The sequence below is a fragment of the Cyprinus carpio genome, unplaced genomic scaffold (assembly GCF_018340385.1).
Source record: "Cyprinus carpio isolate SPL01 unplaced genomic scaffold, ASM1834038v1 S000006624, whole genome shotgun sequence".
Classification (NCBI taxonomy): Eukaryota; Metazoa; Chordata; class Actinopteri; order Cypriniformes; family Cyprinidae; genus Cyprinus; species Cyprinus carpio.
In genome coordinates, this window is record NW_024879256.1 from 61,135 (window position 1) to 194,441 (window position 133,307).

General features: G+C 37.2%; 5 protein-coding genes and 2 pseudogenes across 7 annotated transcripts; 5 read left to right on the forward strand and 2 right to left on the reverse strand.

Moving 5' to 3' along the window:
- Positions 1-9,497: 9,497 nt before the first annotated feature.
- Positions 9,498-19,732, forward strand: LOC122144222 (annotated as a pseudogene).
- A 4,033-nt stretch (positions 19,733-23,765) lies between these two features.
- On the forward strand, positions 23,766-25,625 carry LOC122144224 (annotated as a pseudogene).
- A 9,360-nt stretch (positions 25,626-34,985) lies between these two features.
- LOC109092178 (vesicle transport protein SFT2B-like) lies at positions 34,986-40,835 on the forward strand. The gene is made up of 8 exons (XM_042754952.1): positions 34,986-35,230; positions 35,481-35,570; positions 35,663-35,748; positions 37,300-37,381; positions 37,506-37,541; positions 37,700-37,758; positions 39,305-39,334; positions 39,700-40,835. Exons 1-8 carry the CDS (start codon positions 35,168-35,170, stop codon positions 39,737-39,739), a joined length of 486 nt encoding a protein of 161 aa, XP_042610886.1. The 5' UTR covers positions 34,986-35,167; the 3' UTR covers positions 39,740-40,835.
- Positions 40,836-41,805: 970 nt separating this feature from the next.
- Positions 41,806-53,273, forward strand: LOC109092466 (T-box transcription factor TBX19-like). Its single transcript, XM_042754953.1, is given in 8 exon segments — positions 41,806-42,611; positions 44,910-45,174; positions 48,834-48,976; positions 49,331-49,384; positions 51,075-51,136; positions 51,243-51,431; positions 52,418-52,553; positions 52,637-53,273. Coding segments are annotated over 8 exon segments (1,314 nt in total). The 5' UTR covers positions 41,806-42,384; the 3' UTR covers positions 52,875-53,273.
- Positions 53,274-54,524: 1,251 nt separating this feature from the next.
- On the reverse strand, positions 54,525-61,456 carry LOC122134509 (IQ calmodulin-binding motif-containing protein 1-like). Its single transcript, XM_042754957.1, is given in 14 exon segments — positions 54,525-55,586; positions 56,353-56,509; positions 56,620-56,751; positions 57,395-57,543; positions 57,926-58,068; positions 58,163-58,284; positions 59,176-59,282; positions 59,370-59,542; positions 59,644-59,743; positions 59,856-59,949; positions 60,540-60,647; positions 60,649-60,661; positions 60,741-60,906; positions 61,225-61,456. Coding segments are annotated over 14 exon segments (1,791 nt in total). The 5' UTR covers positions 61,331-61,456; the 3' UTR covers positions 54,525-55,365.
- Positions 61,457-64,394: 2,938 nt separating this feature from the next.
- Positions 64,395-72,400, reverse strand: LOC109092176 (coiled-coil domain-containing protein 14-like). 3 transcript variants are annotated; one of them, XM_042754960.1, is made up of 13 exons: positions 72,124-72,400; positions 71,989-72,044; positions 71,816-71,829; positions 71,626-71,698; positions 71,409-71,546; positions 69,529-69,738; positions 69,336-69,430; positions 67,798-68,194; positions 67,155-67,293; positions 66,716-66,798; positions 66,376-66,552; positions 65,896-66,028; positions 64,395-65,478 (listed from the first exon to the last, which is right to left on the reverse strand). In XM_042754960.1, the coding sequence occupies exons 5-13, from the start codon at positions 71,473-71,475 to the stop codon at positions 64,602-64,604; spliced, it is 2,178 nt and encodes a 725-aa protein (XP_042610894.1). In that variant the 5' UTR covers positions 71,476-71,546; positions 71,626-71,698; positions 71,816-71,829; positions 71,989-72,044; positions 72,124-72,400; the 3' UTR covers positions 64,395-64,601. The 3 variants fall into 3 exon arrangements, with proteins under 3 accessions (XP_042610894.1, XP_042610892.1, XP_042610893.1); XM_042754958.1 differs by having other exon boundaries at positions 64,400-65,478; positions 71,816-71,885; XM_042754959.1 differs by having other exon boundaries at positions 64,408-65,478; positions 67,798-68,179; positions 71,816-71,885; positions 72,124-72,398.
- Positions 72,401-75,847: 3,447 nt separating this feature from the next.
- LOC109065481 (kalirin-like) lies at positions 75,848-119,080 on the forward strand. Its single transcript, XM_042754950.1, has 33 exons — positions 75,848-76,063; positions 89,481-89,573; positions 89,756-89,870; positions 90,336-90,528; positions 90,833-91,333; positions 93,041-93,163; positions 93,294-93,485; positions 94,722-94,853; positions 95,711-95,941; positions 97,033-97,155; positions 97,336-97,527; positions 98,669-98,841; positions 100,186-100,360; positions 103,081-103,276; positions 108,263-108,429; positions 109,827-109,946; positions 110,779-110,997; positions 111,864-112,013; positions 112,351-112,465; positions 112,611-112,726; positions 113,577-113,699; positions 113,994-114,176; positions 114,392-114,501; positions 114,773-114,839; positions 115,032-115,138; positions 115,922-115,991; positions 116,301-116,390; positions 116,839-116,931; positions 117,041-117,152; positions 117,551-117,741; positions 117,863-117,964; positions 118,569-118,711; positions 118,924-119,080. The coding sequence occupies exons 1-33, from the start codon at positions 75,994-75,996 to the stop codon at positions 119,063-119,065; spliced, it is 4,929 nt and encodes a 1,642-aa protein (XP_042610884.1). The 5' UTR covers positions 75,848-75,993; the 3' UTR covers positions 119,066-119,080.
- Positions 119,081-133,307: the final 14,227 nt, after the last annotated feature.

Here is a 133,307-nt window from a genome sequence, read left to right on the forward strand (position 1 = left end):
GGATGGAATCTCAACCAGTGCAATAAACTGAGCAGGATTCCAGCTGTTTATTGTCTAGTATGTGCCTAATGTCTTTTAAACACTCTGGAGAGGAATAGAAAGGAAAGACAGAGGATAAATGATGAAAGCCAAATACATGACATTTTCTTGTTAGTAAATCAATGACCCTCCTTATAAAGTACATGCATTACACTGAAAAGGAAGACTCTGTTACAATAAAACTTCCCAAAATGGTTTCTATTGTTTTCTGGCTTTTTAGTTCATATTATGTTAGCTTTAAGGTATCTATATGTCTAGTGCAGTCCCTCCTTCTCAGCTAGTAGGTCATCATTGCCAACATGGATGAGTTGTATGACATAAACTCATTCTTGAAAACCTTGAACTATGCAAAATTATGCAAAGTGAAAGAAAATATGACCTAGATTACATGAAATATGGGTTCACTTCCAAAACAAGATTTGAAAATGGTATGTACCGACCACAGTGTGTGATGAATAACCGGCTACCGAGAACATCAGTTTGACATTCAGTTGACATTTAGAAATCAACCACTGAAGATTGTAAACATGCATTACATGCATTTACGCACATTTTCTTATTTACTCTGTCAGGTTAACAATTTGAATGTTTTTTGGAGTGTGTTTTCATTAATAATTTTGAAATGTTTTGAATGAGAAAAAAATGGTTTGTGCCAACCACAGTATAATTATAAATAGAGGAGTAAAAACAATATTAATACATAATAATACTAATTAATATAATTTAATATTACATTTTAATACAAAATATTATAATATTAATACTATAAATACACAAACATACTAAAAGAATTACAATATGTTTTATTTAAGGTTATTCATAACACCATTAAGGTCTTATATAAACAGCACTTTCAAAGCATGGTACTTAACCTTAAAATCTATTAAAGATAAGTATTGTATGGAGGTACCTTTTGGACCTGGATAGCTTATCTGTCAACTTTGTTAGCAAAGATGGCTTTGGTTTTGTTTTGGAGCAAAATTCAATTTGTTAGCAACGATGGCTTTGGTTTTGTGACAGCAGTTTTGTGTGGTATTGGTTTTATATGGAATTTAATTGAGTTTGAAGTTTATAATCCACAAGATACTTTAAAAAGAGCAGACAAAAACAAGGACGGAAAACACCTTTGTGTAGAAGTAAAAAAGAAAAAACAGCACCATAACAGTATTTCTGTGTAAACTACATTTTATCAAGATTCAAGATTTTTTTATTTGTCACATACAGTGGCAGATTAAAGTTATATGAAGGTGTATGCTATACTTTTTTATGCCAGGCACATATCCAGTATAATTAGCCAGGACTTTTACATTAATCCCTAAAAATAAAAAAACGCAATAAAGTGCAAAAATACAGGTAAATGTTTGCTTTTAAGAAACATCACAAATAATTTTCTTTGTAACTTTTTACTATTTTATACTGTATGTATGTGAATATTTCATATAATTGCAATTCGCATCATTTTTCTTTAAGTGAATTCAGGCCCATTACTACTTGTTGCAAGTTAATTGACCTCAAAAGGCTATTGTTTAGTATAACTTTACTGAACAATAATCACATGTTTTTTTTTTTTTTAAACTGTAATTATGAGTGAAAAATCACACTGCCATTAGCAAGAACGGTTATATAAATATTATTTTATATAATTAAGTGCTCAAACCAAATTTGGTCTCAAAACAATTCCTTGATGACTAATCGTATTTCAAATGCAGTGAACAAAGGTTGGCATTTTGTTGTTGGTCAGGCTGGGCAATTAAAGTGATATTTCATTGCAAAATACATCATACCAAACCTATAACGGTTTTATATTTTATGGAACACAAAAGGAGATGTTTCAAAAGGATGTTCAATGTTCCTTTAGCATTATTTATGTCAAAACTGTGACACATATTGATGTTCATATTATGTAAAATCACATTTGGGAATATATTAAAGGTTTGTGTTCCATGAAAGAAAAAAGAAATAATCAGACAGTTTTTGCAATGTATTGAGAGTGGCATCTTTATATGGATTCTTTTCCAGGATTCATTTTTTTTCAGACTTGTGGGTTTCTCTAAAACGGAGGTGTTTTCAAGGACATCCACCTCTGTCGGACGGCCCGTCTATTTGTTTAAAATTGGAAAGAGAGGTCAAACAAACCTAACAAATTGAAAAGGCAACAGAATTTATAAAAAGTTCTCTTCTGTATATCGAATGATCATTTCAAAATGAATTAATTAGTGTGAGGATAGCATATGACATGTTTTCTTTCATAATATTAATTAATAGATAAAAATCCACCCCCGGATAAAATATCTTCAACGCAGATATGCATTCTTGCCTCTTCATCTATTACAGGTTTGATAAGACTATATGCGATTTTTAAAAAATATCTATATACAATGTAATACCTACATGGTATTGAATCTTTTCTTGTATAAGAATGAACTCTGTTTTTTCAGAGCTGAGAATACCCTCCTGATCCAGGGGTAAATAAGGTACATCAGTTGAATTAAAAAAGCCTCCGAAAGGAGATCTGGTGAGATTTACATTTCAAGCTTCTCTGTCTCTGCTGCATATCCTCCTGGAATGGAAACAGGGATTTTACTTTGGTTAGTAACACACCCCTCTGAAAATGCGTTTGGGGTGATTAAGTGACCCTGAAATGTTTGAATATCAAATGACAGAAACCTGTGAATTAACCATGAGAAAGGAGATGAGTTGCAAGAGGAGGGAAGACGAGGTTTGACAGTGAGAAAATCGCAACTCATCAGGCAAAGATCTTCAAAGGCATGGGAATAGTCCAGTCACCAACATTTTTTATTTATTATCTGCCGATGAAGTAGTACACAGTGCTGAAAGGTAAACCCCTTATATGACATTTCTTCCCTCCAACCAAGTCCTGATCTGGAGAGCTTAGACGTTCTCTACTCTAGCCAAGGATATTGATTGTTTGAGGCCTCGCAGCAAGAACACATGTCTTGCTTGTGTGTGGAGCGCAATGATAATGCACTTCGATAAAGCAAATCGAATTTTGATCCTTTTTATATGTTTTCAGACAGTGTGCCAAACCATTTTTCTGTGAACTGAAAAGAATTGTATGAAGGCTGCTCCCACAGCTTTTCCATTTTCAAATAAAAATGAGCTCACTTCTGACAGTTACATGTTTTTATCCACTTCACATTTATTTTTAGAGTACCATCCAGGAGGTCAGTCTCCACAGTTAAAATGCAGATTTTAAAGGGAGGAAAAGGTATTCAGTTCAGCACATTTAAGTCACACATAAAGAGCATGCTATAGGAAGCGTTCTTTATGGAGGCTTTGTTAATTATTGTATGCTTTAATTAACTGCAGGACTTGAACACCAGTCTCTCTGATGGCATTACAGAATCCTAATAACCAATAACTACCTAAATGAGGGGGTTTCAACAGTGGGTCATGTAAAAAATAAATAAACGTGTTAAACAATAGTAAGTTAACTTTAACTAATGGTGAAAATCACAAGTAGTGAAAAGTTCAGCTACTTATAATTATTCCCCACACACACATACAACAAAAAAAAAATGTATCACGTTTAATTAAAATGTACAGAATCATATACTTGTTTTGATTACATCAATGATTATTATTTTCATGCCTTTGCAATGTAATTAATCAATGTAAATACACTACACTTTAAAAATGTTTTTGGCGCAGCAACAAAAAAAAAATATTTCATTAGAAGTTGTCATAAATCCAAAAAAAAATTATGCAAACTTTTTTAGCACAAGAAAATGCAACAATCTCTTTGAGTTAAAACAACTTCTAATAAAATTCTGCTCAACAACATGAGTTAGAGGAATAAAACAGTATTAAATATTAACAGGTCATTAACAGGTATTTCCATAAATCAAATAAAAACACTTAATTTCATCAGTTTACTCTCATCTTATCTCCTTTGGAACATTAAAGTATTGATTACTTAAAGCAATAAATCTGAGTTTTTAATATGCAACCATGCATTTATTTAAATAAGGTCCCATTTAAATTCATTTTTAGAGAATATAATATGGTACTATATGCATGTTACTTTAGAGCCAGGTTTACATTACAACCATTAACAGTTTAAATCGGGGATCATTTAAAGTCAGCAGAAATGTATTGTTTAGTGTGCCAAAAGTATTGCACTAGATTTGCAAATTGGCTAGATATTAAAATATGATATATGGTTTCCATTTGTATCAAAACGCATAAGAAAATCACTTCATAATACAAACAAGCAATAGTTTGTATTAGACAGGCATAAGTCCCAGGCTGGTTTTCAGTCTCAGTCACATCCCTGTATGTGTGTGTGCACGTGCATGTGTGTGTGTGTTTTCACATAAGCCCATGCACTGCATCATCACGCACGTCCCATAACACAGACACCTGAGCCTTATGACTCTCTGAGTAATGGACTCTGCAGGGAGATCTTTCCCAAGACTCCACCCCTCATTTCCAGTCCAGGTGGTCTGATGTCCAAACTGCGTTTGCTTCTCCAAACTCCGATAACTGACGGGCCTTTTTCCCTCTAATCTGATTTCTATTGAGTTGGAGTGCGGCAAGCAAGTGCTACTAAAGCCTCTCTATGGTGTGTTATAAATTTTACCACTGACCAACACCTTAAAAGCCCACAGCCCCCACCCACCCCCCGTCCCGCTCCGACAGACTTGTAATAAAACACACGACGCTCCCCTCTTGGCCCCTTGCCCATATGCTGCTGCACCTCCACCACTCCTGCAGCCTAATGGGGGAGATAGTGTTACGAATGGAGAGGGAAGTGCCCCTATCATTGATGTCAGACTTCCTAACGGCTGCTTAAGTGCTGCTTTAAAAATGACCCCAGCACTCTCTGAATCTGAGCGCATGGTATCGAGGGACTAATGATTACACGCGCAATGAGATTCTGGCTTAATGAGGAAGCATTTTATGGTGGAAATGACCTTAAATCTCTGCTCTCCCGGCTGTGGGCTCAATTTGGTATTAAATGAAAGCAGTCCAGGCAAATGTCTGATGCATGCTGGGAAAATGTGAGATTCTGTTGTGTTGCAAATCACCTTTTGCATCATTTATACTCTTGTAGTATGTATCTATGCTTCAAGGAGGAAAAGAGTCAAAACTAGTAAATATCATTTGTTTGCAGATGCCGCTTGGTTTGATATGTTTCTTTACACTGACCACACAAAAGTTTGTGAATAATGGCTGCTGAAAATTCAGTTTTGCCTGCTCAGGAATACATTATATTTTAAATATATTAAAATATAAAATGGTTATTTTAATTTGTAATAATATTTCAAAAATTATTTTTTTTCTTGTCTAAACACTTTTGTGGTTACTGTATATTTGAGGTTAATATATGTAACAATGTGCAGGTAAGAGACTGTCAGGTAATAGTTTCAGGCTCAACTGAAAATATCCCACACGTCACGTCTATCAACCATATGAAAGTGAGTTATAGAAACAATGATAGATTTTCAATGATTACATTTGCTGTTATTACTACTTTCACTTGTAAGCACCTCGTTGTAACCCAGATTTTTTGCTTAAAAATTAGATAAGTAGAAGAACGAAAGAAAGAAATGAGGGCTAAGTGGCTGTTTTTAAGGTATATCAACATTATGCTGCCATTTTTTTGAGCTTTACTTTACTGAACCTTGGAATTCTGCCTTTCAGGTTTGTCCCTTAGACAGTGAAGGAAAAGAAGCTTTGTACTATAAGTAAAATTGGGGTTATTTTTAAAAGATAAGACCCACTTCAGCACTACAGAAGAAAGGCGCATGTCAGTTGAACATTTGAAAAGTAGGCAAACTTTTGCACAAGCTCTAAATCTCTTTCTTTTTGGCTTCTAAGTGTGTGGTGACAATGGTCGCTGTGGGGCGGGCACTGATGGATGTTGGTCTGGTTTTTCCCTCTTCATCAGCCTGATCAGAAATGTGGCCAGCCACCCTTCAGACAACCCAGAGCTGACCTGCGCTCTCTAAATCACTGGCCACAGAGAGACAAAGAAACGTTCTGCTGCACACAGTACTGGAGCGAGTCACAAGCCCTGGCAGCCCTCCCTGTGCTTCTTTAACTCATACAGCAAAACAACCCAGGCGCAGCGATGCTTGTTTCAAGGTTGAATCAAGTACTGGAAAGTTTTTGCTTGCATATGATGTTTTTATAACATTCAAGGTGAACTAGAAGAAAGTCAAGTTAAGCCAAAACAATCTCTTAGTACCTGATGCCCTGCGATTATTTGACTCCTAAAACAAAGTAAAAACAGTAATATTGTGAAATATTATTTTAAATAAAACTATTCCCAGCTATTTTTAATGTTTTCGAGTTTTATTAATATTTCTGTGATGGCAAAGGGATTTGCAGCAGCAGTTACTCCAGTCTTTAGTGTCACATGATCCTTCAGAAAGTATCCTAATATGCTAAATTTGCTCAAGAAACATTTCTCAGTATTATCAATGTTGAAAACAGCTGTGCTTCTTTTTTTTGTGAAAACCATGCAACACGTTTGCCTAGAAGTTCAAAAAGACACTGTTTATTTGTTTTAATTTATCATTTGATCATTTGTATGCATTCTTGCTTTACAAATAAATAAATAAATGGGAATGAAAGGAATACCAAAAATGGAAAGTAAATATATAGCCTATACAAATAGGCGAAGGGTGAACCAACTCCAGGGTAAGGCTAAAAGGCAGCCAAATCTATTAAATACAACATCATGTCTTTTTAGAGGCAAGAACCAGACATGGGTGTCATGTAGACCAATAAAGTATGTTCATGGGACTGAATTTGTATATAACCGCGATACAGATCATTTAACATATATATTAATTTATATCATTATCTCATTATATAATGGTTCATTTTCACGGTTATTCAAAAATGGCGAATAAATTTATCATAGCCTAGAAGTGACTACTTTGATCTATCACGCGTTTAAGCACTCTCCAAAAAAAAGTATCGGTTATAATCACTGAAGCTGTCTACACTGCGAAATTAATCTCTTACTTACATTGTACGTACAGCGCATTTTTGCTGTTTTATGATAGATGAACCATAATTATATAGGGGCGCACAGCTTGGCATGTTCTGCATTTGTTTTCATAAATAATGGATGTTTTCATAATGCAGTAAGGCTACATAAATTGTGCCTTGCTCTAGCTAGAGTGAAAAATAAATTAATTTTCCTCACCAGACCTCCTCCTCTCCAAAATCTTCTTTGTCATTGTCTTCTTCCATTATAACCACTTTTGAAATGTGGCTAATTTTAAAGAATGACTAACAGATTTTTGATTGTTTTGGAGTTTCCAACACATTAATTATATCTTAGATTTAACAGCAAGGCAGGCTATGCCTACTAAACAAAATTCCAAAATTGACAGTAGAATCTATATCTTAAATAAATATCATTAATGCAAACTATACATTATATAAATTATGCGATAGGCCTGTGCATTGTAGTAAACGAAACGTTTTATCCTTAAGTTAATTATGTATTTGGTTTTGTGCTCTTTGATAAAACGAGGACTCCCAGGCTTCTCATTTGACTGACAGTTAATAGTCAACCCCCAACCCCGCAAGACAAGAGTATATTATAGTCAGGACTGCTTTTGTTTTTGAATATGAACCAATGATGCGAGTTTTTGAGACGCTCAATTAACAGCAGCATGTTCTATCTTCCCTGACCGCAAAAAGTCCTAATGATTACAGCCTGCTGCATTCTAGCTGAATGAGGTTGCATTTCAAGAGATCCAGACAATACAAGACGGTAAACAACAGCTAAGCCCAGACTGATTCCTAATCGTGACAAGCCTTGCTTTATTTAAACGCCAGCACACTCCCACCTGCGCCATCTTACGTCGGTCCATTTCTGGCATGAAACGACACAAACAGGTGTCCATAGGCGGTGCGCTGCAGCTGTGGATAGATGTGGGACAGGCAGCGACCCACGTTGTGATTATGATTGTTTCGTTGTTCATTCGAGCGGAACAAAAGTTTGACCTCCTCTTGGGGAGCGTTGGACTTCAGCGCTTTCCTAAATCACCTGTAAACTGACCATACAAATCGTGACTACATATAAATGGCCTACTATCCTTGCAACTCAAACGACTTCATCCGATTTTAGCAGCAAGCACGCTGAGGAAAATAACAGATACCACCGTGACAAAGCATTCTACGTGCTTTGAATAACTGTGGCACATAAATAGCTACACAGAGAAAGTTATAATCGTTTATTTAAAATACCAAATTAAAAAATTCTACTTGAACATAAGGAAACAGCATCTACGGTTCCTTGAACTTGTGTAGTATATAGCCTACTGTAGCGGCACACTGGCCGAAACACTTAGCTGGTCGCCAAACACAGGCGCCGATCTCTGTCACGACGTCCACAGGAGTCAGAAGAAGATTCTAGGCAGAGAACGTTGGAGGAAGCATGAAATAAACAATACGATGAATTTAAAGAATCATAATGCTAGCTTCTAAACTGACATTTATCATAACCTAAACACTTTACATCGTTTCAATCGGGACAGGATGACAGGACGTTTGTCACAGGCGAACTGTCGAACACCTCTGGGCGAGTCTTTTTGTAAGGTAAATAACAGAACAGCGTAATCATTAAATGTGCAAGAATATGATTGTATAATCATCGTCCTGCACACATGCGCTCGTTTAGGTCCAGAGAAAGTGTCAGCTTTGTAACTAGGATGTTTGTTGTGAGTAATGTCCTCTGGTGTCATGTGAACAGCTGGTCCTGATTGGCAGTGGGATCAGTAAACAAGCCACACAAATGGCCGTTTGTCTTTTCCTGGATTTATTGAACTATGCCTATTCTGGAAAAGATCATAATACTGTTAAAATACTATATTAGTAGGAAACGTTTCATATCTTCAACGTGTTTAAATTGGTTTTAGATAAGGTTACAGTTCGCTCTTTCTCTACAAATACCCCTTAGTTTTGCTTTATATTATACTGCAATCCACATAAGCAGCATAACAGAAATGAAGGCAAAGCGCTGCAGAAGAAAATATGCTTCCTAGTATGTATTATCATGCCACAACGTTTGAAAAATATTTTCAGTTATGGGTTTAATGTAGGCTTTATGTTTTTTTGCGTAATGTACAAAAGTATGCACTTTTCAGTATCGAGATTTTAAAAATGTGTTGTTGTATATTTTGACAGGAATCGATCAACTTCCACTATCACTACCTAACGCGAAGCTCCTAGCCGTATGTCTAAACCTTACGAAATTGATCTTACATTAGTGTTTTTTAATAGCCTTATTTAAGTATTTAAGTTCATATGGTGCAACCTCGCAGTTAAAAAAAAAAAAACCAAGTTCTTACATATAACCCTTTTTTTTTAGAACACTTGTTTTAAAGGGCAGTTTGTAATACAGGAAATTATTTTTAATATGAGATGATTCAGACCCTTGTTTACATGAATTATTGTGACTATTTACCGCCATGACCTTGACTTGGTGGGCTCTTGGAGGACAGCCTGATGTTTCCATTCCAATGATAGTGGAGGAAATGTGCTGCTTTAAACATGACATGTCCCAGAGAAACTTTATTTATATGAAAGTAAATTACAAGATTAATAGCCTGCTCATTACACTTTTTTAATATATTTGTCTGTCGTTTCAGCTAATTTTGAGAGACCAGAAATGTTAGAGATCCATTGCTACATGTACCAGTGCTCGAACAACCCTGAGGTCACACTTTAAGATGGCACGATTAGACTCCGTTGGTCGCGATGGCGATGTAAGATACTGAGAAATTTCCAGCTAAAAACTGCTTCTGTGTCCTACAGATGTGACAAAATAAACTTGCTGGGTCACCTTGAGGTTTTATCTAAGGAAAACATATTGACCTGGCTTTTTTGCGTAGTACGTTTGTACAAAGTATTGGCAGTGCTGCCAAGTACTATTATGCTTTTTAACCATTTTGGCCTCCCTCTTCTTGTGTTTTTTTTTTTTCCTTAAAACAGAAAAGATTGAATTGTAGGAGATGGGGCTGGAATCACAGATGCCTGAGAGAGTGTCTGTGTGCGGCTCGCCATAGGTGGTCCCATCGTGAGGTTTTGGTGATCACCCCAGCAATCTTGTCTTATTTTTTTATATCTCGGTACTGTGTTGTGGAGTTCAAACATGACACTTCTTGTCCTCTTCAGCTCTCTAAAAAGGGCCATTACCGACCTCTCCATGCCAGACCTCAGTTAGAGATCTACTCTTCCTCAGGACTGCCTCTGGCCAGTTTTCCAGTAGAACACACAGCTGCACGCAAGGCTGCCTGATTAATCAAGATATGGCCTATGCGCGATTATCAAATCACAAAGACTGCCATTTAATTAAATAAATATGCGCGGCACTGTTTCCTAGTTGTTTGTTATCCTGTGGTGTTTGTGGTATCTTAGAGCAGCTCAGTTTGCAGTAAATGCTGCTTCACATGAGTTCATCTATGTACTGTCTCTGCTCTGAGTTTGGATTGTTTATAACATGCATTTGGAAACTCAAATTGCATCAACCAGCTTCCCATACTTGTTATAGAAGCGCTTAAACAACAAGGAGATGCTTTATGGGCTCAATGTAGTTTTCTGTCTAAATAAAAGTTAGATGGTTTAATATAAAAAAAGAATATTAAAATTAAATATCACTGTTGTAATTTTTCACTGTAAAATAAAATAGTTTTACTAATTTTCTATTTTTTATTTTTTATTTTACAATGAAATTACAAAGCAATATTTCTTATTTGTTTTATTTAATAATTGTAATATTTTTATATTATTATTATTATTATTTATTGCCATATATATATATATATATATATATATATATATATATATATATATATGCAAACCTTAATTTTTTAAAGCTCATTTTAAATTGTAATTTTTATTGCAGTTCACTTTCTTTTTTTTAATACTATAATCATGAACAAAAATTCTGTAAAGTAACTTCTCTGTTTGTCTGTTTCAGTGGAAGAGTGGAGTGGTGAAGCAGCTGGGTTGGACGGTGTCTGATGACCTGCTGTGTGTTCAGGAGGATGGCACTGTGCTTGTCTACGATCTCTGGGGTGGCTTCAAGAGACACTTCAGCATGGGCAATGTGAGAATGCATACATTTTCAAAAGGATGCATCCGTGATTCTGTTATTTCAAAGCATTGCTTCTTTAAATCAGTATTGATTAATAGCTGAGTCATAGCACTGATTCTCTCACAGGAAGTTTCTCAGAGTCAGGTTGCTGGAGACCAAGATTTTCCATTTCGCCAAGGGACAGGGGTTGCCATATTGACAGGTGCCTTGCGATTCACTTTGCCACAAATATTGATGACATAAAATTGAGGCGGTTGCCTGAGGTTCCAGGTAAAATATGCTTTCTTTGTAATGTTATAAGAATAAAAAATAATATATTAAAGATAATGTGAGTGAGATATAATTACTAAGGGTTTGTGTTTCTAACCCAGAGTGGTCTTCTTTTTTTATTTATTTCAGGTCTACAGGAGGCACCCTCATGCTGGGCAGTCCTGACTCAGGACAGACAAAGTAAAGTGCTGGTGGCCAATGGATCTCAACTGTTCATCTTAGACAATACAGCCTGCACACCTGTGGTAAAGACCACTCACACACACTCAAACTACACAGATATTCAGATAATATCAGTGACAGCCAACATGGATAAGAGAGTACCTGCTAGTGCTAAATAATGTTTGAATATGTGTTTGTGTGTGTGTTGTGTGTGTGTGTGTGTGTGTGTTGTCTCAACTCCACCGGTCCTCTCTCCACAGCGTCCACTGTTCACATGTGTGCCTCATTCAATTATAAGTATCGTGGCGGCTCCTCACGACTCTGGCCCTGTGTGTGAATGGGCAGCATCGACCTAAGGTAAGTGACACCCGCAAATCACCTCTGTTTTTATTCACCTGCTATCACAAAAATTTGTGGTCAGTGTTTACTAAGTGAGTGTTTTTGTTTTTCTCCGTCAGTCTATTTCTCCCAGTCCACTTATGGGGATTAGTTGACTAAATTGAACTAAGTTAAGTAATTGCTCTGTCCTTAAGCTTCCAAATACAGCTAGTACTATTTCTTTTGCACAACAACGCAGCATCAGGCTTAATAAGTTTTTCTTGTGCAGGAGAAAACTCCGTGGATGTGGACGACCAAATCCAAAAATCCCCCTACACAGGATGGCCTGGTCTGGCATTCTTTTTACTCTTTGCACATGAGTTATGTATATTTGGGGTATGGCTGTCTTTTCCCTCACATTTATTATTTTTATTTTTGCAGGTGATCGCAGGGCCTAACAAGAGTCAGCAGCCCTCAGCTGTGGTAATGTGGATGGGCCCTCGGCATAGTGGTGGGAGAGTGTACAGAAATAATCTTAGTACCACCTGGCACGAAGGACTTCAGTTCCCCAGCCGGAGCTGATTGGTGTTCGGATCAACCAGTGGAACCACAACCATGAACATTCTCTCTAGCAAGAGGGTCCCAGGTTAGAAGATGTATATATTGGAGAAAATTCCACACCTACCATTTTACAAGTGGTGGGGTCCATTAGATTTTGAATGCATTAAAATATATTTCTGTAGAATGCAATGCTACCATTATCCCCTTCAGAAATCATTCTATGAAGCGTATTTGGTGCTCAAGAAACATTTCTTATTGACAATGTTGAAAGCAGTATGTGGCTGCTACATTATTTTATTTTGATTCTTTGATTTATAAAAAGTTTTTTATATTTTTGTAGCATTATATAAACGTCTGAAAAAAGTATGTTCTTTGGATTTAATGCATCCCTTTCTGAATAAAAAGGGATTTAAATTTCAATCAAAGTAAAGCCAAATCGTACTAACTCCACACATTTAGAACAGTAATAATGGCGATGGATAGCAACCAGGGTTCCTACTCATCACTCCACCCAAGCCCACAATTGATTTGCATTGTTCCCCTGATGCTCTGCAGGTGCATGGAGGGAGATCTTTAAAATTGCCTCAATGGTCCTGGCCCATTACTCTTCTTGCTCCCCTGGAGGCATATGAAGTAGACGCATTTAATGTGTTGGTACACATTTTTAAAGTTCGCGTTGTTGATAATGGACAGTGAAAATGTAATCCTACGATTTACATAGATTGCAATTACCGCTCTATTGAAATTAACATAGTCTGGTAAAGTTGGTGGAAAAAATATTTGTTGTTATTATCTTAGTGGAAATTTAATATTAATTAAAAATATTGTTTAAATGTTGTAATTGTTGCCATCAGAACATGACATGTCTGTGTCTAGGTATTGATTCACCTCAGCCTGAAATTTCTGTTTAGTGTGACCTTTAAGTTCCCAACTATATGATTAAAGAAGTAACTTAAAGCTGCCGGTAGCCATTGACTATCATAGTATTTTTTTCCAATTTTTGGGTGAACTATCCTGTAAGTGCTAATTATGGCTGGGTGACTATCATATCTAATGGCGGTTGTGTTTGGAATACTTGCAGAAAGAGAGTCAGAATGCAGATGAGTATCGGAGAGAGATTAAAAGCAGCGTCTGTTGAGGCGAGGCTGTGAGGCAGTGTGTGAGTGCTGTCGGACATGAACATGAACCTGAGACACAGAAAACACTCGTGGGGGGTGAGCCACAAAGCTTAAATGTTATGAAGAGTGACATTTTCACTTTACAGAAGAATGACAATACACATTGGTTTACACCTTCTCTCTCTCAATTGTTGTCTCTGTAGGCAGCCCCATTTGGGAAGTGCTTTTTGGAGTAATTTTCCTCCAGAGCAGTTTGTCAGCATGTGCACAGACCTGCGGGTGTTGAATGCAGTCCGGAGACTATACCGTTGGCATTCCTCTCACCCACACTCAGTTCAAAAAGATGACTGTGCAGGTGCTCATTGACAGGTGAGACCATAAGATACTCTAATTCTGTGCAGAACAATTGTCTGTTTGCATTGCACAGACTGCTTTTTTAAGGGCAATTGCCTTTATAAATGAGTAAGTTTGTAAATAAGTGTGACAAAGCAGATTTATTCATGCGGTGTTTCAGACCTGTGTATCGTAAACTCTATCCACTGGCTGGCTGAGGCTTTGTCAGCTATTTTAAAGGACTCCAGACTATCCGGGAGTGAGTCGAGTACTCAACACACTGGGCCCTCTACAGGTGGTGTGTGTTTGGTAAAAGTGTGGTTGTGTTTGTTTGCGTGTGTGCAGAGTGTGGTGTGTCTGTGTGCTTAGTGTGTGTGTGTGTGCTTAGTAATTAAAAGTAATTAAAAAATATGAATGTTGTGATGTTTATATTTATATATAAAACTCTAAATATATATATTTTTAATAGAATTTCATTTTTTAATTTAATTCTAATTATTTTGCATGGGTGAGCTTAAGAGACTTCTTTTAAATTAAAAAACATCTTTTACTGACCCCCCAAGTTTTTTTTTTACTTTTTTAATTTTAATTTTATGGCACTTTTTTGTGTCTCTTTTGAAGTCCTCATTTATTGTAAAGTTATTTTCCCCTTCATTATGAGTTTTTATAAATCCACAGACATCAAGGGTTTTCACAGATGTTGGTAAAAGAACCAGAGGACATCTGCATGTGCAGATTGGGTTTCACATTGGTCTTGCTAAACCTCGTGAAGATGTGATTTTTTAGTTCAGGGTCCTGAGCTTCTGATGCCAGCCCAGTGAAGCTGTGAAGGACGTGTCACTCATCCTAAACCCCATAAAGTTTCTTGTGTGTGCTTTTGTTAGGTTCACAGCAGAAGAAAATCAGATGAGTCATCAGCAAAGCTGTGAGTGTTAAGCTTGCCTGATGCAGGCTGAATCTCCTACTCTTAAATCGCAACTAAAGCGTATGCAGTGGACCGCACAGATCTGCCATTAAGGTAACACCCCAGACTATGTCTTAACGACCAGGGCCCTGGTAAGATTTGGTTTGTCAGTTAGTTTGTGTTGGAGAGATGATTTCACTGCATAGAAGCTTTAAGCAATGCCATTGGTTGCTAAAAACTCTGTTGTTCACCTACGATACACTATAAGAAAATCTTTACTAGACCCCCCAAGCCCTTTTGAACATGTAACCTTCTTCGATCAATTTGAATAGATAGTGTGTGTTATATAAGTACATTTGTATTAGCCCAAAATAGAGTTGCGGTCAAGCATCTACCTTATGTGCCCGATTTTGATACATAATGCATTAAAAAGATTTTAATGTAATTCATAAAGATTACTCTACCATTGTTTAGGCGATTCCCATATTTTGACAAAGATGAATCAAATAAATTATAAAGGATATAGACAGATGTCAATCTGATGCGTGGTTATAACTTCCTGATTGCTATATTTAACACTACAAACTAAAGCTAATTCTACCAACACACAAACTATATGTTACAGATACACCACTTTATAAAAATATCCAAGAAAACACTGGGAGATGCAGTGTTACACTGCTTATGCTTTATTGTGTGCTAGTGTACACAGTGGTTTGTACATGAGAAGAGATGAGCTCGAACAGAGACGTTGGGAGGGAAGAGACTTTCATTCATGTTGACTAAATGATAAGAAACTTATGCTGCGGTCTACTGAGACTTACATAAAAGGGTATGCAATTCTGCACAAGGCTGCTTCCCAAGAGACACACACTCTCTACCAAAAGGCCAAGATATGTAATGAACTATAAAGAAACATACCCCTTATCTCTTTGTAAGTAACCCTAAATAATATTCATGAGTTAAGGTTCATGTTCACCGTGTATTCCCGCGGTGGCAGTGAAGAATCACAGCAAAATCACATCGGTCAAAATACCTCTACAATAAAATTGATAATAACCATCCAATATGTAGCGGAAAAGGCTAAGATTTTTGTTGCTCAAGAAATAGAAGCAATGACTTCAGCCTAAGTTAGGACAATTGTTCAAAAGAGCAATTCTGGCTAGTTTACGTGCTTCAGGTGTGGTCGAATCGTTAACTACAGTAAAACTAAAACTGCTGAAAGTGTATAAATTTGAAAAACATATTATCGCTATATATGAAAAGCCTGAACTTAAGAGGAAAATTTTAGGAAACCTACAATAAGGGGTTACTAATATAACAATAGGTTTTCTAACTCGTACTCTCCATTGTTTCAACTTTCCAAAACTAAAAATTAGAAATACAAAATAAAATTACGAGGTAAACTGTAACGTATTTTTCAAAGACATAAATTACACTAACTAACCTACCAAAACCTAAAATAAAATTAAATTTAACTATAAAAAAAAAGCTAATGCAAAATATGAATAAACACTGATATCTTATCAATAATATTAAAAAATGAATCACTGCATTTTGTTGTTTTTTTTCACCTGTTCACATTGTCATTGTTTTGTTGTGTGTGTGTGTGTGTGTGTGTAGTTCTGTAAGCATCGGGGAGCAGGATACACTCATCGAAAAGATCTTTTCAATCAGGATGATGATCATGAAGAGCAACTTGGCTTAATTTTTACATCGGTGAAGGCCAGCTATAAAGACAAGGTAGGTGTTTTGTTGTGTCTTTCTTCCCCATTTTCTTCCCACTTCCATGATTTGGAATGACATAAGTGCCGAAGCTAAAAAAAATTATGGAGGCTCCGTTTTCTCCACCAATTGGCGGTGTTTTGAAGACAATCTGTGTCACGTGGGAAACCCGAATCCAGGCCGATAAAAGTTGTGAAAAAAAAATAATTTATATGTTTGTGCCTTGTACATATGCAACCGACCGGGAAGCTCGAAAGCTGTGGACGCAGTGACTACCAAAAGTCCATTACTAAACGAGACAGAACTTCTTTTTCTGCCAATACATCTGTGAATTATTACCGCAGGAAATTATAGCCTTTCTTTCCTCTTTCTTCTCTCTAGAGACAAACACGAATAGATGAAATTTATGCGTTTCTGCGTCGGCCCACTGCCTTGGTTTCAGAGGAAGCTAGTAGGAGAAGAGCAAGGCGTAGAGAAGCTCGTGGGATGGCTCTCTTCACCATGACACTATGAACCACTGCTTTGCTGCTCTGCGAAGGGTTCTGCACCAAACACGAACCGATCCGAAACAACTTTACAAAGACTTCAGACGTTTTTGGGCCGAACGCACAAAGGAGCGTAGCTGCCTTCTGGTTTATAGGTTTTACTTACATGATTTATAGGTGGTCCTTCTGTCGCGCACTGTTTTGATTTTGCTTTTAACTGAAATCGACCATATTACCTTGACACAACATTTATCATTTATATCCCACTGCCGGGGGCTAAGTTGTGCCGAGAAATCTCGGAAAACACGTCTACTGAGCTAAATAAAACCAGATGTTGATAACCTCCCCGTGACTGTAGTTAAAGATTAGAGGGGTTAATAATGCTATGTTGCTTTCATAAAAAAGGAAAGAAACAATCTTCTCATCATGGGTGTAAACTGGGTAACTCATATGTGTAATCAAATATTTAACAGGTTCTCAGGCCTGCCACACGTTCTAAGTTTTATGCAAGTAAGGTAATAAATTTCAGTCTCACGGCACACTCTATTTTTATTTTAAAAATTAATAAAATAAAAATGCATATAAACCCAAAAGTCTACGCTCTATGTTGTGGTGTTACATATCCCATATCAGCGGCGTGGAATACTTAAATTGCAGTACTTGACTCATCCACAAACAATTTTAAAACCACCTGCCTTTTAATAATAGCATGATAGCACCCAAGAATGTGTTGCCAAAACAGCTCCAATAAGCTTCCTCTGAATCTGTCCTGTTATATCTGGCACCAAGACATTAGTAGCAGATCCTTGAAGTCTTGCAGGTTGCTAGAGCGGTGGTGGCTCCGGTGGGCCTCCTTGGATCAGATTTGTTGGTCCAGCACATCCCATAGATGCTCAGTCGAATTGAGATCTGGGGGAATTTGGAGGCAAAGGCCAACACCATGAACTCTGTCATGGTCCTCAAACTATTCCTGAACAATTGTTGCAGTGTGGCAGAGTGCCACTGACTGCCACAAGGAACACCACTGCCGTGTGGTCTGCAGCAAATCTATAAGTAGGCGGTACATATTCAAGTAACGTCGCATGAATGCAGGGACTCAAGTATACCCAGCAGCAACATTGGCCAGAGCATAAAAAAGCATGACTTATCAAACCAGGCAAACCTTCTTTAATTGCTCAATGGTCCAGTTCTGACATTCACATGCCCACCTGGTATGTGCTTTCGCAGGTTATCATGGAAACTCTGACTGGTCTGCGGGGGCTACACAGCACTGCAATGCACTGTTTGTCCTGAAACCTTTATAATCATGGCCAGCATTGAGTTTTTTTTTTTTTAGCTATAAGCACTTCAATAGCTTTTCTATGTAATTAGACCAGACACCCACCTACACTTCGCTCCCCACATGTCGCCCATGACCCAGACTGTTCCGATAGCACCGGTTGTCCATCTCGTGTACCAACCACTACATACTGCCCACAAGAACAGCCCACAAGACTTGCCTTTTTTTTGAGAGATGCTTTGATTGCCACTATTTGGCCTTTATCAAAGTCACTCACTCCAAGCAACTCATGAAATTCAAGAACTGACTTTACACTTTGCTCTCTAATATATCCCACCCCTTGACAGGTGCCCATTGTAAAGATTATATAACCAATGTTATTCACTTCACCCGTAGTGTGGTTTTAATGTAGTTGCTGTATGTTTCTAAAGTAAGAATAATATAATGTGAATAGTGGGTTCCGAGATGCTGGGGATAGGCCCCATCCCCCCTGCAGATTATAAGCAGTTTGGAAAATGGATGGATGGATAATGTTGATATGAGTGAAGGTGTTTCTCATTATCAGGATTTTGGTGGCTGAAGTTAAAGGACCTGGGCTGAGAAGGAGGACTGGGAAGAGTGGAGAAATTTGGCAAAAACCAAAAAGTCTCCTATTGATATCTGGTAACTTGTGTCCTGATGATCTGAATTATTCTTAGACTTTATTGTGTGTGATAGTATTTATAATCGTTCTTTCTCTGATTACAGCCGTTTGTTGAGGTGTGCATTAAACCCCATAACAAATATGAAGCCAAGAAATATGTGTCTAAAGTCACACCTGAGCAGAAGGTCACAAAGCTCACCTTGCAGTGGGGTAAGTGTTTGTTCCGAAATGTAGTATTTTGGCCAGTCTTTGGTAGTTTTTTCTTTCTTTCCTTTCTTATTGAAAGAAATTAATACTTTAATTCAGCAAGTACAAATTAAACTGACCATATAAAAAAAGTTTAGCAGCACAAATGTTTTCAAAACTGCTAACAATAAGAAATGTCCCCTGTGCAGCAAATCAGCATATTAGAATGATTTCTGAAGGATCAAGGATGTTAAGACTGCAAGACTTGGTGACTTTTTTCAGCAACGTTAAAAATTCTCTTTCTTACCCCAAACCTTGATCAGAAGTGTACTTACTGTTCATGATTAATGGACAAAGAACCACAATAAAATATTGTTGTCTCTCACACAGGGATATGGAGGGGGCTGCAGAGGCTGCTATCGAAGAGGCGTAATGAATCAGAGATCAGTACTGTTCTGTCACGCTGTTCAGCCACCACTGATCATCTTCTGATGGAACGTCTCAACCGTGCTAAAGCCCACTGCTGTCAAAACGTGAGCTCTGTACACTTCTGTGCTGCTCAGCCCAACTGCATTTGTCATGGCCAACAAGTGAACCACTTTGCACATGTTCATCCTGCATAAGCAGCATCGGCAGCAGAATTCTGCTTTTCGGCTATGTAACTGATTCCTGATGTATGGAACATTTTCATGGAAAAATTCTGCACAGTGAAGGAAATTTCTTGGGGGGTGGAGAGAAACAGTCGAATGGCCGGTACTAAAGATGGGGGCAGAATGTAGCAAGCAGTCTCTGTGAGTTTCTTAGACTGTGGTCCGCTCGGAAAGCCTAAAGCGTGGTTACCATCTTTGCAAACAATTGTTTTTACCTGTAACACCATAAAAACCTTTGTACCCTATAACTGCATTATGAAAACCACTTGTTTGTGTTGTATAATCATCCTGTCTTTGCTCTGATGTAACCATAAACACCGTGGTAGGTAGAGCTTCAATCTGATTTAATGAAATATACTGTAAAACAAAAACATCTTGTTATTTGATAGTTGTTAATGCCTGTGATTGGATAGAACAAACACGCGTTATGAAAAAAAAAAAAAAAACAATGTTAACAAAAACACACACACAAAAAAACAACACCCCACGAAAAAACACACATGCAATGGGTGCACAGCAAAATCAGGTTCTTTTTAGCTACAATCCACGCCTTTTGTTCTCATTATTGACCAAAGCACTGAGGGACTGGGGTCAACACTCCTCTCTCTTGCATATATCCTCTATTAGGCGTAGCGAGGCATGTGATGACTTGTCAGGGTGATAAAGCAGGAGACCCAGAGGGCACGCAGCTATCCCCTGCTAAGACGGTACACATCACATTGGGGCGTGGACCGGACAACTTTGCACAGTAATTGAAAACTTTGCGAGAAGAACAGCGACCAGAGAGGAAAAGGGGATATAGTTTTATAAAAGTGTACGAACACTACAAAAGTCCGTGGTTTGCGAGGAAATATGAGCCACACACAAACTTGTTTCACAAAGGCTGCATGCTGCCTTTATCACGTGATTTTTGAATCACCTTTCCAAGAAGGATGCACTAATGTGCTGATGTTTACAGTTCGTATTGATTGTCCCGGTTGATTTGTAGTTAGTGTTAACTTCGTTAAAATTAAACTTGTAATGGTTTGTCTGTCTTTTGAAAAACGATGGTCAGCTTTAACGCACTATGCGGTTCAGTTTAAACAATTTTCCGTAAAGTTACATAATCTATAATGCTTAGTTTTACAGTGCATTTTTAAAACAGTGCGCGTGAGTAGACACGGAGCGTGACGGATCACTGACAAATTAGTAAACCTGAGCAGTTGCTTTAGTAAACACATTCTGGCTATGACTGTCATTTAACATTAATGTGTCGTCAGTAAGTGTCAAAATGAATGATCGATAGGGTTGATTTTACGGATTCTGTTTATGAAATTGCAGTTCATGTGTTATCTAAATACAATCAACTATTCATTGGTGGCTCAAAAAAAAATAATTAATGAGGTTCTGTATTGATGATACCATAATTAAATGTAGTTTATATTAATTTAATGATGGGTCGTTCTTGAACGAATCTTTAATGTGACTCGGGAAGAACGAGTCGTCTCGGGGGCGGCAACAGCAGCTAATCAAGGTGTTCAGGGCTACTTGAATAATTACAGACTAGGTGTGTTGGACGCAGGGTTGTGGAGACTTCGAAGTCTGCAGGATGGGAGCTCTCCGGAAGCAGGGTTGGAGGATCCCTGCTCTTAAAACCTATTGCAGTCTGAGTCGGAAAAGAGACTTAATAATAATTATAACCAATTCTTTATTACCTTTGTTTATAAACCAGAGTTCAGTGTATGGAAAAATAACTATCATGACAGAAATTCACACATTTATAAACTGTCAGAGAAGTAAAAAGGTGCAATTTGAGACCAGAAAAGCAGTAAACTGTAAGAGTAAATAATCATAATAATGATAATGATAATAATAATAACTATGCACCCGTTTGTAAAGGAAGCTTGTAAATTAATTTCTTTATCAATGCTATACACGTCACGTGACAAAAAGACAAAGTTAACAAAATAGGAGGGGCACACAGCTCTGCAGGAGTTTAGCTCAACTCACACCTGCTTGGAAGTGTCTAGCAGTAATCCTGAAAGAAGAGCTTGATGAGCTGGATCAGGATCACATTGTGTTTGATTAGGGTTGGGGCGAAACTGTGTGCAGAGCTGTGGCCCTCCAGGAACTGAGTTTGAGACCAATGGGTTAAAGCCTTTTACAGTTATGGTTAAAGCTTATGGGTCTGTCATCCGCGTGATGAAGGAACGACTCAAACCCGCAAGACTTGTCAGATAAGAAGATGAGGTGCGCTAGTACTCGCCCACTGAAGACCCCCAAGCCAACCCCTTAATTAATCTGGATTGTTTGTCGTTGATCAACGTTTGCCTAAGTAACTCGTAGACCTGTTTAGGGATAACGTACCTGTAAACCTCCATTAAAGTATTTAGAGAGTTTTCACATAAGGAATGAAACTAAAAGACTCGAAAACCAGAAAACATGGGGGCGGTTTCTGGGGAAACCAGTAGTTGACCACAGACTTTTTTTTTTGACTATACGGTTATATTTAAGGATAATAGACACCTTTACAGAAAACAACAGCAGCAGGAGCAGAACATTACACTTGTCGTCCAACCTATTAAACCCATAAGACGTTGTTTTAAGACAAGGTGAGTTTTGGTAATATGACTAAATATCTATCCCTTTGCTTTGGTAAGCGTTTTTAAGAAATCCCCGTTTAAATGTCTAGAGAATCCCTCGCTAAAATAAGCTCTCATGGATTTAGTTTATTCTGGAGTGGAAATTGTAACTACCCCAGCATCTCTCGTTTTCTTACTGAACATTGTTTTCTTGGCCTTAACTAAACCGTCTTTCTAAGGTAAAGGTTGTGTGAGGAACCATCCAGTAACATGAACGGTACTTCTGTGTAGTTGTCAGGGTCAGTGTCGGTCCATAAAATTTGAATGTAGTATCCAAGAACAGGAATGAAGTCGGTGAGGAGCAGATCAGCCTGGGAGGGCGATGGACTCCACTTTGTTGGAAGTTGATATTACGGGGTAAAAGGGTTCAGGCCGGTGGAAACTCACTGACCAATAAAATAGACCGTATTGCCACAGGTAAGCATGAAGACACTGTACCGTTAGTTTCGTGTGGGGCGCGTTTTTTTTAGTGACTCTTCAATGGGATAAATGCAACCCCAACTAATATAACTCGATTACACACAAATAAAAATCTGTAGTCAGTGTTTGAAGTTTGCATTAGTATTTACAGGATGCATTAGACATTGATTTCAAATTGAGATGAGCAAATGCATATATAATGTTGATTGAATTCAAATGTCTTATCGTTTGCACAGGAAAACTTGTAGGGCTCTGTGGTTCCACGGACAGGCAGCTGTGGTTACGTCATTCATTTGCAGGTCGGGAAACTCGTGTAAGCATTTGTGACTGGGGCATAAAGCGTTGCAGGTACACCTGTCGCCAACGTTGATGACAGGGAAAAGCCAACCACCGCTGTCAATGATGGAAAGGTTGATCCAGTTGGCAGGTTTTTTTGCAGCCGGATACTGTCGTTGGAGAGATGAATCAGGTGTGTGCTCTGTGGAGAGTGAATTTTGCATTGTAGTTTTGGCTTTTTGTTTTTTACAGAAAGCTGATAATAGTTTTTCTGGCCTGAATATCAAGATGTAGGGTTGGTTTCGTGGGGCTGGAGGGCGGGGTGTCCCCAAAAACAAGATTTGGAAATTATGTCATCATTTAATTCCAACCTTATTGTCAGTCAACACATGTATGCATTTGCTCTTCTGCCTGAACACAACAGAAGATAATATGAAGAATGTTATGAAAGAAACCCCCAAACAGTTTTGTTTCCAATGATTTCAAGTCAGTGGGATACAAATGAAGAAAGAACGAAAGGTCATAACAGGTTTGGACTGGCCATGGGGGTGCGTCAATGATGACAGGAATTTTCATTTTGGGTTAAACTAAACTTTTAATTCTTTACATAAACCAGTTGAATTATTCCCACTTTAGACTGCGCCTTCCATTCGCACTTCTCCTTTACTGTGGGCAGGTGACCATGGGTGTTGGACATGACGCCCGATGTGACGGATGGGGCGTGCTGGTACACCCTCTTCACTGACCCACTCTGTTGTCCAGCATTTTTTGGACCAAGTGCAACCTCTCCAATGGTTTGGACTGGGTCACTGGATCAACCCCACATCTTCTACTACATGACAGCCTGGCGTTTATGGTGGAGGCGTTTGATTATGACATCCAGACTGGAGGGCTGTGTGAGTTTGGTTTGCATTGCATTGGACTGTGGTTCTTGATGTAAAAAATTAAGCTTAGTGTGGTTTGTAAAATCGGTTGTATTTATTTTATTTCTGTTTAAGCTAAACCGCAGAAACGGTTTTACAACATGGAGAAAGATGAAGGCATAACAGACGGTATGTGCTAGACACTGAGGGCAAACTGTGGGTTGGCCTGCTACAATGCAGGGAAGAGTGCTGCGTATCGACCCACAAACAGGGTGTGTAACATAACATAGCATAGTTAAAGGGATACTCCACCCAAAATGAAAAATTTTGGAATTAATCACTTTACCCCCATGTTGTTCCAAACCCGTAAAAGCTCAGTTCGTCTTCAGACACAATTTAAGATATTTTGGATGAAAACCAGGAGGCCTGTGACTGTCCATAGACTGGCCAAATAAAATAACAGTGTCAAGGGTCCATAAAAGGTATCAAAGTCGTCGTTAGAATACTCCATCTGCTATCAGACATGCAATCCTGGGTTAGTTGGGTTTTGATTTGCGTGAAAAAACGTCGTGACATACATACAGCCAAGTTCGTTGACCCAGACTCATAAATTTTCGTGCTCTGCATTTAACCCCATCCAAAGTGGACACCTACACAGTGAAACACAACCCGGAGCAGTGGGCAAGCCATTTGTAAGCGAAGAAGACAAAATAACGACTTTTTATTCAATAATTCCCTTTGCCAACGGTCACCTCCTCTGGTCTCTCCATATCACAGTATGCTGTTTGCTCTTCTGTGTCAATCCGCGCCACAATGACTGTGCTGTTTCTATGTGTATTTAGCTTTGATTTAAATAAAACAGCGGATCCTTTAAAAACCACCTTAAAAGTGTTCCCATCGCTTCATATTAACACAGATTGCACGTCTGATGGCAGATGGAGTATTCTGACGACGATTCTTTCATACTTTTATGGACCTTGACACTGTTATTAATTACTTGGCAGTCTATGTGACAGTCACAGGCCTCCTGGTTTTTTCATCCAAAAATATTCTTAAATTGTTGGTTCGGAAGACGAAACTGAGCGCTTTACAGTTTTGGAAACGATATGGGGGTAAGTGGATTAATGACAAATTTTCATTTTGCGGGTGGAGTATCCCTTTTAAAAGTTTCCACGATGTTGCTTCCATAATTGGCCATTAAACTCATGTTTATGACAGAACCATTCCCCAAATTTAAATGTACATACACCAAATGTTTCATATCTCTGTTTCCACAAAAAAAAAAAAAAAATTAAGCATCACAATGATATGAGTCTAATGAAAATCAAGATCAGTCCAATCTTTCAGTTGTTGAAACGGTAATGAGCTTCCCTTCTCAGGCAAACGGCTGCAGACAGTCAAACTACTACCAGATGAGAAAACCACTTCATGCTGTTTCGGAGGGAAAGGACTACAGTGATCTCTACGTCACCCTCAGCGTATGCAGGCATGGATACAGATTCACTGGCAAGCATCCTTGAAGCGGGCTGCACATTTAAGGTAGACATCTTATTTTCATATCACGCTCAAAGTAGCATTGGACATCAGCTCTGACACATAAACGACATTATTATATGCTTATATCCTATCATAGGTTGTTGGTTTAGGAGTGAAGGGCATCCACCTCCGTTCTCTTACACTGGATGAAAAACCAAGGAAAAGATTACTGGTTATTAAAGCGTCATGGATCATTTTGCAGTCATGATACAACAATCCAGTGCTCTAATCATGCAGTCAGAGTATCTGTGCTACTCACAATGCCCTCATATAATATTAGGAAAATCTTACCTCAATCAGATGATTTCCATAATATTAGACATTTTCTAATATTAGACACCATTATTAGACAAAGCATTTGGCCTACATGGACTAAAAATCAAAGATGTAATTGTATGTGGAATAATACTGTCCTTTAATTTAATTAAATTTCTATTAACTACACAAAGAGCATTATGTGATTTTAGGAGATTATTTCAAGGGATGTATTTTTGGGTCATTTAGATAGGGTAACTTGTATGTTAACCACAAAATGTGTTTGTTGGTTTGGGTCTGCTGCTAAAGTGAGTCAGACGACCATTTGCTTTTTGATTTTAAAACTCATGTAATTGTGACTTGACAGATTTTTTTATTCCCTTCCCAAGTCCACATGACAAACCGTTCCACACAACTATTTTACATCCATAATCTGTATTTCAGAGTAAAACAATTTCAGTGAGAAATGTGGAAATGTGGAAAGGACGTGATTTTAGTGGGAATTGATTGGGTTTGTAAAAGTAGCTGTTATATGCCAAATCTGCTTGGTTGGAGAAGAGGTGGCTGAAAAGCGAAAGAGGGATTTGTGGCGTCAGCTGAAAAGTCATTTCAGACCATTGCATGAAGAGGGGGTGAAATAGGAGCGGTTTTTATGTTTGACTTTAAGGATACTAAGAAAACCTACAGGTTTTGGTAGCAACACGTTGAATGGATTACATTCGTTTTGTTTGTTGGTTTGCATTTTTTGTGAATCTTTCAGCATAACCTGAAATAATAAAATAAAAGTTTCGAATTTAAAATAATCTCTGGGAAATGTAGATTTATACAAAATTTGCCCAGACTATCCATCAAACTTACATTGATATTAGCGTATCATCACATACAACAAACATGAAGTGAACATCGGATGCTGTTGTGACTTTCGTGAAGAGAGCCAAAAACTGAAACAGAACAAGACATTTCTTTTAGGTACAGCTTGGATACAGCACTCTTCAGTACTGGAACCTAAAAAAAATAAAGGCCTTGGACAAGATGTTCAGTACTTTCTTAAGGCCCATTGTCAAAAAATGGGGTAGTACTGCCCATATAGTAATATCACAATAAATGTCAGGAGCCAGTCTATGTTCATGTTTTCAAGTGATTGTACCAGGGAGAACAACATCTCTGAGGGGTGGCAGCTTGATGCGGGAATGCATCAAGTGATTTTCTTCTTCTATCATGGGCTATACACAACAATGACTGTGAACGTTATTACCCTGATTCATTTTCATGTTATTCTTTTTAAGTTAATTGCATTTAATAGCTTAATCGAAAAAAAAACTGTTATGACAGCTAACCTCGACTTACCACAGGGAGGGAATGACCAGAACTGGAGAAAATGTTAGGACAGCATACTAAGGAGGTTGTCATCTTTGCTTTCTTTACATTTCAAAGAAACGTCAGCTGATCAACACACCGACATGACCAACTTCCTCAAAGAGCCATTCAAAACAAAACTCAAGTGTACTTTGCTCAGGATATCATCTTCAGCTCAAAAAACAACGGCTGACAATGGTTCATGAAGAGAGGACTCTGAGTCAGCATGATGATCTCCCTTCAAACAGGTATAAGAAGAATCTTTCTGTATTTGGCTTTGTATATATAGGGGGAATCTGTTGTGGTTTATGGGGAATCTGTGGTTGGTTAGCCTACGGGAATCTGTGGTTGGTTAGCCTACGGCAAAAGTGTTGTATGATTTCTCAGACTAACAGCGTCATCACTGACTAACAGTTATCTCAGTCACTTTTTCATTGTTTTACTTTCATTGTATCTTTGAAATATGACAAAAGTAAATCAAGGGATGAATATCACCCGAAAATGAAAATGAAAGTCATCATTTACTCACCTTTAAGGTTGTTCTAAATCTGTAAGATTTTCGTTCCCACAAATTATTAATTCTTACGTACCTTTTTTTTTTTATTTATTTAATTTAAATTTCATTTAGATTGTGTCCACAATGTACTAATGTGTGGCCCTTGGTTTAATTTAGTAAAATTACATGACAACGATTTTAATTAAACAAATGGAACAAATCATGGCCACAATACCGTTTTTAGACACTCATATATTGCATCTAAAATTATATACTGTCTAGTAGGTGCAATTTTTGGTTTGAAAAATTACTTTATTACCATTAAAAAAAAAAAATTAATATGAATGAAATTTGGACATACTACATCTGCCATGTTGTTACTGTCATGTGATCAACCAGCATCAGTTGTGTTAACTTCACTGCCATTCACAAATCATCTCCTGTTGCCTCATGGGATAGTACAGTGTCACTCAAATGCCCACTTTTTCAGAATCTCAGTGCAAATAGTTGGTTCATCCGGTACTTTTCGTCTACTATGACTTCTGACATATAACTTTTTTCATGTACTGTTTTTCACATACTGTATATCTCAGTAATCTCTTGATATTATTTATTATTATTATTATTATTATTATTATTATATTATTCAGATCATACCCTCACTACGGCAGTGTTGGAATCACAATTATCAGGTTATTCTGTCATATGATGACTCAGCTGCGTCTGGATATGAGGAATTGTGGCCACAGTGTGAATATTGGTGGGCAAAATACATCAGATCCAACAACATGTCATATCTTACCTGGAGGAGAGAGAAACAGAAGGAAGACCAGGTCGGTAATAATTAGGCTACAAAACAAGATAGATAAAGTTAGATGACAAACTTTTATGTTGGCTTGACAAAGCCTTGTTTTGAAAGTTTGAAATTTTTTGCAAGGTTTGAAGTTTGAAGATTTTCTCTCTGAGACAGTCAATAAAATGTTGCAACCATGTTTTAGCATCTTACTAAAATGATATAGCATGTTGCTAGCAAGATTTAATACATTACCGCTAACATGGTCTAAGCATATTTGATACATTGCTAGCATATTTTAGTATGTTGCTAACATATTATAACGCATGTTTCAAACATTTTTTAACGTTTGCAAAAGCATGATGTTGCACATCGTTAGCAAGTTACTAGCATGAGCTGACATGTTACTACCATGATTTAACACATTAATATGTTTGAAAATGAGCTAGCATGATTTAACACTTATCTAGCATGTTGCTGCTAGCATGATTTGGCACATTCCTAACATAAATTAGCACATACTAACATTTAACATGTTAGAAGATTTCTAACATGATTTAGAAACATTAATTGCTAGCAACAAGCTGGCACTTTAGCACATTGCTGTCATGTTGCTAGTATTATTTAAAACTTTCTAGCAAGTTTCTAGCATTATTTAACATGTATAGCATGTTTCTAGCATTATTATAAACACTGCATGTTTCTAGCATGATTTAACAAGTTAACATGTTTTAGCATGTTTGCTAGTATGATTTAGATAAATAGATTTTAGACTAATCTTTAATGAATTGTTGAATGTAGCTTTAAAAACTGTATTAGATTTAATTTGTGAAAGGGATTCTTCATAGTTTTGATCATCAGTTTTTTGAAAATCTTATGTATGATCAGTTAGAAAATATAGCATACAAAGTCAGAACAGTCTGAAAGTCCTGTCCTGAGTTTTGATGGTTGTAGCCCTAAAGGAGGAGTTACATTTAGAAATTTTGTCTCAGAAGAAGAAGCCGGTGGGTAGGAAAGAAAATATCTTCCATTAAAGCTTGTTTTCCCTAAATATTGCCCTGAATTTGTTTTTCAGTCAGTTTTTTGCTACTGGTCTGAACCTAACTTAGGATGCTAAGTATGTTCTTTCTCATCTTGTGCCAGTCTTTTACAAAGTATGACCTTGAGCTCATACAGTCTGCTTTTGAACTGGGTCAAACAGCAACGTCCAGCCCGGGCACATCATGTGTCAACATCATCTGTGCAGATTTTGTGGGGGCTTTCAGCAATGAATTCAACCCAGCTGGTTATTGGACTCAATCAAAACACTCTTAGAGCAGACCTGACCCTTAAATCTGCCATAAACATTACATAAATGTATCATCTTTCTTGCAGTGTATCTTGTTGTTTTTAATGGAAGCCTTGTTGTTTTTTGATGTTTACATATTCATATTTTTTTTAGTCTTTTTTATGACAGTCCCTGAGATGTGAGGAAACAATGTTTTTGTGCAATGCTTCCATCTACAGGCAATCCATATTTAGGATTTTGTTTGATACATGTCTCAAAATAATGTTACTTGCAACTTTTACACAAACTACTGAAATGGCAAAAACGAAACTTCTTTCCTGATTGTTCTTGGATATTTGACAAAAGGGCAGATTGATATAATCAAGACTAAGTGGCTCAATAGATTATAGCATTACCTGTCCAATGAGTCACACTTAATTTTAGTAACGTCTAATGTCCTGTCATGACTTCATCTATTGTTGATACTCTGTTTGGCTTTCAGTCCATGTGGGTAACATGTATCTGTGGGGTCCAATTTTAGACGCCCCTTTGAGTGCACTCTCTAAGGTGCTTAACATTTATAGTAACTACTTAAATGATAATCCAGTTCACTGATGCCTTTCACACTCAGTTTGTGTAGGTTGTATAAGGTAAATAAACATGGGTTTTACTTTTATGCATGGTTTTTTTTCCGGATGTTTTGAAATCTGAAAATAACAGCAAAGATTTTTTCTGAAAATCTTTAAGGAAGTTTATTTTTTATTTTAACATCTTATTAATCTGAAGACAAAAACCAAATATGTTTCTTTGGCAACATTTTTTTCATACCAGAGTTACCAACCTGGATATCTTTTGCTGATTTTTTTCTCTTTTTTTTTTTTCAAGAATGCATTGCATTAGTGTGCTCTACATGCAGTATCCAAAGTATTTAGAACATTCTGAATAGATCTGTAGTGGGATACTTCCAGAGAGCTTTGAGAATCCCCTCCCTCCTCTTCCAAGTCCCCACCTCTTTCCTAAACAGATTATTGAGGAGCTAAAGCAGCTTGCATCGGTCCCTGTGTCGTCTCAATAAGGCTTAGAGTTCCAGAGGAAACAGATGGGATAAGAAAACCAGGGGATCTAATTACTGAAGCTTAATCAGCAATCCAAGGCCCGTCCAGAACCCCAGTCGCAAGCCTCAAGCCGCTGCTCCTCACAGTTTCTCTTTCAGAGGTATTCATCTCAAACCCTTAAGACAGCTACAGTTGTTTAACATGGAGAACGAGGAAGAGGAAGATGAAATCTTTACCACATTTCAGGGAGGATATGAAGGGCAGGAAGAGGTGGAGGAGCAGGAGGAAGAAGAAGAACATGAGGAGGAAGAGGAGCCAGAGTCTGAGAGGAAGAGCAGTTGGGATGTCCCAATTCCAAGTCGATCACTGGCCAGTCGCAGAGCTTCACTTCCGTGTCCGGTTAGAACCCAGTATAAGTTTGTGTGTGTGTAGCTTGTTCAGTATCCAAGATGTTAAATGGGAGCAGAAACACACCAGTTATTATGGTGCCAGGCTCTGGATTTCTCTTCCAGACTGCCACCGAGCAGCTGATTCAATTAACACTTTTTAAATAGTATCTCAGAGCACACTTGCTTAATGGGCTTTTCCTAAAGCAATTTAATTCTCTTACCTTCTTAGTTAATTTAGCATTTTTATTTCTGTTTACTGTTGATGTTTTTTTTTACTCTATATTCTATGTCTCATACAATGGCTAATGTCTCATACAAAAATGGCTAATTTAGACTGTGAATCAAAATGTGCATTTTAATTTTCACTTTGATTTACAGGTTAGTGATATCAGAGATCAATGCAGGACACTTTTGCATAATCCAAACTCTTTAAGAGCAGTTTATCCTGAAATTAACATTTTGATAATAGGGTTTCTATTTGTGCTGTGTCTGCATCAAAAATGCCAATGAAGTTTGAACATTTTTAAATATTTTATTTGATTTAAAAAGTTATAAGAATTATGTAAGATTCTGCAGTTGTATTCCATGTGAGATCAACATATAAAATGCTTTGTATCATTCTCACATACTGGATAGTATGAAACATCATATTTTACACAAACATGGATTTCTGCATCTCAACTACTGCTGCCATTAAGAGATACTCTTTCCAAAAAACAAAAAGAAATACTATCATTATTCTTAATTATCAAATTCTGTCATCATATTTTTGTAAGCATTTTGTTGAAGTTGCAAATAAAGCAAAAATTATTTGAGAACATTGAACAAGAAAATACTATTTCAGACCCACTTGAAAATGTCATGTTTCATGTTGAATTCATTACTTGATTTTTTTTGTAATTGCTAAATGTACAAGCAGTGGAACAAAAACTTGCAAATAAAACAACATTGGAGTCCACTGACTGAAATTTGTGTGTAAACCAAAAAAAAAAAAAAATTCTTCAAAATATACTCTTTTATGTTCTTTAGTGTTTTAAAAATTGTGAAATTTCAATTAAAGTTCTCACTAATGCTCTCACTAATGCTTTTATACTGTAGTAACTTCCTTAATAATGAAAGTTTTTTGAATTTTGATATTTCTTTTTTTTTTGTATGCATGCATATTTTTCAGGATCAACTGAATGCGATGCATCTTTGCTGTCTGCACGCTGCCACGCTTCAGAGCGGTGAGGCGAGGCCGTGCTCTCGCTGTCCAGCCATGTTGCCAATAGCGAGGAGGGAGCACACACCAAGAGAAGCGCATGTGAACAACACCCACATGCCATCCCAACCATCCCTGAGGTGCACGAGCCTCTGGAGAGAAAGGCTCGGTTTAGGAGCCGCAATGTCATGTCTCTGGTTGGTGTGATTTTGCTTTTTAACGTGTTAAAATGTAAATGATTAACAATAGGTTATGCAATCACAAGAGCATTTAGATAAGATAAGCAAATATAAGATAAGATCATTTTATTGTTATGATATAATGCTTTGGCAAGGCTATAAATCTGAGGCTATATCAGTGGAACTACGAGATATGTTATAACCTGAATCTAAAAACAAGCAGCAAAACAACCTTTTGAGACATATAACCAATTTTTAACAGGTTTTTATGCTTTTTTTTTTACTTTCAGTCAAGTATGTTTGAATATTTTGTTTAGATACTTAGAATTTTGACTTAGTCATATATTTGCAAAGCAATTATAGGCCTACTTTCACTTAAGCATAAATTCTTATTCCCATTCCCATTCTATTGTATGGAAGCAGCCTGTTTTCAAAAGAAATCACAACTTTCTATATCACAATTCTGACTATATCTCAAAATTCTGAAGTTTACATCTTATAATTCCATTTATTTTTTTATTTTTATTTTTTTCCCGCCATGGAATAATAACTTTATAAAAATACTTTTCAAAGTCCAAATTGTGAGATATAACTCAAAATTCTGAATTTATTTTTTCAGAATTGCAACTTGCAAATCCACCCAAACTTGCAATTCTTTTTATCTTGCATTTTTTTAGTATATATCTCACAATTTAGAACTGTGAGAAAAAATGTTGCAATTTCTCTTTTATTTTCCTGGTTTTTATTTTTTTTATTTATTTTATTCTGTTTAATTTATCTATAAAAAAAAATATTTTTTTTTTTTTTTTTTTTTTTTTAAGAATATATTTTATGACATTCAGTGGACTATTACTTTATTTAAATGGTTACTTCACAGAAAACTTAGAAATCGAATTGCATTTTTGTAATGTTGATCAAATATAATGTGGGGTGAAACAAAATTATTTGGTTGATATGTTTGTTTTGTAGAGTGATGCAGACAGTTTGTGTCTGATCTGCCATGACGACCTACGCAAAGGAGGAGGAGTTATCAGAGAGCTTCACTGTTCCCACAGCTTCCACAGTGAGGTAAAGGTTCAGACTTTAGAAACAAATTCAACTTCAGAAATCAATCAGTGCCAAATATAAATGGCCCAGAAACCTGGACTTTTCAGATGAGCTATTTTTTAGCTGCTGAGCATTTGTTTTCTCTTAAGAGTTCTTCCTCACTCTCCATAACCATCTTAGGGAGTTTCATACTTGCCATTGTCCCCTGTGTCTTATTCACTGGAGTATTGAGATACAGTCCTTTGTAAAGCTGCTTTAGAATGTGTTGATGAAAGCACTGTACAAAACAACTGAATGTAACTAAATATCGTGCTCCTCTGGTGTAGTGCATAGAGGAATGGCTGTGGACCAAGCAGACCTGTCCCACGTGTCAAAAGCGTGTTGCCATGCCAGAGCCCCTGTACTGGACATCTACCAGAGTAATAGTGCCCTGAGCTCTTCCAGCCAGCTCCCATTCAAACTACCTTGAACATCAGATGGCCAACCAAAACATCAGACATGATGGTGGATAACTGAGTATGGATAAAGAACCAGCTACAAAAAAAGGTGGTCATATGACTAATCAGATTTTGTTATTCAGGGAAACAGATTGGTTTTCTTTGTACATAGGCTAAAGGATTTTAACATCACTAAGTGTAAAATTGTTTTTTTTTTTAATCATATTTACATATTAAGAAAATGTGTTATTTTCTATTGTGTTTATCTTTTTCTGCAGAAATGTATGCAAACTGCACAAGCCGTATGAAGCTGTACAATTGTAAATTTTAAAATGTACCTTACTATATTAGTTATTCAAAGTAGGCCTACTCACAATGTTCTGTTTTCAAAACATGTAATTACTATCAACAAAAGTGTAGGCCTGCATTTACCAGGTGTGTATTTGAGTAAATGTGCTTTTTTACAATACTTAAGTACATTCCACATTCCTGTGATGTTTACTAAACTTGAATTGAAAACAGCCAATGAAATCTATTTCAGTGTTGTCATCATATTTGTCCTTGAGTGTTTTTTTTTACCCAAAGCAGCAGGTTTTATTTACATTATAAACGTCATTGCATGTCTGTGATGAAGTTTAAACAACTAAAGTGTGCAATTACACTAAAACAATTTTAATTTAACATCTGATGTGTCTTAGAGCATTACATAAAGCAAAAGAGTGAGACAGTTGAGGTTAATCAAGTAATTGTGGGGTTATTTTGCACAGTTTAAGTTACTTTAATGTAAATACCTAGCTAAGCTTTCACGTGAGTGTGTTACGTTTAGATACTTAAAGTTTAAATGAGTAAAATAACAGTAAATTCTTAATACTTTTTACACATCTCTTATTAAGTTTTCAACATGGATCGTCTAGAAACATCTTGATACCTACTTTATACCATCGGTGTGAATGTAATACAAAATGCGAGCGTATTAAAGATTAAACAACGAAAGCAAACAAAACATGCCGATTCAGAACGTCGAACGTAATGACGTCGTGTGATCGTTGCCGTGGCTACACACGGAAGTCATCGAATGCACCTGTTACACTTTCAAACAGGAAAGGGAACGAATCGATACATATTTACTTGACCGAAGTCGCTTCGAGACAGTATTTTCAACTTGCGACGTCTTTTTTTTGGGGTTGTTTTTAAAAACCCCATCAACCTGAACCTTTATGGACAAATTAAAGAAAGTTTTGAGTGGCCAAGATGGCAATGACGATCTCAACATACTGCAGGTAACGTTAGTTGCGTTTAACAGTATACTGCATTACACTTGAGTAAGAACTTAATGTTGTTACGTCTAATTATGTTTACAGAGTGATGAGGTATCGTTTTGAATTCGAATCTAGACTTTTGCTACTTGTTTCGTTGCGTGCATGTGCTTACGTGACTGTCATTAGCAAAAGCTTAATATCTGCCTGTTTATGAATATCAAATGGATTTAGATCTCTTATGGTGAACATGAATATATACACGCTGTTTTAGGAAGCGAATGAAGCATCAACACTGGGATGGGGCACGCGCGTCAAGGGATTCCTCGCGTGTTTTGTGGCTGGCGTCTTGTGTTCAGTTTTGGTAAGACGAGTCCACCAATCGTGTTATATCGATTTATTTTAATTGTACATACAACAGCCAAACGTCTACTCTTTCCTTACTTTGTCATTCAGGGAACCTGCTTGCTTTGGGTGCCCAGAAACGGACTGACACTCTTTGCAGTCTTTTACAGTTTAGGTAATATTGCTTCTCTTTTAAGGTGAGTCATACAGCTTTCCTCTGTCAACCTTTGATATTATTTCACCCAAGGTGTGTCACTGGCTACATTGTTTATAATGGTACACCATGTTTGCATTGGCATGTGGTCAGTGACAAATACGGATGTTTGAGTTGAAGAACACCTTTTTTTAACAAATTGATTAATAAGTGACTTTGAAATATCAATTGATACAAGCACACTGAAAAAAAAAGTCAAATTTCACTGAGAAATTGCTAGTGAAGTTTACAAATAATTACAAAGAAACTGCAAATAACATTGAGTTAAACATAAAATGAAGCAGAAAACAAATAGTATTTTCTTGTAAAACGTACTCAAGTAATCTTTGTTTTATTCACAATTTTGTTATCATTTTTTACAGTAAAATTAAAAGTAATCAAATATTTTCCTTATCACATAAATGAGTGATTGCAAACCTCTAAATTGTATTAAAAAGAAAGTGTGTTTTTAATTTAATTTTTAATATCATGAAGGGTTATACAAATATCTTGGGTTTATACCATTTGACATTTAAAAACCTAAACTTTTTTTTTTACGTTTTATGTCTGAGAGACCACAAATCTGTTTTAATGGCTCAAAAAATTAGGAGTGCACGATAAATATCGGCCGATAATTAATGCGCATCTCGTCAGTAAAGCCGGTTCTCTAATCAGCTGTAAATTCCATCAGGTGCATGATTTCTGGGAGCAAAAAAATCACACTGGATGGATGGATGGATTGATTGAAATTGTACAAGCTGCAAAATTGTATGAATCCACGTTCATTATCAGCGTGGATTTAAAGTGAAAGTGACGTGACATACAGCCAAGTATGGTGACCCAAACACATTCAACCCCTCCAAAGTGCACACACACAGCAGTGAACACACACACCGTGAACACACACCTGGAGCAGTGGGCATCCATTTATGCTGCGGTGCCCGGGGAGCAGTTGGGGGTTCGGTGCCTTGCTCAAGGGCACCTCAGTCGTGGTATAGCCAGCCCAAGACTCGAACCCACAACCTTAGGGTTAGGAGTCAAACTCTCTAGCCACTAGGCCACAACTTCCCCCCAAGCTTGTCAGTTAACAACGGCTCTGTGTAGTAACAGCTGCTCTTTGTGAAATCACGCAAGTGATGGAATTTACCGCTGATTAGAGAACCGGCTTTACTGATGTGATGTGCATTAATTTTCGGCAGATATTTATCATGCAACCCTACAAAAAATACAAACTCCAGAATTTTGTCTAATCATATGAGAACTAGGTAAAAACAAAATTACAATATGAAATAATAATCAAAGATTATGCCCATTTTTCAGCCTTTTCATGTAATATGTCCCCAAATATATATCAAAAAAAATATTTTAGAGATTTAAGACGTTCACCACCTCTGTAAATGTTGAATGTTAAACATTTACAGCATGTTAAAGCATTTGTGAATAAATTAATAGAAAAATGCAATGTCACAGATTGACCCATGTTCGCAGTGATTTGTAGCACCTGTGACAATCTGTAAGTCTATCCTGAGGTCTCTTGGGTGTGGATTGTTTTCAGCACAATGTTCTTAACGGGTCCATTAAAGCAACTCAAGAGGATGTGCGACAAGACGAGAGCTCTGGCAACTGGCATTATGATTGTGAGAGCACACATACATATTCAGATATCATATACTAATGCACAGAGAGATTCAGTGTTTTATAAAATTCCCTAATTGGTCTTTTTCCTTTTTCTGTAAACCAAACACATTTGTTGTTTTAAAGACATGCCTGGTGCTAACCTTCTGTGCTGCTTTTTGGGTAAGTGGGTTTCTTAATTAGCATGATTTTGTTTTGTTATGCTTATAAAATTGGTGTCATAATGTGTTATGTAACACAGTGTGTAAATCTGCATGTTTATTATGATAAGTAATTGTTTCCTTTCCATATCTTTTTAATTTCTTTGTTTTTGTATTTAGTGGAAGAACAAAGGCCTTGCTCTGCTGTTCTGTATCCTCCAGTTTTTGGCCTTTACATGGTAAGATACCAGCCATAGTTCTTTTATGTATGACTGTATAAATGTTGTAATTGTATATATGGAGTATGTGTACAAATACACACAAACATAAATGTGTATATATAAGAATGAGTGAAAGTGAGAACACCAGTGATATAAGACAATAAAAAACCTTGAACTTTGAACCATGAATTGCTGTAAGTGATATGTTTTCTTTTTAATGGACTGGCATTATTATCTGAGAGATATCACTGTAATTGGCATCCTTAAATTTCACACCTGTCTCTGTGATGGCCCAGGGCTTTGTAAAGCTTTCAGAAGTTAATTTGTGCTTTCAGTGGGCCCATATATTTAAAGCAGGAGTCTGAGGCTGATGACACACGGGACAACTTTTTTGAGCAATTCTGCTGGGCAACTTTTTTTTTTTTTTTAGCAATGTTTTTTTGGCACTTTTCCATTGAGAATGGGTAACAAATTTATATTTGGATGTTTTAGATTGGTCATGGGCTCCATGTCTGACCTAGTTTGATGTTTTGGGTGTTGTTTTCAAAATTTTCATGGGTTGATTTGTCTATGAGTTGGTTGGTTTTTGATGGGAATGAGAGTTGAAGTGGATCTTTGAATTTGAGCACCAGAATGCAATTTTGCCACTTGATTTTGCAAGCATTGAGATGATGTTCTTCTGCTCTCTTCTTTGCTCCATCTCTGATTACAGTGGTCTCAGTGGGTGGGTTTTGGAAAGAGGGGATGTGTGTAATACAGATAGTCTATCAGAAGTTCCAGAATGGCTCAAGTTTGCTACAGCACCTTTAAATCCATGCTAACATGGACAGTGTTTGTATAGTGTATCTACACTGGAGATATTTAACAGACATTCTTATCAAGAAGCTATAAAACTAGGGCAATAGTGGCCCTGCTCTGGTAGCTATAATAACAAAAACACAAGTAATGCAGTGAATGCTGCTGTTATTCCATATTAAATTGTAATGAGTTTTGTGTGCGTGTGTAAAACCCTTTGTCATGGTGATCAAATGTCCGCACAAGGACATTAAAACCTGAATTTTTCAACACTCTCATGACCAGTTTCGCTCTCACGACCAATTTGTTCATATTTTATGAGGTGGTTAATTCGTACGACCTCGCTCATTCAATTTAATACATTTTCTGTAAATTTCTGTAGGTTTAGGGGTGGTCATTTGTATGAATTCCTATGAATTTGAAACCTCATGAAAAACATATTTTTTTCACAAAATATGCTAATTAGAATATGTACAAATTGCTGTGAGATCAGGTTGGAATTCTTTATATTGTGGGGACATTTTTTGGTCCCCGTGAGGAAGGCAGCATTAAAAATCACACTGGATGGATGGATTGATTGAAATTGTACAAATGCAAATTATTTGTGAGGGTTAAGGTTAGGAATGAGTTAGGGATAGAAGATAGAATATTCTTGTACAGTATTAATTCATTATGTCTATTAAAAGTTCCCATAAAACATAAGAGAGGGAAATGTAGCTTACGATTTTTTATTTGTATCTGTTTAAATTGTATCCCTTTTATTTCACAGGTATAGCTTATCCTACATTCCTTTTGCAAGGTGGGTTTCTTTATATTTTCAAAACCATACATTAAAAAAAAATGCTGTTGACACAGATCGACAGTCACTTGAGGAGACAAATTACAAATAAATTAGCTAAGTGATATAGCAAAATAAAAAAAATGCGGATGTCAAAGACTTTCACTGGACTAATTAAATTATTTTATACATGTAAAATTGTTAAAATCAGCTATTTCCATTTTGAAATATTGGTTTTGCAATTTAAGTGCCTATTGAGTTTAAAAATTCATGTAATTGCTTTATAGACTAAAATCAAAATTCTGTCACAGCCAAAAAAGGCACTTTTAATCATCTGTTTTTTGGCTTTGGCGTTTGTTTACCTTTGGCTGTTTGTTTTTATGTAGGGATGCAATTATTAAGTTGTTCTCCGCGTGCTTCAAGTGAGATGCCTCTACATTTGGCCTTGGCTGTCTCTCTGTATGCTGCTTTGGCTCCAGCTTCGGTGCTGCCTTCAATGCCACTCATGTACTCACTCTGCAGCCTGGCACAGACACCTCACCACACTACAGGCTCCCCTTACTCTCCCCAACGGATGGACACTCTTCATCTGTGTGAACAAGCACACACAGACAAGTACTCTCTCTCTCTCCCACACACACACACACAACTGTGCTTTACATTCAAGTAGGGAAATATGAAGAATGAAACAATCTAATTAGGTAAGTGGTTGAGTTTTAAACACTGCCCTATAGTGACATGTTTGGTGCAGCGAGATTGAGCATCTTCTTTTACATTTAACTGCTGTGTAATTGCTTAATTCGTTCCTACGTGCCTTCCTCTCTGCCGTCATCCAATGATTACTTAAGGATTAGATTGGGTAGAAATGTAACCAGTGTTTGCAGTTTTTTTAGGATTTATGTTTATTACTTCTTCTGCTAGAATAAGACAATGATGAAGGGCTTTCTAAATAATTGATCCAACTATATTTTAGTTCAGAAGTTATCTATTATAGGTAAGTAAAAGGATGACAGAAATGTCTTATTACTTATTGTTATCTTATTAGATAAGTCAAATATTAAACTCTCATTAGGGTGCCAATGTATATTTTTATGGTCCATTTGTCTTCAAACAACTCTTTCTTTCTTTGCATTCAGGAGTAAAATTATGTGGCTTTTTCTGATTAATGTTATTATGCCTGTCCTTATATTTTCAAATCATGTCAGACACATTTCCTTTTAACTGTATTAATTTCAAAAATGACAGTGGTGGTTTTCCTCCTTGTTGTCTTTTTAAATGTCTGCTGATATATTCACTGCAGAGATTAATTTTATTTATATGTACAAAAATATTTTTGTGACTGAAATATACATTCAGAATTATTTTGTGACAAAATGGAAATTTTCCCTACATCATGATGATTATTTGCCCATGTTTGTTTCATTATATAAATTTGCAATTTATGTCTGAGGTGTTTAAGAATTGTTACTGCTACTGTATGGACATTATAACAATCGATGCTATTAAAAGTTATTCAGATTCATTTAGTCTACGTGAATCAATTTCTCTTCTCTTATTCTAGTTTTACTTAGATTTTCACGTGAGTGCATCCTACAGTATTGTAAATGATAAGTACTTACGTGCTGTCGTTTAAGAAGCCCCGTCCCACAATGCATCTGTGAGACTTGTATGAGTTGACTGATGTGCGTAAGTCATCTCTGCTAGTGAAAGGTCAGGGAGGGTTGGTTTGCTGATGTTTGATATGCCGGCGGATTCTCCGCTAATGAGACTCTTTTTCTCGGATTTAAACTCTTTGAATCCTCTAATCTCCATGCGCGTGGCTCTGTGATTAGGGCGCCGGTCTCTGGATCGAGTTTCCGTTCATTCTCGCCCGCTGCAGAGAACATCCAGTATTTGATTTCTGCTCCACATGGCTTCCACAATACTAAAGCTCTTGGACAGTATGCCCTTATTTACGCCCTCACATATGAGTCCATCTTGTGAATCACAGTGGATCTTCTGATGCTTCATACATGTATATATAAGTTTAAAACTCGTGCTAAGATGTATTTGCATTCAATTATTTTTATTTAAAATTGTCATGACTATATCAGTATTTCGGTTTGACCCGAGCAAGACGTCCTATTATTAAAAGGCACAAATATGTGATAATCTAAAAGATAAACATTCAGAAGGGGAGCTTTGTGTTCTATCGTCAGATGACAAATAATAATAATAAGTTTATTGTGTATTCTAGTTATTGGACAATCATTCAAGATCTTTTAAATATTTTTTTTCTCTTGACAGTTTTAAGCCGTAAAGAAAAGGGGGAAAAAATAAAAATCCAAATAACTATTTCAAGAAATTGGAAACATACTAAAGGAGCTGTACTCAAGTGTTTTTTAAGTGATATGTATTTTTAAATAACTACATCACGCCGTTGATACATTTACAATTTTGATACATTTTACACACACACACTCAAAAATAAAAATTACGAGCTGTCCATGGTTCTGAAAAAGCAGAAGAACCTCGAAGTCATTTATATATTTGCAGTAGCCTATATATGCATAAAACAAATCCGGAGCGTGATTGACCATCATGTTTATCATTCTTTTGCTTGAGTTAAGGTAGGGTTTATCATACCTTTATTTGTCTCTCTGAAGCGTTATGCCTGTAAGTTTCCTTTGAACTTTCTGCCTAGGTTTTTCCTGTTATTTAAACAGCATAATATTTCCTAAATATAAATGTGAAGACTGAAAAAAAAAACCACGAATGTAGAACATTAAAGTGGGTTTTGAACTGAAAACAATGGGTTGTGAAAGAATCACTTAATTGGAGAAGCCCACGTGACTGCACGTTTAGACTCCGGTCATAAGAACAGGTGGTCGCAGAGAGCTGAAGGTACAGATCAAACACACACACACTGCTAGAGTAATAAAGAGAGTCGTGTTTCTTTTATGATTGAAGCCGTCCAAAAGTTTTGTTAGGCACAACGTTACTTCTAAATCTTCTCAAAAATTCTAGAAAGCTAAAGTTAAAGTCCAGTTCTTTTGTACTTGTCAAGCGCGTGTGAGATTTGCCCGTCACTCATGAAGGTGGAGGAAGAGCTGAGGAGCGGCGGCGCGGTGACCGGTGCTCGGGGCAGCAACGACTGCTGCATCACCAGACTGCTGAGCGTCGTGGAGAGCGAGTTACAGGCCGGCCGAGAGAAGGGAGACCCCACTGAGAAACAGCTCAAAGTCACCCTGGAAGATTCCGAACTCTGGAGGAAATTCAAAGAAGTGACCAACGAGATGATTGTGACCAAGAACGGCAGGTGAGCCACTGTCAACCTGATGCCAAAGTTGTAAAAGTCTTGATTAAGCAGTGGTGTTTGTTAATATTAATTAATAACATTTGTTTTGCACAGAATCTGCTAGATAACAGGTTCGTGACGTTTACTCGAACTTACGGATTTATTTTTCACAAATTACATTCAAATTCTTACATTCAAGTAAATTACAAGTTTTTATTGTTTATACATTAAAGGACGTGGTTATAATTATATACTATTTAATTCGTGTTGTGTAAGAAAATTAGGTTTTATATATATCTATATATATATATATATATATATATATATATATATATATATATATATATACACACACACACACACACTAAATATATATATAATTAGTATAAAGATTAGTAAAGAAATATGGTATTCCCGTCAATGTGATGGTTTGAATCTAAACTTTAAAAACAATTGTGTTAGTCTTAATCCTTATGAAAATGTTTATTAATTTGTCAAATGTTTATCAAATTTAGACAATTTTTTGATTTTTTTTAACAGGTATATAAAATGTTCCCAAAAATATTTGGACACTGAAGTTAGTAGGTTATGATTCATTATAATGTGTTTGCATTATTTAACAATATATCAAATCAAGTGATATTTATTTTAAAGCAAGATAGCAAACACTTTAAAGCAAAACGTTCCACAAAAGATAGCTTATTTATTAGGTTTTTAAATGATTAAACAATATTTATACTATACTTTAAAAAAAAAAAAAAAACCTGCTTCAATTAAATTTTTCAAAATTGGATCAAAAAGTTTGTCATGGACAAAAAGGGGATTTGCAGATGCCATTGCAATGACATTCAAGCAATCTTAAATGTTACTTGGGTATCTTAAAACTCTTAGGGGCCAGTGTAAACATAAAATGGACTGTAATATTGTTTCTAAAGAGAACAGAAAAATGTCAATGTGATTTGAGTTTGAATCTAAACTTTAAAAACAATTATGTTAGTCTTAATCCTTATGAAAATGTTTATTAAATTTTCAGTTGTAGTTTTGGTGTTGTTTTTTTTTTTTTAGAAGTGTTATCAATTAATAAAATCAAACAATGTTCCTGTTTAGGCAGGTTGATCATGTTGTGTTGCTGGTATTGGCACATGGTGGTGTTTTTATGTTTTTTGGAACAGGCAGATTAATTTAATTGAAAAGGCTTGTTGTGGTGTTATCGAGCTGAAGGGTGACTTGACCAACTCATTCAGTAGTTACAGGTCAGCTCTGCAGGTGGGTGTCCTTCCATTTGCAGCCCCTCTTAAACGTGTTCTCATCCATAAAAAATAATCATGGGGGAAAAAAGTGGAAAATGACTAGCATCCAACCTCTCATGAAGTTCGTGCTTGTAGAGTTTTGGCAGGCAGTGTGAATCATTGTTGGGGATAACTTTTTAATCATGTATGTGAGTGTGTGACAGTTTTTGGACAGATTGAATTTGATTTTGTGTCTTAAAGAGATGTAAAAATGTAAGAGATGTAAAAATGTAAAATCCAGAAATGTAAAATCTTTGATTCTTCTTTTTGTGGAAAACAAAAGAAGATGTGTATTGGTCAATGTCAGTTGACCTTGACTTTCATTGTATGGACAAAAAAGAAAAGAAAATTAAATAAAGATGTTTCAAAAGTTTTTTCCTACACTTATAAAATAAGATACTTTGAAAAATGTCTTGTTTTTTGTTTTGTAGAATCATTTTGGGTTCCCCAAAGAACCTTCCAGTGCACCATTTTTAGTGTAACAAACATTGTAATAATCTGAAGAACACTCTTAAATATAAAAGTTCTTTACTGGCATTGATGGTTCCATGAAGAACCTTTAACATCCACAGAATCTTTTTGTTCCACGAAAGGTTCTTTTTAGTGGAAAAATGTTCTTTTGATTATTAAAATGTTTTTTACACTGAGAAGAAATAGGTGGTTTTTTTAAGAACTGTTAAGGTTCAAAATGGTTCTTCTTAGGCATTGCTTTGAAAACCCCTTTTGGAAGCACTTTTTTTTAAGAGTGAAAGAATCTTTTGTGCAATGAACCATCAATGCCAATAAAGAATCTGTATTTTAAGAGTGTACAACTGGTTCAGAAACACTTTTCACAAATTCCTAGTAAATTTCACAAATAATTACCAAGAAACTACATGTTGATTTAAATGGGAAATTTTGAAGTAGAAAGACTGAAATAGTATTTCCTTGTAAACAAACTCTGGTAACCCTCGTTTTATTTACAGCTTTGAAAAAGCATTTTTTTTTTTTTTTTTGGAGATTCAGTAAGCATTCTTCTGTCCTTTTGTAAGAGGATGTTTCCAGTTCTGAAAGTCGGCGTGACGGGTCTGGATCCCAACGCCATGTATTCATTCCTGCTGGACTTCAGCCCTGCAGACGGTCACCGCTGGAAGTATGTGAACGGCGAGTGGGTCCCTGCGGGCAAACCTGAGCCTCACAGTCACAGCTGCGTCTACATCCACCCCGACTCGCCCAACTTCGGTGCCCACTGGATGAAGGCCCCGGTGTCCTTCAACAAAGTCAAACTAACCAACAAACTCAACGGAGGTGGTCAGGTGCTTACATGCTGACACATACCAGACACACATAAGTTCCCACTCCACTTTCTTCGGCCAATTTCTCAACTAAATCGTTCCCTGTAAAATGCCCCCTGCACATGTAACGCAGGTGTGTAATGCCGTATGTGATCCGTTCCATAATCTTGAGTAGCCTCTCTGGGCTCTTGTGTGTCCAAACAGGCTTCTGTAGCTTTTAGGAGTCTTGGCCTGCCTTTAATCACCCTGTGCGCTGCCACGGGGAAATTTCAAGTGTGCATTTATACAATTAGTGCGCTCCTCTGCATCCACTTCACCTATGGAGCCCCTTTGTTCAGCAGGGACTGCATGTAAACAGGAATAAACAGCTCTTAATTGCCACTTTTTTCTCGTTTAATGCACTTCCTGCCGTTCAGGACAGAGAGTGGTCTACTTCAGCTAGCCATCCTGGCTTTCAGCGGGGCTGCTGCGAGGTGCTCCAGCCCGCTCCATTCGAGTATGACTCTGCCACCAAATTATTATTGGTATTTACATGACCCCTCCCCGCGCCCTCCCCGCCACCCATCCTCTTCTCCTCTATTCCTGTCTGTTCCCTATTTACCGGGGTTTTTAAACGCAGAGCTGGCAGCAGAGAGGACGATGAGAGAGAACCAGCTCTAAATGAAATAATTGCTGTGGTTAGTTGTACATTATGGTAATTACCTCTGTTTTTTCTATGCAAAATTAATTTAGCCATCAGTCCTTAGATGTTCAAAAAGGCAACATATTAAAAAAGGTAGCGGGGACAGAAAAGCACACAAAGCCCTTTATGTCCCCTGTAGCCATGCAGATGAGTACCTGCCCCTCATCAGTCATTGTAATCTACCAATTAGAGTAAAAAAATTGCTGCTTTTCTCTCTCGCTCCATCCGTCTCTTTCTCAGAATTCAGTCCATAGATTTATTTGTGCTTGATATGGTCACTGCAGTCATCCGAAGAATTTTTCACACACACACACACACACAAAAAAATGCTGTATCTAAATGTAAAGACCTACCAATACACAGTATAGTGTTACTGTCCAAATTTTCAGCTGATGACTTGGAATGTTATGACACAATTGTAATCCCACTGTTTTATGGCATAAATAATTACGTATTGACAAAACAGTCTACATTTATTCTTATTTGATTAGACTTATTGCTCTTAGTAGGATAGTTCACCCAAAAATGAAAATCCTGTCATCATTTACTCACCCTCAAGTTGCTCAAAACCTAAATGAGGTTCTTTCAGCTGTTGAACACAAAAATATGATATTTTAAAGGGGTCATATGATGCAGTTTCAAGTTTTCCTTTCTCTTTGGAGTGTTACAAACTGTTGCATAAATAAGATCCCTAAAGTTTCAAAGACTAAAGTCTCAAACCCAAAAAGATATTCTTTATAAAAGTTAAGACTCGTCCACGCCCTCCTAAAACACCTCGTTTACATGCCCCCACATGTCTATGTCACTGTGTGGGCAGATTTGCATAACGCTGCCAAAATGTTCACGCAAAGAAAGAAGGCGTAACTTTAATTCTCGCTGTAGTGTTGTTGCTGCCACCACCATGTTGTGGAGATGCTGCTTTCATTGTGAAAGTGAAACTACTTTGTTTGGCCTTCCAAAAGAGGACACAACTAGAAATCAGTGGTTAAGCTGTATTTAAGTTAAGTTGTATTAACACTGTTCCAGAATAGTTGGACCCAAATATTAGAGTGTGTATAGCACATTTTATGGAAGACTCTTTCCTGGGAGAGTAGCCTACAATGCTTCTGTCGATTTGTCCTACGCTGTCAGATTTTCCTACCTCCCATTAAAACAGTGGGTAGTACAATTCGACAACCAAAAAATGCTGCCGATAAAATTATGGTTTTATTAACATCTACACATACCATAACCCTAAACCTACCCTTTAGAGTAATGCAAATACAGTAATTATGTGTTATATTCGCGGTTGAAGCAATAAGGGATACATTTACAGTAAACCAGCAATAAATATTTTTTTTCTAAGTATTAGATTGTGTTTTATTAAAGTCTAAACCTACCCCAACCCTAAACCTACCCCTTACAGCGATGCAAATACATTAAATATAGTTGTTTATCATGAGAAAAAGGACGCGATATTGCTGTGCGCATGCGCAGTTAACCCTGGTAGGAAAATCTGACGGGTAGGATAAAATGTCAGGACACCAGCTGTAAACAGAGGCTGTTTCTATATAGTGGGGCAATTCCAACTTTGCAAGGACAGTCTGGTGCTTCTGACTCACAGCCTGTAAGTACTTTTCATATTTAAAGAATTTGCAACTGTTGATTCAAACGCAAGTTTTGAGCAGTGTAGAGTAGCGCTTGTTGTTTGTCATTTCTCCGATCACAAATGCAGACATGGTTTTGTTTACGCGTCGCGATACGCAACACAACGCGTAAAAAGGCAGTATAAGTCATTATAATCAGTAATTATGTCCCCACTGGATGCAACAAATGTCTTGTTTGTAATGGGTTTTATTGGTTTTTGTCTCGTCACACCGGGACACGGCATCACAGTATGGTAAGGGGCGTAACATTTCCGTCACATGCTTGAAGAATTCGGCCAATCACAACGCACTGGATAGCTGGACAATCAGAGCACACCTCGCTTTTCAGAACGATGAGCTTTGTAAAAATCTATGTGTTTCAGAGGCGCAACAATAATGTACAGTATGTGGAAAATAATGTGTTTTTGTGAATCTTGAACTGCATAAACACATTGCATTACACCAAATACACAAAATAATGTTATTTTTAGCAACATCATGTTATTTTTAGCAACATCATATGACCCCTTTAAAGAATGTTGGTAACCAAACAGCCATTGACTTCTATAGTTTGGAAAACAATACTATGGATGTCAGTGGCTTCCATCAGCCATTTAGTTACCAACATTCTTTAAAATATCTTCTTTTGTGTTCAGCAGAATAGAAAAGAAAGTCATACAGGTTTGGAACAACTTGAGGGTGAGTAAATGATGACAGAATTTTCATTTTTGGGTGAACTATCCAAGTTTAGTACTGTCAAAATAATTAACACAGCCATCAAAACAGTTTTCATTTTGCCATACAGCACTGCAAAATAGCCACCATGTCAGGTAACCTCATACAAAGATGTTGACATTATAATTAGAATCATTAAAGTTAGACATTAAACTACTAATTTGACATTAAAACTTTAATCTTATAAAAATGTTTCTTGAGCAGTAAATCCGCATATTAGAATGATTTCTGAAGGATGATGTGACACTGAAGACTGGAGTAATGATGCTGAAAATTCAGATTTACCATAACAGGAATACATTACACTTTAAAATATATTAAATGCATATATTATATGTAAAATATGTGATATGTAATGTTTGTGGATTTATGGGTAACTCATAACTGAAAAATTAAATGTATTATTATACCCATTTACAACAGTTGTATAATATGCTAAGGATTTCATTCTGTGTTGGTAATTCTTCTTTACATTCAAAACCTTTGCCGTTTTGCATCCTGTTTGATACCTTAAAATTAATTTTAAAATATATACTTGTACAGTATGAACCTGGATTTTTAAAGTTGGTGTGTTAATAGATCTTCTGTAATAATCTTCTTACTTCCCTTTTCTCTTCTGTTCTGTTTACCTGGTCCAGATCATGCTGAATTCTCTCCATAAGTACGAGCCTCAGATTCACATTGTTCGTGTAGGAGGCAGCCACAGGATGGTGACCAACATCTCTTTCACAGAAACTCAGTTCATCGCTGTAACGGCCTACCAGAATGAAGAGGTTCGAGCATCTTCACAAAACATTTAAGTTCAACATGTCTAACGAGATAATTCATCCAAAAATGAAAATTCTGTGATTTAGTCATTCCAAAAAAAAAAAAAAAACAGGTCACATTTCTTACTACTGTAGCCCTTGAAAAGTCTTGTTGTTGTTGCTGCTCTTTCCCATGCAATGAAAGTGAATAGTCAAGCTCCTAAAAGTAGTCTATACAACTTGTGCACTACAGTATACACCCACATCTTTCTGGATGAACTGTACCCTTAAAATAAAGCTTGCTTATGTTTTGCTAAATCTAAAATATGTAATGTGTGTTTGTTTTATTTTATCATTACTATATTCTTTTTTTTTTCATTTATAAGTTAACTGAAGTTAAGGTAAAGTACATTTGATTTGGCTTTGCTTTATGCGAAGGAAAGGTACAATTAGTTTAAATGACATTAAACAACAAACACCGTCAGTGTCAGAAGATAAGTTTTCTCACCGAGTTAACAATGTGTACTTCAACTCATAATAATATCATAGCGGGCATTAGCGCTAGTCACGCTAGCATGACTGTGCGAAAATCAGCCATGATTAGCGACCAATTATTAAACGTTTATGCTTTGAATCGAGTGAGTGTGTGAGTAAAGGAGCTTGTTGGAGAGGCAGTGTGAAGTGAGAGTGAGAGATTTTGAGCGGCTACAGTGAAGAATGTGTGAGATATACACAATAATGTTGGTGGAATGAGTACTGAATGACTGTTCTCCAGTAAATATAGTCATAACTTCACCAGAGCAGAGGTACAACACTACTGAATTGAGAGTATACAGTGTAAATTTTAACTATTACGGGTAAATCTCATGTTTAACCCTCCCAAAAATGGTAACACTTTAGTTTAGGGACCATTTCTCACTGTTAACTTGCTTAACAGCATGCATTTCACTAGCATATTGGCTGTTTATTAATACTTTTAAAGCATACGTTAATACCTTATTCTGCATGACCATATTTTACATCCCTTAATCCAACCCCATACCTAAACTTAACACCTACCTTACAAACTATTATTAAGAAGCAGCAAATTAAGATTTTATTGAGGATAATGCTATACTTAATAGATGGTTAATAATGAGAGTTGGACCTTAATAAAGTATGGCCAAAGAAATTATATTTTGCATAAAGAAAATTTAATAATATGCATTTATAATTAATGCATATTTTATGGCCGTAGTATTTTGGATTGTTACATTATATTCATGACAATTGAAAAAGAAAGATTTCAGCCTTTTTTTTAAATTAACAGAAATTAAAGGCAGTACTACAAATATTTTGATATAAAACTTTACTATTTAAGTAATATATATATATATATGTGTGTGTGTGTGTGTGTGTGTGTGTGTGTGTGTGTAGGTTTTTCCAGCGCAGTCCATACACAAGTGAAATATGAATACTTTGAAAATGTGATGAAATTAGAAGTGATGTATCATAATAAGAGTAAAAGTATAAGAGAGATTATGAAATATTTACCTGTAAAAGGATGTACATCCAATAAAAACCTGACAGGTGTCACATTTGCCTAAAAAGAATATAAACAGTGGAAAAAAGTCAAAAACCGACTCATAATAACATACTCTTTGCATACACTATACCATTCAGTATTTTAAATACTTGCATTAATGCATACATCCATAAATGCACACATGCTTTAAAAAAAGTAGTGACAATAAAGATATTTAGTTGTTACTAAAGAATCAGTTTCTAATGATTCATCATCAAAGAATTCTGTGAAAGAAAAATGTATCAGTTTTCACAAAAATAAGCAACACGGCTGTTTTCAACAAATAACAATAAGAACTGTTTCCTGAGCACCAAATCAGCATATTAGAATGATTTCTCAAGATAATGTGACACTGAAGACTGGAGTAATGATGCTGAAAATTCAGCTTTGCATCACAGGAATAAATTTGTTACATGAGAATAAAAGACTTCTTTTAAAAACATGAAAAAATCTTACCAACCCAAACTTGAACAATAGTGTATGTGGTTCATTTATTTGTATTAACCATTATGATATATTAATTCTATATTTGAGGTTTGTCTCATGCATGAAGCTTTTTCTCTCCATAGGAGCCATCTTAAGAATCATCTCGAACTGCCAGCTGAAAACCAGCATATGGGCATCCAGCACTGTTAGTCATTCATTTTCCTGTTTTTGTCAGATCTGTAGATGTATTTAAGAAATATATACAGCATCTTGTTATGTGAATCATATTGGTGTCTACTTGTTGGTTGCAGGCGGATGGTTCATATCAAATCCAGACACTCTGTGTTCTGCTAGTGGTGGTAACTTTCCATACCCAGGAGGTTTACCGCTTACTCCCCACCATGGGTACAAACACTACCCAGGTCTGCATGGGCACCGAGCAGCCCCGTACCCATCACCCTACCTGCCCCGCCATCATCACCACCACGGCCATAACTCAGGTTATTTAACAGAGTGCAGTTTAATCATATCTGTAATTACAGAATGTCATTATTTTTGTATAAAGATAGGGTTTCCCACATGAAGGAAATGCAGGGGGTTTGTATGCTGATGAAAAGCTAATAATTAATAAAACTGAATTTGGGGTTCACCGTAAAGGCGGCTTCTCACAAACTCTGTTTCTGCATGTGCTGTGAGTTTAATGCATTTGTGAACGCAGTATGCACTAGATTCTCTTTTATATTCACATTTGCATAATTTTCTGAATTTTTGTGGATTTTGAATTTGAAATAGAAGAATTTAAAACATAAGTATTAGTATTGTAACTTGCAGTGTAAAATAAAATTGTTATAATTATCAAATAATTATTTTTTTGTACTTTGCAGCACAATTGTAATTTATAACAGTAATATATTTCTTAATTTTTTATAATTCGTTTAAACGAATCATAATTATTAATAATAATAATAATAATATGATTATTATTCAATAAAACAATAATATATATATATATATATATATATATATATATATATATATATATATATATAATATTATGTTTACTTGCATGTCATGCGACCATTAACAGTCATCATTGAACCATAAATGTACAAATGTGTCTTTAAATTAGTCAAATATTATCTTAAAATATTGGGGTTACTTCCAAGTATTTTATGTTCAAAGAGTTTGGCTGACAAAACAAATTGGAGCCCCTATATTAAGGGAATAATTAATCTAAAAATCAAAATCAAGTAATTGTTCACTCACCATCATGTTTCAAACTTGTATGTCTTTCCTCCTCCTGTGTAAAACAAAAGGAGAAATGTTAAAAAATGCACCAGTCATTAATTACTGTATAATAAAAGTAAATGGGGATCCATACTCAAGCTCCAAACTGACAAATAGTTTACATATCGTATCACTTCAAGTTCTTCTAGTTGTCAGTTTTTTCTTTAACTCACTCCAGTTTTCTCATTTTTCCTTGAAGTGTCTCTGTCTGAGAATCTGAGTCCAGGTGCTGTGCAAATGTTCTCTGGTCACGAGGGATGGACAGGTGTGTCTCCTCCTGGTCCTGCTGCGATGCTGTCTGTGCAGCCTGCTCCAAGCTCTCCTGGAGCCAGCAGGTCAGAAGGAAAACCCACTTTTAAGTCTTAGGCAATATGACAATATTTCCAACAGTAAGTGAATAAGCTCATGTGATTTTCAGTCAGTATCCATGCCTGTGGACTGTGAGCAGTTGCACTGTATCATCCAGTCCTCCGGGGGGCATTGTGAGCGCCACACACAGCCTGGAGGAACCTGTTGATGGAGGGTCCACCTCAACGTCACCCTGCTCTTTGCTGCAGGGCCACGGACCAACCAGCTCTGAGGGTGGTGTGGATCAAGCCAATCATAGTAGGGCAGGCGGGGTGAGCTGGCCTTCTGTCTCCACCCATTCATTTTGAGTGTTCTCATTTATTTGCAAAGAAAGATGTGTACATTGTCTTTGAAGATTGTGAGTGTACAGCTGGTTCTGACGTGTCAGTGGTCCTGTCCCAAATGACTCCATCAGCCATTTCTCTCAATTTAACTTCTTTTATCTTTTATGGTCAAAAAAGGGAAACTTTGTGTGCTTTCAGCGTGTTGTAAACGTGTCGTAATATCGTATTTTGGTATATTACAAGTCATTGCAATGGATCTGAGCACAGCTTTTGTGTGAATGTTGTCGTCAAAGTCAATGATCATCTAACAGTAGCACAGAGGTCATGGGTTCAATTCCCAGAGAACACACATAGTGATTTAAAAAATGTAATTTGCATAAAAACATCTGTCCTATAACTATAAATGTACATCAGTGTTCAAAAGTTTAGGTCTGTAAGATTATTTTGAATGTTTTTTTGATTTTTCGACTTTTAACTCTCTTATACAAACCAAGATTGCATTTATTTGATGAAAATACAGTAAAAACTGTATAATTATGAAATATTATTATTATTATTTAAATTAACTTTTCTATTGTAATATAATTTAAAATCTAATTTGTTCCTGTGATGGTAAAGCTGGATTTTCAGCATCATTACTCCAGTCTTCAGTGTCACATGATCCTTCAGAAATCATTCTAATATGATGATTTGCTGTTCAAGATACATTTCTGATTATCATCAATGTTGAAAACCCAATGTTCTTGAATTTCCATGGAAATGGGGATATATTTTTTCAGGATTCTTTGATAAATAGAAAGTTCAAAAGAACAGCATTTAATTAAACTAGAAATCCTTTTTAACATTAAAAAGTAACATTATTACTATCACAAGTATTTTTTTTGTTAAAAAAAAAAAAAAAAAAAAAAAAAAAAACTACTAAAAAAAAAAAAAAAAAAAAAAATTGTACTTGTAACAGGCACTTGTTCCTTTATATTCTTATTTCTTTTCACAGTCCTTTTTTGTACATTTGTACAGTCTGGTAATAAGTTCAAAGCTGTTATCTGAACACAGAACATCTGACTGGAGTGACTCGGAGAGAAAGCTTAACACAACTACAACTGTGGTAAAACTCTACAATTAGGCCCAGGCATAAATGGTTAGTTAATCAATTAAACCACTTTGGCCTGTGGAAAACAGCAGTGTTTTGGCAGGCACAGTGATTTCGCTCTTACCTGGACTTTTTCCCTCCACAACAGCAAAACACATTCATTCACAATCTCTTTTTCTCACTCTCTCTCTCTCACACACACACATTCATTGCATTCACACTTTCACAGGCAGAAACACAAACACATTACAGTTGCATTCACACAACTACACACACCGTTCTGCTTCCTCCAAAAGCAGGCCTCACTTACCCGCAGTTTTAAAATGCTGCATAAAGAGAAGACAATTATTCCCCCATCATATGTTTCCGCTCTTGAAAATGTTATTTTAATCGTGCCGGTGGAGTGGACCACTCTGTTGTTTTCACATGAGTGTAAAAAATAATGACGGCTGTCCTGTGAATGGGCCCTTGGCATGTTTTGGCCACTATGGGCATGCAGCACACTCTCTCACACACACACACACACACATACACACACCTAAACAGACATATACAGTGTCTAGACAGCTTCAGAAGGGACCAAGAAAATGTTCTGAATTTTATTTTCTTAATCCATTGTTCTCTTATATTTTCGTTTTCCATTTCTCTTATATTTTCATATTAGTACTTATTTTTGGTCTGCGATGACATATTGTATTTTAAGCCTTTAAAAATGTTGAAAATATAAAACATTAATTAGAGTACCTGGATTAAAAAACAACCAAATTCCACCACAGCTGATATACGACCCCAAAGACCTAAGAAATAACTAAATAAATAAAAATAACTAGCACTTTATATGATGTGAAAAAGGTGACTACAATAGTCTTGAACCTGACTGCTAGTGCACTATGTACCTGACATGTTTAATAATAAATAAAAAAAGACAAGAACTTATGTACAAGACTTGTATTGTTTTGCTGTTTTTTAAAGGACAGTTCACCCAAAAAAATTTAATGTACTTACCCTCAAGTCATTCTAAATTTTATGGAAAAGTCTTTTTTTTTTCATCCAATGGTGTACCAAAAGTCTTTCAAAAAAATCTTCTTTTGTTTTTTGCAGAAAAAAAGCAAGTCATACAGAACTTCGTATAACATGATGTAGAGTAAGTAACGGAATTTTGACTTTTTTGGGTGAACTGTTCCTTTAATGAGACACTTTTAAAATATCAAACATTCTGTTTCTGTCTCTGGACATTAAAGAATGTTTTCGTATTAATGTAGCTAAAGGACTCAAGCTTCACTGTATTTGTTCTGTTATTTGTAATCATATTGCTCTGAAATCACTTTGGAAGCCTTAACTTGCCATAAAATCTGTTCAAATGTACCGTTCTTTCATATTGATATGAACAATATATTGCAAATAAAGTCTGGGTTTCATCATCTGTTAGTTGCCGCCTAGATACAGTGACTCAATGTCCATGTCATAGTCTTTCCTGGGAGGCTCCTCTGGGCTGGAGGACTCCTCTCCAAGCATCCTCCACCACGGGAGACGCATGCTCTGCATCAAGGCATTGTGGGATTGACGGGCGCGTGTGGCCACAGGGCAGGAGCGGCTCAGGAACAGATTCACATCCTCCGCTCTGGCATCCTTCAGCGACGGCGCATCTAAAATAAACAAACAAATGAGTGATTTTAGATTGGTGCAGGGTGGGGCAATGTCTATGGTAACATATTAAAATAAAACCAGTGAAATGATAATAAAATGCATGATTTACAGTTCAGACTGAGGTTTTCACAAAAACAACGTTTAATAAAATGATAAACTTAACATTTTATACTTTAAACCATTTTTAAGAAAAGCGATGACTCAAAGTATCAATTACCACATTATTTTAAACAATTACAAATCATTAGATTAATTTAATAACATAAATATGTCTTGGTGTCTTAATTGTTTTGAATTTTTTAATGCATAAGCATCTTCTTGTCGATCCACCGTCGTTTCATTTTTATTGGTTGTTTTTTGCTTAATAATATGGTTTGGTTTTATTTTCTATGGAAGCCCGTTTCCGCCACTGAATAAAACAAGGAAAATCGTGAATTTTTCTCTCACAATTCTGACTTTTTTTCTCAGAACTGCAAGATATAAACTTGCAAATGCAAGTTATAAAGACAGAATTGCATGTGAGAAATAAAGTCAGAAACGTGAGATTTAAAAATGTGTGACACTTGTAATATAGAGGTATTGCACCAGATGCATAATCTATGCAAATTTGCACATGTAGCCACATCTGAAATCAGGCTTGCATATCTACAGTAGAAGCTTTTGCGCTCACATACAGTATTTGGATATGTTTCGGGCCTTACGCTTTGCAGAATTCCTGAAATCATACTTCACATCAGTAGATCAGATATAGATTTAGGTATGTACTTAGTAAAAGCTCCACGTCTGTGTTGATCTGCACAAGTAGAGCCTGATTGTGCTGCTCCCGTGCTCGATCAGACACTCTGTGGATCAGGTGCTGGTGCAGGAGACTCTGTGCTCTCTGATGGAGCTCCACACTCCCCTCTGCTGACTTCACTGATGACTGCACAACAGAAAAAAACATTTCATAAATGAGAATTTGCCTATATTTGGATATGGCTTAATTGATGCTTTAACTCAAACACAAAATTCTATTTCTTCAAGGTGACTCACAGGATGTAGAGAGATGTGCTCCTGTATGTGTTGCCTGAGCTCCGTTCTTCTGCTGTCAGTCAGTCCTTTGGGTCCTTTTAACGGCGTGAGAATACTTCTTTGTGCTCTACGACGTTTTAAAAACTGCAGAATCTGACAAATAAGAACATGAGCACATAAATGATCACGATTATCAGAGAATAACAATTCAACCTCTTTGATGTATTAAAATGACAAGTGTACAATGTTCATTTATTGTTTTCATATATGTACAAAGTCCACGGTTATTAAGGTGAACAAACTGAAACCATAAAAAACATTTATACTACTTGAAATAAACTTATATCTGAACTAGAATAAAATATACAATACATTAATATATAAGCTTATTTTATTTTAGCTAGTTGCCAAGGTAACATTTCTAATTTTTGCTAAAACTGAACTAAAAATAAAAACTACAAAGACAAATTTAAAAAATATGTATTATTACACTACTCTGTGGAATACTCGTTTCCGATTGGTCAGTCACCACATTCCGAGGTATTTTATTTCCTGATAATAACTGGTAAAAACTAATAACACAGGCTCATCCGGGTAACTCCGTTGAGCTTTATTCTGCGATAACAACTGACTGGATTTACATTATCCCTTACTTAATAAGATTAATAAAATAAAATAATAAAACAAAACTTTTTTTTTTTAATGAAAATGGAAAAACTATAACAGGAACTCAACGATATGAAAATAACAGTGACAGAGTCCGAGCTTCCTTTAGTCACATTAGCTGTACACTCACGGCTCTCTGTAGAGTGACAGCAGCTCTGTGCTGTCTGAGAATGTATCTGTGCTGCTGGAAGCTGCGTCTCTCTCTGTGTCCTCTCCATACTCTCTGAATCAGCACGGCTGCCTTGTTCTCCAGCTCCCCCAGGTATCTCTCTATCTGGGCTGAGAGAGGAAGACAACAGTTAAAGACCTCACAAAATGGTCTTTCATTTGTTGACATGCTTGCTCGCCAATATTTTAAGTCTTCATTTTATGTGCTTTTAGTATTTTTTTTTTCTGAAATACTAGTTTTTATTCCATTAAAAAATACATTTAAATTTTAGTTTTTTCACCTTAAAATTATTTCAGCTAGTTGCTAATGCAGTTTCTAATTTTTGTTTATTTTAAGTGTTTCATTTAATATTTCTATTTTATTTTATTTCAGCTTTTTTCAATTAACAAAAACATTTCAACAGTTTTAATTTTAGTTTTTGGTTAATGAAAATAACCCTGATGCATACACACAACAAGGTTCCCACACTCTGTTTGGTTTTGTGTTTGTTACCAGCTGGTAGTATCTCCATCAGATGAAGCTGGTGTTGGCGGAACTGTCTCATGGCTCTCTGTCTTCGCAGACACACTTGATGACGTAATTCTTCTTCTGCGCGTTGCCTCTCGGTGTGTTCCTGTTGTCGCCTGCGCTTATCCCTATTGCAAAAAGATAAATCTCATTTACCATAATATAGTGTCAAATGGTAAATTTCTTAATTTCACAGAGGGACTGACTAAATAGTTTCCTTACCTGAAGCTGCGCTGTATTGCGCTGGCCGCTCTGGGGAGTTTCTTAAGTCTTTTTCGGGTCTGATGGGCTCTCCAGGCTGCCTGGACAATACAAGCTGCTCGCACATACTCCTCAGATGACTCTTCATTTATATACAGTATGTGGGGTAAAGAAATACATAACAAAGAATACAAATACAAGAAAACAGCAAGTATAACTCTAAGTGATCAGAAAGATACTGGGAAAAGACCATATATGATGAGTTTTTAATGAAAGAAACCTTAAAGAAATGGTTCATCCAAAAATGAACATTTGCAGAAAATGTACTCTTGCTCAGGCCTTCCAAGATGTAGAGGAGTTTGTTTCTTTATTGAAACAGATTTGGAGAAATGTAATACTTATTACATCACTTGGTCTCAAATGGATCCTGTGCAGTGAATGGGTGCCGTCAGAATGAGAGTACAAACATGATAATCTTGTGAAGTCAATAGCTGCATGTTTGTAATAAACAAACTAATCAATTAAGATAATTGTTAAATAAAGTTCTACACTAATATGTCGGACTTTGATGTAAGAGGACAACAGGAGACTTTCATTGGAGGATGGGTTATTATGGATAAAGTTTTTAAAGCCTTAATGATGGATTTGTTTTTAACAAGCACACAGATTTTTGCTTCACAAGACGTTCATTTTTTTTGACGTGTGGATTACTTGTGGATTATTGTAATGTTTTTAATCAGCTGTTTGGACTCTCATTCTGACGGCACCCATTCACTGCAGAGGATCCACTGATGAACAAGTGATGTAATGCTATTTTGGATTTCTTCATATCTGTTCTGATGAAGAAACAAACTCCTCTACATCTTGGATGGCCTGAAGATGAGTACATTTTAAGCAGATTTTCAGTTTTGGGAGAACTATTACTTTAACTATCATCATAAGTGGACTTACAGGGAAAAAATAAAATGCTACCAAATGTAAAATATGTCTACATCAAGGCATTTAGCAGACACTTTGAGCTGGTGGCCACTGACCTTAGTGTCTCTCCATGGGACGTCTGACCGCAAGTGATCAATAAGCTGATCCAGTACAGAGTCAAAGCCTTTACCACGCCAGTCTTTCACAGCCAAATCAGCCAAACCTGAAGGACCAAACATTGGAAGACTGGTCTAAACACTCAGCAAATAAAACCTGAAGATGCTCTGAGATCTAAAGAGTGCGACTCTACCTCTGTATCGCCTGTGAATGAGCTGATGGGTTGAGCTGCTGTGGTCCATAATCAGAACAAGGGTCTTTACAGCTGCTCTGCCAATCACAGGATTCGAGCAACTGGACATTTTATACACAATATCATCCATGATTTCAGTCAGAGCCCTGTTTCCCATTTCAGCTACAACAGCTCTGCAGAAACACAGGGAGAGATAGAGGTATTTGAGTATTTGGATGTAAAGCAGTTACATGGATAAAGACTGTATTATGGACTAGGTGGCTTTCTGTTGTACCCGTTTGCCCTGAAGATACTGTTCCACATGGTGACAGTAACAATGGAGACGTCGTCATCTTCACAGATTTGGATGTTCTCATAATGTTTAGATCTCAGGACTGAGAAGAGAATGCTAAAAACATCAGTTTCATTTCAGTTCAAGCTAAAAATCCATCTCTAAACACATCTTGTGATGGTTAATTTGCTAAATTTATAGAGGAAGTTGTTTACCACGATGAATGAGATGTGTATGAGCCCTGAGGAGCCAGCCAATCGAATCAAAGACTTTTCTAAAAAAACGAATGATCTCATTATGTGCCTTGTCCTGTTAAAAAGAGAAATGAAAAGATCTGGTTGGTTATTACTTTCTAGCTAATAAAATTATGTTTTTTTCAAAATTAACTTTTTGCTAACATTCCCATTATTTATGAATGTGCTCAAAGTTCAAAACATCCTTTTTTTTTTTTTTTTGAATGTTAGTGAAAACATGAAAGGAATGTTTATTATTTTTAAACATCATTTTGTTAAAGTTTCTTCTGAAACAAATAGTATGTTTTAATATTAGACATACACTCAAGGTTCCATGAATGATGTATAATGTAAACAACATTAATCAAGACTTGATAACTTTGAACGAACATTCTATTACAGTTACTGGAAGAACATAACATTTGCCAAAGTTCTGAGAACGTTCCCTGTTAGCTGGGTATGCTGACTCTTGTAATCAAAATATAGCAATTATTATCAAAAGTCAGATATGAGAGAACTATATAGAAATAATGACAGGTGTTTAAGATTTGTATCACTCTGAAAGGGTTTATTTTGCATTAATAACTAGCTGACTTTAAAATAAATAACCCAAACCTTTGCTACTTGATGTTACTTGATGTGATTCAGGAGACTGTAATATCTTACCCGCAAAGCTCTGTTCATTAGACGGTCTGCAAGAAAAAGAAGGCTTTCCACCACAGAAGGCAGAAAATCGTGACTAAACACATCCATGTCTCTGAAAGCACCCAGACCCCACACAGCATGTGCTAGTTGGACAGAAACATGCTTTTAAAACTCTGACACTGAAATTACAACAGCACTCGGTGTGTATTTATATTTGAATACCTGAGGAGGTCTGCCATCTGTGTCAGAACCGCATAGCCTCCGTGGATCTTGGCTGGACTGAATCTCAGGGAAGAGGAGCAGTACTGCAGCACACCATGAGAGTAAAGACTCTGTTTGCATGCCTCCAGATCCCTCTGATCTCCTAAAGACTTCCTGCCTACAAGATCTGTTCATGAAAGCTGTTTGAGTTCATTCGTGTAGGAGATACATGCTTGTGTTTTAGGACAGCTGACATGTAACATATATTTTATCTAAAACGGTTACAAATAGCACTTTATAATTATTGTAAAATTAATGTACATTTAGTTTTATGAGCTTATATGATCTTAGAGGTTATATTTTGTATATCTTATAATGCATTTGTCACACCGCATGATTATTTGGGTGAACTGAAAAAAAACAAAAAAAAAAAAAAGACAGCTTTAAATAAACGAAATTCTACAGTGATAAATGTGGGAAAAGAGAGGACTTTCATAATCTTTACCTTTTAATTTTGAAAGCACGTCGTTAACCTTGTTTTCAGGTTTTTCTCGAGTGTCTGCGACCAGATCCTTCAGTTCTGGGCTAATTTTATCTCCTGATGGACCCATTGCGCTCACCAACTCGGAAAAACGTGTTAGATTTCACATATAAAAACCCATGTCGAATTTTTAGAGATTACGTAGTTTATTACTTCTCATATTTTGGGTAAAGATGTAACTTCCATGATTGTTCTGGTCAAGGAAAAGCGACAAAACAGACGGCAACAGACAAGAGCCAGTTCGGTTTCTACGGAAACCTTACGTCATCACACTGCGACCCGTACATCGTGTTGAGAATTTTTTTTTTTTTTTTAATATATAATTTTTTAACACATTATGTTGTATTATAACAATAATCGGTATTATTGTTAAAATAAAAGACAAATTCATATATCATTTTCATATTTCTGACTGTCTGTTGTGCATTTATGCTAAAAGGGTAAAAGCACAACTAGTGTGAAGAATATTTTGAATGTGTTTGTTTGGAATACAATTTTTTTTTTTTTTAATTAAATATCCTCTTAAATCTCTTAACACAATGCCAAGTTGCCAACAATGTCGTTATTTCCGCGACAACAGCGCCTCCAACTGATGAGTCTGGATGAGTTTAGTTAAATGGCCAGCCTGCAGTCCAGATCTTTCACCCATAGAAAACATTTGGCGCATCATAAAGAGGAAGAAGATGCGACAAAGAAGACCTAAGACAGTTGAGCAACTAGAAGCCTGTATAGACAAGAATGGGACAACATTCCTATTCCTAAACTTGAGCAACTTGTCTCCTCAGTCCCCAGACGTTTGCAGACTGTTATAAAAAGAAGAGGGGATGCCACACAGTGGTAAACATGGCCTTGTCCCAACTTTTTTGAGATGTGTTGATGCCATGAAATTTAAAATCAACTTATTTTTTCCTTAAAATGATAAATTTTCTCAGTTTAAACGTTTGATATGTCATCTATGTTGTATTCTGAATAAAATATTGGAATTTGAAACTTCCACATCATCGCATTGTTTTTATTCACAATTTGTACAGTGTCCCAACTTTTTTGGAATCGGGTTTTGTATGTAAATATTGTACAAACTATATTGCCCTAAAACAAGAATAACAGCAGTTTTTTTAAATTAGGTTTCAACTAAACATCATAGCCGTGAGTGACACTTTTAAAAACATAATTTTAGAATGTTTCTGTCCCCTAGGATGATTTTAACATCAACGTCTAACATTTTCAAAAAACACTGAAGAACCGCCATGAACATTCAATAATTACTTATTATTTTATTTCAAGTTTTTGGTTAATGTGCTCCTCTTAAGATCAGGGGACTCTACAGCAGAAGACCTGTCCCGTAGAGAAGCAGGGTCTTCAGGAGCCCTGCACCAACAGCCCTAATGTCCTCTCCACTGAGGATCAGCAGGTTCATCCTCCTCCAGCTCAAGCCTCCAACAGTAAAGCACTTTATGTACTTTGTCAAAAAATGTTCATGTTATTTGTTAGCATCAGTATTTTAGGTTAAAATAAGTACACATATTCTAAATAATAGACATTCAATTACTATTTATAAATTAAAACTACAGTTGTAATAATTATGAGAACAAGACCCAGCTAAAGTCATTTTAATATTGTGATTTACTGTTTTCTACATAAATATACATTAGTTTGAGAAAGCTGTAAAAAGTGTTCTTGACATGGCTGAGCCAGAGTACTTTATCAGTACCGGCTCTCTATCTAGGCTGTCCTGGTCCCAGCACTCCATTACTGTCCAACTAATTGACTTCCGGTACAGCGACCTTCTAAAAATTCTGCCTATAAGACATTCTGGGGTATATATTGTGTCTTAAACCTGTAGTTTGCAACAAATTCTAGTAACCAGTTACACCATATCTCAATATGCATTCTTCTTGTAACCAATCAAAAAAAATCTCTTTTCTTCAGGCACAGAACTGTATTGCCCCCTTAAGTGGCAAATACCATTGGAAAACCTGCAACTGTGTGTGGAGACCCTCCAGACAAGTGACTTAAGCCAGCAATATTTGCATATGGCAATATTACTAGTCTAGGGGTGTTTAAATAATGTTTCAGAGGTTCCTGATGTGATACCAGACAGAACTGGTGCACCACTTCTAGAGCTTCTCAGTTGGCTTAGCATCTCGCAGGCTGACGCAAGTCAACACCATCACTTAACACCTTAGCATCTTGCAAGGCTGACAATGTTCCTGCCACTGTCAACCGACTTTACTCAGCCTAGAGCTCACTGTTTTAGTCACCCCAGTCCTACTGATTCCTACTGTATGAACTCCCCCTCTCAGAACTCCCTGTCAGTCATTCCAAGCTCCCTTTCAAAGCCACCCCAGTTGCAAGGATTCTTAGCTGCTCTAATGGTTCCTACTGTGATTCCAAGCAGATCTCTTCATTTCATGAGTCTACCCTATAAGAGCACTCTTTAGGTGTGCTCCCTGCCATGACCGTCCTGGCCCCAGAGGTTACTGTGATGGCCACCCCAGAGGTTGCTGTAAAACATGTTCCTGCCACATCCGAGCCAGAGCCGGTTCCTAAAGCCAGTGCTTCCTAGTTCTAGTGCTCAGTTATAACACTATCCTCAACTGAGCACTCCCTCAAGTGTACAGTTCCTGACCAAACTGTTTCTGTCACACCAAACCTAGAACTCTCCATCTATGCCATCCTGATCCTAGCATTCCCATTGAAAATCATCCTAATCTTATATCTGTTTTTGTTAGAGCTGATTATGGTACAGAAAATAAATGTAAAAAAATAATTCGCCAAAATAATGCTGACATAAATCAAGCTCTATGCTACCTTATGTTCAAAAGCACAATGAGATGAGTCTTAACGAAGACAGATCTTAACTAGTTTACTATTAATTATTTTCTTACTGTCTCTTGGCACCTAGCATCATGTGAGTTTCAGTTACTGAATTTCCTAACATGGCCTTGGAGGATTTAATGAATTTAATAAACCTTTCAATAGATTTCTAGAAGTTCAGGAGTCTCTTATAATTAAATCAAGAAAATGAAAACAATGCTTGGAAGAACAAAGAAAGCTGAGCACTCACAATCATATGCAAAATGATTCAAACACAATAAATGAAGAGTTTAATATCAGCTTTGTGAATGTATAATGTTAAAATACAGGACAAACTGTCCCTGTATGGATCTAATATGGAACATTTCTGTTGATTCTCTATTATTCAAGACGAAAAAACATCACTTAGAAATGTGATATTTCTGATATTTCACATAATAATTTAATAAAAAAATAAAGAGACATTTAAAAACATCTACTAATTACATATAATCAAAACACAATACAAACATTGTCATACTGAATTATTTCTTTAGATCAACTCTCAGGGTCTTCTGCAGACTTTCTATGCTGGCATCTAGTGCTGTAAGACCTTCCCTTAAATTCTGCTCATCCTGTGTGTTAAACGTGGACCAGGAGTTTATGCTCCAATCAGAGGCTAAAGATTTAATATCACACGAGGAAAAGGTGTTCTCCGTCACTGAAGGGTGTCCAGTGGATGCTGTCTGAACACCCATCCTTAGGCATTGACGGGCATGTTGGGATTCCACTAGCTGATTGTTCAGGCCTTTATTTTTCTGATTTAAATGTAAGGCCATGCCATGATGATCTGAATCGTAATCTCGGCCATCATTCTTCACATCCTGAACATCCAGCTTTTCAAAAGCATGGCCCATATATTTCAGGCCTACATGAGCATCCACATCTTCCCTTTGATTCTTGGATGTCATCAGCTCATTACACTGAGTGAGTGGTTTACTGTGAGCAACCCCTGAGGCAAGCTGCACCACTGGAGTCTCTCTTAAAGGGGCAAACGTTGTTCGTTTCTGCTCTTCTAACTGAGACACATTCTCAGCTATGGTTTCATGGGTTGGTTTGCGTATATATGGAGAGCAGACTGGCATAAAGTTCTCTTTTCCATCATCAGTCCGACCAGGAGAGGTTGGTTGTAATGTCTGGGACCTACAGTAAATTCGGTGAAGAGGAGAGGTCTGTTCGATACCCTCCAGGGTCTGAAGGTAGGTCTTCACAGAGTTTGAAAGTTTATCTGAGACAGCAGTCTCCCTCTGTGCATTTTCATGCAATTCCAGAACACTCTTGGTAAGCTGAGAGTTTGGCTGACATAAATCCAACTGATGAGAATATTTCCTGGTGTCTTTTGTTTGACTTATCTGCAGATTTCTGTGTGATTGAAAAAATATATTCTGTTATATACTACATTCTCTAGATTACATTTGAAAGTGTAATTTCATTGTAGTTTAGATGAGTGGCACTCAAGCCAGAATTTAAATTACATCAAGTGGCACAAAGTACAGTATCAAAATTGCTTATTCTACAGAACACACAAAAAAGGATGGCTTGTCATGCAACCTGTCCATATTAACATATCTACTTTGTCTTTTTTTTATATATCAAGTGACAGATGAATGTTCGTCAAAATAGAGTTTGACTGGATGCACATCCTTTCAACAACAAAACAGAAGCACTTTCTCCTCCCTTGTAAAAGTTGATCGTCTTAACTATAAACAATTATATGTTTATTTGCATGAAGAATGATTTTTTTCACTGCTCTCCATGACTCCATGAGAACATACCTACCTGATGACTTCCTGCAGTCTGCTGATCTCTGCCTCCCTCTGCTGAAGGCTCAAAGTCAGTTCCAGCTTCTCAGTCTCATACTTTCCAAGTTTACTCTGGCAACTCTGCATTTCAGCTAATGCCGCACTCACCTCTGCATGGGTAAGTTACATGACAATTACTCAAAGCATAAAGAAAAAGGCTTCAAATATGAAGGGTAAATTTAACAGCAGTCATGTTTTTTAATATTAGTGAAATGAAAATATCTTGGAATGTGCAACAAATGTTATAATGCAGTCATACCTGTTTATATAACATCAATATAGTGATAATAAAAATCAATTCTAAGTTTGTTTTGTTTTTAAGAAAGAATAGGATAATATAAAAATGCTAGACAGTTAACATACTTACTATACTATAATTTAAGAAAATAATAAATAAAACCAATATAGTATTACAAATACTGACTAAAATAACAACAGTCTAAAAGAATACCCTTACCCAGTCTTATCCGGCTGTTCTCTAACTCACACACGTCTTTGTGGTGCTTCAGGTCACCGTCTTTGTCCTCCATGGCTTTCTGTAGTCTCATGTTCTCCTGCTGCAGATCATCGAGCTCTCTACGGCTCTCATTTAACTGAGTTTGTAGCGTGAGGTTCAGAGACTGCAACACAACCACTGTAAACCATGCCAAAAAACTCAAAGGATGTTTTCATACATCCACTTGGTTAGAAACTACAAGGCTAAATTCTAAGAACATATACATATTTGTACATTTACTCTTTCATTGGTTTATTCATTTCTAAATCAAGCCCTTAATAGACAGCATGAAGCCACTCACCCTCCATGTCGCAGGCCTCCGGCCTGTTCCGCCGTTCTGCTCTCTCTCTCTCTGATAACTGCTGATTGAGTATTCGCAAACGCCTGGGTGTCATGCAAATTAATACAAATTAGATTTGTCAATTGAAGTGTGATTTATTAAGATAAAAATAACAGGATGAAAATTTAACATAATTAATCTGCATAATGAAGCTTATGTCCAATGCCATGCAATATATTGACTTCTAAGGTCACTTTTTGTATGCTATTCAATGCTTTTTTGCCACAGTACAGACTCTGAATGAACTTGATTTGGAGGCTTTTCTCAACACATACTGATAAATCTGATTAGTTTTTAGTTTAGATTAATTAATTGGCATGTACAATGTAATCAATTTAACTGCAGTTTTATTTTCTATTATATTGTATTTTGCTGTAGTTGTAAGTAGCAAGTCACTGACCTTCGCAGCTGTACATTCTCACTCCTGAGTGGCTGCAGGGCGAGTGCGATCTCAGCTTGGATGTTGGTGCTGCCCACCATGACAGGAAGCAGAGAGATGCTCTGCTCCACCTCAGAGATCAGCCGCACAGCATCACTGTCTGCACAGAAGAGTGAACGATAATACCATGTGAAACTAACACACACTCTGCTTATCGGCCAAGTTTCTAGAATCTGCAAAACCAGCAACTCAATCCTTGGGTGATCTGATACTCTGACGGTCCAATATTTTATTATGTTACAGAAAGTGAATTAGATAACCATTGTATCAGCTTTCATTAATCAGATCTAGAGATCAGGACAGAGGGAAGAAAGAAAGAAATCCCTGTAACAAGAGCCTGACAACAACAACACACAGAGAACAAGAGAAATTTTAAAAGATATGTTGACAAATGTCTCATTGTTTTTGTCATGTATGATGTATTTTTTGTTCCACAGAAGAAATTACATCATACAGGTTTGGAACAACAAAAGTGTATATACAGTAAATAACAGAAATGTCTTTTTTTTTAAATATAGATTTGCTGAATCTAATATAATATGAAAGTATTAAAGATGGATGGAAAGTCAAAGGAAGGAAAAGAAATGTAATCAAATATTCTCACCCTGATTAGCAACTAAAGTCTTCAGCTCTCCCAGCAGATATTTAACAGTCATCACTTTCTGTGTGGTTTTCTCTGGACTGGTGGGTTTGGCATTGTGATTGAGAACTGTTAATTTCTCATTGCTGGTCTCACAGCTGATGTCTCTGACAGGTGTAGTGTCCATCCCATCTTTTATGTCATCCTCTGCATTAGTACCACTTTCTTTAGAACAGATCTCCTGCTCCTGGTCATTGCAAATAATTAGTACTGGTCCGTTTGGATCAGGTTGAGGCTGGCTGACCTGGGGCTGGTTGGGCACCTGTGTAGTTAGCACTGCAGATGAGGGACAGGTTGAGGACCCAGTGGATGATGCCAAAGGGGTACTTGGCTCTACAGATCCCACCTGGTGATGAAGCAGCTATATTATTAGAACCATCAATGAAAGTGCTAATTAAGTACTATTAGTTAAATTAAACATTTTACACATACAACATGTGTATTCAATAATGAGGAATAATCTGAACCAAGAAAGTTACCAGGACAATTCAAAAGTTTGAGCTCAAGTTTAATGCTTTAAGATTAATACTTTTATCCAGCAAGTATGCATTCAATTAATAAAACATGAAAGTAAAGACTTTCACATTATTACAAGATATTACTATTATAATTAAACACTTCTCTTTTGAACTTTCTAATCATCAAAGAATTTAATTCTTGAAATGTATCACGGCTGTTTCACGGTTGTCAACTGTTTTCAACACTGATAATTCAAAATGTTTCTTGAGCACCAAATTAGCATATTGTTTCATTTTTTTTATCTTAAATTATTTTAATCTTTAATTATTTAAGAGTTATTTGTATAGTTTTTTCCCGAAGGCTATATTCAGCCTGAACAATTAAACTTTCATAATTATACACCGTCCATCACAACTGACATATTTATACACAGAATCCAATGTGTGTACACTTTTGTACATTTGTACACTGCACACTTTGTAAATAGCATATCTGCACACTTGTACATTTATTTAAACAACTACAATTTTTTTCCCTATACTTCACGTGTGTGTGACCATGGACCACAAAACCAGTCATAAGAGTATATTTTTGAAATTGAGATGTTTACATCATCTGAAAGCTGAACAAATAAGCTTTCCATTGATGTATGGTTTGTTAGGATAGGACAATATTTAGCCGAGAAAAATGTGAAAATCTGGAATCTGAGGGTGCAAAAAAATTTAAATATTGAGAAAATCGCCTTTAAAGTTGTCCAAATTAAGTTCTTAGCAATGCATATTACTTATCCAAAATTATGTTTTTTTTTATAATTTACTAAATATTTTCATGCAACATGATCTTTACTTAATATCCTAATGATTTTTGGCATAAAATAAAAATCAATAAATTTGACCCATACAATGTATTTTTGGCTATTGCTACAAATATACCCCAGCGACTTAAGACTGGTTTTGTGGACCAGGGTCACATACATTATTTTTATACATTTTTAATGGATCAACAGCTCTCATTGTTTGTGGATTATAGTGCAGTAAACATACAGGTTCACTGTGAGCTGATCCAGGTCTCTGAGGGCTCAGTGCAGGTGTGGATGTAGTCAGCCGACAGTTAAATACAGTGGATTTGTAAACCTGACCTGCAAACAGAGTGAGTACACAAATTACATTTTCATTTACTAATTCTATTTACTACATTAGAGTCATTATACTGTGTGTTAGTGAGTCTGTCTGTTACCCGAAGATGGAATATTACAGCTTGCAGCAGGCTGAAAGTAAGCCAGTGGAAGTGAGTTTTGCTGTTCATGTTCTGCTTGTGTTACAGGGGTCAGTCCTGAAGGATGTTCCTGTGACACTTGTGCCCGTCTGATCCCTGGGTTTTGATCACGACGCCCAGCTGAACTCAGGTGACAACTGGCAGATGGAATCGTCTTCTGCACTGGAGGAGCTACAGTTAAAGAAGAAGAGCATGTTGTGATCTTGAAGTATCTGTGCTTCTGAAAATGACTTTAACAATAATCACCTGTTTCTACATTACATTACATTTAGTCATTTAGCAGACGCTTTTATCCATGCGACTTACAAATGAGGACAATGTAAGCAATCAAAATCAACAAAAGTCTCAGTTAGCTTAAAGTAGTACATGTAGCAAGGTTTTTTAAATGATATAATAAATCGAAAGAAAACAGATAGAATAGAAAAAGAATAGAGCAAGCCAGCGTTAGAGGCCTTTTTTTTTAAGAAAACAAGCAGCAAATGAATAGAGTGCAAGACTAAAGGGGACAAGTGTTTTTTTAAGAATAGAATTAAAATAGAGTGCTAGTGTTAGAGGGTCAAATAAAGATGCAAGAGATGTGTTTTTAGCCGATCCTTGAAGATGGCTAAGGACTCAGCTGCTCTAATTGAGATGGACAGGTCATTCCTCCAGGAGGGAACATTTAATTTAAACGTCAGTCAAAGTGATTTTGTGTTTCTTTGGGATGGCACAATAAAGCGATGTTCACTTGCAGAATGCAAGCTTCTAGAGGGCACATAAGTCTGAAGTACAGAATTTAGGTAAAGGGGTGCAGAGCCAGTGATGGTTTTGTAGGCAAACATCAATGCCTTGAATTTTATGCAAGCAGCTATTGTAGCCAGAGGTGTGACGTGCATTCTTTTTGGCTCATTAAAAATTAATCTTGCTGCCGCGTTCTGGTTTAATTTTAAAGGTTTGATAGAACTGGCTGGAAGACCTACCATGAGAGCTCTGCAATGGTCCAGCCTGGACAGAAAAAGAGCTTGAACAAGGAGTTGTGAAGCATGTTCCGAAAGAAAGGGCCTGATCTTCTTGATGTTGAATAAAGCAAATCTGCAGGACCGGACAGTTTTAGCAGTGTGGTCTGAGAAAGTCAGCTGATCATCAATCATAACTCCAAGGTTTCTGGCTGTTTTTGAAGGAGTTATGATTGATGTGCCTAACTGGATGGTGATTTTGTGATTAAACGATGGGTTTGATGGAACCACAAGCAGTTCTGTCTTGGCAAGGTTGAGTTGAAGGTGATGGCCCTTCATCCAGCAAGAAATCTTCATCTCAGCAAGCTGAGATGCGAGCAGCTACCGTCGGATCATCAGGATGGAATGAGAGGTCCAGTTGAGTGTCATCAGCATAGCACTGGTATGAAAAGCCATGTTTCTGAATGATAGAACCTAGTGATGCCATGTAGACAGAGAAGATAAGTGGCCCAAGAACTGAGCCCTGAGGCACCCCAGTAGTTAGATGTTGTGACTTGGACACCTCACCTCTCCAAGATACTTTGAAGGACCTATCTAAAAGGTAAGACTCAAACCACAGGAGTGCGGTTCCTGAGATACCCTTTGCCATAAGGGTTGACAGGTGGATCTGGTGGTGGTTAACTGTGTCAAAAGCAGCGGACAGATCCAGCAAGATAAGTATTGAAGATTTTGAATCTGCTCTGTTTCTACTGTGGCATTCACACAAATTGTACTAGGGATTTTACAACAAAGGATGGAAATGAAATAGGAAGACTGACAAATGTCACATTTCATAAAACAGGTATAAATTCTTGCAGAACTTCTTTTGATAAGATAAAAAAAGGTACAGTATATTAAGGACATTACCTGGCCTTTTGTTTACATGTATAGCTGTGTTTGTCTTCTTCCCATGCCTTTTCTTGTCAGTTTCCATTTTTCTTGATACATTTTTGGGTTTGGATTTGAAGGTGCAGGTTTTTGTTCCCTGTGGTTTGGGCTTTGATTCTGTTGTGGGAAGATTATTGATCTCATCACTACTCAAATGCTGAACATAGAAAATTTATGGATTTTGTAAATACAACACCTGCTTGTTCAGCTCGAAGTATCCCATTGAGTAAAGCAGCACATTGGTCGAGTCCCTTGTGTATCGTCGTCACCTGGATGCAATTTTCAATGTGAAAGAATGTCACAAAAGCTTAAAAATTTATATACCGATTTTTAGTTCTGTTCAGTTTATACACTACTACTTGTAGTATGTGGCTGCTTTAGTTTACCTGATCTTCAGAGTCTGTTGAATAAAGAGAATATGCTGGTTCAAGTGGAGGAACACATCTCCCAGCAACCCTAAACCAGACACCATTTCTGTATGTCAAATGTTTGTTTCAACTATTTAAAAGTGTCTAAATTCACGCAGTATGGACAAGATTTCTGTTATCCAGTCTGTTACCTTTTCTTCTGTATCTGTCCACGTCCAGAGGCTGTCAGCCTGCCTGTTGAGATCACCTGCAAAACATAAGTTAGTGATCAAACAAAACAAAGTACAGTAACTTATATAATATAAATAATAGCTTGCAACCACTACCTTTGGTCTTGATACTCCCTGTCTTGCCATATTTGATTAAATCTGCAAAATTCACCAAGTGCACCTACCAAGCAACAAATATTTATTCATCGTGATCGTATTGGTCTTATAATGGTTTGTATGTCATTGCTTGTGTTTATTGTGCAAATTAACTTCAAAACCATAAATACCAAATGTAAAATCAAACTGCACTCATCTAAAAACAAAGCAATGAAAACAAACCGCTGCTGTTACAATCATCAGCAGTAGTTCAGTTTGCGTTCAAAAAAGCGGAAGCTGAGTGCCGTGGACCAATAGGGAAACAGACAGTTTTAATCTGTGGATTTCATTGGTGGATTACGGGGTGGGGGGGGGATCAAACCTGTCATCTATTGGCCTCGGGCTATGTCAATCAAATGCGCACTAGCCACTCAGATTCCTCAGGTTTAGCCAACGCCCTTTACGGCTTCAGACGCCAAAAGGTGTTTCTATGGAGATGGAATGGCAGAATAATCATTCTGATATTTCGCGGTTCTGTAAAATGATATTCCAGCGTGTCAGTTTCTAGAATTAACCTACTTTTTTATTTTATTGTTTTTGTTTTTCTATTTTATTTATTTTTATTCTTTTTTGCTTTTAATACTTTTTATACAGTAAGGTAAATAACTTCTTTTATTTTTATTTTCGGTATCTTAAATAGTCAATATGTTAGCACAAGTAGGCTCATGCCGTCAGCAGAAGTGGTCCACCATAGTTCAGCGGCAGAGTGCGAAATACCCTGCTTACATCCAGTCCCTGGTGAGAGAGCAACAAAGCTAAAAACCCTGAACGCTATTTTTGACTGGGGTGTTTATTGCCTCCTGGGTAATGGGTAGATGAGGTTACAGTCTGTTCTCTTCCTCTCGTTATCCCATTAAATTCTCATCCAAAACACAGTTCACCACAATTGATGAAATCAGACACCCTCACGATGCCATATGCCTTCCTGTGATGAAAGAAATCATAGAGCTTTTCAGAAGGGAAAGATGACCACAAACTATTCATGTTTGATCGTTTATAATGTTATATCTTTGAACAACTACATCTGTAAAATTCATTTATATTTTTTAAAGAAATTTTATATTATACAGGGTATCCAGAGGAGATCCCTTCTGGGGTCTGTGAAATCTCTCTCTGTAAGATAGATGCTACAGGTCACAGAACATCTCAATGGCTAACATACATTAGAGCACACAGGGTTATTGTTCAGATGTGGCATGAGCAATGACATTTCTATATATTATTATTTAATTTGATGTAACTCATGAATTCTTTTGCATATGTTTTAGACTCAGCTGTAATTCAGAGTCAAGAATATGATCACCTTTGCATGCCCAGCAGGTTTGAGATCCATTAAATCAAGCACTTTTCTCACTGGCAGAGGGTTTCATTAGACCACTGCTCTGAAGATCTCATTCTCACAAACTTTCCCCTGCATACTCTGAAGAATGTAAATTCTTCCTTATGAATGTTTGATGTCTTATAGATTTGTGTTCTGCTTTCTCAGCAGGTTAACTAAATCTACATAAAGTGACGTGAAGCTGTTCGTTTTGATCCTCACAGCGCTGCCTATTCAATGATGTTTTCCAGCTGGGTTTTGATGACATCCTTCAGGAGGGATGATCACCTGCCTTGGTGTAAGAACCATTATAAAAGACCAAGCATACATCAAGAATCAATCCATCTGAATCAGGTTAATTTAATATTAGCTAAATTAAGTATGTCTACTAGAACACTGCATGCTTTCAATTGAATTGCTTGCACATAGAATTAAAAAAAAGTGAATACATTTTTCTGTTGTTGTATCATTTCTAACAACCACTGAGGCCTCTATGAAATCATATTTCCTCAAGAGGGCGGCACTTCACCATCTGCGAGCACGTTTTCCTCACATACCCTCAATCTTTCTAAGAAAGCGTTTGTCTGTCATTGAATTTAAGTTATGTAGACGACCGATTAATCGTTTTAATATTATCTTACAAATCAGCAAGTCGTGCGGTAATACAATCATTCAGTGGGCCCATGTCGGCATTTGTTTTCGCAGATGTTGAATTCACCCTGTAAAAATCTGAATCACAGGAAGACCAAATTTCCTGCATGGTTAGAGTCGACAGGGCTATTTTAACTTCCACCAAAACAACATAACTGTACCCACGCTCAAGCATACTTTTGATTTCTAAACAAACATTCTCATTCGTAAGGGGATGTGGTTAATGACAGCAGTGCTACTGGCACTTCTCACCAAACTAAATAATATTGTTTACAACTAGAACATTTTTATAGACTGTACTAAGAACCTGATAATAGGCCCTACAAGTGACACAATGAGACAACACAGTAATATTATGTGTACGTTTCTATATAAGAATAATCATTCAAATGTCTCTTTTATAGGCCTGCCTGTTATTTCCTGCTAATCTGAGGAACAAGTAGGCACTTGAACTAATGTCTGTGTTTGCATGGAGCAGGGGAGAGCTTAGGAGGTTTCTTATTAGTTATTTATTTATTGTTTTATTTTATTTTATTGTGCTAATTTTTAAGTGGAGTTGTGTGGTTTTGCCTCCAGCATTTTATGAGCGTTTTTCGCTTAAAAAAAAAAAATCACCACTCGGAGCAGGGTTTTCTCTCATCAGCCAGCGGAGAGTGGAAATCGGAACACCTGGAGTGGATTTAGAGCTTGGATTGTTGGAGTTGAGAGGGGAAATCTAACTCTGCTCCACTCATATGTGCTCCAGACAATGATGCTTTGGTTTCTTTTTTTGGAACCATTTTCGTTCGTGACTGAAAAAGAACGATATTAATTGTTTATAAAAATAAAATAAAAAAATCTTAAGCAATAAGGTTCCTTAATATAATAAATATTATATAATAAATGTATTAAAGTCGCTTTGGATAAAAGCGTCTGCTAAATGACTAAATGTAAATGTAAATGTATTATATAGTGTAAAAATCTATAAGTTCTCACGGTTTGTGTGATACTGTTTAAATCTATTTTCAAAAAATTCTAATATCACAGAATATCTAGCTACTAATGTTATTTTTAAAGAATAACATGACCAACAATTTATTTAAACAACGATATTCAGGAACAAAATAACCACTTTTATAGAAATCTGCATATAAGTTTTAAATGGATGATAAAAGCATTCTAACAGACCGCGATTCGTTGATTCTAATTAGTAGGCATCCCTTTAACAGGACCGAAAGGTGATGGTTGGGGTTCTCCGGCCTCTTGAAAAATACACACACCCCATTATCAGGAAGCGCCTGAGCGCATCAGGAGGACAGATTGGTCCAGTTCTCCACGCTGCGCCACAATAAAGAACCTCTTTCGCGCTAGAACGATTGTATATACCTCTATAACAGTCGCTGCATTAGCTGCATTGTTTCATCTGTAATAGTGGGAGGCTGGAGCGTATCGTGGGAGGGCAGTTTTGCGGTTCGCTCGGTCAGTGTAGGTTAGCGCTGCCATTATATCCACTGGGTTGTGCGAGACATCGAACGGATGGAGGACTATACTACGGGTGGAGCTGGAACGGATGAATAAGGGATTTTTAGAGACCTGCATTAACATTGCATACGCGTTTTTTTTACGGCTCTCTATATCGGGATTCCCCCAGCAGTTATCTTGCAGAGGCGGGTAGGCTTTAAACAATAGCGCCCGGAGGAGCGCTGGATACAGTATCGCTGAGCGCACAAACCTCGGGCATCATCATCACCATTCACTACTACGAGCGTTCACCAATGGAGACGGCCACGCGCTCTAGTGTTCCTCACACATAGATTTCAAAGAACCGTAGGCGTAAAGTCCGACCATCATCATAACCATCATCCGTGGAAACGTATCCTGCAATGATGAATTCTGCCGAGGCGGCTGAGGAAGGACCGAACGATCCAGATACGGAGCAGTTTTTCAAAACTGGTAGGCTTATTATTTTTCTTTTGTTACATTTGATGTCAGTGAGTTTATTTTACTCACTAGGTGCATCCATCCGCACATGCACTTAGAGGTTGCATTACAGAGTTAAACAGCATTAGGAAGCTGTCAGATGTTGTCCCATTATGTCCGAATGGCATAATTTAGCGGTCTGGATGTGCATCACACCCTTCACATATAGGGTATTGCATACATCGATCCTGTGATGCATATGTGTGATAAAAACTCCCATATTCCTTAAAAGCCTGTGTGTGATGTTCATACGTGCTTTGGCACGTTCAACGCCCATACATTGCATATCTGGGTTATTGTGCACAAGAGCAAGGAATCCCCTGTAAATAGGATGCTACCTCACCTGTCACTTTTTCTCACACCTTCAGCACCTTCTCTAATTACGTTTACTATCACCTCTGGACGCGCCGGGGATCGCGCTGCGCGGCGCGGCGGGCGCGGGAGTGGCTCAGCCTTTTGTCGGTCGTGACATTGATTCATGTTTATAAAGCCTGTTGATTCAAACAAACAGTAGATGGTCTGAGTGCTGTACTTTCTTTTTCATGAGAAACAGAAAAGCTTTTTATTATGAGAAAAGGCAGCGTGGAGAGATGCAAGAAGGAAATCTACTCTTCTGCATCCAGCCAAGGCCCCTGCCTCATGTCCACCGTGACACCTCCACCAGCTGTGGTTTAGTGATTTTGTTCACTTTTATGTACTAGAGATTATCCAGTGCATGAGCTATGACCCTTAAAACTGACCCACTTCTGGTAACATAAGCCAATAATGCACATCTGTCTGTATGTTCCCTATGTAAAGCTCTGTGTGCTTCTGTGTTGGAATGTGAACATGCATCTATGCATGTCATATGTGAGTATGAATGATATGGCGTGCACTCACTGTGGTTTTTGTGAATAAATATATATTATGCGTCATTTGCATCTACCCTGGTGTGGTGCGGATGGTGTTTTGTTTACATGTGAAGATCATACACTGTAATTACCCCCCACACACCAGTGTCTGCATAATTTACGGGTTTATATAATTATTATATGAACAGAGATGGCTAAACATATAGTTTTCTACTGAATGTGAATAAGTGTTTAGGGCTAGTTGTCATTTTACACTCCTGTTAATATTTCTCAGATTGGCTTATATGCCTTAGGTCTTGCTTTTGAGCATTTCCATCATTGTTGCACAGGTAAAAAGATACAGTTAATTTAACCCATATTGACCCACATTTGTAACAACATTCCCCAGTAGCGGGTCAAATTATATGAGAAGTTGTCACACTGAGAATCTTCCGTTATAGCACATTTAAACAGTTAAACAATTGCAAAACATTTAATGCAAAAGCAAAAATGCAATATGTAACATACAAAAATATTACCATTGTTATGTTTAATATAAACCATAATAGATATAAATAAATTATGTAAATGTTTTATGTTTTATAATTCTGTTTTCCTTTCCTTTACTTTTATTTGAATATTGTGTTTTGAATGATGTGTTATTTGTATCTGATGTGAAGCACTTTGGATACCTTGTGGCTGCTGTAAAGGGCTATAGAAATAAAGTTTGATTGATTTAAATTAAGTAAATTGTATAAACTGTATAAATCATAAAATAAAGTATAAATTGCAGAAGATTACAAAATTTGAAACACATGACTTGCTTCAATCTAAAAATTAATATAAAAAATGCCTTTGTTGTAAGAAAACCACAATTATAAAACATTTTTTTATTTATTTTTTTAAATTGCATTCAAATATTCATATGGATATTACATTTATGTATGTCATTGTGGTTTACTTTTTATGCATCAGCTAGAAAAAATATTATATTGGAATTTCTGACTCTTTATAAAAAGACAGAATTTTATTAAAAAAAAATGTTGACTGCAAAAAAATATATATATACATATCTCAATATTTTTGTCATTTTGGTTTTTATTTCCAGTAAAAAAAATGTAAACTTAATTCAAACGGGAAAACACGTTTATTTTTTCTTATACGCCCCCTTTTGCATGTTTTTTCCTCTTTTTTTAAGCATAAAGTCATTAAATACATTTTTTCAGAAAATACCATATCTCTTATGTAATTTTGATTCTTTAATGAAATGTATCTTGATTTAGGAATGCTTACATATTTGTACTTGAAAAGAGACAAAGTAGAGTATGAACCAATTTTTTGCAGTGTTTGATGTTAAGACAATTTTTTTATCTATATATTAAAAAGCAACATACAAAACCACTGCTAGAATCAGGCATTTTTGTGAAAGGATTTTTGACCCAAAACCCTATAATTACAGCCTTCATATATAGCTTGACGTGTGTCAGTCAGTCTCTCTGATTTGTCAGTTAGCAGGAGGTGTGTGCACAGGGCAGACTCTGAGTGTCTCCTCCTATGACGGAGGTTCTCTGGCATGTTCCTCCCACACCCCCTGTGTGTAATCCAACATATTCACCATCTAATAGTGCCTGTATTTCTGCTCTCTTCAACGGATTAGCATGATCACACTGGGTGGGATACTCATGTGCATAGGATTGGGACATCTGGGAATCAGGTTGTCCCTAGTCCACAAGGATGTCAGACACTGAGAGAGAGGGCGGCAGAGGCAGACACCGCTGTGCCAATTTTGTGGGAGATCACAATCACTGTGTGGGGATGAGCGTCTCGTTCATGCACAGCAATTCCTGCAGATGCTCATCTGGGGTCTTGTTTGAGGTGTAAGAGGGAGGCAGAATGAAACAGAGCTTGAATGTTGTTTATGAACATGATCAATCACTTCATTTTCTCTTACATGAAGGTCCATAGATAGATAGATAGATAGATAGATAGATTGATAGATAGATAGATCGTCCTTGTTACATAATGATTTCTAATCTTTTAATGGCTATTATGCTTCTGGTGGTTCATGCTTTGCAGAATTTAAAAAGTAACTAGTCCGTAGAGTTTCTCATTTAAGCATTTTGACATTTAAAGGTTGAGATCTGCCAGAGAACGGATGTGTGTAGATTGTTGTGACATGATTTCTTAGCCCCAACAACCAGTTTTTAAATAAAAACATAGGCTATCTCACACTGTGGAAAGCACACAGCTGTTGAATTTTATGATTGCTCTTTTATTATGTTCATACATTCCAGGTGCATAGATAAAGTGGTATTTGCTTTTTCCTGATGGACACCATTCAGTTTGAAATCTCTCTCTTTATAACAGTGAAAACACAATAGTGACGCTGTAAAAATGTTTTTTAGAGGAAACAAACTGTAAAAATGCTGTTAACTGAGTAAATGCTTTAATGCTGCTTTGTTCATTTAAAAGTAAAAAATACCCATCAAATTTTTTGCTTTTTGCAAGTAACAGTATAAGAACAATTACCCCGAAGTCCCTGAAAGCACATCTGATCTATATATTCTTTTCATTTCTGTAATGTACTATTAGTAATATAGTATACTATATTAGTATAATTTATAAAGTGTATATTTTTCCAAAGAAAATGAGTGGTGCTTTCTTTTTGAAAAAGTCCATCCTCATTTGCTTATTATACTTGGGTCTCTACTGTAGATGTCTGTAATGTGTCCACTAATCATAACATGCGCATGTCCCCCCCTTTGACTAAGTGACCTTGGTAAGTGAGGTTAAATGTAGTTCTGTCTTTTTGGGAGTGAAAAATCCAGGGATGTTTTGCTTGTAACTGTGTTCAAATGGAGACAAATTGTTTGAGGTTGTGGCCAGTCAACCAGAAAAAAAAAAAAACTAGTGACACTTGTTATGCAATTACATGGCATGTGGTCCATCACACATTGAACTAGAAAAACTGTGTCTCCATGTTTCCATGAGTGCAATAGTCCACAAGTATGCAAATTAGTGAAGATAAGGTTTCATCCTCGGGAAATCTGTTTGGAACTTGATAATGACATTGACTTTAGGGGTCATATCACACATTTTTTTTGATTTGTGAAGTTCATCTTCCAAGCATAAAAAAGAAACTGAAAAAAAAACTGTGCAGGAAAATGAACAGCAGAGTAAAGTGTTACTACTGTAGTTACTGTAGTTATAAGATAGAAGGCTCAAAAGTGGCAAAAAGAACTTGCTGCTTACTGAACATATTTTTTACTGAGCAGCACTGATAATCGAAAAAGTGTTATTCTTCAGCAACTAGACCACAAAAGCAAAAATCGCGACCTGTGCTATTATGATTTACTGTAATCCCTGAACATATGGGTTTTTACAAGATGCAAGAGTTACCCTCTACACCTCGTTCCACACAGAAGATTACTGTGCTTAAAATTTGAAACATGGTCTTCAGAGAGGGCAAAACCTTGCACCACACACTTCATCCTCAGCAGGCTTTCTCTACTGAATGAGGGCCAGAGGGGGTTGCTGTAGCAACTGTTGCCAAGATTTCCTGCTCAGGACTGGAGTTCTCTGAGCAGAATAGGTACATTCCGTGATTATGTTGGCCATGGGAGAACAGTGAAATCAATTTCAGAAGTATTTTTGGATTATATCCATTAGAGGCAAACTCAGCTGCACTTTTTCATTACAATACTTCTGCTTCCTGTCATTTGTCGGCAATGCACTGATTGAAACGGTTTTCTATAGAAAACCTTTAAAGGGTTAGTTCAGCCAAAATGAAAATTATGTCATTTATGACTCACCCTCATGTCGTTCCAAAAAACCCGTAAGACCTCCGTTCATCTTCTGAACACAGTTTAAGATATTTTATATTTAGTCCGAGAGCTTTTCAGCCCCTCCATTGAGAATGTATGTACGGTATACTGTCCACGGGGTCCAGAAAGGTAATAAAAACATCTTCAAAGTAGTCCATGTGACATCACAGAGGGTCCGTTAGAATTTATTGAAGCATCGAAAATACATTTTGCTCCCCACAAAATAACAAAAATTACGACTTTATTCAGCATTTTTTCTTGTCTTCCGGGTATGTTGTGAACGCGACTGCTGTGACTGTTGACGTGCGACACTGCTGACGTGTTTTTCTGGTGCGCCCAATAACAAGAAGAAAAACATGTCAGCAGCGTAGTTGTACGTCAGCAGCGTCACTGCAGTGTTGTGAACACGCTCACAACAGACCCGGAAGAGAAGAAAATGCTTAATATAATCATATTTTTTGTTCTTTTTGGAACAAAATATATTTTCGATGCATTCAATAAATTCTAACGGACCCTCTGATGTCACATGGACTACTTTGATGATGTTTTTATTACCTTTCTGGCCGTGGACAGTATACCGTACATACATTCTCAATGGAGGGACTGAAAGCTCTCGGACTAAATCTAAAATATCTTAAACTGTGCTTCCAAAGATGAAACGGAGGTCTTACGGGTTTTTGGAACGACATAAGGGTGAGTCATTAATGACATAATTTTGATTTTTGGCTGCACAATTAACCCTTTAAGGGACTTCAATAAATGTAATATTAAAGGAATAGTTCGTTCGCCCCAAAAAATTCTAACTCTGTCACCATTTACGTTGTGGTGTCACATGCTAGAAGAACAAACCTCATTGGTTCTCGTACATCATACACGCACGGTGGGAGCTTCCGTGTTCACCATATGTGTGATGTACTTTATGTGTGTGAGTGTGACGGTCATTGTTTAGATTTTTTTAAAAAAAGCCTAAAATTAAAGGAGACGTTATTATCTGTCCCTTTTTACAATATGTAATATAAGTCTCAAGTGTCCCCAGAATGCATCTGTGAAGTTTAATATCAAAATACCCAACAGATTATTTATTATATCATTTTAAAAATGCCCATTTTGAGTGGAAGCAGAAATGCACTCTTTTTTGTGCATGTCTCTTTAAAATGCAAATGAGCTGCTGCTCTCCGCCCACTTTTCCAGAATTTTTGTGCATGTCTCTTTACTTGTACCCCTCAGACACTTACCAAAAAAACATATTGATTTGGTTTTGATTACCATGTCTATCATTACTGAAATCATGCGTTTTAAACCATAATAGTTTAAAGGGATACGCCCATCCGCAAATGAAAATTTTGTCATTAATCACTTACCCGCCCCCCCCCCATGTCGTTCCAAACCCGTAAAAGCTTTGTTCGTCTTCAGAACCACAATTTAACGAATTTTTGGGATGAAAACCGGGAGGCTTGAGACTGTCCCATAGACTGCCAAGTAAGCAACACTGTTAAGTTTCCAGGAAAGTATGAAAAAGCAATCGTCAGAATAGTCCATCTGCCATCAGTGATTCAGCCCCCGTAACGTTATAAAGCGACGAGAATACTTTTTGGTACATGAAGAAAACAAAAAAAATAACAACTTTATTCAACACACTTCCTCTCCTCTGTGTTTCTCCAAATCAGTGTAGTGCCATTTTGACAAATCTGAGCAGTACGCAGGCGGCGTACACACTTCTGTGTCAGCGGCGCCACAAGGATATGTTTTTTTGGGTACGTGTATTTTACACTTTGCGTTTAAAAGAAAACAGTGCATCGGCACAGCACGGCTTACACAGAAGAGAGTACGCTGCCTGCGTACAGCTCAGATTTGCCAAAATGGCGCTATGCTGATTTGGGAGAGACACAAAGGAGAGGAATTGTTGAATACAAGTCTGGTTATGTTTTTGTTTTCTTCGTGTACAAAAAGTATTCTCGTCGCTTTATAATGTTACGGTTGAATCACTGATGGCAGATGGGACTATTCTGACGTTTACGTGTATTTACGCTTTGGATTGACGCTTTTCTTACTTTCCTTACATTAAAAAGGTATTGGAGGTTTGAAAATGTTCAATTGATTCAACTAAAGTGCAGCAGTGTTGAAAGACATTAAGTTCTCATAATTCAACTGAGCCACCTAGACAGATAATGTAAGATAGATTGTATTCCATATGCCATTAACCCCAAAAACTGCATGTGAAAATGGAGAAATCGTGCAATAGAACATGAATTTACATTGGACTAAAAAAAAGCCAAACCCAAGGGCCTTCATTTCAGATGTCCACCACATGCCATTGTTGTATATCTATGCAATATTTCAAAGCCATCTGCCTATTCAAAGATATTATCAGGACGTTAACAGACTGTTTGATCACATTACACATTTCTGCTTCGAATCACAGGCTTTAGCCAAAGTGTGATTTACACAAGTGCTGTAGAGATATTTTTTTTAGACATTTGCTGGAATACGCGATTCATCTTAAAATATTAAAGATATTGTTTCATTCCTTTTTGGCTCTTTATTTCTTCTGCTCACTAAGGTTTTTTGTATAGTTGATTTTAATTTATTTGATATTTGATGAGCTGTTTCAAGTAATCTTTCCTTTTTAGTCTTGTGGTCGATTTGTGGTGGGTATTTCTAAGCATAAAGCAACACTTCTGAAAATAGCCCCCATGCCCCATTCAAACCTACATTCCCCTGAATAGCCGGGAACCTAAAATTAGGTTATGTGAGATCACAGGCCAGTGTTTATTGGACTGGGACCAGTTCTGATCTCACAGCTTAGACTTACACAATAGTTCATACTAACACCAAACCTCAGCCAGCCATGTTTTCTGACTTCCCAGGACTGTAAGAGCCATAATCGTAGCTTTCTGGCCCTGTCACAGTTCTTGCTGTCCTTGGCAAGATTCAATCCTGTGGGTCCATTTGGCAACTTTTTTGGCAGGATTGGTTTCATTTAGTAATTGCAGAGAGCAGGACTGTTTCCTGGTACTTCTATGAGCTTTTATATTACTGTTTATGTGGATACACCCTGATCCTATAACATGGGAAGTTCAGAATGCATTTCATATCCCCAACCCTCTAGTCAGGTTGTATAATGGGTAAAAAACAGTGGGAGCGCAGTGATTCTTTTTCTGATGTTCAGTGAATATTCACAAAGAGTTAGTCTGCATAACCTATACTGTACTCACATGAAGCATACATGATGAAGAGCTCATAAAAACATGCAGAAAACCGTGCATGGCATCCTTATGAAATATGGATACTGCACTTTGTATGCAGTGGATAATCTCATGACATCTCAGTGATGCCTGTGTCCTTTCATCTGACATCTTAGATGTTACAATCTATCTGCAGTATTCACAAAGCTTGAAACAATCCCTGGTTCTGCTGGGTTAAAGCAGCAATCCAGCCATTTTTGTTTAGGTACACCTTTGTTTTTAGTCTTGTGGAAAATAATGATACTGTTTCAAATACATAATGCATGTTTTGCATGTGTTTTGGTGCTTCAGAGTTTAATTTGGAAGCAACATGGTCGATCAAGTTTTGTAATAAGCTGCGTCCCAATTTGCATAGTTATATTAGGCACTGCAAATACTTTGCTGATGATGGAAAAGTACTGTGAGACAGACACACATTACAATAAAATTGCACCTTGCTTCCAAGGACTATCTTGTTGCTTACTGATTGCATGTAAGCGTTAGCATCTGGCTAAATTCGTTATTACGTAACTTTTTAGATGAATGCATTTTAAAACTGGTAGAAACTAACTGAAACATTGAAAGAAGGCAAGGAATTGCAATGCAGCAAAACTGAAAATAAATGTAAAGAAATACAATGAAAGATACTGATTACAGATTAGTTCAGTGTTCTGTTTATTAAACTCTAATGTTGTTAGCATAGCAGTATGCTAATGGAAAAAACTCCTTTGAAATCAATTTGTTGATTAGCGTTTGCTTTGCTATTAGTGTGATGTATGGCAATGCTACCATGCAGTGCATTACAAATCAGTCACTCAAGTTCCATCTCAGCTTGCACACTGCTTTAGAAAGCAGACTCACAGTAGGCAGTGATGCAGATCAGTAGGTTTTGGAACGGAGCCTCTTTCGTTGTGCAAGAGCTTGTGGGCAATACTAGGCCAAAAAACATTCATGTATCCACACTTTAAATATCCAAAAAATGTTACATAATCTGGGCACATTTTGATGTTAAAGACATTAACTGAATTTGCTGTAAGGTATTATGTGACTCGATTAAGGATGCAGTTTTACTTTTTTTTTTTTTTTTTTTTTTAATTAGCAATTAAGTAGCAAGGTGTTACTCATGTGAGACTGCAAATAAATACTGTGATTTTTTTTTGTTAAGACCTTGTAGAAAAACACATCTTTGCAGGTAACAATCAATATTTTCGTATTAAAAATAATGGAATTTTTTACACTAGAGACAAAAAATTTAAAAATGCAATTATTCTGTATTACATTTAAAAATAACTGGGTGAAAAAAATATATACATAACATACCTGTTAAAAAAACATTACTTTTTTTTTTTTTGTTTTAGTTTATTAGATCATCTGGGATGATTGATTCTGATTGATTCTATGTTAGTTTTGTGTATTAGTCCACCCAAAAATGAGAATTCTGTTATCATCTTCTCACATACATGTTGCTGCATGTTGACTTTCTTCACACAAATGTGATCTGTGAACTGGGTCAGTAAATTCATGAACTCTGTTGGATGTCAAGATTTTCAGTCTGTTCTTCATTCAAAGCTGTCATATGTCTTTAGAAGACTAAGAATATACAGCATCAGTTGAATGAACCACATGTTTTGTAATGCTTATTGTTTTTCACAGATTATTATTTGAAGCTTGTCAACACTAGTCTTCATTAACTTTAATTATATTGGCTAAAACAATCGAAATGTTTGTGTTCCACAGCAGAAATAAATTTTCTTGTGCAATAAATATTTAAAAATGTCAAATTTATGTTCATGGTTAAATACGCTTCTGTTCACAAGGTCAGTAAGATTTTATCACTTTTGAAAGAAGGAAAAAATACTTTTATTCAGCAGGATGAAAAAAATTACAGTAATAATGTAACAATTTTTTTTCTATTTCAAATAAATGCTGTTCTTTCAACCTTCTATTCATTAAACAATCTTAAAAATATATAAGCACCAAAAACATTGTTTCCACAGAATAATTAAACAGCACAATTTAAAATTGATAATACCAAGATGAATATTTTTGCAGTATTTTTGATCAAAGAAATTCAACATGGGTGATCATGAGAGACTTCTTTCAAAACAAATGTAAAAATCTTACCAACCCCAAACTTTAAACTGTAGAGTAAATACATATTTCTTGTGAGCGTTGGAAAATTTACTTTGCCTACACTTCACTGAACCTTGGACAAGGTTGTCACCAAACAATAGGCCAGCAATCAGATAATTGTAAATGAGAAATGACTGTGTTCAAGAGTGTTTAAGCAGCCTTGTCCTCATTTATGTGTGTGTGAGAGAGAGTGTGTGAAATAGCATCTGCTCTCTAGCAGGGGCTGGGGAAAGTAAGTTCTCACAGTAAATTTAACATGCCATGTTCAGCATCAAACGCTTCCACTCAGGTTTAATAGTTTATGTAGTCTGCAGACGAGAGTGAGCAAGAGAGATAAAATGCAGACATCAGCAATGTAAATACCTTTTTAGGCCTCAGACAGACTCAACAGATGTACTGCATAGTAGTGTGTGTGAGAGAGCATGCATTTGTGTGTGTGTAAGCAAGTGCATGTGCATCTGTGAGCATGCAGCTTGTGTGTATACTGTATGTGTTTCTGCTGTCTATATGTGTTTAAGTGTAATTGAACTTTTCCCCACCGGCTGTCCCGGTGCCCAGCTGTCAGCCATGGGATTACAGAGCGGGCAGATTACACAACTAATGAATCTAAACAGAAGGAGACGTGCCAACAGCTGGGCCTCCCTGCCCCCCCGCTCGACCTACTATGGCCTACTACTCTTTTTTTCCATGAAGCCAGTATTATGCTTAACACTGTTGTCTGTCATTCAGTGTTTACAGAGTGTATGTGTCCCCAGTGATCCTTATACAAAACGTGGAAAGCAGCAATGTTGGTAACACGCCCACACAGCATTCTGTTTATATATATTTACCAAGAACAGAACTGTTGTTGAAGTGTATTTGTTATGTTTGCACACATTTGAATTCAAGGATGCTGTAGTACATACAATGTTTGAGCCAAAATTACATTACAGATTACAGAAGAAACCAGTTTGCTAACAAGAACTGTGGTGAAGGGAGTAAAAATTAGGATTTAGCTTTTGATGAGACCGATTCAAGTCAGAATCTACCTTTTTAAAATACCATTCTTCTCCCTTTTTCCATCACATATCAGCTTGGAGAGACTTTTTTTTTTTTTTTAAATAAAAGTGAAATATCAGATATTTAATAGGTCTATAATTGAAATAGGATGTGGTGTCTTTAAACAACCACTTTGCAGCTCATATAAATACCATGGTTAAAAACCGTGCCTCCGTTCCAGGACATTTGCTGCTGCTTTAGTATGGTTAGGGGGAGGTGTAGTGTTGAGTTTTAAGACCTCAATATACTTCTCATACTATGAAATCAATGAATAAAATGCAAAGATCTGTCATAAAACTCTAGATGGCGTTGGCTGATAGGTTCTAACTCTATCTGATATAATTACATCATCATTCACATGTCTCAGCTGATTGTTTGAGCTTGCTAAGATTGCTGCTCAGCATTCAAATACTTGGCTAGTGCTCATTGTAGCAGTTGCAGTGGGCTTCAGAAATCCTCCACCTTCCCCAGCTCCACCTGTATACTGTAGATCCTGGCTCCAAAAGGGAGTCAGTCCCATAGACTCCCCATGTTAAAATGGCTTACTTTTCAGAAGGAAAAATTTTTTTTTACAGCCTGGTAGAAAAAGAGGTTTTGGTCTATATAGCTAATTTTGCCCTTCATGACAACTGTGAGGGGGTGCATTTTTTATAACTAATCTTTTTAAACTATATTAAGCCTTAAAATTCTGCATAATTAAGGGGGTGTGGCCACTTGAGTGACAGGTGGATTGCTGCTGCTGTCACCACCGTCGAGCTAGGTGGGCGTGGTTTCAGTAATTTCATGTATTTATACGGGTGGTTATTTCATATATGTTACATATGCAGCAGCAGTATTTCCTGCATGCTCACAGCAGCATATCTCTGGATGTATTAAAGACTCGGTACTTGCTGTACCGCAGCAGCAGCATAGCCAATCAATTCCACCAAGACCAAGCACATTAACATTGCCATGTTTATTTCCATGCTAAAGTCTCAGAGAGCTGTCATGACAGAACTGGTGTGACGCCATTTTGAATAAAATCAGGCCAAACAAAGTTCACTTGGAGTTCATTTGGAAGTTCGAAACAGTTGCCAAACTTTCTGGAAAAGTTTGCTCTGGCTTGTAAAACACCTTCAAACTACCATTGGTCTTAGGTGTGTTCTGGGGCTTTGTGTTCTTTTTTGACGTGGCTCATTTCTTCTGTTAAGTCCTTCAAGGTCAGACATAAGCAAGTAAAAACATGAACATACTGGAGAGCTGTTTTATAGTGGAAATTAAAGTTGTAAGCGACATTGACACTTTTTCATGTTTAATACTGTAAAGCTGTTTGCTCTAAAGCAATCTATGATAGAACATGCTCTATAAATGTGATGTGACTTGACTTGAGTGCCGAATTGCAGAGCTCGGGCAAACACGTCACTATCAAATGCTTTCTTAACTGCTGTTTTCTCACTGTTGTCAAAGATACACTTAATATGTTGTTATTATTGTATACTGTTTTATTCTATTTGCACCTGCCTTAAAAGATAGAGACCATGTTTTTTTAGTATTTGTGAAGACCACATGTAATAACCTAAAGGGATAGTTCACCCAAAAATGAGAGTTCTGAGATCATTTACTCACCCTCATGTAATTAGCAGCTAAATGTTTTCTTCAGAGAAAAAGATTTACACTTCTAGAGAAGTTTACCTGAATGTTCATGCTGCTCTTTATACATACAATGAAAAAGAGTGGTGACCAGATTTCAAGCTTAAAAATAACTGAAAGAACCATAAAAATGGCATAGTATTAGTAGTAATCACTTCAAATCATTTATCATTTTGTATCATTTCAAATACGGCACACCAAGACATGTCACATAATTTTTAAGGGATAGTTCACCCAAAAATGAAAATTCTGTTATTAATTACTCATCTTCTTGTTGTTCCAAACCCGTAAGACCTTGTTGATGACTCCACATGGACTATTTTAACGATGTCCTTACTACCTTTCTACTACCTTTAAGGTTTTTTTTACTTTATGGTTGCTTTTTTGACATTCTTAGAGCTTAACAGGCCCTTGTCACCATTCACGTTTATTGTATTGAAAAGAACAGCAAGAACATGATCTCTAGAATTTCATTTTGCAATAAAACTATTGTTAAATTAAAGTAATATGGGTTTAGATGGACCACATGAGGTTGAGTAAATTATTAACTTTTCCTTTGAGAATCATGTGAAAAACACTTCTCGGTTCTCATTCAATCTTCTGAAACCTGAAGCAGGCGTGTTTCCTTCTTTGTCTGTGGTGGTTACAGCCCTGAGTCTATATATAACTTTTATATCCCTTTTTTCTCTCCTCTTTTTTCCCTCTCTCTCAGTTCCGTCTTTCTCATCAGGATCTCTTAGGAATGATGGAATAAAGGCAGCTGATGTTCTAACAGTTTTAAGAGAGAAGGTTGCCTTTGTCTCAGGTGGGAAATGTATAAATTGCATTGTAAACACACACACACAACACTCATTTACTGTGGACCAGCTTTGTCTTAGCACCCTCTTAAGCACGCACCCACACAGGCTCATGGGTATTACCATAATTAGAGCCATTGAAGTGCTCTGAGTAGTAAAATTAGTAATAAATCGGTCCTCTTCTTTTCAGGAGGAAGAGACAAGAGAGGGGGACCCATCCTTACATTCCCTGCACGAAGTAATCATGACAGAATAAAACAAGAAGACTTGCGGAAACTGGTGACCTACCTCTCTACAGTGCCCAGGTTATAAAATTCCAACATTTATTTGGAACACCTCACTTAAAATATATCCCTAAAAGATTTCCCTGAAGAAAAGTGTCCCGAGAAAGCAGTCTCTGTGACAGTCCTAGACTCAGTAAACAGCATAAAAGGCCTCTGCTTGTTTAGCCCTCAAAAATCTTATCAAAACAGCTAAAATTGCTTACAGCACCACCACACTTTATCATAATATAATTTCTAAAGTTTGAGACATAAAGGGTGAGATATGGATGCATTAAAGCCTTTGATTAGAGCATCTATTTGATCTTTAGGGCATTCTGATGCAATGTGATGCAACTCTAAAAATGTATAGCTTCACTGATGCAGAACTTTGCAAGTTTAAGCAGTTGTTCAGAAGATACTGTATGCACAGATTTTATTAACATTTCCTTGGATGGCTTTAAGTAGTTGGTCTTCCTCTAACTTTCTCAATCTCTTTATCTGGTGCAGTGAGGATGTAAGTAAACGAGGGTTTACAGTGATCATAGACATGCGCGGCTCGAAGTGGGATCTAATCAAGCCGTTGCTGAAGACGCTACAGGAGTCGTTTCCAGCTGAGATCTGCGTCGCTCTCATTATCAAACCAGACAACTTCTGGCAGAAGCAGAAGACCAACTTTGGCAGTGCCAAGTTCACCTTTGAGGTATACAAATGGAATTTTGTCTAATAAGAAAGCCACAGAAACGATCATATTGATTTTATCAAGGTATCAAAGAGTTAAGATCTAAAAACTGACATAAATTAAACGTTTTGCCAGTGCAAAGCAGTGTGTCTGTACTTGCAAAAAAAAAGTTGTCGTTTCTTTTTTGTGACATGTCTTTTATGCTCACCAAGGTAAATAAAGTAAAAACCATAATATTGTGAAATATTATTACAATTTAAAATATCAGATTTTTTTTTTATTATATACTGATTGGTACATCAGTGGTTGTTCTTTTTTATTTTAGACCAGTATGGTTTCAGTGGAAGGTCTGACTAAGTTGGTGGACCCGTCTCAGCTGACGGCAGATCTGGAAGGGACCCTGGAGTACGACCACGTGGAATGGACTGAGCTCCGTGTTTCTCTTGAAGAGTTCACTGGAGGCGCTCTGCACCTCCTTTCCCGGCTGGAGGAGCTGCAGGAGGTGCTGTCTCGCCAGGAGCTGGCCACTAATGCAGAGGAAGCACGGAAACTCCTGGAGGAGCACGCTCGACTGAGGAAGACTATGACGAAGGCCCCGGTGGATGAGTTAGACCATGAAGGACAGCGGCTCCTTCAGAAGATCAGGGACGGGGGAGACGGAAGGCTCTCTGGTGGGGCAGACTTCCAGAGTTTGGTACCTAAGATTTCCACCCTGTTGGATAAACTTCAAGTTACGCGGCAGCACCTGCTACAGGCCTGGCACAACCGCAAACAGCAGCTGGACCAGTGTTTTCAGTTACGATTGTACGAGCAGGATGCAGAAAAGGTCAGAATGAAAGTGTGAAATATGGAGAAGAGTAAACAACAAAGGATAACAAACTATCAGGAATGAAAAAAAAAAAAAAAAAATATGTATATATATATATTAGTGCAAATATAATCATAAAACAAAAATTGTAAATGTGTATTTATGGTGTGATTATACAACAACTACAATAATAATAATAATAACTTTTATCATTTTAATAACTTTTAAGAACTATTATCATTATTATTAATGTATTTAAATAATATAATTTTTATTTATTATAAACTTAATAATTTTAAATATAATACTATTCAATAATAATATAATAATAAAATTCTATATTTAATGTTTTTTATTTAATATTATTATTTTATTTAATAAAAATATATTTTTAAATATTTTAATATTTTACTGTAGTAATAACTCTGTTCTACTTTAAATAAAAATGTTTTAAGGTATTTAATAAAAATAATAATTAACATTATATATTATAGTAAATTAATAAAACAATGATATAAGTGAACAATAATAGAAAAAATAACACTAAACAGTTATTATTATTAATTTTATTCAATTGAATTATTCAATATTTGTATGTTTTACTGTACTAATAATACTATTGTACTATAAAAATGTATTTAATAATAAAACAATTAAACAAAAAGAATTAAATTAACAATAATAAATTTAATAAAATAATACAATTATGGATTGTATTATATATGTAATAAAATGTCTTAAAAAATACATATCTGTGTCATAAAATTTTATAAAATGATACAATCATGTATTATATATGTAATAAAATTTCTTTAAAAAAATACATATCTGTGTCATAAAATGCAAAAATTTACTAATATTTATGGCTGTCTTAACGCCTTTGCTTTTCGAACTTGAAGCTTTTCTTTTGTTTACAGCGCATTTATAAATATTAACTTTTTCACATATCAGAAAATATATAGGCCTATATAACATAACGCCACAAAATAAAGATTCATTCTAATGACTTTATAGCCACATTTTATTAACAAATTCCCTATTTTCTGTTCAATTGTGGCTGTAAAATATGCTCCTTTGTTTTTAATGTAGTTAAACTGCACCAAGCTATGGATAAATACTTGTATTTCCATATACAGTAGAGATATTGCACTAGTAAACACCACTCACAAAAGCTACTTCTAGCATGACTCGATGAAAGAAAAATCATGTAATGGTAGTAGAGCACTGTGGGTGAAGGTCATGTGAAAGTGTAAATAATGAATGATGGGAATGATAATAGCATGTTCAATGTACTCCCTTCTGTGGCCTGATGTCTGCGGAAGGCCGTGTGTTCCGTTTAAGCCCAAACCGAGAGGCAGTCTCACACTCCCCGGTCCTGCTGACTGAACCCATCTGTGCTCCACCAGAGCCAGAACACTAAGGGCTATTGCTTGTACATCAGCCAAAGAGAAAATCTGTGTATATTAAGGTTCACGTGTAGATCACTAGAACACTAACAGGGAGTTAAATCACCCAAAGCCCTAGAACAACTGGTAAGCTAATTTGCCTGGGCCTTTGTAAATATTTATGTACAAATGTGAACCTTGACTGGTACAGTATGGTAATCTACAGCCTGTGGTCATCGTTTGATTCTTTTAGTCTGGGTGTAAACACATTGGAAGGGTGTTTTGAGACCAAACTGTCTGTGAATGCAGCATTTTTCTCTCTGTTTCTCTCTCTCTGTAGATGTTTGAATGGATCGGACACAATAAAGAGCTGTTCCTGCAGACGCAGACAGACATTGGCGTGAGCTACCAGCATGCAGCAGATCTACAGACCCAGCATGACCACTTTGCTATGAACTCTATGGTACGATGGAGGAATGCTTCAAGAAAACACCCTGGATACAGTCTCACTGGACAAAATTGGACAGCTTTTGTGTGTTCTTGTTGATAATTTAATGGGATCATCTTCTGCCATCCTGTTTCTCTCTTTTCAGAATGCGTATGTCAATATTTCGCGTATTGTCTCGGTGGCGACGCGGCTCTGTGAGGCGGGTCATTATGCTGCCGCTCAGATACAGCAGATCTCTGGTCAGCTGGATCAGGACTGGAAGAGCTTTGCTTCGGCGCTGGAGGAGCGCAGTGCCATCTTGGCCATGTCCTCTGTGTTCCACCAAAAGTCTGAACAGGTAAAACCTTTTTTGACACATGAATTGTTTTTAGAAATATTGAAATCTATTGCATTGTCTATTTATCATTTGGAGCCTTTGTCATGAGTGACATTTTCCACTATATGTGATATTTTTTGGCCATTATCATTTTTTCTTTTGAAACAAGAAATTATGATTTTGCTGGTTTTTTTCAATAGGGAAGGAGCAATTTGAAAAATGAAAATAATATAAAATGTAAATTTTGTGTTTATGGGTTCTGTTTCATTAAATGAAAAGATTTCAGTTTAAAGTAAGTTTTTTTTTTTTTAAATGTAATGGTGGTCATTTTAATTTCATTTAATGTTATTACTTTTAATTCATTTTATTCTAATTTACATTTATATAAATGATATATTTTAATAAATGTAATATTAATGTTTTATTTATTTTTTTATTATTTAGTTTTATTTTACACTATGTCTAGTGGTGCAAAAAAATTGCTCAGACAAGAATGTGATTATTATTCGTTATTAACAATGTGAAGTCAACAATTTAGTCTGAAGAAATTTGGCCTCAGTTTAATTCGATTAAGATTGATTCAGTTATTTTGGTACATTTCATTACAATTTATATTGTAATATTGTAATCAGTGTGTATGATTTAATGAATGCATTAAATTTTTATTGTCAGATTGATGCATTGTGATGAATCATTTCAATTTTACACCCCCAGTGTAACTATTTTACCCTGAGTATTTCTACGCTGTAAAACTGTTTTGGGAGGTTACCTAAAAAGTGCTTCATGTGGTTTTACTAAAGTGAAAAATATGATTTAATATATCTGATTCATACTATGACTGCATTAGACTACCAAGAAAAGTAATTATTTAATCAGATTTAGCACCTCACCATAACAGCTGCCCGTAAGTACTGTTTACTTTTTTTGATGTTATATTTCCCAACTAGTTTGGTTCCTTGATTCATTTGATCCATTTTTTTAATAATTCTGAATTTCTTTTATATGCAACTGTACTTTATGCTCCACTGTCAGTTTCAGTCTGTTTCTTCATTAATAACTCCTTTGTCGAAATGTGCACACATAGCTTCTTCATGCCTTTGATTTATGATCCCAATTTGTATGATCCTCAGCAACTCTGTTTAATTATGTCTGAGCTTGTTTTTAATGAGTGTGTACAACTGTGCACCTCTGTCCTCTCTGGTTTTATTACAAGGACCTTTTATGCTATAAAGTTTAAGAGGGTGTTCTCTCTGTTAGTTTCTTTCCAGCATGGAGGGATGGGTGAAGTCATGCGGTGAGGGCGGCTTGCCGACAGCAACGCAAGAACTTGAGATGGCCATTCACAACCACCAGAATCTGTACGAGCAGGTCACCGCAGCATATACAGAGGTGAGGCTTTGAGGATCTGCTTTATTTAGTACACTTTTTAAACATGAAATGTAGCCTACAAAGCTTTGTGTTGGAGATTTGGAGAACTTTTACATCACTTGCTCACTAATGAATCCTGTGTAGTGAATGGGTGCCGTCAGAATGAGAGTCCAAACAGCTGATAAAAACATCACAATAGTAAACAAGTAAATCACAAGACTCCGGTACATGAATTAACATATTGTGAAGTGAAATGCTGCATGTTTGTATGAAACAAATCCACCATTAGGACCTTTTATCATTAAACCGTAATCTTAAACCTTGCAGACACACAACTTTTCACTTGTAATGGGAAAGTCAATTTTCATCAAATTAAAATTTTTGGGTGAGCTATTTCTTTAAAACATTTAGTTCACAAACAAATGGCTGTCATGTACTGTATAACTGTATAACAATAAACAATACTATAAACTGGCAACTTACTATAAAATAGCAACTTACTGTATGTTCCATTAGTCAAATCTTTTGCACACTTGAGCTCTGAGTGTCGTATTTCTTCTGGTTCTCGACTAATTTTGAGTCAGACATGACCGATTGACTGAGTTGTTAACCAGAGACTCGCTCCTAATGATTCACTGAATCAGTGAGTTGACTCAAGAACAGCTGCAGCTGGATCTTTCCCATTCACAAATGAATCACTCAGTGTAATTTGTGAAGTTATTCATTGAAAAGAACCAAAAGAGTTTTTCAGAAACTGAACTTGTTTAATGTGTCTTGTCTCAATTTCTTTAGTTCGAAATAATATTTGTTTGTGAAATGTAGTAAATGATTTGTTGTTGTCCACCACTGACTATCGGATGTAATATTTCTGATTGCAGGTCAGTCAGAAAGGAAAGACACTACTGGATGTGTTGCAGAGGCCTCAGCCTCCGGCTGACTCGGGGTCTCTGACGGCAGGGGCCGACTACAGTCAGGCGGTGAGGGGGGTTCTGGAGGGGGTCCATGAGGTGGTTCATCAGTATCGCAGACTGGAGGGTCTCTTGCAACACCGCAAGCTCCGACTGCACCAGAGACTTCAGCTGTGTGTGTTTCAACAAGATGTGCAGCAGGTAAATACATGTAAATCATGTGTAGAACCACTCAGATATGCATGCAGTGCACAAACATGCATGCACTCACACACAGTATACCCACAGAATTTAATATCTGACGAATGTGACCCCAGCCTCTCAACCTTTCAGCAGCTGTTTTTAGATCTTTGCATGTAACGATGTTTCTCCTACGGCAGAACAAATATCAAGTGCAGAGAGCATTAGAAGAAGTGACAAGGATGTGACATGGACTCTGACTCATAGAGTTGACTGAAGTTGCCTCAGTGTCCTCGAGGGACGGCAGTATTGTCCTTGGCAAATACCTCCAACAATACACTCTACTTCCTGAGGCCGTCGCCTTCAGGGGCTTTTTATTGTACCTTCACCGGTTCTCTGTCAGGACTGTGTTGTTTCTTTGATGTGACTGGATCCTTTCCAGGACCTCTTTAGACAGAAACGAGGCCTACATGAGCACTGAGCTTGTGCAGTGAACTAAAGAACTTTGACTTCTAACTGACAAAGTTTGCTGAACCTTCAAAAATCCCCTGAGCCTCTTTCCAACTAAATGTTTAAGCTCTGACTTGCTCTTAGGATGTGTATTTTTTTTATATAGGAAAGAAACATCACAAATAAGAAAAATTTTAGCATAGTCATAACACTTTAGAGCAGTCATGGCCTAATGGTTAGAGAGTCGGACTTGTAACCCAAAGGTCACAGGTTCGAGTCTCGGTACCAGTAGGAATTGTTGGTGGGGGGAGTGAATAACCAGCATTCTCTCCACCTTCAATACCACGACTGAGGTGAGATGCTTGAGTAAGGCACCGAACCCCTAACTGGTGCCGCAGCATTGGCTGCCCACTGCTCCGGGTGTGTGTTCACGGTGTGTGTGTGTGCTCACTACTTAAATGCAGAGCACAAATTCAGAGTATGGGACGCCAGAAGTCCAGCTAAACATGCTGCCAAATTAAATTTTTATTTATTTATTGCATTCAAATATAATTATTATTGTTGATTTTAGTGATGATCATGCAGTTTATAACTGTTAATCCGCAATATTCCTTTAAATTTGAAATAGACTATCCAGTGTTTATGTATGTGTGTGTGTGCAGGTCTTGGACTGGATTGAAAACCATGGCGAGGTATTCCTCAGTAAGCACACAGGAGTTGGGAAGTCTGTACACAGGGCAAGAGCACTACAAAAACGGCACGATGACTTCCAGGAGGTGGCACAGGTTGGAACCAAATCAGTTTATGTTGTGCTTGAGTGTGTATTTTTTGTTTGATGAGAGAGGAGCAAATGAGCAGTAGCAGTGATATCATTCATCATACTATTGAGTTTCCTGTTAATATTCAAGGAAGAAGGTTTTAATGTACTACTCTCTCTCACTCGCTTTCTCTCTCTTTCGCTCCAGAACACTTATACTAATGCGGATAAGCTCTTGGAGGCAGCGGAGCAGCTGGCTCAGACGGGAGAGTGTGATCCAGAAGAGATTTACGCTGCCGCCCATCAACTGGAGGTCAGAGTTCAGGAGTTTGTACGGAGGGTGGAGCAGAGGAAACTACTGCTGGATATCTCAGTGTCTTTTCACACCCACACTAAAGAGGTATTGCACACACACACACACAGTAAACAGAGCTTCTCAAATAGTTCTAACAGTTTTGACTGATCTCTGTTCATGCGTGAGAGATTTTGTTAGTAGCTCTTAACTCCACTTACTGACTGACAGCACAAATTAAAAACTAAACTGAATGGACAACGACAACATAATGAGATTCTGTTTAAACAACCTCTTATTAGACCAGTATTTTTAAATGTAAAGAAGAAGAGAAATCTTTTCAGCACTCTTGCAACATTCCAAAAAACGTCCTAGAAGACTCTAGCAACACCCTAGTGACCCCCAACAATGATCTAGAAACTAGAACCAGAACACATTAGCAACCGCCTATCAATCAACTAGCAACACCCTATCAACCCCAAAGTGACACCCTGGCAATTGCCTTCCAACAACCAAGCAATGCTCTAACAAGTACCCAGAACACAATTTGGCAGCTGTTACTATATGGATCCATTCAGAATTACTAAACCATTGACCCTCACATTAAACACACTTTTTAGCCAGCATCCATAAAAAAAAAAAAAAAAAAATTTTGGCAACTACACAAATATCTTGAAATGTGTTCATGCAAAATATGATGTTACAGCAATCAGTGTGCGTCAGATTTGTTTGCATATCAATAATAATGGAATCTTGCATGCCTAATGTATGACTCCTGTATGTTACTGTAATTGTCTTTACCTTGATTACCATCGTCATGCATCAAAACTTTACTAGTGCAACAATGGTTTGATTTATCCAGCCGAGAGATGTAGTTTCTGTATCATGCTCATGCAGTGGTTGGGTGTTTTGAGCTACTGTTCAGTATGTATTTCACACAGCATGATAAGAAACTGCTTGGGCTGCTCTGAAACAGCATATGAGAGAGATCATGCTTTGAAGCCAAATACACACTGAAATTAATAATGTACTAAAAGCTGGACGTGAGTAACTATTCTCTCCACCATCTCTGATGTAATCAGCTGGGCTTTTCAGCATTAGCGCTGTTTTTAACTGACTGCTTGAATGCATTTGCTTCCTGGACGCTTGGACTGAAAACTTTCAGTTTGAAATGATCTGACCACAAACAGAGGAGTGGAAATATAATGTCTCGTCCAAAAATTGGTCATTCTGTTCTGTCTGTCTGTAGCTGTGGTCGTGGATGGAGGACTTGCAGAAGACTCTTGTGGAGCCAGTGGTGAACTCTGAGTCTGTGGATGCTGTTCAGGAGCTGATCAGACTGTTTCAGCAGCAGCAGAGCAGCACTCTGGATGCCATACTCAATGTCATCAAAGAAGGAGAGGAGCTCATTCAGCATCTGCGGTGAGGTTTACAGCACACTCCTATTGTACAGTATTTCATCATAACCAGTGGTGAAGTATTTGAGTACCCTTACTTGAGTACCTACCCTTATGAAATAGTAAAAGTAATAAATATGCCTTTTGAATTTTACTTTAGTAAAAGTACATACATTTTTTAATATACTTATAATATTAAATAGTATTAAAGTAATTGTTTTGTTTATTTTGTAATTGAATTTTTACTTCTGTATTTTTATTTAATAATTTTATAGTATATATTTTATATAATCCTACTGCTCAGAATACCTGGGGAGGTGGGCTTGTTATACACTATCAAAACATTAAATATATTAAATATCAATTTAGGTTGCTGATAGCCTACTTAACTGAGTGAAAAAAGTGTGTTGAAGAACAATACAAGCAGATGCCACATAGGACAAAATGTATAACATTAAAAGAAGAATGTGTTATTTTTGCATAAAACCTAACCCACTGAGATGGTGGTACACAAATATGGACATGTTTGCATTCAAGTATTTCATACAGTATATAACAGACATAATAAATCCTTAAATTCGGCATTGTTAACTTATTTTTTGTGCTATTAGTATGCACATATACTCTGATGCTCTGATGGTCTCACATTCCTGGCTCATTTTGAGTCAGACTTGTGAATTTACTGAATTTTTAAGTAGAGATTCACTCTGACTACATCAATTGAATCAGTGAGCTGTCGACTCAAGAACAGCTGCAATCCGATCAGCTCAATTGGCGTACAAATCTTTCAATGCGATTTGCGAAAAGATTGAACAGTTTCATTGAAAAGAATCAGCTTGTTCATAAATTGCACACTGCTATCAGGTCTCGGAGCAGGAGACAATTTCTCACGTTTTGACATATTTTTAAGAAATGTAGTGGAGTAAAATGTACAAAATGATGCTTTGCAATGTAGTGAAGTAAAAGTGGAAATTTCTCAAAATAAAAAATTCTGATAAAGTACAGATACTTGAAAAATACAGTTACAAAGCAAAAAATACTTGGATTACTGTCCACCACTGAGCATAAACCAACTATTTTCACATCTTTCATTCCAGAAGTTACCAATTTCTTCCTAATATGATACTTGAAAACGTAAAAAACTAGTGAAGAACAGGATTTAGATCCAAATCTGTTAACCATAAAGCCACAGCAGCTCCAACCATTTTCAGTTTGCAGATCAATTTTAATAATATTCTTTTCAGATTAGTTCTGAACAAGTGCTTTCATGTTATGTCATGCTGATATACTGGTTCTGAATTAACGTGGCCTCTATTGATATTGATTTGCTCTTGGATGTGTTGGCGTGGGTTTGTGTTCGTTCAAACAGGGACTCAGCGTTGGCCTGTAATAAGCTGCCTCATGCCAGCTCTGTGGCTCATATCGAGGGCGTTCTTCAGCAGTTGGATGAGGCTCAGGCTCATATGGAGGAGATTTTCCACGAGCGCAGGATCAAACTGGACATCTTCCTGCAGCTCCGTATCTTTGAACAGTATGCCTTGGAGGTGTGTGTGTTTTTGTGTGTTGGATGGCCTGAACCCATTATCAGCATAACTTTATTTGAACAGATGTGCTTCTGTGCCGTCTGTGTTTGCATATCTGCATGTTTGTGTATTATGTAAAATGTAATGTTTTGAGTAGCGTTGTTTGTTTTACTGTATACACTTTATCTCATAGTTCATCCCCAAATTCTGTCATCATCTGAGTGGCCTTCGTTCTTCTGTGGAACTCCAGATGAGAATTTTTAAAGAATATCCTGCCTGCTCTTTTCAATATGATGAAAGTCAATTAAGACGACTGCTGTCAAACTTAAAAAAATAAATAAATAAATAAAACTGCATATAATAAGTGGTCTGTATGACTTGTACACTGTATTTCAAGTCTTCTGAAGCCATACATGTTTCCAACATTTAGGTTTTTATCCACTGATTATCCTTGCCTCCAGTGCAGTTATTTTACTATTATTTATATACTATTATTTATTAAAGGGATAGTTCACCCAAAAATGAAAATTATGTCATTAATGACTCACCCTCATGTCGTTCCAAACCCGTGAGACCTCCGTTCATCTTCGGAACACAGTTTTAAGATATTTTAGATTTAGTCCGAGAGCTTTCTGTCCCTCCATTGAGAATGTATGTACGGTATACTGTCCACGTCCAGAAAGGTAATAAAAACATCATCAAAGTAGTCCATGTGACATCAGAGGGTCCGTTAGAATTTTCTGAAGCATCGAAAATACATTTTGGTCCAAAAATAGCAAAAACTACGACTTTATTTAGCGTTGTCTTGTCTTCCGTGTCTGTTATGAGCGCGTTCACAGCACTGCAGTTTAGTGATATCCGGTTCGCGAACGAATCACTCGATGTAACCGGATCTTCTTGAACCAGTTTACCAAATCGAACTGAATCATTTTGAAACGGTTCGCGTCTACAATAAGCATTAATCCACAAATGACTTAAGCTGTTAACTTTTTTAACATGGCTGACACTCCCTCTGAGTTCAAATAAACTAATATCCCGGAGTAATTCATTTACTCAAACAGTACACTGACTGAACTGATGACCGAGCCAGATAATGAACGAAACATTGACTCGTTCTCGAGTCAAGAACCGGTTTGCATTGGTTTTTGGATCACCAGTAGTGATGGGAAGTTCGGTTCTTTTCCGCGAACCGGTTCTTTCAGACAGTTCGATTCAATAAACCGGTTGAAGAAAAGTAGTGATGGGAAGTTCTGAGCTGGACGTAATGACTTCATTGGCGATGATTGCCCTTGATTCAAGCCTTCGGTTTTACCTGCGCTCATAACATTAGCACAGAATCAGTTCAGAATCAATCATCAAAAGAACCAGTTCGGTTCAGACGCGCTGTGTGTCAGTCTGAATCACGCATGTGCAGTATCAGCTCCTCGGTTCTCGAACCGGACGCGTCCGACAGAAACGGTTCTTGACTCGAGAACGAGTCAATGTTTCGTTCGTTATCTGGCTCGGCTCGTGTTCATCTTCAGTTCTCTCTTCACAGCAGTTCAGTCCGTGTACTGTTTGAGTAAATGAATTACTCCGGGATATTGGTTTATTTGAACTCAGAGGGAGTGTCAGCCATGTTAAAAAAGTTAACAGCTTAAGTCATTTGTGGATTAATGCTTATTGTTGACGCGAACCGTTTCAAATGATTCAGTTCGTTTTGGTGAACTGGTTCAAGAAGATCCGGTTACATCGAGTGATTCGTTCGCGAACCGGATATCACTAAACTGCAGTGCTGTGAACGCGCTCATAACAGACACGGAAGACAAGACAACGCTGAATAAAGTCGTAGTTTTTGCTATTTTTGGACCAAAATGTATTTTCGATGCTTCAGAAAAATCTAACGGACCCTCTGATGTCACATGGACTACTTTGAAGATGTTTTTATTACTTTCTGGACGTGGACAGTATACCGTACATACATTCTCAATGGAGGGACTGAAAGCTCTCGGACTAAATCTAAAATATCTTAAACTGTGTTCCGAAGATGAACGGAGGTCTCACGGGTTTGGAACGACATGAGGGTGAGTCAATTAATGACATAATTTTCATTTTCGGCTGAACTAACCCTTTAATAATGATATTTTGTATTTGGTTTTATTTGTATATTTTTAGTTTTCATTTTAATTTTAGTTTATGTTTTAATAATTCTGTAATGTGCTTTTGTCATTTTTATTACTTTTCAAGTTTGTCATATTTCTGTTTAGCTTCAGTATATTTTCATTTCAATCTTAGTTTCAGTAATTTTAGTACTTTACAGTCACTTACATTTATTTCAGTTAGCTGTTAAGGCAGCATTTCTTCTTTGACTTTTATTAGTTTTATTTTATTTTATTTATTTTATACTTAAAACCTTTTAGTTTTATTTACTGATAACAGCACTGCTCCAGTGAGCACTGAAACCAGATTGTTGAATGAATGAGTTGAACTGGATCGGTCTGATTTATGAGCAAATCATTGAAAAGATCCAACTCAAAAGAATGATTTGTTCACAGATTTGGGCATCATGGATGTCAAGATTTCTGGCAATAAGTGACCTAAATTCTGGTTACTGATCTCACACACCATGAATCATATAGATTCAAACTACTTTTATGTTACTTTAATGGTGCTTTTTGCATCCTTTTTTAATTATATTGCAAAGATTTAGTTTATTTTACTTATATGTGTGAAAACTGGTAATATATGCATCTGTTTCTTAGGTTATGGGTGAGCTGGATGCATGGAAACAGGATCTGATTCGACAAGCAACTGATTTCAACACAGAAGAACTTACGCTGGCTGAACAGAGATTACACAGACACACTGAGCGCAAACTCGCCATGAACAACATGACCTATGAGGTTATACAGCAGGGACAGGATCTTCACCAGTACATCATGGAGGTCCAGGCTTCAGGTGAGGAGATATAGAGACAGAGTAAAGGACACAGGAAGAGTGCGAGAGAGAGTAATAGTTTCATACTACAGTTGTAGGGTTCTGCTGAATCAGTGTGTTAATGATTTTGCTGTTTGTTGGCAGTTGTTGCTGTGTGGTATCACTATTGGTGTTTGCTTTCACGCTTGGTTTTTCCCGATGTTCATTTCGCATTTGTCGGGGTCATGGAATCTTTGAGCAGTGTGGAATAATTTTCCTCCAACAAACCCTGATATAATCAGGGTGCTTGATCAGAAGCAGGTTCCATGACAATGAGATACATTTTTATGAAGTGAATTAAATGATTCATGACTCAAATGATTAGGAATTAATCACATATATCAATATTCATGGATAATGTAAAGACATTCCTGTGGCAGGTTGTGGAAAACTATTGAATAGACATCACATGACATAATAATAGACATTATTTCCATGTAATTAAACATAAGCCTATCACTAGCATACAGTCCACAGCAATCCATATTTGTTGGCGGTAGACAAAAGGCCCTTCACACAGAAGATGTTCTTTTGTGACTTTCACAGCGTCCATGTGTTCTGTTCTGTCTGTTCACTATAAGTGTGGATTACTGAGTTGCATTTCCTGTGGATTTCCACAAACGTGAATTTGGTGAAGCATGTTGATATCATAGTTTATCGTAGTTTTTGTTTAATATTTCTATTTAGCTTATCATTTTAGTCAAAAAAAAATAATTTAATCTAATGAACTTAGATGTATTGACAGACTGTTTATTGCAACTGGTGGCATGAATGCATTTACACTGCAATTACAATTGCATTAATAATGGGTTTTAAAAAGGTTTTAAAAAAATTGTTCACCCAAAACTTTAAATTATTTCTTCATCTACTCACCTTCATGTAATTTCAGCAGTGTTGGGGAGTAATCAGTTACCTGTAGTGGAATTATTTAATTTAATTACAAAATAAATGTAACTAATCTGTTACGGTTACTGGGTAAGAAAATGTGTCATTAAAGGGTTAGTTCACCCACAAAATGAAAATTAGCCCATGGTTTACTCACCCTCAAGGCATCCTAGGTGTATATGACTTTCTTCTTTCAGACAAATCCACTTGTCGTTATATTAAAAAATTGTCTTTGATCTTCCAAGCTGCTTAATGGCAGTCAGTGAGTGTTGCAGTGCATCAGTCCAAAAGAAGTGAAATAAAGTGCATCCATCCATAATAAAAAGTGCCTCACATGGTTCCGGGGGGTGAACAAAGGTCTCCTGTAGCGAATCAATGCGTTTTTGTAAGAAAAATATCCATATTCAAAACGTAATAATCACTTTAATCTAGCTTGTGCCAACAGTTGTAAACGGAAGCAGCTCCAGGCGGATGACATATGAGGTCGCCATTGCGCATGCGCTGCTCAGAAGTGACAAACGCGGAAGTGCAGCAGAGAACTCAAAACAAAACAACGGTCACGAATTACAAGTACAAAAAATGTACAGATGTTGGTTTTCACGAGACTTACCAGTGCATGCGCAACGCCACCTCATATGTCATCAGCCCGGAGCTGCTTCCGTGTACAACTGTTGGCGCAAGCTAGATTAAAGTGATTATTACGTTTTGAATATAGATAGTTTTCTTACAAAAATGCATTGATTCGCTACAGGAGGCCTTTGTTCACCCCCCGGAGCTGTATGAGGAACTTTTTATTATGGATGGATGCGCTTTATTTCACGTCTTTTGGACTGATGAACTACAACACCCGCTGACTACCATTAAACAGCTTGGAAGATCAAAGACTATTTTAATATAACTCAGATTGGATTCGTCTGAAAGAAGAAAGTAATATACACACTGGATACCTTGAGTGTGAGTAATTCATGGGCAAATTTTCATTTTTGGGTGAACTAACCCTTTAAATTACAGTTACTAAGGAAAATGTTAACAATTACAACAGGGGTTACATCTGAATACTTTCACACACACAATTTTGATTGATTTCTTTCCCAAATTGCATTTACTGCTCTAAAATATGCGACACCAATGTTTCAGGAGTTTAAAACACAGTAGGGCACATGCTTATTCAGTAACTGTTTTATTTACTGTTTGTTTGAGTTTATGTATATGGTTTATTTAAAAAAAAAAAAAATTTCCCAAGGCATTGTTAGATGCCAGTGTCATAGCTATGCAAAGATTTGATCTCAAAAACATAGCTATTAAACTATATCTTGTTATAATAAATAATTAAATTAATATTTATAATATATACTGTATTTAAGATGTATATTTAATTTAATTTCTTTGCTGTTCTTTTTTCTCCGTCCATTTTTATTTGTGCAAATGCCAGTGTGCTTCTCTTTTAAAATAAGTGCCATGTCTCTCACACATGTGATGAAAACATCATTTATTTTTTTACCAACTAACCCTTCAAATTTCATCTTGTTGGGTTTAATGTGAACATTCAACATCCAACATCTGACTTAACAACGTTTTTAATTCTTCTGTTTATTGGGTCAGTAAGACGGCTTGCTAATGTCTGCTGTAGTGTCCAGTGAGAGATGAAAAGAACGCAGGACTGATGATGAGTTAGTGTTCGGTGGAGAGATAAAAGAGTGTGAATCAGTCATCGCTTCACTCCTCCGTGCTCTGATGCATTTTATTGACAGTTACCATGGACACAACAGCAAAATCCTGCTACCCACATTATGGGCTGTCTTAGATACGTGTGATGAAAGAAGAAGAGAGAGAAGCGGAGAATTGGGTGGGAAAGATAAGGATGGAAAATGTGTGCATGACAGCCAGTGAAGGTGAAATGGATTGGAAGGAGCAGAGGGAGAAGACGGAGCTCCATACTATTAACTCTGCATGCAGGGGTGAGGTTGCTATGGAAACCCACCCCTTTACATCCCATATACTGAGGTTTCCATGGTGATGGGGCCTTCGCTCGTCACTTTGGGGTTGCCTTGGAAGCTTGGGATACTGCAGAGGCCATCCTGTCACTAACGCATCACGTTCCCATTGGAACCGACTCCTGCGGCCCACTGTGAGGCTGTACTGGAGACAGGTAGCTGAGGAAGTGGGCTGATGTAAGGGTCAGTAGAAGAAAATGGCCTGTGTTGTACCTGCATAGAGTCTCTGTCTCTGGAACGCTGGTTGTCTGTCATGTGTTAATGCAGTTATAGACCTGTGAAGGCACGTATGATGGATCTAGCTCACCTGTCTGACATGTTCCCCGCTCACATGCCATCATAACTGCTCACTGAGATCAAAGCCGACAGAAGACCGTCAGAGGAGGTTCACAGCACAGCAACCCCTGCTGGACAGAGGAGAGAAAACTCACTGCAATAATCTATAGTCATCTGAAACAGTTTTAGTTTATCTGATCATAACCTTAAACTAAAACTTATATGTAAAATGTGTAATTCTTTTGATGTATCACATAATGATATACAGAGATAAAAGTTTGGAATAATTCTGTCGCTAATGCTGACCAAGGCTGCATTTATTTGATTAGAGGAGAAACAGTTTGATTGTGGAATATTATCACAATTTAAAATAACTGTTTTTAATATATTTTTAAAATGTAATTTATTCCTGTGAAGCAAAGCTCAATTTTCAGCATCATTACTCCAGTCTTCAGTGTCATATGATCCTTCAGAAATCATTCTAATATGTATATATAAAATTTCTTATTAATATAAATTATAAATAACTTATAATAATATATAAATAAATTATAAATGTTATATATTTTTTACCCTTTAGATTTTTAAGGAAACCATGATAACACTACCATTCAAAAGTTTGGATTATAAGATTAAAAAAAAGAAAAGAAAGAAAATAATACTTTTATTCAGCAAGGATGCATTAAATTAATCAAAAGTGACAGTAAAGACTTTTATAATATTACAAAATATTTATATTTCAAATAAATGTTATTCAGCGAACTTTTAAATTCATCAAAGATTCCTGAAAAAAAAACGTATAATGGTTTCAATAAAAATATTAAACCGCAAAAACTGTCATTATTTTTAATACTGATAATAATAAGAACCTTTATTAATTGAGCACCAACCATAAATGATGATACTTGAGCAGTAAATCTGCATATTAAAATGATTTCTGAAGGATCATGTGACACTGAAGATGGAGTAATGATGCTGAAAATCTAGCTTTGCATAAATTACATTTTGAAATATATTAAAATAGAAAACAGTTGTTTAAATTTGTAATAATATATCTCAATATTACTGCATTTTTGATCAAATGTAGGCGTTCCATCTCATTTCTTTCAAAAACATGAAACATGAATCTTTTTTTCCACATTTTTAAATGGTAGTGTATACCAAGTTCAACTATATTTATTTGTTGGTTTAATCTGCCAAAACAGTGTAAACACTACATCTCTTTGGCAGAAATATTTGATTGGTTGAGTGTCCCGACAGCTCAATCAATGGTCTTTCAAGACTTACTTGAGACTGTTTGACTAAGACATGGCCAACAGAGGAAACCTGTTTGAAATCTATAATTGTTTTGTCATTTTATTTTCTGATACTAGTGGCACAGAAATTACAACAGGTTTAAATTGCATGCCTACTTTTATGTGTTTGTTCATTAGTATTTTACAAACGGGGCTAATCTCTGAAATTAGGACATGGTGCTGATTGATGTGTATCTAGTACCAGTATCACTAAATCATCTGTAAAAGAAATATTGGACAAGTATAGCACTTTTGCAAGTAAAACATTTCATGAAAAGAAGTTGATAGAATTAGGTTATGATCAAATTAAATGATTATATACTGTTCATGCAGAAGACAAACAGCATTTGGACACTTTCAGGTTGTCAAAGATTTGTACAGCATGATATTTCATGAAAACGGCATCATTTGTTTGTATATGGTTCTTAGATTGATATATTTTATCTGCCGTAGGCGTATATGTGTCAATGTGTATATGCTGCTGATATTTATTTTTAAAATCTGCGTATGTTTTTCAGGTATGGAAATCACTGGAGAAAAAGATGTTGACTTGGCGGCAAAAGTTCAAGAGCTGCTGGAGTTCTTGACTGAAAAACAGCATGAGCTGGAAGTGAGCGCAGAACACACACACAAACGTCTGGAGCAGTGCCTTCAGCTACGACACCTGCAGGCCGAGGTCAAACAGGTGTGTGTGTAAAATCAATTGCTACATCTCAGCTCATGGTCAGATTTAGAGACCCCTAAGATACACTCATCAACATGTTGTGAGGAACGCCTGACTTTTAGATTCAGGTAAAAAGCTTGTGCTCTGCTTCCATCCAAGATTCTGACTGATGCCATTAGCCTTGAGTACAAGTGCCCAGCTAATTGCTTTTATCTTTGACACTTTGAGCACACACACACACACACACACACACTGTCGCTCATATCCAGAGCAGTGCGGGGGTGCAGACTGCAGCCCTGCATTTCAGAAAAATGAATAACTCAATTCACTCACACTATTTCATAGATGCCACCGCTTTCTTATTGGGAGTGCTGTCACCTCGGGACTTTTCAGCTTCATCTTAGTTCTTTAATTATTTATATTGTATCTTGTTTCTATTTGTACTTTCTTGTACATCAGTTTGGATAGAAAATGAATGTAAATGTAGGCAGGGTTACATGACGTGGGAGGGGGAATCTCTTCGGCTCAGAATGTTTCTGCATCCTTAATGCCCATTTGACAGATTTTTAAGAATGAAATGTTTTACTTTTAACTTTAACATTTTTGCTTTAATATGAAGGAGAGACGATTACTAGAATGTTTATTAAACAGCTGCATTATTTAATGACCTCAGAACACGAATAAAAATTTAATGTAAATTAGAGAAAAATGGCAGTAGTTAATATGCTTATGTACTGGACAAACTACTGTTCAAAAGTTTGCGGTCTGAAATATTTTTTTAGTCTCTTATGCACACCAAGGCTGCATTTATTTGATCAAAAATACAATAAAAACTATAATATTGTTAACTATTATGCAAGCTATTTTAATATGTTTTAAAATGTAATCTATTTTTGTGATGGCAAATCTGAATTCTCAGAAGCTTTAAACAATGATTCTAATATGCTGATGTACATAATATTTTTATAATAACATTATTGTAATTTTTGTCAACAGTGACAGTGATGAGAATTCAGTAGATGGAGCTGAAAATCAGTTTGGAAGCATCATACAAGTCCAGATTTATGGTTGAATGCTAGATTTGGAATGATTAATTATTTGACATGGCACATTATTTCTGTAACTGACAGTGTTGAGACATTGAGTTACAGCAAGGAAAAGCACATTTCTCAAATTTTGCCCGAAAATGGGGAAAGAAGGAGGATGCTGCACCAAAACGTAAATGAATACCTCTGAATGTTAACAGATTAATCCAAAATAATTCATTGAGTTTCATTTTTCACTTTTGTAGCCTGTTTTTTCACATGGCGCTGTGTGTGTGTGTGTGTGTGTGTGTGTGTGTGTGTGTGTGTGTGTGTGTGTGGGTGTGTGTGTGTGTGTGTGTGTGTGTGTGTGTGTGTGTTTGATGAACTGTGCAGGTGCTGGGTTGGATCCGTAACGGTGAATCCATGCTCACAGCGAGCACAACGAATGCAGGTTCCCTATCTGAGGCGGAACAACTTCAGAGAGAGCATGAACAATTTCAGCTTGCCATGGAGGTACACACATATACACATTCTCCTTAATAGGTTCTGCAGGGGGCAGCTTTGTTAAGGCTGCATTATGCTGTAATATGAAGATTAATATTAAATATTAAACCTTGTTTACACCATTATCTGCAATAAGGAAATTATTTTTGGCAGGGTTATAAACACATTTTGTGAAATGTCAGAGAAACATCATCCCTTTTGTTGTTATCTGTTATCATAGACAGAAGGTAAATTGGTCTATAGGTTGTAAAGCCCCTCTTTATTATGTTCATCAAAGAGATGGAATACAAAACAGCTGATTTTAAAAAAGAGTTGATTTAAAAAAGCAAAACAATTACTCAGCAAATTTATGAGCAGTAAGAAGCACATTAGCCTGAAATGAGGACTGAGTTTTAATTCAGCAAATTGCTGCGTATAATTCTCCACTAACGACAGCCTCTCTAAATCAAAGAAAGTCAGCGCTGAGTATCTGCCAAAATCTCCCTTCCGCCAAATATATGTTTTAATCATCTACAGCAGCGGTTCTCTAACTTTTCAGGCCAAGTACCACTTTTCATCAAATAAGACCAAACAAGTACGCCAAAATAAACGTGTGAATCAGGCTGCTAGTTTTATTCATCAAACATGTGCTCTTGTGAAAGCATCAGGCTGTGCTTCACCACTGATTGTTTTGGCCTTGAACGGCAGGACGTCTAACTGATCGTGTCTTAATTGCTCCTTTAAGGAGCCCCTCCGTGACCTTACCCGCCTCTCATGTGGTCCTTGTGTACTGGCAGTTAACAAACTTAATTTAAGCACACCTCAAGAATTAAAGCGAGCCACTTTTCTCTGCTGTCCACAGTCTCTTCTCCATGCCGACTCCCTGCAGCGCACCCACCAGAGTGCCCTGCAGCTCCAGCAGAGGGCGGAGCTGATGTTGCAGGCGGGTCACTATGACCCAGACGCTGTCCGGGCCTGCGCTGAGACCGTGGCCCTGCACTGGCAGACCCTCATGCTGAAGATGGAGGACAGATTAAAGCTGGTTAATGCCTCTGTGGCCTTCTACAAAACATCTGAACAGGTGAGTTGTAACAGACTATGTGATGGTTACTGTCACTGTCCACAAACACTAGTGGCTGTGATTGTGGTTGAGAATGTGAACTGATGACAAAGTTGCGGAATTGATTTATAGCAGTAGTTCTAAACCACTTGGACATATGCATTTGCAGTTCATATTATGTTTTTTTTTCAGTGCCTCACGCCATGAGCACTGCATTTTTAAGATGCCCTGTTTTTAAGTAGTTCATTTTTTAAAAGGGGGGTTTCAAGACCCTTTTGCAGTGTACATAGAGTTACAATCTCGGAAGGATTGTCATGGTAATGTACATGACAATGTATTTGGTCTTAGCGGAATAGATCTGCTATGCTGCTGCTGCTGCTGCTGCTGTGACAGAGCAAGTACCAAGACTTGCAACTTCCAAAACATCCACAACATGCTGCTGTGAGCATGTAAGAAATACTGCTGCTGCACATATAACATGAATAACCCCCATAGCATACATGATCACCCCGAGGCAGATCTACACAGGTGGAGCTGGGGAAGGTGGAGGGTTTCTGAAGTGTGCTGCAACGGAAGTAGTCTTATCTATTTAAAAAAAAAATCTAATTATGGGACAGTAACCATGCCCTCTTGTCCCTTAACAGAAATGTTAGCTCCCCCTAGTATCAGTTCCAGAATCTACTGAAAACGCACTCTGTTATCAGATATTTTTGTAATGAATTCTGGAATAAATATTATTTACATTGATTTTTTTTTAATGGCAGAAATTTTATACATGTCTCTTTACTGTCATTACATTGTATTCTCTTATTTATGTTGCCAGTATATCTGTGAACATTGTTAACAGTACAGAGACTTGTGTGTAACGTACTGTATGTCTGTTGCAGGTATGTAATGTATTGGAGAGTCTGGAACTGGAGTACAGGAGAGAGGAGGACTGGTGCGGGGGTCATGATAAATTGGGCTCAACGGCAGAGACTGACCACGTCAGCCCTCTCATCAACAAACACCTGGAGCAGAAAGAAGCCTTTCTCAAGGTACACCTTGCTCTCACACACACAGATTCAAACACCTGCAACAGAAGCTCATCAGCTCTCTCACCAATTTGTCCTTTTTATATTTAAAAAAAAATGCATCTACAGCAAAAAACTAAAAAACTGCCATATGTGACCACATGTGTGTCAGTTTAAATGGGTCAACGCATGGAAAAAAATTCCTTTTGAAAGAAAGAAACCTTGAACAAAATTATTAGCGTGTCTAACAATGTCACTGACCATCTTACATCAGCACTCCTAAAACTTTAGCTGCTGTCAATATGGTCAATGATGATGTCACTGTACAGTTGTTTAACATGTTGCATTTCTCGGGTTCCAGGCGTGTACTTTAGCACGTCGTAATGCGGAGGTCTTTCTTAAATACATCCATCGAAACAATGTGAGCATGCCTGGGGTCGCTCCCCACAATCGAGCCACTGAGTCCCAAGTCAAAGGTCAGTTCAGGACTACTTAAAGCCATTTTACCTGCAAAATATCTGTCTGTAATGTCTAAAAATGTAAAATGTTTGTCTGTATGTGTTTGTGCCTGAATGTTTTGTAATTGTTTATTGATCTTGTCTTGTGTCTTCTTATGTATAGCCATTCTGAGTGAGCTCCTACAGAGGGAAAATCGTGTCCTTCATTTCTGGACTATGAAAAAAAGACGTTTAGATCAATGCCAACAGTACGTTCTGTTTGAACGACATGCCAAACAGGTGAGTGAGAGAGCGTTTTTGCAAGCACTGTTTTTTCAGGATTCGATAATGATGGTGGTTTGGTTTGGTTTGGTTTTGCCTTCCCTTGTGAAAACGAGCTTCACTTTAGAATACATTTAAAAAGATAACTTATTACAGAAATAATATACTTTAAAAGAACATACTTAAGTGTGAACTGAATGTTATGTTTTCTGACACCTAACTGCATGTTAATTGCAGTTAAATGAAAATGTATTATAGTTTAAATTTAAATTAAAAACAAAAGTTATTTTTTGACCCTCTTAAGTAGGACTTAATATGTAATTCTGTTGTTTTTTAAAAGGGTAAAGTATACTGCTAAATGTATTGAGAAACATTTATGGTAAACTAAAATATTTATTGTCATTTCTATTGAAACTTTTATGTCATGTATTTAAATATATTGGTAGTTACACATTTGTAATGATGACATTGCGATTAAAAAAATTGTCAGCAAATATATTTATTTAAATACATTTATTTAAAATAAATGTACTTCTTTAAAGTACTTCATAATGATTTAAAATGTACTTTAATGTAAAACTTTTAATTTTACTTCACAAATTGCACTTTTTAAGTGTTTATGAAACAGTCATGTGTGGAAACATTGTCAGGAAAGTGTACTCTTAGATTTGAAATACACTAAAACTGCACATTCAGTACAATTAAGTGCACTTCTTTTTTTCAACCCAGCAACCGAGCAACCTTTTATATTTAACCAGTTAGTCAGTTATTTGTGCAGTAGAAAATATGCTAAAAATATCCAATAATGAGATTGTAAATAAACACATGAAATTGTTTTTACATTTTTAAAACTGTTCTCTCTACACAGGCCATAGACTGGTTACAGGAGACAGGAGAATATTTTCTGTCCACACACACATCGCCTGGTGATACCAGCGAAAAAACTCAGGAACTACTAAAAGAGTACGAAGATTTCCGTGTATCCGTAAAGGTAACAACCTCAGTCAGTGAGGGCAGTTATTAAAAATTTTGTCATCATATATTCACTGTCAGGCTGTCTTAAACCTTCATGCTTTTGTGGAGCATGCAAGCAGAATTATTATGAAGAATATCCTGACCAGTCTTCCATATAAAACTTCAGAAATTACCGTAAACATAACTAAACAACCAAAAGCCCTTTTAGACTTCATCTAGAGTGAAAAAATATATCTGTCTATCACTAAGCTTTGTACAATTCTATTCCCTTACATATATTATGTATATAAAATGATTTATTTTCTTCTAGCAAACACAGGAGAAGGTAAAGCTGTTGATCCAGCTGGCTGGTAGTCTGGTTGAGAAAGGGCATGTCCATGTGACCGAGCTCAAGAGGTGGGTTTCTACGGTGGACAGAAGGTACAGAGACTTCTCTATGCGGATGGGTCAGTACCGCTGCAGCTTGGACCGAGCGGTAGGAGTGTGTTCTGAGGTGAGTGGCTGAGAAAAGCCATCCCTTTTAAAGAAATATATCCTGCATTTATTCTTCATTTCGTGCATTATTTAATATATTTATAAATCTTGTATATTTATAAAATACTGTATATAAAGGTTTATATCCTGAGGTATAATGAGTTTTGCGTATAATAAATTTTGAGTTTTTTAGTATTTCATTTTTTTGTTTTTCATTTGGGTAGTATTCAATAGGGCAGTAACATTATCCCAGCCAGCTTGACCCACACTGACCCAGAGGTCAACCTCAGCGATCCCGACCAAGAGGTTAATGAGGAAAAGAAGAAATCTGCCAGAAAGAAAGAGTGAGTGATGAAATTAAGTTCATGAATAAGAGAGATTTTAAATATGACTCAGAATCCTCATAATGTGTGGCAGCTTCCTGTGCGCAGGTTAAGCCGATAGTCCCAAACTAAATCACAGCATCAATAGCTTCGTCTTCACACGAAATCCTTTTTAATCTTTATCATTTCCTGAGGAATTAGCTTTGTGTTATGAAATGCTGTCTCAGGCGTTCTTTGCATTTCAGTGTCTGTAATTTGCTGGGCTTTCAGTGGGGTGTTTTGGTCTCTGTAGGTATATTATGGCTGAGCTGCTCCAGACAGAAAGAGCTTATGTACGAGACCTACAGGAGTGTTTGGAGGTGAGAGTGTTTCTTCTGTCAAAGGGAAGCTCTAGAGGTTTTCTTACTGATCTCAGACAGTCATGGCTTTTGACTGCAAGATCCATCCAAGGTTGCATAGTTACATACTGTACTTTGCCTGAAATGCTGTCTGATTTAAAAGAATTGTGAACTTAGGATGAACTAACCTCCCTTGTGCATTTATTTGTGCAGACCTTTCTCTGGGAAATGACAAGCGGTGCTGAGATCCCATCTGGAATTGCGAACAAAGAACATGTGATCTTTGGGAACATTCAGGAGATTTATGAATTCCACAACAAGTATGTTTTCAAACAAGCTTTAAAACTGAAATAAAACAAAAATAAAATAGAAATATTGCAGATGAAAAGATGAAATACTTTAAGCTTAAAAATGAAAATATGAAGGAATAATATTTCTAAACTTTTACTCAAACCAATACTATATATAAATATTAACTAATAAAACTAAATAAAATTAATAAATGAAATAAAAATGAATAAATAAAACAATTAAAAATTCTAAAACGCATAACAAATGTACTAAAACTTAAAATTAAAATAAAAAGCCTGTTCACATCAAGGAAGATAACTATAAAGATAACGATAAAGATATTGTTCTAAAAATCGTTCTCGATATTAAGAATAGCAGAGTCCACACCACAACTATAACGATAAAGACAGAGAAACGAAATCGTTAGAATCACTTTCAAAATGACTTTTCTCCAGCTGATGAACGATAAAAAACTGACAGTCAATCAGAATCCATCCTGCTGTTATCAGCTCGAGAATTTAAAGCGGCAGACGAGCGTGCGCTTAGAATAAACAGACAATATTGTTCACTGGTGTGGACGCTAATATTGTAATCTTTATAGTTATCATTCTTGATGTGAACAAGCTTGAGAACTGAAAAATAAAATTTAACTATAATAGTATAGAAGTAACACTGATCTCACACAGGGCAGAATGTTCATGCTGATATACTCAAAATGGCCAAATATTAGTCATTAGCAACAACAACAACCTCATATTTTCTTCAGAAAGTGTTCAAATCTAGTTATGTTTTGCCATTGTTTGTTTTCGCAGCGTTTTTCTGAAAGAGCTGGAAAACTATGAGCAGCTTCCAGAAGATGTGGGCCATTGTTTTGTCACATGGGTGAGATACAGATGAATCATCGTCTTTTTCCTTTAATTTTTCTTTGTTTGGAGAACATTGTGATTTCAGTATGGACTAGTCATCATCATTTTACTCCGTATGAATATTTAAAAACCAATGTGTGCTGCGAGGCTGTAAAATAGGAAATTTGCCAACGCTGTATTTTGTTAATCATTATTTAAAACTTGAAAGGTCCAAAATATAAATTCAGCTGTGAAGAATTAATGTTTAAGCAGTAGCTTCTGGTTCTCTGGTGAGGTTGCCTACATCATAAATAGTGAATGTGTTTATTTTTTCCATGTACTGAAGGCTGATAAATTCCATATGTACGTCACCTACTGCAAAAACAAACCTGACTCCAGTCAGCTCATCCAGGGCCAGGCCGGAAGATTCTTTGATGTGAGTCGGCTCTCTTTTTTCTCTCGGTTCCTTTTGGAGGTTTGGGTGGCATGGGGTTGAGATGATAGGTATGACTCAATAAACAGACAGGGGGCGCCAGATAGCTGCTGTCATCCACCCTTACTACTCCATTCCGAATGAATAAATCCAGTTTATATTATTAGTCAGAATTAATCTGAGAATGTTGTACATTTTTAAAAATGTGAATACACTGATGTAAAAAACAGATAACCCAGGGTGGTAAATAGGTCTTTTGGGAGGGGGTGGGATTTAAAGGGATTTTGGGTACTTGTTTTGAGGACATTCCAGCTGGCTAACCAACTAAAAACTAGTTTGACTAGTAAGGGAGACCAGCTAGATCAGCTGAATACCATTTTAGGCCAGAAAAGGCTGGGTTAACCTATTTTTGTTATCATATAACAATGTTATTTCATGCTGTTTCTCACAGGAGATACAGCGGAGACATGGATTGGCCAATTCAATCTCATCGTACCTGATCAAACCCGTTCAGAGAATCACCAAATACCAGCTTTTACTGAAGGTGGAGATGAAGTGTGTTTGTTCAGACTTTACCTGATGTGAATCAGTTTGCAGCACTAAATGGTTGTGTTTGTGTCTCTGCGTGTTGGTGCAAATGTGTTCGTGAACAGGAGTTGCTGACATGCTGTGAGGAAGGGAAAGGAGAAATAAAGGAGGGTTTGGAGGTGATGCTCAGTGTGCCTAAACGTGCTAATGATGCCATGCACGTCAGCATGCTGGAGGGTGAGCGATAATCACGGCAGCTGTACTGAAAACGGAACTGTGTGCAGAAGTGCTTTAAGTCGCAAATAGCTTTTTTAAAGCATTTTCTTATGAATGATGACTGTCTTGAAAACAGATGATATTTATTTGTTCACAAACTGTTTTTTAAAGAGAGAATGCATTTTGCCAGATTTTTTTTTTTTATATTATTTGAAAAATACAATTTTGTTTGTTTTTATTTATTATTAACACTTCAATTATTATTAAAAATTATTCTTACAAGTTATTTATCATTAAATATTTATATTTGTTTATTTTGCTTGATAAAGCCAGAATCTGAATTTTAGATCGATGATGAGTTTTTAATATTTTTGCACTTATGCATTTGTTTATTTGTGTAATTGTTGTTCTGGTTTCAGGTTTTGATGAGAACCTGGCCGTACAGGGGGAGTTGATCCTACAGGACACCTTCCAGGTGTGGGACCCCAAATCTCTGATCCGCAAGGGCCGGGACCGACATCTCTTCCTCTTTGAGATCTCTCTCGTTTTCAGTAAAGAGATGAAAGACTCGTCAGGACGCACCAAATATGTTTACAAGACCAAGCTGCTGGTAAGGAGCTCCAGGATGACACGTTGTCAAGAAGTGTAAACAAAATGAGGTCTTTAGTGCTTTTTTCCCACTTTATTAGTAAGTCGTTAGTGGTAGTGTGAATTCAAATGTGTTTTGACAGACATCAGAGTTAGGAGTCACCGAACACATTGAAGGTGATCCGTGTAAGTTTGCTCTATGGGCCGGCCGGACACCTACATCTGACAACAAAACAGTTCTCAAGGTAAGATGTGCTTTTCTGTATGTCTGTGTGTATCAGTGTCAGATAAACCCAAGAGCAGAAACATAGTGGCCAATGCTAGTAAGAAATGAATATTATTACCTTTATGAGGGTACTTTTTAACATGCATTATTGATATTATGACTATTAAAAAATTAAAATTATTATATAATTGCTAAATTTATTATTACTTATGTCAGGCTTTACAGGGTTCAAACAATTGTTTTTTTTTAATGCTGCTACCACGTTTAATAAAATAATTATCATGAATAAAAATGCCAAATATTTGATGATTTGCACAAAGGCCTATTATTTAGTCTTCAGTCCTTAGAGAACTGTGAAAAAACTAAAATAAATGTAAATTGCAGCCCAGTTAGGAATAGATCAAATGTTCTCAAATTAAAATCCTAACAAATTACATATTAAATACTAAATATCTGGGGTATGTTTCTCATATTTAGGGGTAATTCTGCTCTAAGTTTTGGTTAAATTCTGACCCTGGTGAACATGCTTTGAGCCATTTTACTCACTTGAGTGATTGTGCATTTCGTGCAATCTTGCATTTTCATCTTCGCTCTCTTTTACCCATCCTCTCATCCACCCAAAGGCCTCCAGTATAGAAGTGAAACAGGAGTGGATCCGGAACATCAGGGAAGTGATTCAAGAGCGAACCATTCACCTGAAGGGGGCACTAAAGGAGCCCATACACCCTCCCAAAACCCCAGCCAGACAGCGCAGCATCAGCAAGAGGTATTTGACCTCACCCACCTTCTGTCTTCATTCCCTTAAAACAGATTTTTATTTTTTCTCTGCTCAGGTTCTACTTTAATCTGCACTGAGAGAATCAATATATCTTTACTCCAAAATTGCACAGCTCTAATCCCAGACCTTGTTGCTAGGTATTATAGATTGTGCATGTGATTGCAATAGAAGTTAAGTTTCTAATCTTATTTAATCTTCAGGGAAACGACTGAGGACGCAGACAGCCAGGGTGATGCCAGCAGCCAGCCGGACACAATCTCCATCGCTTCCCGCACCTCCCAGAACACTGTAGACAGTGACAAGGTACAACTACACTACAAAAACACAATCATAACTCTATGACATCCACTATGTAGACCCTGACACTGTAGTGCCATTTGGTTTGACTGTGAGGATTTTTAACAATTTTCCTTAATCCCAGAAGCATTGGTTAAAGGGATAGTTCAGCCAAAAATGAAAATTCTGTCATTTATTCACCCTCTTGTCGTTCCAAACCTGTAAGAGTTGCTTTCTTATGTTGAACATAAAATAAGATATTTTGAAGATTGCTGGTAATCAAACAGTTGGTGGTTGCCATTGACTTCCATAGTATTTTTTTTTCCTATTATGGAAATCAATGGCAACTACCAACTGTTTGATTACCAGCAATCTTCAAAATATCTTTTTTTATGTTTAACACGAGAAAGCAACTCATACATGTTTGAAACGTAAGAGCATTGGTATCAAAATTAAGTTCAAGAAGAGAGTTTTGATTAATTGATTTGAGAGAATTGATGTTAATATAACTGAACAACATGCTTTTTTGGTTTATTTTATATGGTTGAGTCCTTGTTCGTATTTGCAGGTTTGACTGTATGAGGAGGATTTTTTACATTTCTCCTCAAACATAAGAGAAATATGTTGAAAACGTGAAAATGTGTGCTTTAAAAGTAATTTCTGTTAAATGGGAGTTACTCCCCCATGGAAAATCTGACTCTCTCATACACACATACAGCTGTTTAGACACCAAACAAGTTCATCTGCGGTGTGCGTGTGTTTGATTATAGAGTTTGCTCATGGATATAAGGGTATGTTTTTATATATATTTTGGGGTTTTTTGAAAAACAAAACTTTTATGCTCACCAAGGCTGCAATTTATACAATCAAAATATCTCTTTTCTATTTTCTCTATTCTCTTTCCCTCGTTTGTTGTTTTCATGATGGTGGTCCAAAATCCTCCCGATCCTTTTTTTGTGTGTGTGTTTGTGTGTGTGTGTAAGTTCATTTCTGAGATTTACAGTTTTGCCCAAATTATTTTAGTGTTTAGGATGAGTCATTTTGTTTTCTTTCTTTCACCAACTTTCTTGTTGCTTGTCTTTGTCATATAATTTTCATCTCTGTCCCACTAAATTTGGTTCTGATTCACTATTATTCACATCCAGTCAGTGCGGCAAAAACTGTATCATCGCTTCTCATCTCTCCCTCTGTCTTTTCTCTGTAATTTTATGATTACTTGCGCCTGCTCTTAACCTCAGGCCAGTCTCTCCGCTCTTGTTTCATTCAACCGTCTAATTACAGCCAAAAAAGCTCTGAGTCAAGAGTGGCTCATGTTCCCTAGAAACACTTTTTTTAATAGACTCTGCTGCAGATCAGTTGTTTTGCGGTGTTCATGTGGTTTAAGTCAGGACACAGACATCAGATGACACACCTACTGACTGTTCCCTGAGTGTCTGACACTGTATGTCACACACAAAATGGCAAGTGTTGTATACTAATGTATAATAGCAAGTGTAATGTATACTAACATTAATAGGATCACATTTTTAAAAGACAATGAAACGTTTGTATAAATAAACACTGTAACAAAGCAGAGATCAGTTAGTTCCTCACTTTCCTCACTGAAGCTGAGATCGTTCGCCAGCTTAAGTGAAAGTTAATGTGCCTAGCGTTTTCGACTCGCACATTACACGTCACACCCTGATATCACGTGTCTTCACGGGACCTTTACGGTTTGTGTGTGAATGCACGCTTATATTCCGGGTAATCGCTGGTAGTGTGAAAGGGGCATAATCTAGCGACCCGGGAACAATTGGCGGGACACATTACCTGTGTATTTTCCGGAATCGCAGTGTGAAAGGGGCTATAAGCAAATGAGAAGTCAGAACAACTGTGATTGGTCACTTTATATGTCAGTCCTCCTGTCTAAGTGAGCCTTTTTTAGCCAGAATTAACGTGAATGTGAAGCAGACTTCATGCAGATTCAAAATTAATTATATATATTAACAAAGTAACTCAAGCAATCAAGTGATTAGTCATCCAAGCTGGGTTCTTACAAATTGTAAATTTCTCAAGTGGAAATGTTACCCCCCTTACCATACTGTGATGCCGTGTCCTGGCATGACGAGACAAAACCAATAAAACCCACTACAAACAAGGCATTTGTTGCATCCAGTGGGGACATAATCACTGATTATAATGACTTATGCTGTCTTTTTATGCGTTGTGTTGCGTATAGCAATGCGTAAACATAAAACCATGTCTGCATTTGTGATCAGAGAAACAACAAACAACAAGTGCTACTCTACACTGCTCCAAACTCACGTTTGAATCATCAGGGGGAAATTCTTTAAATATGAAAACTTACTTACAGGCTGTGAGTCAGAAGCACCAGACTGTCCTTGCAAAGTTGGAATTTTTTAATCACATAGAAACAGCCTTTGTTCACAGAGAACTGAGAACATGTATATGTGATACTTAATTATTAATCTATTACCTTAAAATCTCACAGGGATATCTAGTAAATATATAAGGTGAAAAAGGTGTGTTTGTCATAGTATAATACATCCTTAAATAAACTACTCAATAATAATTCAAACAAAGCATTTTAAAATGTAATTTAATCTAGTACTTAACTTTTTGGAATCTGATTGCATAAACAAGATTACATGTAATCTGTTACTACCCAGCTCTGTTAGTCCTATAATTACACATATTATTTTCATTTTTCTGTCTGTCTGTCTCTGTGGAGTTATTGTACTGCTAGGGCCTTCTTATGTCATTGTGGTTTGAGGTTTGTGTGTTGTTTGTATGTATAGCTGTGTGTGTGTGTGTGTGTGTGTGTGTGTGTGTGTGTGTGTGTGTGTGTGTGTGTGTGTGTGTGTGTGTGTGTGTGTGTGTGTGTGTGAGACTCAATGGACATTCAAATACAGAACTATTTATAGGCTCCTCATATTCCCTATTTTTACAGACTAGACTGGACATTCAAATACAGAACTATTTATAGGCTCCTCGTGTTGTTTGCCATGCTGTCAGCATTTGTCCCAGAAGTTAGCTAAATTGACATAACCTAACCTCCATTTAAAAAAAAAGGTAAAAAAAAGAAATATTCAAAAGAAAACCATGTGTTGGCTTTTGTTTATTTTATTCCAAAAATAAAAAAAATTAGGAGTAGCCTTAAGGTTTGGTTTGGTTTGATCTTTAGAAAATACAATTATTTTTTAATAAAAACTGTATGTCTGTAGTTGGGTTTGTGTGTGTGTCTGTTTTGATATATTTAAGTATATATATAATTAGATATATTTTTTTTAGTTTGACTTAGAGTTGACACATCAGTTAGTAATGTTTCTTGTTTTTAAAAATGCATGAAATCTATGTGCCTGTGTGTGTGTATCTACCATATGCTCTCTGTCTTTATCTCACATGCACATGTGCACACACACACACACACACACACACACTTCTTCTTCTTTCCTGGTGTTTTTCCCATGCTGTCACAGGGGTTTCAGTATGTCACTTTCCACTTCTTACAGTCTTTCATATCTTTGATCCGGTCCATTCATCTCTTCTTCAGTTGACCACGTGGCCGCCATCCGTCTAGGCTACAACGCAGTGCTCTTCACACACATACACAAACAGCTTTGACCTCACTCTTTCCTTGCCCAGTTTGGGGTGTTGCGTCTTTTTATTTAATTTTCCCTTCTCTCTCACTTTCATAGTTCTGTTGGGTCTGTGCTTGTTTTCCTCCTCTTTTTCTCAGTCTCTCCCTCTCTCTCCTGCATGGGCAGAACCCTCTAAACACTCAGCTGTGCAGATCCATATGACAGCTCAATAATTGTTCTCCGTGCATGCTGAGGATGAGTTCAGTCACTAGCTCTGTGGGAGAAGCTGGGAGTGAGAACTTTGGTTAGAGCATTTTCCTACCTGACTGTCGGGCCAATCAGAAGGCGGTCTGGTTGGCAGACTGACTTCTGGTTGGTTGGATTGGTGGTACAGATAGAATCATGCCCAGGTGGAGGAGTTTTCAGACTACCCAAGAGAACCAGACCTGTGAGTACACATGCTTCTGATGGGTTTTGGATATTAGATTATATTGGCTTGTGATTTTTTTATTGTGAAGGTTATGTATTAGTGGTGGTTTTTAAGGAGAAATGTTTCTGTTGTCTCTTTCATTGTTGTTTTGGATATCACATAATTGTATGGTTTATTTATGTTTTTAATAATTCATAAATCAATGTGTTTATACATTGACTCTCACATGTGTGTTTCCAGTACAATGCCTTAGTACCAAGATTGATTTAAATTGCCACTTTTAAATTTTTTTTACACTGCTATAATATCAACAGTGTTTTTTTTATAATGCTGTGTTTGACAGCAGTGGCTATTTAAGCAGCCCAGCCACTAACATCGCCCTCTGATTTAGCAAGAACTGTAAGTGTTTTCCCCATAATCTTTCTCAAATTATTTCAAGTGTCTCTGCTGACATTTGCACCTTTAAATGTAGGAGTGCACTTGTGGATCTGTCTGCGTTGTGTGTGTGTGTTTTCTGTCCCCATAAGCATGAGCTCACATTTGGACTGTGTTTTTTGAGTTGCTTAGAAGGGAGTGGCTGTTCATATTCTACACCATGTGTTTTGTTTGGCTAGTCCGATCTTTAAAGCTATAACATGCATTATATTAGTAATTAGTATTCGCAATAATAACTAGACTCCTGTTTGTATAATGTATATATAGTAATTCAAAATATATCTTAATTATTTAAAACCTATTTAAAATAATTGACATATATTAATAATTAAAAATATATTAAACAAGACTTAAATTATTCAAATATATAATATAATGGATAAACCAATAGATGTCATGTAAATATCTAAATTAACATTTTTAATTATTTAAATGGATATTAACTACTATAGTATGAATGTAAATTACTTTATGATTGTCAAAGATATCAAATTGTTACCCTCTATTAGTATTATTATTATTATTAGTGACTGATGCAAAACACAGTATATCTGTGTGTCTTCTACTACATGTTATTAATTTTACTTGAAACTGCCACATGTATATATATAAGTTAGCAGTACATCTTTGACTCTAGTCTGCATGATGTCTGTTGTGAAGAAAGGGGAAAGTGTCAGCTAAATGTTCTCATAGGGCACCATATGTAATCCTGTCTGATTCTCTGTGGGGGATTGTAGCTTTTCTCATGGTTGAGAGTTCTGTCAGCATGGAATAGTCTGTTCCATATGGCGGGAATTCCTGTCCAGCTGTAAAGAATCAGGGAGGGAAAACACCCTGTGTTCCCTCGAGGAGGGTGTATCTCTCTCCTCCACCCAATCACACACTCTTTCGTCTCTGCCTCGCTCTTCAGGGATTCTAGAGTTGTAAATCTAGAGTTAGAGCCTTTTGTATTTCCATTGTAGCTTTGAGAACAGCATTAATTACACACATAATTACAAACGCACTCACACTCATACACAAACTCACACAGATACAGCAAAGACGATTAATACAAAAAAAGGAAAATCTTCCAAAAAACATTTGCATACATGTGTAAACACACACGCATTTAGGACAGTAAAGGAAGCCCATAGACATTTGTTTTTATATCCTGATGTGCACCTCCAACATGATTTAGGTTGGTTTTTTAAATGAAGATGATTGCAATTATCACAGACTTAACCCGACACAACTGATTTTGGGTGTTTTTTATTTTTAAAGCATTTATCTCTTTTTAATTATTTTAGTATGTAATTTATTTATGTGATGGCAAAATCTAAATTCTCGCATCATACTCCAGCTTCAGGTTGTCACAAAGATCCAATCAGAATCATTTTACATATAGGCTAGCTGATTTTGAGGCTGATATATCCCATCACTGAATGATTACCTTTTTTATATAGCACTATGGTACTAACATGATAAATTGGTCCAAAAAGCCAGGACATGTTGTCATGATATTATGTTTTGGCTCCTTTTTTTGTGCACTGCTATTTCTAAGGTTTTTTTCTAACTGTGGTTTTGAGCACCAGCTCTAGGGTTTAATATGCGAAGATCTGGCGAGTTTTTTGTTTTACCTTCCAGCTGAATGTATGACAGTTCAGACATAACTACATTCTGGGGAGCGCCGCTGTCTAGGGTGGGATGCTGCGGTCAGAACAGAACTGGTGCAGACCCCCGCAGCAGCAGGGTGAAGTCTGAAGTTTTGATCGGTACCTCCTTTCAGGAAGCAGGACAGAGATGGAGAGGCCTCCATAGGAGAACATCTGTTTTGTTTCAGCCTTCCTGCCCTTTTTCCTCACTTACTCATCCCTGATTGTGTTCTCTTAGTCTTGAGTTCAGTTTCTCGTTGGGTGTGTTTGAGAGATGAAGAGTAGAACATGTGTCGCGTAAATGTGTCTGTAAATGAGGTTGTGACTGGTGTTGAATTGATTTGGCTCTGCTCAACTGTAGGTGTGAGTTTGACTCAGGGTGGTGATGTGTAATTTGTTCAGTGAGCTGGGTTTCTCTCAGCCTGCCCTGTTTTTCCTTTCTCCTGGGACGGTTTTTTGGTCAGTTCTATGAAAACACTTGTTTCTGCATGAAATTTTTTTAGCATGAATTGGTTATGGATCTTTATCCAAATCCTAAAACTTCAATAATGCATTCCCAATGCATTTAACTTGCACTGTGACCGTTTTAACGGGGTGAACAGAATGTTTTGAGGGGAATAATAGAAGGGTGGGACTTACTTTATAATCCACCAGGATTTGCCTGGATCATGAAAAGACTTTTGTGGAGTAAAGTAAACTTTCTTGTGGAGTAAACAAACGTTTTTAAGTTGTGAGGAATAAGCATTAGCATTTAATAGTGTGTGCTGAATAAAATAATTATTTTTTTCTTTATTTAGTTCCTAACCAACTTTTGACTACGCGAGTATTGGTACTGAGGTTTAAAAAAAAAATATATTCTGAAATACAGATACAGTTTTCACAAAACTGTTTTCAGCATAGATGCAAACCCATATCTAACACATCCTTTCTTCTTCCAAATAACATTAGAGGCTTCTTTAGAAATCTAACAACCTGTATCCCTCTCTCTCTTCTGTAGCTTGTCGGGGGCTGTGAGCAGACTGTGGTTCTGCAGGACTTTGTTGCGGGATCGGTGGGGCTGAGTTTGAGCATTCAGTCGGCGCAAAGACCGTCGAGGTGGCTGCGGGAGGTACCTGGAGCGCGCGCGCCGTGGAGGCTGGTTGTCTGGATGCGAACCACCGAACATCTCAACGACCCCCCTACATGGCTCACTCCCCTCAGTATGGTCTGGTTGTTTCGCCCATGGTGCAGACTACCCTGGCCGTCTTGGCTCACTCCCAGTATTTGTGAACATGGAACTTGCTCTTTCCCACCGAGCGAAAGGTCTGTCCAACAGCATTTGCAAGATTAGTCCAACCACCCGGCACACAACACAGATCTCTCATCGTTTCAGACTTGTCTAAGGGGGTTACATTGAACATCCATCCAAAGCTGCAATAGCATTTCCCAAAGCAAAAGTGCCGCGCACTGGGGGGGATGTAATATAGCAACAAGAATAAACGGTACTGCAATCTTTTAGCCAAGGATCAATATTTTTCTCATACTTTCTTGGAAGCAAGTCTTGGATTCATTGGGAACACGATACTTTTTTGTGTGTGTAGTCTCTCCAGATGTGGCAGATGTCTTTTTATTAGCCTAAATGTCTTACATTCAAGGTGGTAACAATTTCATAAGGTTGCTACATTGCGTTGGGAAACTCGAACCCATGACTTTTGTTCGCATTGTGACCTTACCGAAGGGGCGCCAGGTTTGCGTGTTTGACTAAGGCTTTTATCAACAATTTCACAGCTTTTGGACGATTATCCTGAGACTTCAAGGTCAGGTGCAAAACAAGTATTTCGGTTAACCGCAGTCATCAGTTGTGTGCCTCTTTGCGTCACCAATCTCTGTGTGAATCCTGCAATGGTCAGCTGTGGCCGATAGCCATAACCCGTGTATATTGACTTACATCGCAATCACATTGATGCTATCAGCCTACGTCTTGGACTTGTAATGACCCAAATAAGTAAGGTTCAGTAAGTCAGTGACAATTATGCCATGTTTGGTGCTGACCAATCGTGGAGGAAGAAGGCATTAACAAAAAATGGCAAACTACACATGTGACTTAATCTGAAAGCTCCAATAGGTAGGAATTTTGTTATAAAATTTCCGAAAAATAACTTCGCACCAGTGTGAAATTATTTCCTCCATGTTTGTGTAATTACATATCCTCAAAAGTCTACCAAGATACTTTTTAATTTCAGAGAAATTCCTATTTTAAATAACAACTGTGCCGGTCCCTGAAAAATATGTCGCCATCTCAGTGAGCCGCAAGATGTCCGCGCTAATAATATTTTTCTCGGTGTAAGACCATAAGGGGCGCATCCGAACACTGAAGCATGATGACGTTTGCTGCCCCTCGTCTGCCGGTGATCAGGCCGATGACCTTTGCTAGGGCAGCTTTTTTGCCCAGAATGCACCCCCTCACGCAACTGATTTTGGACAGGGCTTCTGAGTCAGTGTAAAGAGTATAAAAGTGATCTACATCCTAATATAGAGAGCTTGGATGAATACTAAGGTGGAGATTTAATTACTCGGCAATACTTACATTATCTCGCCTAGAAAATTACATCAAAAGTGGAAAACTATGAAAATCAAAAACAAAATCATTTACACACAAACTGACGCACCGAGCGCAACTTTCAGAAGCCATCTTTATTTTTGAGCTTATCTGTACCACGGAACTGGCACGCACTAGGATTGTGGGCTAATCAAAGGCTGCATCGACGGATACATCTAAAAAAAAAAAACGTGCGGCTTCAAAAATCAACCAGATGAAATGCATCTCAGGAGACAGGAACTGAATCTAACATTGAATTCCGGGTACGGGCCTTGATGGCTTCCTACCATTGGACTTGCAGCCTTTAGAAGGCAGCATTTTTTCCGTTTTCGGATGCCAGCCCCATGTGATTTCCACCACACAGCCGGAAGTATCACATGTGATCAATGTCGGAAAGTGTTGGTTATGCGTGATATCCGGTGCGTATGAGTTGGTTTGTCGGATTTGTGGATCACGATAACTCTTTGGGCTGAGTATTGAAGTGCCAGTAAGCACGTAAGCGTCCCTAGTCGGTATTCACTCAGAACTGTGGTGACCACGGAAGAGAAATAAAACCAGTATAACATATCAGCCATGCGTTTACGAGAAATGGAGAGAGCTGCACGAAAATCCTTGACTTGACAAAGTAGCACTCTGCTCTCGCGAGTGTGTATTGATTAGACAGGTACGCAAAAATTCACTATACCGGTAATACAAAAACGAATAAATTACCTCCATCCGTGGGATCATGATTTCGTTTATTGTTATTCCATTCATATACATATGCGATGGTGAAAACGCATTTAAAAACGACATCTCCCATCGTCACCGTCGTTCATAGCCGTCATCAAGCTTCCGCCTTTGTTTAGTGTTGGAACAAGCCCCCTCTTGTGGTCAATGACAAAAGTCACATTCCTAGAGCTTTAATTTATTGGTTAGCTTCTATAACATCACAGCATGCCAATTAAGTATTATTGTTTATACGTTCCTTTTTCAAATTATTTACTGTTAACAACAGCAGCAGTGCCTATAGTTTTGTATGAAGCGTGTATATTTCAATTTCTGTACAGCTCATATCTCTACTTGTTCCATACCATTTTCGAAATTTCATATTAAGACAGTCGTTTAACCACCACAAAAAGCAAATTATGCTCCCTTCAAACTGTTTTGTCTTTAACATAAAAATCTTGTGTAACATTCCCAGGCTATCTGGTACTCAGAAGCCACTTTAAAACTGTAATTAAGTATATAACTCACCTTAACTAATTATTATTCAGTTGATTATCTCAACAATCTATCATAATAAAAATACAATACAAAGACTGAAAATCAGATTTGCTTGTTTCCTCCACAGAAGGTGTAAAAAACTTAAAATATCCTTAAAGTATCTTGAAATACGTGGTGTTACTTACTTTAGCTATCTCTGACACCTCCCGTTTTCTGTTAATAATATAAGTTGCCGTTACTAAATTATCTCAAAAGGTTGGGGAATAAATCCATATTTTTTGTAGTTTTAAAAAATTATATTTCTGCTCATCAAGGCGGATTTATTTGCTCAACAACTAGAGTAAAAAACAGTCATAATGGTGAAACTATTATTACAATTTAAAATAAACGTTTCTATTTTCATTATACTTTAAAATATAATTTATTCCTCTGTGATGCAAGCTTAATTTATCATCAGCCATAACTCCAGTGGCCACAGGATCCTCAGAATGCGTTCTGATTTATAATTAATATGTGATTTATTTATCACTGTGGTAAAAACGTCTCGGTTACGCACATACCCCTCGTTCCCTGGTGGAGGAATTTTTGTTTAAAAGACTGATTTCCGACCTTCAATTAAAAGATTTCATCAAGTCTTTCCTATTTGTGTGTTAACGCGTGGCAGGAACAACAGGGAAGCGAGCCTTCTTGAGAAGGGGTGCTAACGGAGGCCACATCCTACCTGTAGGGAGGTATCTTGTGGAGATAACGGATATTGGACTGACCCAGGCCCATGGGGCGGCACTACAATATGTAATGGAGACACCGTCCAGGTCCTACCTGAGAGTATGGAGGACCGACTGCCAGCCAGAGGGCATGACAGAATGCCTCTCCTCCAATGGCAGTGCTTGGCATGTTCAACGCACCTTATCGCAAAATTGCATGGTCCGTGACCTTCAGGTGTTCACATAGCCGGGGCCTCAGGACAATGTATATGGTATTCTGGCCCAACCACAATGCACTCTTCGCTCGACTATTAACGAAAATCTTGGAGGTCGCTGACCCTCGTGGTGGAATGTGTGTGTGTGGTAGGAGCACTGGCTCAAAGCCGACAAGATTAAATCTCAGCTGAGTCCATGTGGCTCAAAGGTATCCCTGTTAAATGTCATCCAGGACGGGTAGAGAGGCATCCCAGGAGGGCACCAGGGGTGGCCCTAGGAGACTTTAACCTTCGGGCATCCACCGCAGGAAACCTACGATGAGTTTGGTGCTGTTCCCAGGACCAGCTGTCCACATGCATCGTGATGTGCTAGACTATAGCCAACCACAATGCCTATTTCAAGGATGAGGGTGACAGCCTACGCTTCAACCCTTTCTTGTGGTGTTTTGCCCGTAAAGAAAGCACACATTCTCCAATCAATAGATCTGTCAGGTCTGGGTGTTCTCGTTGAGAAGAACACCAGATCGTGAACAGACTTCTCCACTTCAAGGCAAAAGCTCCAACCTTCGTATCTGAGACTCCTCTGTTCTCTAGTGAGTAAAATTGTTCCATCTGGTGAGAGGTGGGTAATCTGATCCACTCTAATTGTCCCCTGCTGTGGCCCATGATCTGGACTCAGTGTGCCAATGATATTCTAGATCCTCTGAGAAGAGACGGTCCTTCCTCAGTATGGATGCGCCCAGCGGAGGGTCTTGTCACTATAGTGATTGTGATAGTAGACAACCCTGCCAATTGATGTAAGAAACGTCCGTCAAGTGGTTGTCTTCCCATAGCTGCTGACACAACACATGCGCTTCGTACAAGCAGCAGTTTTTTGCTTGTCATCCTCCACTCACAACCTTTTCGTCTCTATGCAGGCACTGTGTTCTCATCATGAGCAAGCGAGCAGTTGTATGTGCCAAAGTCCTTCGAGTCCCCTTTCCAGAACCTGATGCTTCCTGCCCAGTTGCTCTGTAGCGCAGCACCATCCTTCACTTGGAGGCATTCCGTCCCTGACTTCAACTACTAGTCATCCTGGAAGCCCTTAGTGTCTGGCTTGTGACAACTGGGGAGGGGGGGCGCCGTTCTCCTTCACGAGGCTTGATTGTGCCGTCCACAGCATGTTTTCTGCACGTTGCTGTAGGAGCCGCAGGTGGCAACCCACGGCGACAGGCAGGCTGAGGTGTGTGCCTGCGCGGAACAGTTGCAGGTGGAGGATCATGCCAGGGCTGGGATGTACTGGGTAGTGTAGTGCTTAGTTCTGTGGCGTTTGTACTACGCCGAGGAACTTCTGGGCTAAGAACTACACAACAGTGTCCACCGAATGCCCAGCCTGGGCGATGGGAGCGTCAAGAAAGTGCACTTTTTTGATGTCCCTCAGCTCAGCAAGCTGAGCAATAGAATCACTCTTGCGGTGGCCACATATTGTGGACATTTGCCTTCCCGAGGTACTGCTTCGCGACTCCCATCCCCGGATGGAAAAGCTATCACGTTACGGGCAGCGCTTGCATTATGGTACTTCCCCTCGTGCATATGTTTTGAGGGCCTTGCGTTTTGGTGGCACCTGCAGGATTGCCATGGCATGCATGGGCAGGAGGCGGTTTGGCCCGCTGGCACTGTAATCTTTGGCAGTGAGAGCCACCATCACTTACGTAGGCTTTGGATTGGAAGACCAGGGCGAATTCCTCCAAGTAGTGACGTGCCATTTTGTGGGCACTGGTGACAGCCCCAGTTAATATCTTCTTAAATTACATGCTACAGAGCAGCTTTTCACATTCTTTTCAATAGCTCCTTTTTGTTTTCTGTGAGGGGAAAAAGCCATACAGAGTTTCAACAATAAAGTATGATATGTTCAACAGCATGTGTACAACAGCATGTGTTTTCTGGATTTTTCCAGGGAGCCAGTTCTCATTGGGAAGGTACAAATAGGGTTTGATCATTAATTAGCAGGTGGGCTAGTGTTGCTACGAAAGGCGTCTTGCACCCTGCTTTGATCCAAGCTCAGGGATTTGATGTATGTGTTTGGTGGAGCTTCAATCTTGGGACACACTCACAGGCTCATGAAATGCTTCAAGTCAAGTCAAGTCATCCTTTATTTATATAGCGCTTTAAACAAAAAGACTGTGTACAAAGCAACTGAACAACATTAAATTAGGAAAACAGTGTGTCTATAATGCAAAATGACAGTTTAAATGCAGTTCACCATTGAATTCCCCCCCCCCCAACAACGTTTGATGTCATTCATCTCCGTTCATTTAAAATAGTATCTGTGCAATAATTTGCAATCAAGTCAAATGATATCGCTGCTTAAATGAAGTGTCCCCAACTAGCAAGCCAAAGGGCGACAGCGGCAATGGAACCAAAACTCCATCGGTGACAGAATGGAGAAAAACCTTGGGAGAAACCAGCGCTCAGTCTGGGGGCCAGTTGTCCTCTGGCCAGACAAACCAGCAGTTCAATTCCAGGCTGCAGCAAAGTCAGATTGTGCAAAAAAAGAAAGAATCATCTGTTCCTGTGGTCTTGTCCCGTTTGTCGTCTGAAACAAGGTCTTTAAACAGCGGATCTGTCTCTACGGCTCATCTAGTTGGTTCCTGGTCCTCCTCCGCTGTCTTTCAGGGCTGTAGAGGGTCCTTTCTAGGTGCTGATCCACCATCTGGCTGGGATACATACTGGATCCGGGTAACTGCAGTGACCCTCTGATCTGGATCAGACTGGATCTGGTGGCTATGGTGACCTCAGAATAAGAGAGAAACTGACTACTATTAGCGTAGATGCCATTCTTCTAACGATGTAGCAAGTACATCGGGTGTTATGGGAATCACACAATAGATCCACACCAAACCTGCCGCCTTTCCACAAGGAAGCATTTGCTTTCTATTCGCTGTGTTCTATAAGAGGGTCTTTTATTGTGGTTAGTAACTTTTAGAGGTCAGATTAAGGACCACAAGGGTGTAGCTTTGGTTTTTTGGGGTCAGTGTGGTGTTGATGTGTGCCTTTTAGTCCCCATACTGTCTGAGCGGAACACTCTGTATTGTACCGTCCCTTTACGTCCTGTTGTCTCCCTGCACTGCACTTCCTGTATTTAGAAGAACACATTTCTAAACATCCCTACCAGAACCAAACCCTCCCCCCCCAACCTCATGTCGGTGTCAGGATTGGATCTAAAAATAGAAAGAGGAAATGGGGAGCTTGCCTTTTCCAGGTACGTGTCTGTTCTTTCAAGAAAAATTAATAAATAGAAAAATGACAGGTCAAGATAACCGTTGAACTATGACAAGCTGTACTGTCACATTCATAGAGATAAGGTTATATTTAACCTAGAATATTTCTGGAATGATCTCACTTAAAGAGTTTCCCATCTGTTCCCCCTCTTTTTCTGTATTTAATTATCATTGTGAATTTTTTTATGCCTCTTCAAGCTTCTGCCTTTATATTTTGAGGATGTGATGGAGGTGTGTGGTATGTGTGGTGCTGCTCTGTATCTGATTA

Coding starts and splice junctions, on each gene's coding strand:
- LOC109092178 (XM_042754952.1), top strand. CDS start 35,168: ATGGACAAATTAAAGAAAGTTTTGAGTGGCCAAGATGGCAATGACGAT. Junction 35,231..35,480: donor ACGATCTCAACATACTGCAG/GTAACGTTAGTT, acceptor ACGCTGTTTTAG/GAAGCGAATGAAGCATCAAC. Junction 35,749..37,299: donor AATATTGCTTCTCTTTTAAG/GTGAGTCATACA, acceptor GATTGTTTTCAG/CACAATGTTCTTAACGGGTC.
- LOC109092176 (XM_042754958.1), bottom strand. CDS start 72,153: ATGGCAAGACAGGGAGTATCAAGACCAAAG. Junction 72,045..72,123: donor AGGGAGTATCAAGACCAAAG/GTAGTGGTTGCA, acceptor TATGTTTTGCAG/GTGATCTCAACAGGCAGGCT. Junction 71,547..71,625: donor ACTTCGAGCTGAACAAGCAG/GTGTTGTATTTA, acceptor TTCCCACAACAG/AATCAAAGCCCAAACCACAG.
- LOC109065481 (XM_042754950.1), top strand. CDS start 75,994: ATGATGAATTCTGCCGAGGCGGCTGAGGAAGGACCGAACGATCCAGAT. Junction 95,942..97,032: donor TTCAACAAGATGTGCAGCAG/GTAAATACATGT, acceptor GTGTGTGTGCAG/GTCTTGGACTGGATTGAAAA. Junction 108,430..109,826: donor TGCAGGCCGAGGTCAAACAG/GTGTGTGTGTAA, acceptor TGAACTGTGCAG/GTGCTGGGTTGGATCCGTAA.